Genomic DNA, 133178 nt, shown 5'->3' on the forward strand with positions numbered 1-133178 from the left:
TACCCCATTTTTCGACTTACGCAGGCTTGTACAAAAGACAATCCTGCTGGCAATCATCAGTATACTGCAGATCAGTAATAACAGTGATACAACAAGCTCACCGCTGTCGTATTGATCTAACTGGGGCACCTCGTGGGAACATCACCGGGGGGGGGGGACTCATGTGGATTACAATCACAATGCAAACGTGTATAACTATGCTCAGTGGGAAAAGTCATGGGGGAAAACAGAACGGTTTTAAGGATTGGTAACCATGGTATGCTACTAGTAATGCTACTATCTGACATAACCACCATAAATTATCTCTGAAACCTTTTATCATTTTGATTCTAAAAAGTTTACTACATCCTGATAAATATTGGTTCTAAGTATAATGGCATTATTAATATGTATAATCTTTAGCTCATAAATGAAGTAATTCAAGATCGTGATAATACCCATTTACCAAGTTTTATACAAATGGACACACAATCCCTAAATCTCAATGGGCAATGAAAAATGTCCCATTTATATTCACTGATCTTGTTTATTATATAATCTGTCCATGACAATAACAAGCTTATGGTGGAGCATACAGCCAAGTGAATAAAAAAATTATCTAAAACCAATGAATAAGAGTATGTTTGAACCTACAACCTCCCTCATTAGAGGCAGATGCTCTAGTCACTTAGGTCACTGGACTGAAGCATTGGAAAAAACTGAAGTGAAGTCACAGACTGAGTTTGTGAAAATAAATGGTCAGAATTTATCATTCACTGAAATAAACATCCCTTCAAAAGGCAACCATTTCAGTACTTTGCGAGGAAAAAATCATTGTGTTTAATGATAATATTTTGGTGTTTCCCTGTCCTCAGCAAAAGCAGCAAAGTGACTCAACAAAATCTCATGTAAATGGGATTTTCCCCAGAGTATCAAACCTGTGGTACTTGTACATACATTGAAAAACAAATTGGTTTGATGATCAGTAAGTATATTTCATAAACTGCTGTTACTGAAACTGTAAGTAAAGAATTCAATAAAAGGAATCACATTCACTGCCAAGGAAATATGAAACACTCTTCATGCTATTTGTGTCAACTGGCATATTTTAAGCATGCAGATACCAATCAAACTCACAAGAGTAGGTAGGGGATTATTCATTCTAATCACAGCCAACAACACTGTTTAATTTGACACCCTTAAACTTTCTTCTAAGGAAACAGTGAATTAAATGGCATCATTTGACTCCATGATCTGTTCTCTCAGATTGTTTGTTTGTTGAATGACTTAGCAATAGTCATTTTAGACTTTTGTTGGATGTTAATTCTGACTTAGCAATAGTCATTTTAGAGGTTACTAAACCGAGAACTTGGATTAAATTAAGGCACAAAATACAACCAGTTGCCCAATTAAAATGTAAAATCTGCACATATTTGCAAATGCCAAAATAACTTGTAAAATTCTAACCTACCCACTATGAAGAAAAAAATACACCAAATAAATGCTATACCGAATCTTGAAGAAACCAAGTTTGTGGACAGAATCTATTCTGCATTATGGTGGGCACAGAAAATTCGAGATAAATCACTACTCTTGTCTGTGTCTTCAAGTGGTCATGGGCTTAGTAGATGGATACTGTTTATACTCACTTTCAAGTCCAGTCCAACTGCAGACACAAACCATGATCTGCCAGCAAATAATGCGCTAACAGATTGTTCTACTGATCAGAAACAACAACCAGCATAGATCCAGAACAGCCTGCATATTATGTAATTGCAGAAGTGGTCTACACAGTTTGCCGTTGGATCAGACTTGTAAGAGTATATCTGGTATATACAATCCAAATATATTTAGTATCTTTGGCCAAAGTCATCACAAAATGAATATGTTTGAAGTTTCTCTTGCATCAATAATATGACTTTCTTCCTGTTTGAAATAAAGACTTCACAACACTTATTTTAAAGTTATGAAGTTTAATTCAAAGCCTACAACAGGTAACATACACCCAATACATTTTTTTTTTTACAGAATACTTTCTGTCCCTATCTTCCCCGACTATACACCCTGTCAAATATATACAGATTAATCATACATACGATCAATATAGAAAATCACATTTCTTCACCTTTTTATATATATGTATGTTGCATTTACAGTTTTTCTTAAACAGCATCAACACTCAATCTCAACCTTCCAAACATGCATACTGATATTTCCACAAACAAGTCCTTTAAAAAAAAAAAAGTAACAACAACAAAACAAAAACAAGCAAGCTGTACGTTAGTCATATCCATCAATGAAGAAAAAAAAATGTATGTAAAACTTTCTTGGATTTATCTGCAAATGTTTCAACATTTATTGTGGACAGGATGAGTGGTGGGTACTTAAGCACATAAAGAGACCACAAACAACATGCCCTAAGGAATCCAAGAAATTCTGAAATCTTAATTTCTCAGAGGCAATTATTTTCTTTATATACATCAGACAGCATATTAAATCTAGTCCTATATAAAATATAGATAAATCAAACAAATTCTCAACAAAAAATATGAAATGATGTGGGTCTGCATTACAAATCAATATAATGCTACTATGACATTCGTTGTTCTAAATATGACAAAAGATATTTGAATCTACAAGATTAAACCAGATGGATGACAGCAGCAAGTGAATATTTAATTTGATTTTAAATTATATGCTTCTAAAAAACAACAGAATAGTGCCTTATAAGCATGCACTATGTTGAACAGTCCTCTACGTAAGCACTGGTAGGGTGAGTTTGGAGATTACTGACCAAATGGTCATGACGACCTTGACATTGATCTAAAATGACCGCACTTAAAACTGATTTTCTTTTCAGACTGTGATCTCTGACCTTAAGACCAAGAATCTTTAGGTGTCTTTACTGCACTTGATGCAGGCTATCCACAAAATTTGGTCAAGGACCTTACTCTAGAACAAAAGTTAGTCTGCAAACCAATTTCTCTTCATGTCCCAGTTACCATGGACATTTTACCTTTTGACCTCCAAAATCTACAAGCTCCTTTCATACCTTAAGTATAAATCCTCAACAAATACTGGTTAAGATACGTTATCTAGAACTAAAGTTGTTATGCACAAAACACCTTTTACTTCCTTTACACCTCAAAACTAAAATACTTTTTTAAAAATCCAACAAGCAAGTCATCCACATCCTTTGTGTAGGAAAATGTCAGCAGCTGAGATATCTGTGCAAAAACCATTTTCCTTCTGTCTGGGTTAACCTTTAAAAAGTGACAGGTTTCTTCTCTGCTCAAAGTGCAAGCCATCCGCAAAGTTTGTTTGAACTTACAGTCAATGATCGTGAAGATGGTCGAGAACCTGAGCTGCTTTATCTTTATTAAATCCGAATGACACTGACCTTTAACTTTTTATCCTGAAATCTGTAGGGTTCTTTCTTGTGCAAGTGCAAGCCATCCACATAGTTTGGTCTAAGTATATGATATAGAATACATTTTTGTGCACAAACCAATTTTCTCCTTTCAGTCACAGTGACCCTGTTCTTTTGAACTCCCAAATCAAAATGGCTCTTCTTTATCCCAAGTATAATCTATACACGAATGTCTGGTGGATGTATGTACTGTACAACTTATTGTGTAGAATGGGAAAAGTTAATGGACTGATGAACAGAGTTATAGTGTAATACACCAGTAAAATATAAAGGTACAATTATGTTACATTTCTTTATTACTCATCCAGATTTTCTTGCATGATGACATACATATATGCCAGCCCAGCACAATTTATGGTGGTTTATTTAGGGAGCGTATAAATAATAGCAAAATGACTAAGCCCAATAGTTAACTTACCATTATAACATTATAAAATACTAGTAACAAACAAAAGAGATGGGTAACACAGACATTTTTGTACTGCAGTATTTCTAAACAAGCCATGATACTACCAAGGTACACCACAAATTTATTATGGACCAGCAATTTAATGTTTTGGGACCTAGTCCTGATGCTTTTTAAAAATAAAATCCGTCAATTGCTGGAAAAATATCTAGCTATGATTTATAGCAAAACAATATGCTATATCCATTATTCCAAAAATATATACATTTTTTTTCTTCACATAAAAGAAAATAAATATCTCAGAGCAGAAGAAAACTGCAGCCCCTCCCCAATTAAATAGTACCTAATAGTAGATGTATTTGCTGCGTGTTAACATTTCTACAAGATGCAATCTACAAATGTACTAAAGTGGGGTGATTAAGCTTACACTACACCTGACACCCAGTGAAAGAAATTATGGTGACATCCAAGTATTTGTTGATAAAAATAGGAAGTGCCGAGGCTTAATCAAAATATTAGAGGTACACTATTGATATAATTGGCAGGGAAACTTGAGGAGTACCAACACCCAGGGAAGATATTCTTCAGAGATGGCCAGTAAACATACACACACTTACTAAAAAAAAATGAAAAAAATATCTAGTGGACATGAGAAGTTATGTAAAATTCAAAATTAACTTCTCTCCTGCAAATCATACAATTATTTTCAGTATTACAAAGGAATACATGTTCTTAACGCATCAATATACACTAATAAACGACTAAAAACATTAGTGTTTTTAAAATCCTAAATGTTTCTGAAGCTGGATTTAGTTGATTATATTTTACAACATCCCATCTAGCCAATGCTTTGGCACAAACATGATTAAAGAATCATAAATATATATGCAATAATCAAAAATCAATTTATGACAAATTAAACCCTTTTGCAAAAGCATACTATTTTTCTTTTAAAACAATTTTCTCATGACAATGAAAACATCCTTTTAATATCATTCAATTCTTAACAGGATTCTCTGGAATTTCCTTACATTCCTTAATGATGGAAATTACAGAAGTACCGGTACAGCACATGCCACAGATAATGCTGTTGACACTGTGGTACACACCTAAAAAAATAGCCAGTTTTAACAGTTCCACATGCAGGCACCAGAAGTGCTTGCATGACTTGGGGGAAGAGTCAAACTCAACTTACATATTAATTTCATCTTTTGATCACAGTGATAATGACCTTTACCTACCATTTAACCCAAAAATAAATATTTAGTAATTTACAATCTTGTAACACTATGCAGCATACACAATTATTTCCTAACTAAAGAATATACATAAAACCTATATATAAAAAAACCCCAAAATTTTGTTATGCCTTTATTGAAGAAAAAAAATGTAAATAAATATATATATATAAAAAATATCCATGGATATGTCTAGCAGTGCATAACTATGTGCAAACATTTAATTCATTTCTGTTCATACTAATGGCAATGACACAACTTCAAATACAAGGATAGATTTATGTAGTTTATTGTTAACAGTGGATTTATGTCAACACAACAAAGATGCCATCACCAATATGATGCACTGAATGGGCAATGTTGTAAGTCAGGATGGGACCATAACCCTGTTGAATGATGTAGGAAAATGGCAAGATTTGAACATGACAATGGGCGTCTTAATGTAAAGCTGTTTTCAAATCTGAGTTCAATCCATGCAGTCACAATGGATGTGACTGTATGTGACTGTACATGACAGCCTGCAATGGAACACCATATACTCCCTCCACTGATGTGGTGGAGATATAATTACACTCTTTCAACACCAGTCATTTGATTGGACCAGGACTGCTTTTACAGCAAAGAACTGCTCTTAAATTGGGACTCTAGTTTTCATGTAAATTGACATTTACAACTACTAATATGGGAGTCACAGTAGCTCAGTTATTAAAGTGTATACTCCTAATCTAAGGATTGTGGATTGACCACCTTCCCAGACCACTTGGGTTGGCCATGGTATCCTTGGGTTAGCACTTAACTCCCATTTCCTGTGAACTGCAGAACCATTTGAAAAACAAACACCAACATTTGATAATTTCACCTCAAAGTTAATACTTGGCACAAGGTAGATAAACTTGCCAACTAGTATGATCTGTCCTTGATGCAGTTCCATGAACAATCCAATATATATATATATATATATATATATATATATATATATATATATATATATATATATGACCTTTGCATCAATCAGACGTTTTAAAGGAGAAGCATCAACAAAACAGACTTAAATTTTACTGGATGTTATGCTCTGCAAACTACTGTCAAATAAAGATCATTTTGTGAAAAGGTTTCAAAGAATGATGGATAAGACGATCTTAATAACAACAATAATAATAATAACAGAAGGGGGATATAAATGAAAAACAGCCAGCCAGGTAGCATCCTCCATCTTAGTGACTGTACTGAATATCTGCTTTTTTTCTCTCAAGGTGACCATGCCCAACAACCCGATTTGTATGCTCTCTTCAATTGGGAGACAGAATGTACTAGTTACCAACCTATTATACTGGCTTGCCAATTTAAGCATGCACCATCTAAAAGTCATACAATCTCTAAAGCATTGCATTAGCTTATGCCTCATTCAACAAGTACAACAGTTTATAAGTGGTTCAGCTTCAGGAAATATCATGAACACCAGTGAGACTTGCCTTTCAGTGGCAGTTTGCATTGCCCTAGAGACTACCAATAATCGATGTGGTTTCATTAAAAAAAAACACAATATAGAGGTCAGCATGTTAATCTGGCTCCTCCTTTCATTCCCAATTTCTAAATGGTGCAGAAATCGGAAGAAAACTCTCCAATCCCCAACTCTATGAGCAGCTTTAATTTTAAGTGAGATTGACATCATTTTAGGCTAAGTTTAAAAACTTAACCTTGTACATCCTTAACTGATTGCCAGAAAGGGCTTAAAACCATTCTTTAATGCTAGCCAATCCAATTACATGGATTCTTTCCAATCATTTCTTGCAATGGTGGTGGTATCAGCCATTGAAATGTTGAGCTTATTCAGGCAAAACAATTCAATCAGTTGAGTATATAAGCATGTTAATGATTTCAATGTCAGCTCTTAAAATCATCCAGTTAAAAAAAGTGAAGAAAGGCAAAGAAACCTAAATCTGATTAATTCACCCCACAGCCAAAACAAAAAAAAAGTCTTGGTTTTTTTGTTTGTTTTTAAAGGAAAAATGCCTAAACATAAAAAAAGAAAGACTGGGTTTTACAGACATAAAAGCCTGAACTTTGATATAACAAAAATAGGAGATACCTAAACCTCCAACCAATTATGTGATGGGATAGGATGGGGGTAGGGGTGGGCCACACATGAAGCTAAGCAAGGGGTAGTTTGCATAAAATACTGGAGGACTGCCTGAACAAGGCTAACTCTAGTGGCCAATGGGTCATACAGTTGTTCTGTGACTGTTAACTGGTTACGATAGAGGGTAGTGATAATTTACTCACCAGTTAAACAGAACATACCTGATACTTCATTACTCCATTAAGTCTTGATTGGTTTCCGGAGTGCTTACAAGGGACTTAAATGCTCATAACTACAAAGTCATCATGCTGTGTGATGACAAATAAAAAAAAAAAAACATGGAACTACTAATGATAATGGACAATTTCATCATGATTTTCATTAGGAGCTGCTCATGGAATTCATGCATTGCTGTAAATATTTGTCTACTTTTTACCCAAGTTCAGCTCTTGAAGAAGGATTATCATTTAAATAACATATTGGAAAGAGTGATGGCAGATAATTTCTATGTATAAAAATACTAAGTTCTTGCAATAATTTTAGTTTATATATATATTCAACTAAAAATGGCAAATACCTCTTTGTTATACACTGATTTCTTGGAGAAATTCTTCAAATAAACATCCATGAAAATATCAGACAATAAATAAGGAAATGTATTTTAGTATACATCTTTGGTTGTGCCATGTTTGTACAATATTCATATGCATACTTACATTCTCTCAAACACTTCAATTTTTTGCTTCTACCTTTTCGTTTGCATAAAAATTATAGACCTAAACAATAATTTTGATTTTTAATGTTTAACCATGGAAGAAAAGTAAAAGGGTATGAACAGTACATTCATTACTGTAGCAAAATCCCAGATCTACATGACCATCTATTCTGGAGGAGCAAAATCATGACTTTTTAGGATGGCTTCCATGGTGGCCATATTGGGGAAACAAACTGCTCTATTTTTGATCTAGATTAAACTAATTACAAATTGCAAAAGTCTTTGGGTGAAAACCTATGTTGTTACAACTATCCATCAAGAAGAATTAGAAGATTATCAAAATGGCTACCATGGTGGCCATACTAGAAATCTAAGCAACATCATTTGTTGAAAATACAAAAGTACATAAAGAATATTTTTATGAGCAGAAAATGTCAGGGATTGGCATTCAGAAAATGGGAGGACTATATTTGGAGTAATGGTGGTGATTCAGTTTGGATATGGTCCAGGAAAGAATCACATAGGGCTAGATTTCTTTTTTTTAAAATATAAATTATATTGTTTTATTAAAAGCTAAATATACCAAATATATAAATTTAAAATACCTTGTGACTAATGGCATATAATGTACTATATGTGCATCATAATTGTGACTATATGACTAAAAAGACAAAATTAGCCTGATATTGCTCACCTGTATGCACAATGTAACAGTTAACCATGTCACTAGACAGGCTTACGTAGTATTGTAGGAAAACATTGTTTAAATTTATTTTATACCATACTATACTGATATATATATATTTATATATATATATATATATATATATATATATATATATATATATATATATAAGCATCTAATGAGTTAACAAGCTCAGCTAATCTGATGCAATATATTTCATTATTATATACTGATCTAACTTGTTTTAGAACTGGTCTATGACCATGATAATAAGCTTAATGTGGAGAAAAATTTGATCCAAATGTGGTCTCTAAATCAGTAATCAAACTAATCCAACATCTTATTGCAAAACTATTTAACAAGTCTGATCAAAATCTGATGAGAAATAACTGCAAGACTGTCGACAAACTATGAAAATCAGACACATGGTCACATCATTAACATTCATAAATTCCACTTATAGTCAAACAAGGTTTTGATGACATTTACAAAGTTTTAATCAATCTCCTATAAAAAAAAAGGTCTCTAAAGTTGTAAAAAAAAAAATAAAATCTATCAAATGCTGGATTACCCCATAAATATGCATAGGTTTCACTTATAATATAAATCATCCAAGATATTGACAACATTAGCCTATTTACCAAGTTTGATTATATAGCCAGATTTGTGCTAATGTTCTATAAAACCACCTACCTACATATCTAATGTGACTGGCATGAAAGTAGAAGATCAATAAACAAACTTTTACCTCCTATAATATCAAAATAGAGGTATTATAATAAGTCAATAAAAACCAGAAATTTGCATTTTCTTTTTATAATGTAGTATTGTCTTTTTTAGGGGTGAGGGGCTGGGGTAGGTAAAAACCTAGTTTAATATGTAATACCAGTCTGGAAGTATTACATTGTTGTATCATTTCCTGGCACTCGTTCCCATTCCAAGCTGATCATTCTCCCTTCAAATTAGTAGCTGGCGACCAAGAATAAAAAACAAAATGACCCAGGTCTGAAACCTAAAGTCAGCTTACAACAATCCAAATATCATCTAACCCAGCTTGCATGATATTTGGATGATATAAACCCATATTTCAAGTCTGACTGAAATCTTATAGGAACTATGAATTCCTGAGCAGAAACAAGCTATTGTCGACAAACAATATCCAACTCACAATTGATGCATGGCCATGGCCTTGTCAAGATATTTATTCAAAAACTAATTTTGGAAGAGAACATTTTAGAGGTCACCAGTGTACAAATGCCAATGTGAACTTTTTCCACGAGTAGCTATTACTGAAAGACTTGCATAAATATGTCCTCTGCCTAACATACTTAAATGAAGAAAATAATACTCTGAACAGAACATTATATGCTGGTTATATGTTTGATAATCAATCTAGGCAACTACAATTTTGGTGCAGAAACAACTTTTCTTCTTTCAGTCAATGACACTGACCTTTGAGCTTTTGATCCCCTAAATAAATTGATATGGTTATTCTTTATCCCAAGTTTAAATCACTCACAGTTTGGTCCTGGTCTGTAATGTAGACAAGCATTAGGCTAGAGTGAATGAAACAAAATCTGAAAACTGGAAGGGGGATCTGATAATGATCATCTGCATTGGTAACTGATAAAAAATGCCAATTCTCTTAATAAACTTTAAAACATAATCCAACTATTAACTCATAAGCATGAAATATCTCTAAATGTAATACAGTACATGTGACTAAAAAAAAAGAGGACCATGTAGGTCTGATACCACTCACATGGGTAATAGATCATTAAACTTGGGAAAGTCAATTCATACAAATATGAAAATGTGAACTGGGCTGGCACCTGGTCTTTTTCTATTTATTAATGGCAGCCATATTTGATGGTGGATCAGATCATTTGGTAAATATGTTCAAGTTCACTATGACAGGATGCTATGGTCAAATTCTTTGGAGCAGTTCTTGATAAGTAGTTATGGTTTTAAAGAGCTTCCTGTCAAATGTGGTCAAAATTGATTTAAACTGTGTTGAGCAGTGATAGAAAACAAGTCTTTAAAGATTTTCCTATTTTCACCAATGGTAATTTTATCCATGATCATCATTTAGATAAATGTGAAAGTATGCTTTCTGAAACTTTTTGTCAAATTCTGTCAAATTTCAGTTTTTGAAATGTAACTAGCAATTGTGAATAGACAACACACCAAGGCTATACCATTAAGCTCACTTGGCCTTAATGCCAGGTAAATTAAAAAAAAATCTTCTACAACTAAAGCCATGATTTTTTCACCAGTAATATCGCTGTCAAGGGAGAAAAGATGGGAGGAATGATGACAAAATGATGACGGTTGATAAATTTTAAATCTAAATTTTAATTATCTTGATCTTAATTGACAAATTTTGAAAACCTATTAATATGTTTCCTCCACAGCTATAATTATAACTGACAATAGCAGAAAAACTTGAGAACCCTCAGAAAACCTTAACCAAAAAATGTAGGTCTATATAGCTTTGAACATGCTGGCTCTGCGGACAGGACCCTGAACCAGGAGCCGAGCAACTATGCCAACCAATGAATTATCTACATCATGACAAATAGAAAGATTCCATATTTTGGCATGTATAATGTGCACTTTTTATACATATTTTTTCCTCTTTTCAAGAGGGGATGCACATTTTATGGTATTAAAAAAATGTTTCTTTCCTAGATTGATCTACCAAAAAGATCACAGCATTATGCTGCCTTAAAATATCTATTTCCAAGTGAAATATTGAACTCATTGCCTTTAATTACACTGATAGTGGCCTTATTTAAGACATAACTAATGCTTACAAATCTCAACAGTCCTGTTCTTTATGCTGACAAGCTCACCTAATTTTATATCGTTGTATATTTGTTTCCATCTTAACTGGAAATACACACAAGAAAATGGTAACTTGCTCATCAGCTCTGTTTTGTACACTTCCAAAATGCAGAATACTGCATTATGGTAAGATTGATACATATTGAAAAAGAATAAATTACTGTATAAAATTTTTAACTATTTATTTTTCTTTGGAAAATAAACTTAGTTTTTTGTATTATTTCTAATCTAAAATCACAGTATGTGATACTTCTTTGGGATCAGTGCTGAACTCAGCATGATGTTTTTAAAGGTAATTTGTACATCATGTAGGTAAACACTGAAATATATGTGATAGTTGTCATACTAGTCCAGTTAAGCATAAATATTGGACCTTAAATGTCACATAGCATCTCATCTTCAATCTTATTATCTGACTGATTATAATCAGACAAAACATCATCATGATCTGGGTAAAAACCTGTACACCCAGACACACACAAGTTCACCATCATAGCCACATACAAGGATGAAGCATGGACAGAAAAGAACAAAGAAACAGTCAAGTACTGTTTTATTGTAAACCAATCAAATGTTGTGCAACAAATCATGCTCAGTGCACTACCAAAAATGGCAGAATGTTGTTTCCCACAAAACAGCACAATTATCATATTTTTCACATGAATATCATCCATGTCATGTCAGAACCACATTTTTCACCTTGCACTGGGTTGAAAATTGGGAGGTGGGTGCTGCACACAGGAGCACATTACACACACCAAAATATGGTCAATAAAATAATTAATGAAATGGGACTGACACATGATGCATGCATAACAATAATAAAAAAATAGCAGTTTCTAGGCTAAACAAGTCATAAATGCCGTTCTAATTTGAATAAGCCAAGATGCCTTACATTGTCTTCCCAGCTTCCAAAAACACCAAGTTCATTAATTGTCTGACAACTATGGAAACATATTTTAAAGGAGAAAATAATTTGCATATGCAACAGGAACCAGGACCATATCCAAGTGCATTGCACTGAGTTCTTTACACATTCATTTAATACAGCAAGTCAAATGGTTTATCTACTGTCTGTTATAGCTGGGAACGTCCTCAAAGTTCCCTGAACACCACAAGTTGGAAAATAAATTAGAATAGACCATACAAGTTCAGCAACAACTACTGTCATATACTGCATTGGCCATCTTGCTGTGATTAATTCAGCCGACATTATGAAATAAATCAAACCAGCATATCACATCTGTCTTCTGTCCAAAGACACCATAAGATTCAAGTATTTAAAATAAAGTCAGCTGTGCTGTAAAAGTAAATACGAGATTTTGTGTGAACAGAGTCACTATCTTCATGATGACATAAAGCTGCTCACAAGTCTTCCACATCACATCTAGTCGATTTTCACTGTTGAGTATATCTTTCGTACAAATGTGCTTGTTCCAATGTACCCAAATGTACCTGAAATGGAAACATCATGTCGGTTCAACTAAATTCAATGTGACAGAGAGGTATGGTTTTGTTTTGTGGGACAACATTATTCATATGATAGGCTATACAAGATCACCTTATCATCATGTGTAAGTCTCGCTTAAAATAAACTTAAAATCTGGTTAGAAGAAAAGAATCTTGAGTGGCAAAAAATTCAATCAAATGTAAGATCACCTTATTAAAATGTATACATCTTGCTCATAATAAAAGTTTAAGGACTAGATTATATAAGCTTACTTTTCAAGTTTAATCAAAACTGGATCAGAAAATATAGACCCAAGAGTAGTAACAAACCCAGCCCTTGATCAGCTCAATATGGAACCCAGCTGAAATCTTATTGATACTGGCTAGCATATTAACTTTGGATCTAAGTCAAACCAAAATGTGAACTCCAGAAAAATAACAAATTATGCCAAAATCAGATGCAAAACCACCTCATTCATATGCATAGATCTCTCTCATTATCTTCCAAGATCCCAATGATATACGAGTAAAAGACTGAATTTCATAAAATTCGGATCAGAAAGAAGGCCCTTAGAGTGGTAACAAGCTCAGCAAACCAGACCACAACATCAACAGGGATCTGGGCCATTACCGACTTGGCCTGTGGCCCATATTCCAATCCTGATCAAAATTAGATCAGAACAAGATTTTCCAGGCATTCAAGATTAGACTTCTTTTTCAACTGGTTGAGTGTTGAAACCATCTCTGATATTTCCGAGTGATGAGATTTTCAAATTAGCCACTGTGACAGTCATATTGGACACAAGATTGGAACCTTTTTGATTGAGAATAAAACGGACACCACAGGAAAACTTCTATTGAAGTGCTTTCATCCGCGTAGGACAATTAGTAACAAGACTTTCAACGTGCTAGTTGTGGAAGCCATATCTGAGGTTAGATCGGCACCATTTTCATTCAGGACCAACCAGTCTTCTGGTGAAAACCCTTCAATATGACTTTCCATTTAAGAGCACAAAATGCTGTCATATTGGCCATAGTGGATGTCAGATCAGCAACATTTTTTCATTTGGAACTAACTAGACATCATAAGAAATCGGGTGAAAAACCAAATATATTTTCAAGACAGCCACTGAGATGACCACATTGGATATCAGACTGGCACAACGTTTTTTACTGAAGATTACCTGGACACCACAATAATATGATTCCCATGGTATCCATGTATCATAAGAAGTCTTAAAGTGAAAACCTTGTGTATATGACCATACATTCTGAAGGAGTAGTGCTAACAAGATTTTCATAATGGCTGCTAAGGTTGCCACAACTGGTGTCTGGGCAGCACCATTTTCACTTGTACCAGACCAATCAGACCTTGGGATGAATGTGTGACAAGTTTCATAACATCCCTCCAAGTAGCTTAGGATTATTAGTGACAACAAATGTGTGTGCTAATGGACATAAACAGGCCATCCCATAAACCAATGGTTACCCAAGTGTTGCCATGCTTTTTCTAGTGGGTTGCTGAGATCAAACATAATAATTTGAAATTTCCTACCCAACTGATTTATTAGTATTTGATTGGTTCTAAAGCTAACACCACACACCTAATCAGGGTTGCTGCCCAAAAAGGTTAAGAACCACTGCCATTAAGTTCTTCTGATCTATGTCAAGTAGTGATAAAAATGGCTTCCAGAATGGTAATAAGATCAGTCAGTTGGATGCAAAATCAAAGATCTTGCCCAATCTTCAAATCATCCATGATCTCAATAATATATTCCAAGTATAATCTAAACAGGACCAGAAATATGGCTTTCAGAACGGTAAATCTCAAAAATGGAATAGAAATAAAGACTCCAGAGTGGTAACAAGCTCAGCCAATCAGACGCAAGATCAGCTTATTCATTTGTGTAGTGATTGTTCATCATCAAACATGTCCATGTTCTTGATGATAAAATCCCATACTCCATGTTTGACCAAACTTAGCTCAAATATGGCTTCAAGTTACCTTATCAGTATGAAGGAACTTGCCCATAATCATACCTGTCTAAGATCTTGAGGATACAAGCCCATTTTCCAAATCTGATCAAAAAAATGGATCAATAATATGGTATTCATTGTGGGAACAAGCAATTATTCATAAAGAGATGACACGCAAGGAGAGAACCATACTATAAGTGACAAGGTCTTACAACTAGCTGAGCTAAAACCCAGTTTTTTGCAGCCACATTTCTAGGAAGACAACATTTGTTTTTGCTTGACAGTGCTATAGGAAAAGGCTTCTAATTTCTACTTACCACACATTATACCCAATGCTAAACTAAACAGCGCCATATATCCAAAATAAAAAGTGGTTTGAAATAATCCATACATTCTGAAAGAAAATAAAAAATCCAGTCAAATAAATATAAGTCCTTAATATTGCAAGTTGCAAATTATACATTCTTTCACTACTGATCATTAATTTTGTTTATATTAATATCAAAGACTTCAGACCAATGTTGTATTCTGAAAAGATACTTAATAATGAAAACATTCTCTCAATATTATTTTATAATCTCTACTCTGTAGTGCATTGTTCTGGATGACATGCATGTACATCTCTATAGAACACAACTGTAACCTTTAATTTTTTTTTCAATATCAACTAAGGGATCAACAAAACTGAAGGTAACAACACAAGTATGGTTATGAAGACAGTCTACATCATTTCTATGTATAAATTGTAATTAATACTGAAACTATATTAAGACTAATCCATCTATCAAAGAATCAAGTCCAATCAGGTTAGAAATCCCATGAACCAGAACAAGATGCATTGTTCCTGGACCTCTTCACCCCCCCCCACCCCTCCTCTTTGAAAATACCATTTCCATAAAATGTTTCTCAAAGATGCAGTCCTCAAAGTGTTAACAAACCAAAGTAATCTGATGCACAATCACATAATAACATATCCAGCAGATCATGCCATCAAGAGGATTCTAAGAACCTCTAAAGTTAGTTTTGGGTAGGGCATGTTCAAGTGTTTAGTTGGTAAATGGATGCAAAGGTAATGTGATAACCTAACATCTTGACCTGAACTACAATATGTGTCTTGATGGAGACAATATACTTACTTTGTTTTGAAGAAAAAATAGTAGAAAGAGTAAAGGTACACATAGCAGGATGTGGATGCTGCTGCCAGGAAACTTGTCCATTGCCTACAGGAAAAAAATTGAGCTCAGCCAAGTGTGGTACAAACGTAATCTTTTAATGTTAATCATGGCATAGCATTTCCTTGCACAGGAAAAAATATTAACACATTGCTAGGTGAATACTAAGTGTATCAAACACACATCTACATGGCAACAACCATATTATTTATGTACCCGCCCTATTCTTATAGCTTCATTGTTTAATCTCCAAATAACATGGCAGGCAATGAAGCCATCATGAATCAAATTTCCAATGTGTCACAAGTATGGACCTATTTACTGTGACAGGTGGTTATCAGTCAGTTCCCATGTACAATCTGGAATTTGAGTCACCTTTCCATTGTGTGTCATATCAACAATATCATCTTGTACAATATTCAGAGTTTTGACTTTATATGTATGTAGTAGTGTTTAATAGAACCTCAATACTATAGTGGCTAAATGGTACATGTACTAACTTGAAGATTATAAGTTTGAAAAAAGTAGAAATGGAGATCAGCACAACTATAATAATTGGAATATAAACTATGTAAAATAAATGTAACATGAAGAATAACCAAATAAAAAACAAACATTAAAGAAAAAAAATTAAATAAAAGGAGTATAAAATAAAAGACAGATAAAACATGAAAAAGCTTTAACACTCGCAAAACAAACATGCAACTATTTCTAATGTCAGTGAACCTCCAATTAGCCTACATTCCCACTCCAATACCAACATTACTTTGCATGAATTGACTGATGCAACATCACAATTTTTCATGCATATCTACAGGTTTATTAGGACCACATTAGGTTCCGAGTAATCATAAATCACACTGCTTATTTGTCAACATTTCATCAAAATATCAAAATCAAAGGATTCATCACATAGGATTCAGATGTATTGGTCTCACTCATAATAATACAGATGTCTGAATGCAGTATAGCATTCTCATGCAGTTCACTGATGGGATAAAGAATTTAATGAATTGACAGAACTTCGTATTCAGCACCTTCCAGAAAATGACTCTGTATACACTTGCATACAAGTTGTTTCTGCTGAAAATCTGAATGTTCAGGGTATGGGTCATCTCAAAAGTGTGACATACAAAACAAAAGGATAAATTTCAGAGTAATATTGCAAAACTCTAGATGTCTGCACTATGTATATATATTGTCAATTCAAATATTTTTACATTTTCATGCCACTATTCCCATCCAGAAATGCCTATATGGTATGCACTTTGTTTATCCACTTCATGGCATTATTCATTACACAATACTTTCATCTAGTTATTTGATTTGCAATAATCTGAAAATATTGCCAATAAATTAAATATTACAGGCTGCTCTCTGAAGTGTCCATTAATTTTGTTTACCATGGGTGGTTATGTCTTTGCAAGTCTGAACAACCTGTATTTGTATTATATTGTGTTTTGCTGTGTAAACAGTTTACATTTGAAGCAATAACAATATACTGATTTTATTTATATTTTCTTTTTTCATTAGCCAGATCTAATTCCCAAGCTATATACAAGCGCACTATGCCAATACGCCCTAGGCTTGTTGATGCAGCACTGACTTTGTTTTCAAACTGAAAAACCTTCTGATCAAGGCGCAAATTGTACGTGATACTTGTTCAGTGCCAAATAGAGTCCTATAACTCCCTATGTGTGCTTGATCTTGATCCTTTAACACCCTCTTTCTCATCCCATCTGACAATACTTTGATCTTGCTGCACATCTGGTACTTGATGAGTGCCAAAAACTAGAGGGTGGTTATTTGAACTAAATGATCTAGCCACACAGTTGACACATGTTCAGTTGCATACTTTAATAGATTTCACAGACTGTATGATCAAAGTGATGATGGAGATAATTCAGAACTTTATTTGGTCACTCAGAAAATAAGGATAAATTCTTGGGTTTAGTACCAGATGCCATTAAATGTTGACATTTATAGGATACTATGAATCACAGAAGTGTGGACTTCCACTGTTTATTTGAAAGAACAGCAGAATTAACATACTACAGGATACTGTGAATTGGACCATAGTGGGCTATTTTTATACTGGTATGTGACCTGACCTAAAACAGACTCCAGGATTTATCATGTACATGGGTTTAAAAGGCAGGCATTATGGATTTCTATGGATTTTATTACAGGAAGAGGGTCAAAATTGAAATCATCAATTTTATTTGTGAATTATTTCACTAAATTATACAACTTTTGATTAAAGTGGTTTAGTCTTTATTCTACCCATCTATCCATCCAGTTTTTATTTTTTATTTTGTGCGAAGTGCAACTTAGACTTGTGGACAACAAGTCGATACCTTTAGGCAGAACTAACGTGGAAAATATACCCCTACTTATAGGCGGGTCAAAGAGAAATTATCTTTTCTGCATTGTAAAAGCACAATAGAACAGATGATTGCTGCTCAGATTAAAGATGTTCACATCCAAGGTGCTCTGATTTGGGACTTGGGGGAAGGTGCACATGGCAGTTTATTGTTCAGACTGGTCACGAAAAAGTCCACCAAGGGTTTCCCTCACTTGCAGTCTGAACAGGGACTCTGCTATGGATTCTGTGAGGACTATCTTACCTTCCCTGGACAGAATGCTTTTCTTTTCACAAGGAATATCATGAACCTGTAGGGTAATCCTCCTGAGCTTGCCCAACAAAGGAGGTTCCAAACATCGTTACGCAAAGATGCCCATGTGCCTCCTTGTTGCTTGAGGTACATTACCAATGATGTGTTGCTGAAGAAGACCATCACACACGACTCCTAGGTCAGCACACAGTACTTATGTGAGGAACAACTTGGATGTGAAAGTACACATCTTGAAGGTCAGTGGCGACTCATGTTGCCAGTTCTTATGGCATTCCTGATTTAAGCTGCAGTGTCCATCCTGAATGGTTCTTCCTAAAGAAACTTGGTTAAAGTTAACAGATAATCAGGCAACTTTCCACCCTTTCTGGAAGACTGCTCTTCTCTTTCTAGTGTGGCTAATAGCAGGGTTGCACAGCAGGAGGGAGCAAGTCCTTGGGATGTTCGCATCCACTTTAGGGAATGGAGAGGGGTCTGCAAACTTCCTCCCTGGGCCTCTCCAGTGATTGCACCTAACTACAGATAGGCAAGAGGAAGGCTTACATTGGAACTGATTCCTGGACTGGGATTCAACCCTTTAAAGAGCAAAACTAAAGGCAACAAGGGGTGGTCTGGATAGATATGCTTCTTGGCAAGTTTCAACTTAGGACAGCTCCAGTGTAAAGCAGTGGTAAACTTTGTTTACCATTTATCACCTTACTGAAAGACCAGACCTCTTCATCCTCTGCTACAAGCTGATGGATGGAATGAGGTTGGAGACTTGAAAGGAGGAGGCACTGTCTGAACCTGTCCTTCAATGAACTCACTGACAGGATATAATCATCCTTCTCTTGAGATGGGACTTTCTAACTCCATGTCACTTTGTTCAGGAGACCTGGAATATAGGACTATATGCATCCTGTAACTCTTTACAAGGGTCAGCCACTAGCACCAGACCTGGCAGGGCAACAAGAACATTTCTTGACCTTCCTCAAGGCATTTGGGGAAATAATGCTTGAATTGCTCCTTCAACTCTAAACAAGCAGGTGATGTGGGCCCATGGCTTGCAACATCAGCACCACTACAATGCCAAGGCCTCAGCATCCATGGCACCATAAAAGGAAAGGACAATTCACTTCCCTGAAATGGATGCCTCCACAGGGATTAAGAGGAATCATAGAAAGGGGGGGGGATGTTGATCCTCACATGGCACAGACTGGTGGGGCAGACCATTTCCTCTTGCAGCAATCTTTGTGATGTTCACATTTCTGACAGTTTATGCGATGCAAGGGATCAAAGGATCCAATGAATCTTTAAGAACACAGTGATGGAGGAAAAGTGGCAGCCAAATGTTGATATGCAAGTGCTGGTGGGAAATAATTCAATGTTAGTGTCCCTGAAACATGCCACTTTCAAATGTAAGCCTTCAGAGTGGAGGGCCTTCTTGCTCTCAAGATTTTCCCCACAATCAAAGGTTCAAATTGTATCTCACAAGGCTGTCATGATAAGAGCAGAGTGTGTAGAAGAGGATGATCGAGGCAGGGAAGGACCACCTGTGACACTGGATGCTGGAGAAGATTCCGGTTGGCTGGAATCTTCCTGGGCAAATCTACTGTTAAAACGAGTAGATCAGTGACTCTGGACTTGTTCATCTGAGAGGGACTATTAGAATCATCTTACAATTATGGCTCTGCAACTTCTGGATTATTTTCGGTATTAGCAATGTGGGAGGGTAAATACCCAAGCTTTTGGGCCTGGAACTGGAGAGATGAAGGTGGATAGCTTGTTATTCCACCTAGTTGCAATGAGGCTGATCATCGGGCGAACTCAAAGTAAGCAAATCCAAGTGAAAAATGATTGATGAAGAGACCATTCCGTGTGAAAGACATGACCTCTTCTGCACTGAGTTTCAGCCAAGACATTCAGTCTGCAGGAATGTGTCTGATTTGCACATTGATATGAAGATTGTCACAGCAACATAGAAACTCCCAAATCAGAACACACAAGCTGAGTGATTTGGTGCCTCCCTGTTGGAGGAGATGGGTCACCAACAGAGTTGTTGGACTGAATGAGGACAGTTTTTGACAGCGATTCAATCTTTTCAGAAATGAATGGCATTGATGACAGCTGTCATTTCTAGGATGTTTATGTGCTGAGGCCATCCACTTGGCTCCCCTGTGTCAATGATGTTAGTGAAGGTCAGGAACAGGTGGCCTCGGTACTGGCATTAGTACTGACTTATTTCTGCTTGGGGCTTCTCCAACAGGATTCACATGGTCAGACAACCTGGGTTGCACAAATGATGCAGGAATGATCAAATCTCTGGACTGATCATGACTGTTGGATCAAAGGGACTTGAAAAGGGATGCCACTGAGAGGGATGAAGTCTGCTGCTACAATGAATAAACCGATGAGTTGCTAAACTCTTGCTGAAATCCAAGCAATGTTAGAAACAGATCCAATGAGCATGACAATGCTGATTACATGAACACGAAGTCTAACGAGATTCCAGTTGGTTAAAATTTCCATGTCTAGATGGACAAAATTCTGGGATGGATGGAGGTCCGACTTTCCTAGTTCACTACATAGCTTGTTTGATCTAAAAGAGAGAAGAGAGATAAGACTGTTCCTGTCTTGGGGTAGAATAGAACTTACATGTTTCTAGAGGATGTTGTCCAAGTACACTCATGTCATTGAAAATTACATCAACTAGAACAGGGTGATAACGTAATCCATCATCTCAGTAAAAGCCCAAGGGCTGACGTCGAGTCCAAAGGGAGAACTTGAATTGATGAACTGTGTCGTGGCAAGCAAACAGAGAAAATGTTTGTGGTTCGGGTGGATAGGGATGTGAAAAGATATGACAGATCAAGACTGATGGCATACTTGTCCCATCAAACAAAGAGGCAGACTGAACTCACCATCTCCATCGTGAGTTGGTTGAGGAGACTCCAGTTGATGATGGGTCCCAACTTGCTGTTTGCTTTCCAAAATAGATAACAGCCTTAAATAAATCCCCTGGGATCTGCACAAGCTCCACTGCCTTTTATTTTTTAATAAGCGACCTTATCTCCTTCTATAGAAAGGCATCTTTCTCTTGATCTGATAAAGGGGGGAAAAGATGGTAGGAGATTGCTGATGAATGAAACCCAAAGCCCCTTCAAATGTCCTGAATCGAACCTCAACCCACACATTCTGAGTGAATAGAGGGATCCAGTAGTTCAAAATTCGGTTTCTTACCACTTCTGTACAAGTGCTTCCATGGGATTGATATTGGTGCAAATGTGACTGAGAAGATCCTGTCCTAATCCGTTTAACATCCCTTCACACTGGTGGGGGCTGAGCGACAAAGTGGATGGACAGTTCCAGAGCTGCCTGTCTCCAAACTTCCTCTATTCATCCTCCAAAGCAATGGTGACCTGAACAGGTTTGTCTGGAAAGGAAGGGTATGACAAGATTTGAGAGACATGTTTTGCAGACATGCAACAAGTTGCATCAGGAGTAAATTGTCCAAACGCATCAAAGTATTGGCCATATTTTGGTGAGCAGCCCTGTTCAATGACCCTAGCAATCTTGCCTGTCGCCTTCAGAGTGTGATTATCGTTGTTTGTCTTCATCGAATCTGAAAGGTGCCAAATGAGGCCAAATATAACGATGAAGAAGGTGCAACAACATCCCGAACTAGCTCTGACAGGCATGAAGCACATTTGTCCACTTTATAAAACAGACAAGTGGACAGATGAACTGCTATATTCTTGTCAAGTGCCACAAGATTAGTACTAAAGTCTAGGTTGCCTTAAGCCTATCTGATTGGGGAAGGAACCAGAAGGATGGCCATCTCTTCCTCGTTGTTGAGACCTAATGATTCTTTTAAATAGTGGTGGGGAGGAGGGCATTCTGAAGTAGCAAACACCCTATAAATGTCCTAAGCCAAACTTCAGCCCATTCACTGGTTGGATCTTAGTATGACATGAAGGATTGTGAATTTGAGGAGTTCCTTCACATTCACTGTGTGAAGACCCAATCTGGATCTACTTGCAGCTCTTCTGAAGACATACCAGGTGGTATGAAGACTTGTGGACAAGCTGTGAACTTACAGAAGTCCGACACTGCTGGCTGGTTTGCATGGCGAATGGTCGTCCTAGAAGCTGGCAGTATAGAAGCTGGTCCAGCTATCAATGGTACCTCAAGTACTTAAATGACTGTTCTACTGAAACTACATAAGGGAAAAACAAAGCCTCAATTAGCAATGCAGCTAAACAAACTAAAACCAACTCCGCTACAAACTGAACAAACGAAAAAAGTAAAAGCTGTGCTAACTCATAATGACCATGCGGAGGTCAGCAACAGTGTGGTGTGACGTGGTCTTTTAAGGACCAAGTCCCTAAAGGTGACAAAATCACTCAAATTGGCAGAAATTGTAACAAAAGAAAGTCAACAACCTGCAGCGGAAAAGGAAAAATCCACACAATAAATCCAAAAGGAATGAGGGATGAATCAACTGGAAGACAAAACTGGCTAGGATTGTCGGCGTATAAACTATACAATGTTATCCTGTACAGCAGTGAAGCTAAAAACTAGCAACATTCGGCAGTCCCAAAGAGTGGTAATGGGCAAGAGTTATTGCCCTTTGTCTACTGAATAGAAAAAGACATTTTTTTTGTCTTTTAGTAGGGCTGGATTTGTTAGGTAGCAGGGTAATAATCTTATCATAATGTGTTTGGGGAATGTATTCGAAGGAGAAATGCAAAGCCCGATTTTGTTCATTTACTTAAATAACAGAAGGTAATTAAAGTTTACTATTGGCAGCAGTTTAATTTTAAATGTCTATAAATTTAAGATGCAGAAAATAAAGCATCAAATGAAAGTATCAAATGTAATTGTTTTGATGCAGGTCTTACCAGCGGTAGTCTTCAGCATTCAGCAGGAAGTAGGCACAGACAATGGTGACACAGACTGTAACAACAGTCAGAATCAAGAAGACGAGGAGCATGAAGCCATACACATAGTAGATCTTGTATGCCCAGAATGATGTAAAGATGAAGTACCTACAAAAAGACATGCATAAAACAAATTCAGACAATATGTTACCCTTTTGCCAGCAACTAAAGCTGAAAACTAAAAATGTTAATAGCAGACATGGCTACTCCACAATATAGTTTAATGGAAAAATTTATTTACCATGCAAAATCAAGTTTTAAAACTAAACTGGAGCTACCAAAGTCAAATGTAAACAAAACATCAGACATATCTATGTGACAAAGATGCCCAATCAATATGATACAAATGAAAGGCAGTTCTTGGTCAACATGGGGTCACAACTCTGTAAAAAAATTTCAAGAAAATCAAACATGCCAAGGTTTTTTTCAAGTAAAGACCTCATACCAAATTTGCATTCAATCCATTAAGTCCTACAAATTAACTGAGCAGCAATTCAACAACAAAGATCTAAATCAAACAGACAAAATAACTCTTAATGTAAAGCCACCTACCAAATTTGATCTCACTTCATGGATTTCTTCAAAAGTTAAAGAGTAAGAATACAAATTTACATTCATCTGATGTGACAGATATTTATGACCAGTATTTAAGCAAAAGTAGCAATAACTAATTTGTGCCAATGGACACATGGATTTCAGGCAGCTGATGAGAGGTCATTCCACAAGCTCTTCAGGTCTATGACTAATAGACTAGTAGTTTCTTAACAGTAACATTAACCAACTTGTGCTAATGGACATAAAGACAATGGATGATGTACAAGAGGCCATTCCATAAGCTCCTTTTGTCTAAGACCAGTAGAGCTACAAAACAGCTGATCGGATGCTGGAAGACCTCTTAATAAAAATCAGCCAACCTTTGGCAGAGGTAAGATAAAAAGGAGAGAGCAATCAAAAAATGATTTTGGCAGAATCACTAGAACTAGCATTTAAAGTTTAAGAATTGTTTAATTGTTACTGCTTTGTTTAAGTTGGGTTTTTTAAAGAAATATTCAAGAGCAGCTCATATATTTTTTGTTGATATCAACTGATGAAACATGCACTATCTCCCCATGTTACAAAACCACCCACACAAAGGAACACAAGACTTTCCTCCTTGTGGTGAGCTTGGATGAGTACTGGAAAGCAGTCAGAAACCTTCAAAACCCAGTCACAGTAAAACAAAATTTGGAACTTCTTTACAGGCTGAGCATCACCATTTCATCACTGCCACTTCTAATGCCAATATAGAGAGGACATTCTCTATTCTTTGCTAAATACAAAGTGATTCAAGGGAAATCTGGAATGCAAAACTCTCTAGCCTGTTAATTGTGATACTTCATAATCACAATGTCATTAGCACCTTCTTAAGTAAACTGAAAATGTTTGTGGATTCTGTACTTAAAAAATATAATACACAACTCATTTAACTGACGATACACCGACTGTTATTCATTTATTATTACTGCAACATTCTCCATTAGAATTTGATTTATGTTCAAAAGTTGCCATTTTATTAAAGAATGAAGTGAATATATATTATCTATAAAAAAATGTTTTCTTTTCAATCCCCTTACATGCAAAATTTATATTGATAAATATTTAGAAAATGTAACCTTTCCACTCGTCTACTAATTCAACTTACTGAACAACCAACATCTATTTATATACATCTGCATTCCTATACTTGTGACTGTTTTATTTGCTTTTCACCATACATCTTTTACATCTTATTAAGACAGGATTCAGTTTGTAACACACATCCATCAAATAATGGTACATCAGATAATTTCAGTAAAACATACTTAGGATCATTTCCTAATGCTACATGATAAAAAAAATATCAATAATGAAGCCATTACAACTACCTGGCTATGTGCAAGGAATGCTGTTGTAAGACCTACAGTGAACAAGAAACTGCAGTAGCTTAGAAACTTAAAATGGTATTCCTTTAAAATAAAATGCAACTGAAAGTTTCCTTTACCAAACATGTTTTTCAAAGGCAAATAATGTTCAAAGAAATCTTTCTCAACATTATCAGTAAATCAACCCAATGTTTTTATCTGCAATGCGAACCTCAGCTTATTTTTAGCAATGAGAAAATCATACAGCTTTTTAAAAAAAGACAACTGAAAAATCCCACTTAACAGTCCTTAACATATGCATAGTTGAGGAAATATATTATTTCATTGCAATAGGTAGTTCCTTTGTTACTGATAGTCACAATTTTGAAAACATTTACAGACAGTAAACTAAACCATGTAATTTACATAATTAAACATTGTAGTCTTTATATTTTCTTGGATGATTTTAAAAAGATATCAACTGTAGGTGGGGATGGAGTAGATTGTGAGCAGATGTTGCAGAAAATCAAGCAGAGCTAAAAGTGAATTTCATTTTAGCTAACCATGATTGGGAAAAGAAACAAAATTAAACTACAAGAATAAGAAAAGAGAAAAAGGGAACCAAGAGCAGAAGGATTAAAAATGAGGACTAAATGAACGTGTTCACAGAGCCTCTACATCACGAAAATAGAATATCAAAAACTTGATGTCATTATCAGCTAAACATTAACTGAAAATAAAATTTACTGAATCCAGAGAGAGAGAGATAGAGAGAGGCATATATACACAGAATTACCAAAGACAGACAATTGAAAGACAGTTATTATTTTCACTACAATTTTGGATAAATGGTGTATGAAACAATCTGGGATATTGGACAGTAACATCTGGGGCTCTTTTCATTTGCACAAAAGAACACATGATTTACACGTCATTTGGCTTCATTTCCTAATGCAATGCATATTAATTCAAGCCCACCCCCAGACTGATAATATCACCCCATAATATCTCACAATTTTCAACAGCTTTTGTTGGTGTGGTATAAAAACTAGCTTCAGTCTCATCACACCATGAACACAAGTACTCAAATTGGTAGTTTTAACTCTTCATAACCACCTACATTTCAATGAAAATGGATCCAAATGGAAGAACTCCACCCAAAACAATAATAACGCTTGGCTCCATAAACCTGAAAAGAGAAAAGGTACAAATATATAGAATACTTAATACTTACAGTAAAAACCAGACAACAAACATTTTCATTCTGAACTTCATGTCTGTTTTGAAATATGAGTGCTAAAAATAACCTTGAGCTCAACACATTCCAGACTGACCATTATTGACAAGCATAGCAGCTAACATCAAAATAATGTCACTCATTGGTACTTGATGATGGAACAAAGTAACATTTTTCATGAAAATCACTTGATTGATGACCTGAACAGCCACTGATAAAGTGCAACCTTCAGTACAGTGTAGACAAATTCTGTGCATTTAACAAAGCATTCTCTCAAATAATCAAAAAAATCATTATTTCGCCAAGGTACAGGAAAGTCACCTTATTATTACTCATGTGTTTTCAGGATCAGAGTTTCTTAATCTACAGACAGGAAGCCAGATTGGTAATCGCAGACCTGCCACCTCAAGTGGAATGAAAATCAGGTTACCAAATGAAAAAATAACCCCACCAATAGAGGAAAACAAATCTGGATCAGTGTTTGCTACCATATGTTTACAAAATCTTTACAAAGGAACTGACAAAATTTAGAAACCTATGTGTGCTGTAATACAAGTTTATTTCCATTATGAGCCAAAACAGATCTTTCTATGGACTAACCAGTTTACCAGACAAATATAATCAACCGAGTGTCTGGACTGACTATACCAATACGTTTACAGAAAGCACAAAAATGATCCATACTGCAACCTCCAAATATTCTGGTCAGAACTCCATAAATTTAACTCAACATTAGTTTTGTAATAGTGGCCAATGGTGTAACAATTTCAAGGCCTTCATGCTGGATATTTCATGTTAAATATGGTCAAATTCTGTTGACCAGTTGCAGAAGTCACATCCAGATTTTTCTATTTTTAGTCAAATTGGCCATATCTGAGGACAAATCTGCATCATCCATAAAAACTAAATAGCCCCCTTTACAAATAGATAAAATTCTCTCAAGTGGTTTGTATTACATCGATCTAATGGTTTTCTTTTAATAATAGCAGCAATTTTTAATCATAAATCTGCATTATTTGTAAAAACTAAATCCCATATGTTTTCTGTCAAATTTAGTAGAGTTCTAAAACAGAATTTCGCAAAACAAAAAGGTTGCTTAAAGGTTTATCTTTTTAACAACAAAGGCCATATTTGCTTTCAGTTTGGCATTATAAGCAAAAAAAAAAAAAAGAGTACCATAACTACATATTATAATACCTACCCAATGTCTAACAGTTCTTTTCGTAGGCACTAGTAAAAGATGGGCAACTCTGCAGATTACTGATCAATGGTTATCAATGACCTGAACCAATAGTCCAGGTGTGTGATCTTAAGCTAATGTGCAGAAAACATCACTTCCTTATTAGATGTGCCATAACCTCTGAACTTCAATTCCCAGTTGGTTTTTTTTTATGACACAAGTGCAAGCCTTTCACATAGTCTGATCTTGGAACTTTTTCTAGAACAAATGTTTTGCAAAACATGTTATTGTTTGAGCCATAAAGATCTTGACCTTTGATCACCAAATTAATAAGCTTCTTCTAAACCCTGAGTGCAAGAACTCCCGAAGCTGAAGTCAACTGTACATGTTCTATAATTATAGATTGTTTCCTTCAGTCACAATGACCAAGATTTTTGACCATTTTACTCCAAATCAATAGGCTTTATTTTACCAGTGTGAAAGGCACCCACAAACTTTGAAGTATATAACGAAATTTTTATTCAGAAACCGTTTTTTTTTCAGTCACATACCTACAATATTTTACAGATTACCCCAAATCAAAATATAAGACTTCTTTTTATCCCATATGCATGCCACCCACAAAGTTTGTTCTAGGTTTGTGATGTAAAGAACCAATGTTATTACAAAGAAACCATTTTTCACTTCTTTAAGTCATAGTATCCTTGACCATTGACCCCAAAACTGATACATTGCTTCCTCACCCCAAATAAAAGCCATCCACAGTGTCTGGTAACTGTAGATGGTGGACAATATGAGTTACTGTGTGAAAATAAAAATTATAAGCAGACAGATGGATGGACAAACAAGAGTCTAAAAATCTAAACACTAAGCCACCAGGACTCCTAGGATGGATGGATGGACAGCAAAAAAGATACCAAACTCCACCTTCTGGCAGACATATAACAAATACCATAAGCTTACCACTTCTTTTCTGGAATGGGTCTTGGAACTGCATTGATACGACAGGGGTAGTTAGGCTGACCTGCTAGATTCCTCCCCAGTACAGTTCCCACCAGTGTAAGAGGAAGAATGACAAATATACATATGCAGGTCACAGCCACCTAAAATGAAGACATCAAAAAATTAAAAAATTATCTTCTAGTCTACTAAGCTAAATTGCCATTACTTCGCTGCACATTTCATTGACTCAAATGAAATGCAATTTAGGAAGAGGAACAAGTAATGGAACCTACACTAGTCAAGTGTATAAAGATGAGTGTTCTTTAAATAATTAAAAACTGTTGTGCCCAAGGGCCCTTATTAGAGAAAGTACATGGGATTAACACCAGAAAGGCAAATCACTTCAAATGGAAATGGATGCAAAAAGACTCTGCACTGAGAAATGCACAATTCATTAAAAAAATTAACGTCTGAAAGAATCAAATGATTTTCATCCATTTTTAAGCAATACTGATCTAGATACACTTCTCCCTCGATAACTCATGCACAATAGGGTCCAAAAACATAGACCACACCATAAGCATGAGTACACATTACCTCTGAAAAGAAATGAAGGAGTATCACCACAGCTAGACACTGAGAAGACCAGGAGCAGGTCACTTGCAATCCATCAGAAAATGCAGGACTACTTGAGCTAAGGAGATTATGTCATAAACTGTATTAAACTACAAGATAAACAGGTCAATAAATTGAACAAAAATTTACAAACCAATTTGTCAATATGAACATCTTCATATAATGACCATAATATTTATCAAGTTTCAAGACAATTCTATAAAAAAAAACCTACATGTTGGCTAATTCAACCAATGCTGTTTATCTGCATGTATATATTTTAATGCTTTTAAAAAGATCGAGAAACTGTGTAAATAAAATATTTTGCATGACAAACATTTCCTTTGGTTACTTTGCAAATTTATCTGCAACTCTATTACAGATCAGTACCAAACAAAATTGTGGTAATGACAAAAGACACAAATACATGTATATAAAAAATACAACTAAAAAGTAAACTGGAAAAGATAATTGTTCTGTAAAATTAGTCTAAATTGCCAGGCATGTGCCTATGCAGATTCAGTCCTATATGGACTACCATCCATAACAACTGTGACTTTCATACAATCTCAAACCCAAATGGCACAAAGTTTTTTTCTCTCTGCACAATACTTGTGTTCCACAAGGCATACCATAGGCAAACAGAATTTCTTGATACCTTTGCTAATAATGAAAAAGTTACTGCAGAATAACGTGTTCATACATCTTATATTACAAATTTACCATACAGCCATTCATACAAAACTGTTTAGTGCTACATAAGCTCATAATGGGTACAACTAGGTATGTGACAATGTTCTGGTCTATGATACCAAAATGAACTAAGGACTGGTTGGTTGGCATCCATTAGTCTTGAGGGATGATGGAAATGCGCCCATGACAGATGTCCCAGTTGGTGGTTATGCAGAGTCTGCTGTGGCTATGTAGCCCAACACGGGAGTGGCAGTCCTTGCTGCACTTGAAGATTAAGTCTGGTTGGCGCTGCTGCATATTCCTCTTCAATCACTTTTCATCAGCTTGCAAGCGAAGCTTGTCCTCGCCAGCTTTCAGACCAGTGAACAGAGCATGTCACCAGCTGGACCTGTCTAGAGCAAGCTCTTCCCAGGTGTTGACATCAATGTCAAGGGTTTTCATGTCGCACTTGCAGACATCCTTGAGGTGGAGATGTGGCCATCCGATCAACCTTTTGCCAGAGGCAAGTTTCAAATAAAGAATGTCATTGGGGATCCATCTGTCATCCATCCGACGTACACGGTCCAGCCATCTGAAGAAACATTGGTGGAGGAGTGTGACCATGCTAGGAATCTTGGCACATTCAAGCACCTCGTTGTTTGTTACTCAATTTCTCCAGGTGATCCCAAGTATGCATTGGAGGCATCACATGTGAAAGGCGCTCAGTCTTTTCTCTTGTGAGGCACAGAGAGTCCAGGTTTCACTGGCGTACAGGTGAGTGCTTAGCACGCAGGCACGGTACATGGAGATCATAGTGTTCAGGGTCAGCAACAACCTGGAGAGAGTTGTTGATGCCTTTCCAATCCGCTTGTTGAGTTCAGCATCGAGTGAGAGGTTGTTGGTGATGGTAGAGGTGAGGTACATGAACTGATCGACTACCTCAAGTTCATAGTTGCTGAAGATGCTTGGGGGGTCCGCATCCTGAGCCATCACATTTGTTTTCTTTAGGCTGATGGTCAGCCCAAACTCACTGCATGCTTTAGCAGAGCAGTCCATCAGGTGCTGTAGCTCAGCTTCTGTGTGAGTGGCTAGAGCAGCATGGTCTGCAAAGAGCATGTCCCTGATGGTTGCTTCACACACTTTGATCTTTGCCTTCAGTCATGCCAGCTTGAACAGTCTGCCATCTTATCGCGTGTGCAGGTAGATCCCTTCTGTGGACGTCCCAAAGGTGTGCTTGAGCAGGACAGCAAAGAAGATGCTGAAGAGCGTGGGGGCAAGGACACAGCCCTGTTTCACTCCTCTGCGGATGTCAAAAGGGTCGGATGTTAAGCCATCGTACTGCACTGTGCCTTTCATGTCATCGTGGAAGAACTGGATCATACTTAGCGTCTTTGGATGGCATCTAATCCTCGCTATGACTGTGAAGAGTCTGTCTCTGCTGACCAGAACAAATGCCTTGGTGAAGTCTGTAAAGTCCAGGAAGAGGGGTCTGTGTTGTTCTCTGCATTTTTCCTGCAGTTGTCGACGGAAAGATCATGTTGATTGTGGACCTCTCTGCATGGAATCTGCACTGCAACTATGGATACTCTCTGTCAGCAAGCATCTGAAGTCTGTTCAGGATGATATGTGCGAAGACTAAGGACTGGTACATCAAGGCAATAGGACTCTAGTGGAAATCTAAAATGGAATTCAGCAGGGAAATAGCTCTGTCAGAATCAAGCCTAAGCAAACCAAACTAACTGTCACGTCTGTGTAATTGACAATTCATATACCAAATGGTAGCCAATTAAATGTAAAGGTTACAGAGCTTTGGCTCTTACAAGTGTGAATAGAAACAGATTGTCTGATGGACAGACAAAAAAGGTGATTACTATATGGCTTATCTCAATGTGGGGCCCTAAGAACTCCTTTGCCACTACCAGATCCTGAACTAATACAAATCTGGATGATTTCTGTTTTTTAAAGTCCTCTATGCAGACAACTGAATTTTTCATGCACGCCTATTCTTCTTCCTTCAGCGACCATGACATTTTATCTCAAGACCACAAAATCAACAAGCTTCTTCCTTACCAAGGACAATCCATCCACAATGTTCGATTCAGATATGTGATGTACAAGTGAAGTGGTGAAGAATTCATTTTCCTTGCATCAGTGATGTCTTACCTTTTGACCATGAATAGAGTTCTTCCTTATCCCAGATGCAAGCCATTCATGAAGTCTGGTAACCATAGATGAAAACTTCAAGTTAATGTGCACAAACAATGTTTTTTCATTCAGTGATCTTTAAGGACACATTGCCCCCAAAATTGAAATGGTTCTTCTTTATCCTAAACTGCAAATAATACACTATGGTACCATTAAATGATGCACAACAGTTTTTGTGAGGAAACCATTAATCGTTTTTCAGTCATGGTGACCTTCAACTTTCATGTTCAAACCACAAATCTGATATGGTTCCTCCATACCCCATGTGTAAACCATCTACATGATCGAGTGTGTGGAATCGAAATAGAATGCTGGATAGATGGATGAATGGACATCACAACATAATACACTCTGCCTTATGGCCAACATATTAAAAGATGAAGGGGGACATATTTTTTAAAGGTTAGAGACATACTGGACTTACCATTGTTCCAAATGGAATGGCCCTTGATGCATGATAGTAAATTGCAATGAAGTTGATAAAGAATGCTGTTCCACATACCAAGGCAGGAAGTAAGGAGGCACTCAAAAGCATCTGCTTGATCCATACTTTACCTAGGTGCAAACAAGAAAACTATATATGAATCCTGACAAACAGCAAACCAGTCAACTTTTAAGATACAAAAGTGATTTCCTTTCAGCTCTTTCTAAAAGAATTTTATTATTATTTATGCTACAAAATTTCTACCAGAAATGTTGATGTTACAAATCATATGACATGATTGCTTTATCTGTGTACTAGATTACTAAATGTAAAACACCCATCAAATAGTGCTTTTCAAGATGAAATAGATTTTAATAATTTATTACCTGTCAGCTATTATTACATTGCCATCCCTTTTTCTGGCACTAGAGCTCAATCCAAAGTGAAAACAAACAGACCCAGTCCAATGCCTGTCAGTTCTGCCATTTGGAATATTGTCCTTCTTTGATTTGGACATAAGAACTTGCAGGGAAAAGGCAAATTTGGAACAATAGCAGCTAAGTACTATATCATTAAATTAGTTTTCCTCCCATACAAACTGCCATTATGTGGGCTTAAACATTTTGTTGCTGCAGATATGCCAGCCTTAGAGCATAAAAAAATCTCAGCACAGCTGAATGGTGGAGCCATAAATACATGCTGAAGGCATATTGAGCTCAATGGGCAAGCTTGCCCAGTAATTTTTAAAAGATAGTGAAAATGGTGCAATCTGATGCATTTTTAAAAAATACTTTTGGGACATGCAAATCCTTAATGGAAGTGCATGTTTAGACATTTCTTTTCCCCTTACTCTCATTCCAATTTGTTTACCACCTAAAAAAATTCTGCATACAAGCACATACTAATGCTATAGCATCTGAAGAAAATTTTTATTTCTTAACTGATTAATGCCAAATGGAAAGAAATCATGTTCATCTCTCAACAGCTGAATCTGGAAATATTGTGTGAAAGACTGTCCCAACTTTATCAGCAACAGCAAGTTATTTTCTACCAGAAAGTCTGCAAAAATGGTTTCAGCCAGAAAAACACAAAGGAAAAAAGAAACAAATGCACCAATAATATTTTCTACGAACTTGAAATAGAGCTATTGCCATGATTCTCTTGAGAAAGTGTTTAGCCCTGGTGCTTTGAAATTTCCTCTTGTCTCTCTAAATCTGTTCATCCATACACTGATCCATCATCCTGACTAAAAGGCAAATATATATCCATGTCTAGGAAAATCTGAGCACAATTCTCATAAAGTTTCTGTGCTTTTTCTTTTTTCAACTTGGGTGATGGCATTGTGAGAAAAATCCAGGAGTTCAAAGGCATGTAACAACTACTAGACTTGAACAGTGGAAGAGTTGTTGACTGATTGGGATATTATGGTGCACTAGCACAGTAAAGCTATACGGTACGACAATAAAGGGGATATGATTTGTTAACTATCAGGAAGTGAAAAACACACACAAAGGCAATTCGATGGTGAGGTTAATATCAAGGTTCCTGATCAATGGGTAATGTAAATGGTAGGTATAAAGGGTAATTATGTAAAAAAATGTAAAAATACATTCTGGGTGATCGTCAGTACACCTGTTGGTTAAAAAATAGAATGACTAATAAAAACAATATGGATTAATGAAAAAAAAAAGATTTGTTGTTTATGACCAATGAATATGCAGGAATCACCTACAATTATGTATACAGAATCAAGGGATTTCTGCCTGCTCCAAAAGTTTTTCTAAATGGTGAATGTGCCACCTTAAGATAGTGGTCGATGAAATAGTAACCTTTATCTCTGAGAGGGGAAAAATAGATTCTAACTTTTCCTCTTTTGATTTGGTAAAACAGAAATGTACAGGCTGAACTGTGCAACAGGAGCCTATTTTCATCATCCCCTTCAGAGACACAACTAAGACTAGGATTTCAATAGGAATATGGATCACCGATGGTACTGGATTCTTGTCCAGTAACCAATGCTGGCACCAATTAAAGAAAGATTCTTCACCTGGCATAATGAACCTTGGAAGTCATTGCCTTCTAGCCTGAATGATGCAGCTCACAACTCTGATTGAAAATCAAACCTAGCAGATAGATATTTTGATATGAGCCAGGTGTCATGATGGAGAATTGGACTGTTGAATAAGAGATCCATTGTGCTGTGACAGAAGATTATCTCTCCTCAGTGGTCTTCTCTGACAGACTTGCTCTGAGAGAAAGCATTTTTAAGATTCTGTTCAGAGAAACCTGAACTGTCCATAGCTGGGTGAGGAAATTCATTCCCACATAAATGAATTCTGAGAAGAAATCAGATCCAACTTCTGCTGGATGGGGATTAGTCCCAGAGAAGTCATTTTTCAAAAGCACATATTGGAGGATGTTGTCACTAACCAGTCACAGTGCAGACCTGCCAACCCTAACAAGACCTCCTTAATAAGTCAGTAAATATTCTTCCACAAGTAAACAACACACGTAAGAACAAGAAGACCAATTTTCAGGAATATCTCACAAACTAGGCAGCTCATATCAACACTTTTCCACAAATTAAAGTCTAATTGCTTTAGCTGGACTACAGTTGCTGTCTTTTTCCTAATGCAGTCAAATTCTGGCACAAGCAAATGGACACATTTTCAAGTTGTTTTTGACATACATTTCAGCTAGTTGAAATGCAATGTGAGCAGAGAAATGCAAAGTCAGTTTACACTGAAGTATGTTTCTTTAACGAAACAAAAATATGCTAATAGTACAGCAATTAGATAGCTTTGTTTTGTTCAAGATATTTATCATACAGTTAACCGATTTTGGCATTACACTGCTTTTTGAAAAATGAGGAATTAAAAGAATGTCAATAAGGCGATATTCTGCTCACCTCCCATTTTGGCATATAAGCTGCCTCCAAAGTATCCATTCACAGGTGAAGTTGCTGCATACATAAATATTCCTGTACTCAGAAGGGATCCTCGTCTGAAAAAGCAATGGATTAATGTCAAGTGTGGCCAGGAATGTATGTATCCAGATCTTAAAATACATACCAATACAAGAGTACTGTGAACTGTACATTATTGCCTATTTCCTATTTAAAAGTCCTAAATGTAGACAACTTAAAATTTCTGTGAAGAAACCATTTTTCTTCATTTACGTTTGACCTTGACCTGGAAAGTGATAGGCATCTTCCTTACCCTTAATGCAAGCCAGACGCAAAGTTTTGTTTGGGTATGTAATGAACAGGGTTCCCACACACTTGGAAACAAAAATGTCCTGGTCTTTTCCATGTTTTTTTACTGGACAAAATTCTTTTTGTCATGGTTCACTTGTAACCATTACTGAACAGAATTAATAAACATTTTTTCATTGAAAACATGCACTTATAAAATCAAGGTTGTTTCTATTTAGAGACTCTCCCACAACAAAGTCTGCCAGTAGTTTCATGTGGGTCGGTAGTTCTTATCATTGTTTTCCCAGGTTCCTCTTCAACCAGTTAAACTGGCTGCCATGTATAGCCAATCGTGCAATGAAAAATGGAGTCAACCCCAAAACAACATCTGATTTTGACCACGTACTAAACTACAGAATGTATCACTAGAAATCAGTGTAACAATTAAAATACATATACGTTTGAACATAATTATTTAAATTTACAAAATAATCTTATCTTTACTCTGCTTAACTGAATATGCTCTTATGAATAAGCTATTGAGAAACAGGATATTTTAAAGTTTGACAAGCAACCCTTAAGAATTGTATATCTTTATATAAAAAAGAACCAAATTTAGTTAATGAAGTCCATTTATCTAGACCTTAGGGAATGTTTTTTCAAATGCACTCCACCATAGACAAAAGAGTTGCAACAGACACTCATTCAATTCATCACATTTCTCAACCAAGTACACCCATCACAATGCTCTTACTAAACAAGAGTCCCTCGATGGGACTGCTGCTCTACAAACAAATTTCAAGGAATTGAAGACCATTTCTTCCTTTTAACTGCTGAGTGTTCAAACCATCTCTGATATTCTTCAGCAATAACAAGATTTTAAAATTAGCTGCTCTGGTACACATACTGGATGTCAACTTAGCACAATGTTTATTTAGGACAAAGTTGACATTAAAGTCTTATGGAGAAAACCCCACATCAAAATGATCATTCATTTAAGGAAGTAGTGACAAAAATTGTAAAACAGGTGTGATGGCAGCCATCTTTAATGTAAGACAAGTACAATTTTCATTTAGGACTTGAGGAAAACACCATCTTAATGATCATCCCATTCAGGGGGGAGTAGTTACATCAAGACTTTTAAGACTGTCATCATGGCAGTCGTACTGGATTATGACTGGCAACATTTCTATTTAGAACCAACTAGATATCAGAAGAAATCTGTTGTTAAAAACCGCATGTTGACATAGCCATACATTTGGAGAGAAGAGACAACCTTTTAAAGACCTGACTTTCCATTCAGAATGAGAAGCAATAACAAGATTTTCAAAAAAGGCTGCTGTGGGCATCTGATCAGTACCATCTTCACTTGACCAACCAGACAACATAGGAAATAATTCAGGAGGGAAAGCAATAACAATCTTGTATTAATGGATGTGTGGGGACCATCCCATAAGCTCTTTCTGGTCAATAACCTGTTGAGCTAAAAACCACCGACAACCAGATGCAAGCTTGTTTATAACCTGATGTCTTCACTCTAAACATATTTTCATGAGCTAAACAGATTTTTGTATAAAGTTTGTGACAAGTGCCTGTTTAAAAAGCAAGGTGGATTCCTTCAAAGTATTTTCCGGCATGACAATTAGGCAAAAATAATCAATAGTTAACAGATCAGATGTTAAGTAATGCATCAGAGCCTATTAAGGGTAGAAAATGTACAAGGATATTATCTATGTGAGAATCTGCAGCTTCTTTACCCTGGCATGAGCACGTTTCCTTGGCACAGCCAATTTTTACAGTCAGTGGTTTTCCTGAGCTCTGCATACATTTGATTGGTGCCATAACAGCTATTGTATAGTGAATGCAGTCTTATTCTGCATGGAGAATTAACAGTATATTTCTATACAATTAGCAAAGTCTGATAGCAAAATTCACCAAAAAAGCAAGTTTGAGTTGTTCATGTTTTTTATGATAAAACTAAATAATAATAAAAAATTCACAATACATTTTTTAAAATAAATTTATGATTAAAAAGGGAACTGGAGAAGATAACCATTATTATTTTTATCTGATATTTACGTAGATCAAAATAAGCAGACATTTTGGTAGCATGATACTTAACTGGACTCTTCATCTTTCACATAAAAGACTTTAATGATGTGGAGCGACAATGGGGTAACCAGTCTACATGACCAATCTGATAGTCTAAGCACTTGGATTGACAATAAAGTAAAAACTGTTATGAGCGACCTCTGCTATGAGCGACTACCTGTCATTTCCGACCACAATCGTAATGCACGGATTGATTTTATTATATAAACTGTTATGAGCGACCACCTGTTGAACGCGACAAGTGACCACAATGTCTTGGCAAAATATGCATTTCAACACTATGAACGACCGCATCGCAAAACAAAACAATAATACAATATTGAGACCATTGACCTTGACTTAATCCTTTGTAAACATGAGGGTTCAGGATACATGTAGTAATCAAACAAAGTGCACATTAAATTACACAACAAATGAACTACCATTAATTATGTCTTTTGGTTTCATTCATTCATACATATAACATATTTATCCCACATTTCCCCAAAACCTGATCAAAACCGAAATACATCTTGTTGTTATTATGTGAACACTTATAACAATGGCAGAATATCCGATGAAAAAAAGTCAAATTCTAACACTGGAGGAAAGAATTAATGTAACTGAAAGAAGTGAAAAAGGGAAGACCGCTCGCAAAATAGCAGCCAGGTAAATCATTTACTTCTCCAACTGCGGCCAATGATAGTGACAATGAGTCGTCTGTTGGTGAAATTCTGCCTCAGCTTATTTCACCTTCTACAGTCATAGAACATTTAAAGGAGATTAAAGAATTTGCTTTACAACATGGCAATCCTAAACTTTTTCTACTTTGCTCAGGAATGGAGATACATGTTCAGACCAAACAGCTGAGTAAAAAATGTCAACAAAGAAGAATAATGGATTTCTTAAAGAAAAGTGATTAAGTGCATAGAATAGATATATACGTCATAGTTAACTGTGCAGTTTTTGTTAACTTTGAAACAACTCTAAAATGTATGGCCATGTGAATTTACCTTATGGATATGATAAATATTTCCCTTGTTTATTTCACAAATCATATACATATACATGTACTAATATATGTATATATTCATGTGATGTTCAAATATAAATATTATTCACCTTTTTGGAAAATGTATATCTTTATTATATCAAGTTATTTTGAGAGGAATGAATGCAATATTAAAAAGATTTATGAATAAAGTATATGATACATGTACAGTGAGTATGGGTACTTTTTCTTCTTCAAAGATGCTAACTAATGACCCTGGAAACCAGTCCATTTTCACACACCTCTTATGAGAGACCGCCTTTGGTTGGCAGAAAGGACGGTCACTCATAACAGGTTTTACTGTACAAATATATTTGGGCAAGCCGCAAATCATGTATGCAGCAATGTATCTCAACTGACTGAAGAGTTCCACAATCTCCAAAAAATCTGGTAACTCATTAATTTAACTTTTGATCAAATCTTTCAGGTATTCAATTACATACTTTCTTCTGTCATGATGAGGCAACTAAAGATTTTCTCGCAACTTTCATCAATATTTTCAAAATTATGCTCTTTCCCCGTCATGAATAATTGTATTCCTTCTCTTCTAACTTCTTGTTTTTCCCACCAGCATTGAAACCTCGCCCCTGATCCTTGTGCTTTTGGGCCCAAAACTGATAGGGATTTTCCTTACCCCATGGGCAAGCTATCCACAAAGAGTGGTAAACTGAAGATGCTGGACAGCTGGAGCTATTGTGCAAAAAACCTTTCTTTCAGCTTGTTTCAATCAGTGACCTTGGGGGCCCTGAGTGGCCGAGTGGTCTAAAGCACTCTTCATTACGGATCACTGCCATCTCACCTCTGTCTGCGGCGGTTCGAGTCTAAGATTCAGCCAATGTGGGCATGTGAGAAAGCTTGCCAGTAGCTTCTCGTGGGTCGGTGGTTCTTTCCAGGGTTTTCCGGGTTCTTCCTCCACCATTATTACTGGTCGCCATGTATAGCCTATCGTGCTGAAAAATGGCGTTAAACCCCACAACAACAACATCAGTGACCTTGATTTATAGGCTTTGGAACCTGAAATCTAAAGGGTTATTTTGACTGCATGTGCAAGCCATCTACAGAGTTTGATAACTGTAGTTGGTGGACAACTGAAGTTACTGTGCAGAAACCAAATTAGGAACATGCTGATATTATAAGATACAACACTCCAAACAATGTTAAACATGAAAAGTATACATTTTGTACTCAATCACTGGAGGGGGAAAAGTCACACTGACCTACTTGTGGCATTTTGGTGTTGTACACTAGATAAGTGCACTAAATACACAGTTTCATGACCATATAAGCAACAGCATCCCCCAAACTGACCTAAATGTAAAAAGCATATGTGACAACTAAAACATGAAAAGCAGGTCCCAGTGGCCTACTTCATATGAAATGGTGTAGAAGTCTGCAGGATGCAAGTACACATTTATTTTGAAGACTACTAGGAAGTGTCCCAGAGCTGATCTAAATGAAAAATGTGTACATGTTCACTTAGCATGAAAAGTCACAATGACCAACTTTTAGTATGTGCAACAACCGATGAGGCAAAAAGGATCTGATATACTGATTTAAAAGGGTAATATGCAAATGCCAGCACTGAGGAAAACTATCATGCCAGAGATATAACTTAAGCTTTCCAGTGAGCTAAAGGTCTGATAAAAGCATCAAATCCCAATATGACAGATCCCATGCTAATATAAAGGAAAACACATCAAAAAAATAAAATAAAATAAATAAAAATATTCTATCGCTGAGCTTGTAATTTTATAAAAATATTTACAGCAATTGGAGTTTTCATCTAAGGACTTCAAAAGGAAATACTGTTAAACCCAAGAAGGCAAATACAGCATTCAACAACCATGTAGCTCAGCTGAAATACCAGCCTGGGTCAACTACCTCTATGTTTCTTTCAGGAATGGCATCTAGCTCCCATTTTCTCAGCATGATATAGCCAATAATGCATTCAAAGTACAGCAATTAAAGTAATCAAAACAATCATTCATTTTAAATGGCCTCATTACTAAGGCCTCTTGCACTAGTTTTTAGAAGAACTCAACCTGCAATGACTATTATGCAGTATAGTACCAGCTCTCATTCAGACAGAAGTTAAATTCACACACACAAAAATGTCAGAAATCAGGGTTCATTAAATATCATCATTACAAGAACTGGTACATAATTTAATGTTTGTTTAGTCTGTAACTTTGGCATAATTTATTTCTATTTTTTAATTCTCTGTTATTAGGTTTAGTACTCACTCTGTATAGAGTTCCCCAATCATGGAAAAGATAATACAACAAAGAGACACGACAGAAATGTGGTAGCCTGTGCCAATGAGAGCTGAGAAGAGCATTGGGTGAGATGCAGGTCTGAATACGTCACCATGGACCTGTTTCCAACCATACTCATCTCCCAGATCCTTTTCCTGTAAAATTTAACACATTCAATGTATTAGAAATCAAATCTTGAAATAACCTAAAGAACAACAACAGCAACTTCAACTAATGCTGCTGTCGAAGAAGGTAACTTCTCTACAAAATCAACAACACAATCATGTCACTAGTTTTCATTTACGCTAAACAAAAACCCGTACAATATTAATTTTTTAGTCTGCAATAAAGTGACATCTGAAAGTAAACTGCAACAAAATTTACAAGAAACAAGGGAGAGGCAGTTGCAAACTACATGTCTATGTGCTAAATATACCCTCCAATATTTATTTCCAGAGGTCTCACTAGGATTTTAAAACTAGGAGTCCAGGACTCCTATTTTGGTAAAAACTGGAGTCCCACCAGGAAAAGTTGCAGTCCCAATATGCATCCTGAAGTGGCTAAATGTCCAGATGAGAAGAACCAGTGGTTGTCATATAGTTCAATTTTCCAAATTCTTTACAGCACTGATATAGCTCTTGTTTGTCCATTAGAGTCAAGATTGAATTTTGTCAATTCATGGAAAGGCCTTATTCCAAACACTAAGCCAGGCATCACACATTTTCTTACACTTGGCTACTGTTCCATCAGAACTATCAGTTCTAGCAAAAACTTTAACTTCAACACTCTTCTGAATCTCATTACAATCTTTTTCAATTTGTAGTTTAACCCCCAAACAAAGTTAAACAAAGGAAAAGTACCCCATCTATTTGAATGAATTCACCTACAATAGGAAATGAACACAATATTGAAAGCTAAAGGTTCTTCAATTGATATACTGTATTCTTATAATGACCACATGTACGTCTCTGGGTCTTTCTGCCTCCGAATTCTGTCATTGTAAATATCAGTACATTTTCCCACCACTCAGCAGCTAGTCAAAGTCTTTGAACTTCCTGCCCAACTAATATATCATGTTCTTTTGATGTACAAGGACATCTCTGGGTCTTTCTGCTTTGAAAAAATTGCATTCAAATACGCGTTATTAAGCATTTCCGAGACCTCTGGTTTCACTATAAAAATTTCCATTTCCAAGGATGGAGGTCCCAATAATTTAGTGTTGGAATCATCCATTAAGTATTTAGCAAGGTCTGTGGATAAAATTCATCGCAAAGGCATAGTGGTGGTGGATAAAATTCATTGCAAAGGCATAGTGGTGGTGGCAAAGATTACTACTAACGATAATGCATATCCTAGTGAGCACAACCAAGTAATAAGCAAAGACTTAAATTTCATTACTTTTACATATATGGATGTAATGGGAATAAGTGAAGAAAAACTTTAATATTTTTTCTCTTATAAATACCAAAATCAAACTTGGCAACTATGTTTGCATATTGTGACACTAGACTGGTTTTCATAATATTCACATAAAAAGATATTTGTATTCTGCAAACAAAGAGGTAACGAGTCTACTTGACTAATCCAACTGCATGAGCACTTGGAATGACTGCAAATGTTTAGGGCAAGCATCCAAATGATCCATTAGAGCAATTTATCACATTTGACTAAGAATTCAGGTAAGAACTTGATACATTTAACCTCCAACCTGTTCGGTTATGACTTGATTACATTTTTTTTCTTCTACTGATCAAGTGTCAGCTGAAAATTCATTTTTCTGTGGCTTTCTGATCAATATTTGCACAGCTAAAGAGCTCTTTCTGGTCAGGATTAGTGTCACCAGTGGTAACTCCATAGATGCCAACCCCCGAATATATAAATACTGACTGCTTGTGTCAAAAATACTAATTTTCAGGAACAAATATGGATTTTTAAAATTTTAATGCAAATGTAACTATGTACAACATATACAACCATCAGTAAAGTAGGACAGTGCTTTACATAATATTTAATGTCAAAGATACATGCCCATTCAGAAGGTGCAAGAGTGCAACACACTCGGACACGGGCTGTTTATAGCAGCCTTTTCCACACCTTTTTTTCCCCCCAATCATTATTGATCTGAATGTATCAACTTTCATTGATGATCTCAATTCTGTGTGATTTTCTTACTGAACTGTTTTCATTCTAGCATACAAATAATCCTTTGCAATTTTACTGTCTGGAAAACATGTGCAAAATAAATCACCAGCAACACTAGTAACTGAAACAAGATGGTTAATTTCCAAAAGAAATTTAATAAACTGAATTTCGATCGAATTACATCAAGGTTCTCTCTGGTATTTATATACGTCTTAAGTTCAGGCTGAGTTGTGTATGATGAAGCAGAAGCTGATGTTTATTAGCTTTTTCATGCTCTTTATTTCAGGGGCGCCTCCATGCCCAATAGCGAAATCACCTTACACAATTTGCAAAACATAGTTTTCTCTTTTACTAGATGGTTTCACAAATCTAAACAAGAAGGCACAATTGTAATTCTAGTTATGTTTTCTTGTCTTTCCTGGAGAAAATTCTGAATATTCTGCTTTCCTATTCAACATGATTAGAGGTTACAGTGACAGCGTTACTGTTTGCAAAATCCAATATGGCTGATAAAGACAGCCATTGTAGCCTTTATTTCGAATGAACCAATCATATTGTAGAACTGTATTCCTATATACATGCAAGACATTTCTATCAGAATGGAACCGAGTGCCTGTTCTAAGCTGAAAATTGCAAGGAAATATTTTATATAATTTTTTTTAATAAAAAAATGTACACCCGTATTCAGGTTCAAAATCCAGGACAAATATGGAAAAAACGGGACACTTGGCAGCTATGTAACTCAGCTTTCTCAGAGAAGGATTAAAGATCCTCCTTGCCATCTCACCTTTCCAAATTATTATGACTTCTTCAAAGATAAGTCCTTAACACATTAACCCCTGGTGACAAGTTTACGTGGCAGGAGGTAGTAGCCTACTGCTGAGCTCTGTAGTGTCAAGGTCACGTATGATACACTAAAGTGGGTGGTATTATAGAAAGGTAGACAGACGTAGCTATACAATGATACCAAATAATCTGGAATTTCTAGTTACACTACAAAATGCAGAGGGAAAAACCTCATTTTTGGACCCAGTTTTTTTCTACCCAAAATTCACCCGTGGTCGGAATCTGATTTTGTGTCCAGATTTTAGACTTTTTGGTCACAGATCTAAGGCAGACTGGTATGAACTGCAAACAGACAGGTGAACCTTTGCAAAAAGTAGAATAAGATGGGCATCTGGAATAAAGAACGGTCTTGATACAAAAATAATGGGTCCGTTAAACACCAAAACAAATTAAAAAATTATCCAACTTTTACCATTCTGCTCATGCGTGAGCCAAATAGCCAATGAAAAACAATGATTCTAACACAACTAGGCAGTATGTTATTGGAAGATCACCTGGAAGTTTGGTTTAGGATGTTTTCAGAAATAGCTTTCACAATGTGTTTCCTACTTGAATTTCATACAAAAACGACAAAAACGTCCAGGGGTTAGTGTGTTAAAGTCTGGGCCTTCAATCAATTTTGACAGTACAAAGGCTCTGAAGACTTTTTTTTTAAATATACAGTCCATAGCAAATTTTGGGCTCTAATCCTTTCAGTCTTCTATGTTTATAGGAGAACTAATCCTAGTGCTGCTAATTTCAACAGATCTAGAATCCAGTCTGAGTGGTAATTATGCAGGAGATTCCAAAGTACATTACAGCTGTCTCTTGATTATGCTACATTTACCACTAGGTTTCTCATCTTCAAACACACTACCTTGTTTTTTTTCAGCTTCAACAAGTGGTTCAGATTTGACCTCTTCATGTGTTACATCAACCCTAAAGTTGTTCAATAGTACATCTAGCTCGTCATCCAACCTCATACCCAAAGTTCCAAAAACTGATATAACAGACACCTGATCATGTGGAAATCTGGACAGAACATTATCAATCAGAGCATGAAAAACTGCTCTTTGATATTTGCAAAATGTTTCTCTTACTTTAGCAAAGCTATATTTGATATACCCTTGTGAACACATCTGTTTAAATTCTTTAGCCAGATCACTCATCAGATGAAACATACGAGTATTATGACCTTTTCCCATTTTACCAGATTTTACCTTCTCCAAGTTGCTAAAGCACCTATTGAGGAATGTTATCAGCAACAGCAAAACCTAGGTCTTTCTTTTGAAAGACTACACTTAATCTAGTTACAACTGCAACAAAAGAAGTTATAACAAGATTTTCAAGATGGCTGCCATGGTGGTCTGACTGCATTTTACATCAGCGTAGGACCAACAAGACATTGCAAGAAGTCTTCTGATGAAAACCCAATAACAATTTGACCATTCATTAAGGAAGAGTAGCGACAAGGCTTACAAATGAAAATTGTGCTGATCTCATATCTGGCCAACCATAGCAGTCATCTTTAAATTCTTGTAATTACAACTCTAACGATGCTAAAATTGGTCCTAATGAAAATGGTGCCAATCTGAAATCTTACATGGCTATCATGACAGCCATCTTGAAAATCATGCTACTGCTAGTTCTCCCAAGACGAAAACCATATCAACACTGGGTTCTCACCTGATGACTTCTTATGGTCTGTGGATGGTTATAAATGAAAAGGGACATTCAATATAGGTAGTGTGGCAGCCATAATGGATGTCAAAGTGGCGCCATTTTTCATTTACGAGCAACTAGACCTCGAGACAAATGTGTAGTTTCAGGAGTATTAAGAACAAATGTGTACTGATGGGTGTACAGGCCATCATATAAGTCACCTTGTCTTTATCCAGAAGAGCCAGAATCAGATCTATTTACATCAATGTGCAAAATTCATACTAAATTTTTTTAAATTTGCGCTGTAACAATGGTTCTATCAAATGGCAATTATCAAAATCTTTGTGCCGACCATCAAAAAGTATGTCCAGGACTGAACTCTGAATTTGATAATGTGTTAAGTTAGCTCTTTTTATCATTACAAAGTGACAATGTTTCAAACAAAAATTTCTTGTTAAAGAAAAGCTGAGATAGCACTGACCATGTCATCCATGTCATCCTCTTTGCTGTAACGAGCATAGTCCTTGCGGAGTGTCCTCATCAGGATCATGCTAACGAGCCCAACCAGGAAAATCACCATCATGAAGGAGTTGAAGATACTGAACCAGTGGATCTACATAAGAAAAACAACAGCTGTGAATGTTGTCAACCAACCAGGGTCCCCCACCCCACTTTTTGAAACTAACATTTCCATGCATTTTCCTGGAGAAAATTCATTGTCAAGGTTGACTCATAAACATTACAAAACGGAATTAACAAACATTTTGGTTTAGAAAACACATTTTTAAAATCAAGAAACTATTCCTAATTTGAGACTCTAGTCGATCAACTGATTTATACATATGACCACATATTAAACAAAAGAATGTATCATTAGAAACAAATACAACATTGAAAATGGATATAAATTGCACTGACTCTTTTTAATTTAAAGGATAAAAATGTTAACTTTACTCTGCTTAACTGTGTATGTTCTTTGAAGATGGGTTGTTAGAAAAGGGTTATTTTAAATAGTGACCTGCCCTTGTCAAAGTCTCCCAGAAACTGGAATTCTGCATTGAAAATTAGCCGAATAGTCGAAAGATTTCTATGTATGTAGCAAGGTCTTGTAGTAAAATTCGCATCAAAAAGATAAGTTGGGATTGTTGAAGGTTATATCTGATGATAATGCTTAATGCTGTGTGTGAACTACCAAATAATATGCAAAGATTTATCAATACATTGTGAATATTTTTACAATGGGGAACTGGAGAAAAAAGTTTCTCATTTTTCTCTTAATATTTACAAATATCACACAAAAAGACAAGATGTTGCTATAATGTGATGCTAGACTGGTTTTCTGATCTTCCACTATAGAAGAGATTATGGAGAGGACAAAAGGCTAACCAGTCTACTTGACTTATCCAATCACTTGAGCACTTGGTCTGACTATACAACTTTGTTAAGGGCAAGTATCCAAGTGATTCATATAGCAATTGTATCTCCAGTGATTGAAGAGTTCTGAAACCTTCAACACTTATGGTAAGAGCATGATAAATCTAACTCTAATTCAATTCAATTACACATCAATTATGTATTTTTTCTGTCATCAAGAAGCACTGAAAATTTACCCACCCCCCAACTTTCATTAATATTTGCTGATTTTAAGGGCTTTCCCAACAAACATATTCTTTCTCACAACCATCTCCAAATTACCCAGTAGATTCGAACCCTGGCGAATACACTCATCACATCCATAGACAATAACTACCCTATCGGACAAGAACTTTATAAGAAAAAAATACATGATTCTTGATCAAAGCAGATATTTAGGAAACATTACAATCAAAACCAATCTTTGCGCTCATGCCTGTTCTCTCTGCTTAAGAGTCTTAACATCCTTTGTTAAGTAGTTTCTTAAGAGATTCTCTTGGAATCTACTGAGTGAGATTCTTGGGGGGGGGGGGGGTGAATCAAACAAGCCATAAACCTACCTGTACTGATCTATCCATAAAATGATGAAATATGGATCCCAATGAATCCAATCTGAAACAGCAGAACTGGTTATGTCTCATATGAAGCCTTCCTTGGGGAACTAGAACTGCTGTTTTCAAGGTCCCCATGTGAGGTTCTGGTGAGCAGACATTGAATGCTTGAACACTTTCTTTGGTAAGAAACAGTATTTGTGTGATCTTGTTGGGAGAAAGTTCACAATTATTTAAGTGAAATTCTGAGAAGGAATCAGTTATTACTTCTCCTGATTCGGGATTAACCCTATACAAGTCACTGTTTCTAACAGTGACAGGTCTTGTAATAAGACACATTTGAGAACACTGTATCAAAGTCAACAAAATACTGATCATGAATACCCCCAATGATCAAGTGAGCTGCTTTTATTCCCATTGCCTTAGTAAAGGCTCTGGGCAAGCAAAATAGACCATCGGGGTGACCCGAAAATGAAAGACCTTACTCAGACAGAAAGCTGCAGGAATTTCCATTGGGACAGAAGGATAGGCATGTCTATGGACAGTAATTGTTTGTCATTCCTTAAATCTCCATGATAAAGTGCACTTCCTGAAAATTCATTTTTAAAGGGGAAAGAAATGATAAGGAGGTGAAAAGCGACCTTGACTGGCACCTGTTGGAATGTTTGGAATTTCCTTTGGGACAGAAAGACAGACTTTTATAGTTATGCAATTCGGAAGTCTATGAAGACTAAATTGTTTGGCATTCCTTAAATCTCCAAAGAGATCTTCCTGAATAAAGATTTTTAAGGGGGGGGGGAGAGAATGATAAGGTGGTGAAAAGTGGCCTAGTCAGGGAACTTGGCATGAAAGGAAGCAAGTCCCTAAGACTGACCACCTCCCTCATTAACAAGTCCATAATCATGTAACTAGCCATTCAAACAAAGGGCAAAAGGGTGGAAGTGGGCACTGACTAACCCCTCTGCCATTTAGCCTTGTGTAAATTCTATGCTATAATCTTTACCATAAGCAAGTGGGGAAGCAGCAGAAATCAGATTTTCTCTGAATCATAAGCAGGAGAGAATCCAACTTTTTGAACCTGCCTAACCTGAATGGTGGGACGAAGATGGGAACACCAGATTACAAATGTGATAGCCATTCATGACTTCCAGGAACTCATCAAATCCACCAGAAATGACAGTTCATTGTCCCATCTCTACTGATGGGGCAATACAAGATTATTTGCTTACTTCTCTCTCTCAGAAGATGGGAATAGGCAAACCAATTTTGATGTAAATGAGTGGCAGCTCCCCATCTTCTTTAGTAATAAAGCTGAAGAGGGGATTGAGAGGGCCTATCACCTGTCCAGACTGCCAACAACTGCAGCCATGGAGAAACTCACCTAAGGTAGCAATGTGGGGAAAAGGAGACATTCTAGACTTACCTCCTAGTGGTGAGAATCCCAAGCCATGCAAGGATTAAAGAGAAACATTGGGAAAGGAATGCTGTCAATCAGGTAGGTTGCTATTTGGTCCCCATTGGAAAACAAGAATGTCCAGTGAGTTGTAGAATAAGTACAGTAACTGGTTATCAGCTCAGTTAACACTACTGAATGACCAATGATCACAGCCAAGTACTCACTATTTGTTTTCCTGCTCAGTGCCTTTTGCTAGTTGGCTGTTGTTTAGACATGGTGCTCAGTGCTATGTGACATAACCTGGTGACTGATATCCATTACCTGTTGACAGTAAACAGTACCCCAATCCTATGCCCAGCACGTGGTGATACCAGTCAATGACCTGTCAGGCAATACAGATCATATTCTGGAGTCACCGTCATAAAATATGAATTTCTGGCAATCTAGATACCATTAATAAGTTGGGTACAGGAAGACCATGAATTCCTTATGCCAGAAAGGCAGATCATGCTTGGGGTGCTGAGGACTTACTGCTGGAAATGACACTTTCTGGGATCAGTGTGCTGGCTACATCCCTGAACAGGGAAGTCCCAGTGATCCTTCCCTGAGAGAGGTGAGCTAGTGACTATCTTGAACTGAAGAGCCACTTAATCTCTCCCAGTATTGGTGTGCTGGGCATCCTTACACGAGGAAATGCCACTAATCACTACCAGGATTTACAGGCTTGTGACCTTTTCCAACCAGAACATGCCACCAAAGCCTTAAAGGAGCTTACAGATTTCTGACCAAAAGTGCTTCAGATCCAAGATAAACTGGTTGGTGACTTCCACATACCAGGAGTGCCACTAATCCCTCCTGGGACTGGTGCTGGAAAATTCCTTACACCAAAGTGACACTGATAAATCCTGGGATCAGCATGCCAGCAACTTTCTTATACCAAGAAATGCAACTGAACCATCCCTGGAATAAGAAGGTCCATCAAAGAAAAAGAGGTGACAGCTCCCTTACTCCTGCACCCTATTAGATCAATGACCTCTGACCACAATGCAGTAGAAGGACATTTACCCATGCACATACACTTAGTACAAGCCAAGCTGGTGAGATGCGTGTCCCAAGAATCCTTTTAAAGGTCACATTTGCTATAAACTTGCTTGAAGAAAATCATATAAAGGAACAAATCAAGAAAATTATCGACGATAATACCTACCCTAAAACTGGTACCAACAAATGGGATTAAATTAAGGAAACACTGCTAAACAAGCATGTTCACATAAATCAATAAAATGACAAATGTAGATGCCTTTAAATGTAAATTTTTTTTCAGACTTCTAAAGAAAAAGTTAAATGCAACACAAATATGGAAATCAGACCTGCCAACCCTAACAAGATCATCTCAGTAAGGCAGCTTATTTGTTTCTGCAAGTTTTCAGCAAGGTGCAACAAAATATCATGTACTGCTATTGTCAAATTGGAAAACATGTATTTAAAGTTTGTTGTTTCAAATTGATGCATCGACAGTAAGCATTATGTTCATCTGAGTTTGTAAAGTACAAGTACACCTTATTAGCCTCTAGTATAGTTGCACAAACTTCAGTTTTAAACCCTATGCAGCTCAATGACTTGTTGCTATCTCTCGACTGGAGTAATTCTTGAAATTGTTTCTTCAGTTCACATGATGGCAATCATATCTCCCGCCATGTGCCATACTCAAATCAACATGTGATGTCAAATAAACCTAGTTGTGTCCCTTCCTGACTTTAATGAGAACAATCTGAATATTCCTTTTTTATTCTTCTGTACTGATTATTAAAACTTTTTTCAGAGGCTTATTTTTCCTATTGGCTTTAACATGCATCAGTAGCTGAATGCCATTTTTTAAAAAAATTCTATACTTAACAATTTGATCATGTAGACACTTTGCCTGGAAAAAATGTGGAGCTTAAAGCATCTGAGGTACAACTATAAAGCTAGTCTGGTTCTCTAATTCCACTAAAGCTAATGTGAAACCTGGATCCAAATCAAACACAAACGAGAGAATTATCTGGATTTACCGCAACAATCCTATTTCCAAAGTTTTTCCTTTTATTCCCAAGTCCATATTTTAAGGGTAATTTTCGTAAGACTCGCGGCAAAATTGTAAGGGTTGGCAGGTCTGGGATACGACTTGGTAAAATTATGGCAAAAGACAATTAGCAAAAATCTTGAATGCCCCAAGATATGTGTTGTACTGCACTGTACTAAGTTCCAGGAAAAGAAGGAAAACATTCAGGAAGGGAACTATGCCTACCACTGTTCTAAGTCTAAGGCAACAACTACTAACTGACGATAAGAATTCACCTTGAACATGGAACTAGTGCCAGGAAAAGTGAAAGTAATAATAATAGTTAACATATTACTGCCATTACAACAAGTTTTCCACCTGGTACTTAACAGAACCACACAATCACTATGGGATGCCAATCAAGATAAAATTTTCACAGCACATATCCTATGAAAAATTTATATATTTCATCAAAAATGACAAAGATGATGTATACAAAAAGTCAAAATTAGCCTTTTCTTTTGGTAACTATGGATGCCACACTGCTAAGGAAGCCTACTCGAAGATCATTTTTATTGATCATTAAGCATGGCCTGAGGAACATTCCTAACAAGCATAATTTAAATTGGTCAAGTGGAATAAGAAAAGCTCAAAACAGTAATTGGAGAGACAACATGATCAAACAATAATAGTACGTAATAATATGAATTCAACTTTATTCATGGATACAGATTTCACCAATGTTCTTACTCTACAAACCAAAATTTAAAGACTCGATGCTTTTGTCCCTAACCCATTTTATAAGGGATGTGACTTCTGCCTTCTCTAGATGATGCCCTGCTCTGTCTTGGTGCACCCCACCTCTCCTAAAAGGCTGTTCTCTCTTTTAAGTCATCTGAGGTTTAACATAAGGCACATGGTAATGTTCAACATATACATTCTGGGCATCAAATTGGCATCATTAACCTATACATTTTCAACTGAAGTGCAAAATATTACCTTAAATGTCACAATGCAGTGTGTACAAATGCCCCAACAGGCAACAGCAACCTGCCCTGACCAGTGGTCTGGGAATAAAATTGGTATTCCATGTTTCGGGACAAAAGGACATCCATGTTCACTATAAGACACATATACAAATTTCAAGCATCATTAAAAATGTATTTTTTTTCTCTAACAACCACATATACTGAAAACCAAGAAAACAAATGATTCTAATGTAGTTAACTTGATCTTTTCAATTTGGATCAACAGACAAATAGATAACCTTTCAGAGGAAAGAATAATTGTCATGTTATTATTCACAAATTCACAAAGAAGGCATACTTACCCTGTGTTGGAAAAAATTGGGATCCAGGTATTTGTCAAATCGTTTGGTGAATGGAATGCTGGATTCATGGAATTTAACCTGAAAAATAATTAATGCATATTACAAATTGCTAACTAAAATAATTATTGCACATTACAAGTTGCTAACTACTAGTTTCTAAAGTTTTCAACAAAATTTATGGAAAACTTGTAATTTATGAAAAAGAATCAAATATTAGCTTGTGTAATAAGGTTATTCATACAAGGTATTATTTTAATTCTGTTAAGTGTTAGACTAGTTCAGAGGTCTCAAACATGAATCCCACGGAGTACTTCATGTGGCCTGCAACAACACCCAGAATTTGTAAAATAATAAATAATGCAACTTTTTGTCATCAGTGATGCAGTTCTCTGGGCAATGAACTAGACCACATCTGGTGGTGGTCAGAGTTTGAGACCCCTGGACTAGTTTATCATCTATGCTCAGAAGTCTCATTAGGATTTTAAAACTAAATTTTGGTAAAGTAAGGGTCCCAGCAGCAAAAGTTGTAGTCCCATCTCAGAAGATGTGAACTTTGCGGATTAGAACAACTATTGGCTACCACCGAGTTTAATTTCCACATTCTTTATAACACTGACATATAGCTCTTGTTTGTCCACCAGTGTGACTTAATTCTGTCAGTTTTGTCAATCCAAGGAAAGGTCTTGCTCCAAACACTAAGCCAGGCATCATACACTTCCTTACACATATCAGTTCTAGCAACTTAAAGCACTCTTCAGAATTTCATTACAATCTTCATCAGTTTGCTTTTCAACTCCAAAATCCAAATTTGCAAATGACATTTTATCCAAGTCTCAATATGTCATGATTTCAAGGTCACATGTACTACTTGTTCAGCTACACTCAGAAGTTAACACAATAATGAAAGCTAAAGTGGTTATTTGATGTACTCTTATAAATAACCACATGTAGATCTCTTGGTCTTTCTGCCACTTAATTGGATCACTGTAAATATCAGAACATTTGACCATCCAGCAGCCAGTCAAAGTCTTTGATCTTGCAGCTCAGCTACTGCATTGTTCTTCTGATGTACTCTTATAAACGACTTCATGTACATCTATGGATCTTTCTGCCTGTGAATTCAATCATTGTAATTATCAACACATTTTCCCAAACAGCAGCCAGTCAGTCTTTGGACCTGTTGCCCTGCTATTGCAACAGTGTTTATAATTCACAGGTGTGTGTGTGTGTTTAAGGCCAGAAGTTTCTTGATTCTTGGTAATTCAATTTTAAAGCATTTCAGGAGAAATGCATACTTGAAGGTTTTTTTCAATTAAAAGCTAGAAGTATTAAAAAAAGAACATTTTAAAAATAATGTTAGAGTAATTAAATGCCAAAAAATAATGCACAATACACATGATAGCTTATACATAACAAATGTTTTAGACACTTTACCATGGTAATACTAACAACTATCAAACTCACATCAAACTTGCTTTGAACTATTTAACAAGTTCTTTTATGGCAAAGTTTTTTTCTCCAAATATTTGGCAATTTTTTTTATATAAATTTGGACATTGTTTTTATAAGAAATAAGATTTTATTGGAACTAAGTCAATTTCAGTCCTCAGGGAATGATGAGTGTTGTTCCTCCTTCTCAGAAGGGTGAGACTCAATCTCCACCTGTTTTTTACCTACTATCAGCAGGGGGCTACCATTAACATTAGAATTCACCAGAGAGATTTAAATCACCTTTGTCCGAGACCCCACTCACCCAGACAAAGAGAATCCATAAAACTCAGAAGAAGATACCTCCCCTTGCAAGTCATGGGACTTTCTACTAGATCCCAAGTCTCAATCTGACCAAAGGCTGCAAAAATGACTGCCTTCTGTCCTTTCATGAGTGCAGGATAAACAGGTGGAGTGTGTATCTCATGGGGCTTTTTAGACAATATTCCAACTGTCAAAAGTGGACACGTGTATCAGAATGTGATGAGTTTAATTTTTATCTAGTCCACCAATTACTTACTTGAGTGTGGGCTTAATCTCCTGGAACTGGAGACTAGCACCAGGAGAAGATACATCAATGTAATAATAGCTGGTAATATATTACAGCTATTAAGATGTGTGGATCTAATTCAATATCAAACTCATGCGAGATAGAGATTTTGAGCATGTATTTCAAGTACTGAGTGGTAACATGCTCAACCAATCAGATACAAGACTGCCTCATAAATGTGCTCTTTACTGAACTCATCCAAGAACTTCATATAAACCCATATTTTAACTTGGATCATACTGCAGGGCCTTCAGATTCAAAGTTGGAGGGTCATTTGCCAAAGTAGATAGGGGGTTTGGAGGATTTCCCCCAACAGGAATACAGGTTATTTTTTTAAGTAGCCAGATATAAAGTAAAAGTTGCCAGGCAGATCACGTGGCTCCCAGCTGATAAGGAAAGCCCTGATACTTGATCAGAAATATGGCATCCAGAATGGCAATAAGCTCAGCCAATCCAATTCAAGAACACCTCAACTGTGTGCATCTCACCCATATGCAAATATGAGATATTGATATAAACCTACATACCAAGTTTGATCTTTGATCAAACTTAAATCAAAAACATGGCCTCCAGAGTGGTAACAAGCAAGTATTGCCAGTTGGATGCTGGATGGACAACTGACAAGGGTCATGCCATAAACACTTGGTCTAGTGACCATGTGAGCTAAAAAAGTGGGCATTTTAGTTTGCAAATAATATGCTGTTATTCAGTAATTATGTTAAATATGGCATAGCCAATCCTGTGTACCACTAAAACCATCTTACTACAAGAGACCCAAGTGGTTCTGATATTGCTTGCTTAGGTAGTTCACAATTAACAGCTTATGAATGCAAATTTCACACATATACTGCAAGTGTAGAGGGGTCAGATATGCACAAAGTACATGGTTGCTACATTGTCTAATGCAGTTGGGGTGATTTATCTATTGTTCACAAGAATATTTCTCTACAAAAAAAGGATGACCAACATTTTCGCATATATCTCTACCATCTCTGGAGACTTGGCTGTAATTCATTACTTATAAACTGTTCTTAGCCCCAAACCTAAATTTATATACTTACTTGGCATTGCAAAGAGTTAATTTGTGCAGTTGGTGTCTGATGGCATAACAGTATCATTTGTACAAAACTGACCTATCAGGATATTTTTAGCTGGAAGCAATGAATAATGCTGAAACACCTCAAGACATAAAAGGGTCAAGATTTCATACCCATAAATAGTAACGTCCCCTGAACTTGTACAAATTTTGGACAATGGAGATTCAAATGCTTCAGTAATAACTGCTACAACCCAACTCCTACATCCATACCACCACTAACTGCAATAAACTTTTCATCTGCCTTACTACAGTTGCAGTCTATTTTTATGGACCCAATCACTCTGAAGTTACTAAGCAAGATGTGTTCTTCCATATTATTTCCTTTTCTTTTACTTAAATCTGTGCTGTTTGAAGCATTGAACTGAACAGGAATTTAAATTTGTATAAGGTGATATTTTGCACTTGCCTCATAGGAAAAAGCCAGTTCAATTTTTGGCTGTAATTTTACTTTCGCGTCACTGGTCAAGTTGACATCTACGAGCTGCTTTCCATTGTAACCAATGTCAAACTTCTTGTGTGTCCAAATGAAGTATCCCTCACCTTCATCTGCAATCTCTCCAACAATCCCTGAAATGAAATATCTGTATTTGTATTCCAGATTCCAAACGTCATATAGCTCTAATTTGTCAAATCTTATCAAAATTATATTTTTTTTCTCTCACTCTTTTATCTTGTTTAGAATATGCAGAGGACTTGAAGTGTAAAATGCAAGGTATGTTCTCGCTTCATAAGAATTCTCATTGCAACTGAAAGTTTGAGGGGGAGGACCTTTCAATATCTTTCAGTGAAGGACCACTGAAAAACTGTTGGTATCACTTCATTTCAAATTATTTCATCAGTGGTACAGTCTAAAGCAGACTGACTTGGGCAAGCAGAATTTATTTTCTGCTGCATTAACTAAACACAAAGTTGCTGATCAGCAAGAAATCAAGTTTAATTTTCCTGAAAGTAATCAGAAAGATTTTATGGATTTGGTTCATTTTTTGCTTTGAATTTCAGAATGTGATGTGAACTAGTATAAAATACAAGCTCTATTTTTTCCCCAAGTAAACATGTTATATGCTTTTGGGTGTCAAGTGAATATAAGAGACTGTTAAATGTTTGACACAAAAAAATTGCAGTTTTTATATCTGTTTCTACAAAAGCTGGTTAGATAAAATAAAATCATACAAACTTTATTTAACTGTCTTCATTTGGTCCAAAAAAACATAGAAAAATATGAAAAGCAAGCATTAGATTAGTGTTCCAGCTAGATCTGAAAACAGAAACGGCCTAAGGATGGTTAAACAAAATCTTAGGGCATCATCCATGTTTCCAATGATGAATGCGTTACACAGGCTCAAGAGGTAGCATCAGACCTCATGGCTTGAATCCTCAAAAATGAAAAAATCCTGAATAATCCACCAAGAACTGTAGATATGATATGTCAGAAGATCCCTTTGAAGGGAGGAAAAGACATTTCCTACCCCTTATTTTCCTTTTAGAAGAGGCCAAACAGAACCTTAATGCCCTAACAGGGCATGAAAGCCAATACTGTTCATCACCAGCACAGATATGACAGAGACTGGGTGGAGCTACCAAAGGTAGATGGATTTTGGCTAAGAAACCTGGCTGGCAATGGAGAGATACAGACACACAATTGCCAGTGAACCTTAGACAACCTTGTTCAAGACAAAGGCAGACCTGCCAACCCTGACGAGTCCGTTTCAGTAAGGCAGCTGATTTTCTTCCATAAGATTTATCAGTTTTCAGTAAAGTGTAAAAAATATCAATAACTGCTATTTTAAAGCTGGAAAAGGTAATTAAAAGTTTGATGCAACGACGATAACATATTAAACTGAAAAGTTTGTAAAGTATGCGTAGACCTTATTTACCACTAATACAGTTGCACAAACTTTAGTTCCAAACTCTATGCAACTCAAAGGCTTGTTGCTATATCTCAACTTGACATAATTCTTGGAAATTCTTTTTTTCCATTTCATATGACGATGGCAATCATATCTCCCGCCACAAGATGTACTCAAATTGGAACATGATGTCCAATAAACATAATTGTGTTCTTTCCATCTTTTATTTACAAGAACCAGAATATTCCTTTTTATGCTTCTGTGTTGATTATTAACACTTTCTAGAGGTTTATTTTCCATTTCGTCTTAAACATTCATCACCTTCGGGACGCCATTTAAAAAAATTCTATAATCAACAGTTTGATCATGCAGACGCTTTGCATGAACAAATAGCAGGGATCGTCCTGGGCTTCGCCAATGTCGCAAATTGCGATTTTTTTTTCCTTATTGGCGACAAAAATATCCCATCTGGCGATTTTTTTGGCGACATACTTTTTGGTTATTTAATTTGTACATACAATCATGGATTTGGACTGAATAAATTTAAAAGCCAGAACGAAAGGAAGCCATAAACTTGACTAAGCAATGCATTGGAATCAATCTGTTACACAAACGATCCTTTGTTCTTATTGACAACCCTATCTTTACAGTGCATTGTTACATCATAATCTGCTTATGCTGACATCTGGGCTGAGTACTGTATGCTGCGATACAGTCAATCATGCTACTGCACTATACCTACAACTGACCAACTTCTGAAGACGCGAATAGAACAGATACAATTAATTGTATGGCTAATCCTTCTGTTTTTTTTTTTTATACATATACCAATACAATAATTTTGCTGAACCTTCATAGAAAACTGATAACCTTTGAAGTACCGACTACTGTGTATAAATACAAAGCAAATGGAAAAAAATCTCAATCACAATTACATCTGTCGCCAGTACAGCATTTTACTCATTGATCTTTTCCTTTTGCCATCAGTCCCGTGTTACGGCTGCAGAGACTTAAACTCCGCAACAAGAAATAGCAAAAAAAAAAAAAACAGTTTTGCATAATTAATAATAATTATTTATTTCTCAAAATACAGGAGTGAAAGAATCCCTAAATTGGGTGTGAATTTACGCTTATATATACGGTCCAATATTGCCAGGTGTTGACTCGTGGAAGTTTCATTCGTGGGAATGGAGATCCTATTTTTCTTGTCGAGAAAATTTATACAGCATTCAGTGATCATTTTTGGGATTTTGGAAGCAATTCGCTACAAGCTTTGTGAAGCTAGCCATAAGGGGGGGGGCTGCTGAGAGACTACTGGTGTCACCTGTCAGCACTGAGGACTGTGAACGTGGATTCAGTAAGATGAACCTCATAAAAACTGACATCAGAAATAAGCTCTGCATCTCATCTCTTGAGAATTTAATGAGAATCAGCATGTACAGATGTGAAAAATTAGACTTTGAAACTGCATTCAACAAGTGGGCAGCCCTAAAATCGCGACGGATCTTCATGTAACACTTTGTAACATTTTGTTAATGCTTGTTGTAATTAAAGTATTAACTAATCCATCTTTTGTAATTTTCATTGCCTGTTACATTAATAGACTAAATTAACACTTGGAAAAATGTACACTATTGGCGACACTTTTTGAAAATTGGCGACAAAATATTGAGGTTGGCGATTATTTTGGCGACAGCTTTTTAAAAGCCAGGACCATCCCTGAAATAGGTGCAGTTTAAAGCGTCTGGGGTGCTGCTGTAAAGTTAGTCTGGTTCCCTACCTAACTTCGCTAATTCTAATATGAAACCTGGATCCAAATAAAACACAGATGAATCCATTATCCAAATTTTTCGGCCACGATCATTTTTGCTTTGCTTCTATGCCTTAAATCCGTATTTTAAGGGTAATTTTTGTAAGACTTACGGCAAGATCTTAAAGAGTTGGCAGGTCTGCAAAGGGCACGAAATCACTCCTTTATCTCATGGGCACTGGGTTTGGAAAAGGGGTTGCTCCTCCATTGCAGGGGGGCATGCATGCACCACTCTTGTGCAATATTAAAGTATAAGAGGTAGAAAAGAAAGTCATGACCATTTCTTTTCTTTTTTTGAGGCAAACAGAACCCAGTGAAAACTCTAAGCTGACACGACTTTCTATTCAGGAGGAATAGCAATAACAAAATTTTAAAAATGGGGTTGCTGTGGTAGCCATAAAGGATGTCGGATCAGCACGATTTTCATTTAGGAGTAACTTGACATCATGAGAAATCTTTTAGTGAAAAGCCCATTGTTGATATAACTATACATTCAGTTGGAGCGGTAATAACAAGACTTTTATGATGGCTACTGTGGTGGCTCTGTTAGATGTGCAAGCAGTACAATTTTCATTTTGGGAAACAACAAATCACGAGAAATCTATTTAAAACCCCACATGCTAATGATTTTCCGTTCAGGAGGATAACAATATCTTTTAGATGGCTGCCACAGTGTTCCTACTTGGTATCAGACTGTCACCATTTTCAATTAGGACCAACAAAACACAAGAAGTCCCTTAATGAAACCCGAATGCTTTAGTGACCATCCACACTGAAGGAGTAGTGATAAAGAGTTACAATATGGCCACTATGTCTGCCATACCGGATCTCCAAGTGGAACCATTTTCTCTGCTGACCAACTAAACAAAATAACCCAAATAGATGCTCCCAGGATTTTATCATTAGGGGAATCCCAATCACAAAAATCGTGGAGGTGGGGTTGGGTTATAAAAAAATAAGGAGATAGGAGAAAACAGCCAAAGTTCAATATTCACATAACAATAACACTTTAATATGCATTTCACTTTTTTCCTGATCCACTATGTAAGACCCCTACTGAAATCAAAATCTTAGAAAACGCTGCCCCATGTTGTATAAGCATAAATATGTACATCATTTCTCAGCTTAATCTGTTTCTTATCTGTGTACGAATATAGTTATGCATTGAGAAACCCCTTTCACAGTTAACTGGAATTATCTTCTGGATAAGTCTTCTCTGAAAATAGATGTTGCATTAAGATAAGCTCTGCCAAAGTTTAACTTTCTTGAATTAACAATCTATGACTACTATGCCAGATTTACTGTTTCATAATGATTTATTAGGATTTTAAGTCATGTTTACAACTGTTCTTTATGGTTATATACAATTTTCCACAGCTCACGTGTATTGTCTTTTGGATAATTCTGCTCTGAAAATAGATGTTGCATTAAGATAAGCTCTGCCAAAGTTTACCTTTCTTGAATTAACAATCTACTGACTACTATGCCATATTTACAGTTTCAAAATGATAAATTAGGATTTTAAGTTCATTACTGCCAGCCTACTTGTTCAAACAGGTATTTTGATCAAATAAATATTTTTACCTTTTAATTTTATTTTTATATTCTTATTTATTACATTTATCGTAACCTTTATGCAAGGGCAGAATGGTTTTGTACCATATGATCCCACATGGCTAAACTGTGACAAGAAAAGAAATTAAAAGTACACTCTACTTTTAAATTATTTGTATTTAAATTTGTCTTCTCTGTCTGCTGTTTTTTTTCATTTAATTTCAAAATACCACTGAAATGTGGGGTTGTCCAGAATGCCTTCTGCTTTTGTCCATCCAGCATTTACATCGGATTTGTATTTAATGCCAGGTTTTGGATCAAAATCACTCATTTAATATCTCATTAACATACATTTGTAAAACTTCCTTAATGCATGGTTCAAACTTTGACACAATGCTTGTTATGGGGCCCAATGTGCCAATCAAATTTAGTTAACAACCACTGATGCCAAGCGAAAGAAACCAGATGTTTAAACAGTTATGAAAATAATACACTTCACAACAAGTCTTACAATATTTATTAGCATTTCTACAAGCACTTGAAGGTTGAACAGCTGAACAAAGTTGCAGACTGCACAAAGTAAATTTTGAAATTAATTTTCACATCAAAGCTTTCCAAGTGCACAAATTCAAACAAATTTTGCATGAATAACACGTGCTCTGTGATAATTTCTCAACCCATGTCAATATGACCATCCATTCAGGAAGAATATTCAAGATGGCTGATATAGCGGCCATACTGGATGTCTAAGCAACACCCTTTCCATTTAGGACCAACTAAATCTATAGATGAATGTGTATGTAAAGTCTCATGGCAATCCTCTTAGAAGTTTAGGAGAAGCAGCAATAACAAAAATAACAAACAGACAGATATCTGATGACAAACAACAGAATATCCCATAAGCTCTTCTGTACTAAGGCAAGCAGAGCTGAAACTATTCCTCATTCAGCTTTGGAGAAAAAGATTTAATTTGCACTCAAACCTTTAAATAGCATCTCTTGACAACATTCAAAGTAGAAGCCTGCAACAAAGCTGGATATCCCCATGCTTTTCTCGGTTATACCTACCCTTACCATTATATATAAATGTTAAAGTGTCCCCAACCCATGATCTAAAAATGCAGCAAAATTCTAAAATTGTTGTATACTTATACAGACCACCCCTCAGGTTATGTAGACAACTTTTAATTTTCCATCTTAAACAGTACAGATGTGCAACACTATGTGCACACAACCTGGCAAGTATGATTCCATAATCCCATCCTTTTTTTTCTTCAAAAAGCATGGAAATAATAATTTGCATCAGTTGACTGCCTTCTCTCCTTTCTGCTTTAAGCTTACAAGCCCCCAATATTATACCTACCCCAAATGGGCAGATCATCAATGTACATTTGGTACCAGTAATGGTTTTTCACAGCATACACAAATGCCTGGTACATCTCCTCTGACAATGTGACAGTGCAGTAATTCACTTTGGACTGGTCACCTAAAAAATAAAAAAAAAAAAGGAGACAAAGCTATATTTAACTGAACTGTATTGACAACTTTTTAAATTACCAAAAATATGCTAAAGAGACATTTTTATAATGGGATCCATTAACCTCTGGACACTAATTTAATTTTTATATTAAACAAGGAAATTTACATTCAAGCCATGAAAATCTCCAATAAGAGGGCGGAGCAAAGTTTTGTCACATTTCAAACATGCCAACCCAAAACTAGACATTCTTAGTAGGAAGTCATTTGTTTCCACAAGTCTGACCAGTTTTCAATAAGGTGTAACAAAGTATCACATACTGTTACTGTTAAGCTGCATTCAAAACGTTAAAACACAAGATTCACGACTGATGCAATAACGGTAAACATTATGTTCAACTAAAAATTTAGTAAAATACTCTTAGACCATAATTACCTTCAGTGCAGTTTCAAAACTTGGGGTGAAATTGATATGATTCACAACACACAACCTGCGATATGAAAAATGTAACCAAACCTGTCTACAGACACATGCAGACACCCAATTTCTAGATGCCCCCCAAACATGCTCAAAGATGGCAAAATGACCAGGCTTCTTGAAGAGGCTGTCAAATGGAATTGATGACATTAGAAATAGACACTTACTTCCCTTTTAAGCTTTACAAAAGATGAGCAATTCTAATTTTATCCAAGAAGCCATCATCATATAAACTTGCCAGCTTTAATAAAGGTAAATCAAATTTAAAAATCAGCTAGAACCTTCGCTGTGCCACATTGTGGGCAATACAAAATTGATTCAATAACCTACTTTTGAAGGATATATCAAGGCCACTGAATTCTAGTTCTACTCCTTGAAGGGCTTCTCCCAATGTCTCATGGTAGTGAGCGATGTTCTTTTTAGGACCTACACAGAATGGCAAGGAGAAGTATGAATAGGTTTCCTGGCGATTATGGTAGGGCCCAACAGTATTCATCCACAACACCACTTCGTCAGCATCTTCATACTAGAAAAAAAAACAAGAAACTTGTTACTTGCAAAATAACAATTCTGAATGTAATGTCACCATCTCAGATATCACGCTTGTTCCTACATGTTACTTTACTCTGAGATATGGAATCACCACAATTACAAATTATTCATAATAAAATGTGACCAAGACTAAAAAGTTCCAATGAGATCTTTACATGGCACATAACTTAAGAAATTTAATCTACTATCTTTATTCAATAGTGCCAGAGTCCATGCTGAACTTGAATATTAGAGTGAAATGATTTTCCACTCCAACCTGAATAGGCTGTTCCAAAAACAGAAGCGTGGAAAGTAAAAATTTTACAGCATTAAAAACAAGATACAGTGCACAAAATTTTGTGTTTTTCCACACAAGTGTGTTGCAAACAACTAACCAGCAACCTCCACAACTATGGGGGTGGAAAGCACAAAACTTTTCAAATAGGGGTGAAACAATTCATTGATATATCAATGCATATATACTTTTGCACATCAATACTTTTGCACTAACAATACACACAGAGACATAAATACCAACTTTTCAATAGGCAATTGGCTCCGACCCTTCACCCCAACTAATTGTCCAAATATCAAAAATGGATCGGCAAGGGTCACCGTCAGGGGAAACTCAATACTACTTAATACCAAGCAAACAGTTGGAATAAAACAATTACCATGAACATGAAAATGGCTGAAGCAATATCACTAACCAGGTCACTTGTTGTTAATCTGAAGATGGCAAGCAAGTGTTGAGTGCCTGTGCCTGCAATAGCTTTCTAAGAATAATTCTAATTCAAAGAATAAAATGATAAACAATTAATAATTATTGAATGGTGACATTAAAATAACTTTCATAGAGTATTATCATTCTGTATTGAATTTCCACCACCTGTATCAATATGTGTATCAGTACAGCTAAAGTAATGAAGATTTGTTTCACCCTTAGACATTAAAATTCAAAACATTTACGAAAAAGTAGTTGTCAAAAATTAATGGTGAATATTACAAATATATCTGTGATCATTAAATCACACTTCTAATATGTGTTGCATAAGCCATGCAGTTGCCAAATGAAATGGGCAGTAGATATTTTGAACTGAACTGCCCAGATCTCAGAGGATTAATCATCCTTTGTAAGAATGGGATAAGGTCAGTGTGCAAGTTAGTTCTGATTTATCTGAATAAAGTAAAATCATACAGTTCTTAGAAGTGTCAGAGATCTACTTTCCACTGTTCATGAGATAAGATTCTTTAAGCTGAATAAGGAAGGCACATCAGCCGTAACTGCAAATGGAAGTCTTACAGAGAAGCAGATCAACCTTTTCTAAACACAGATGTACTAAATATACAAGACTCCTGAAATGCTCCAAACAGATAATCAGTCTGATTCTTCAGGTGTTATCTGAATGTAAATCAGTCAGACTCTTTCAATGGGTGGTACTTGTTGCATTCACTATTCAAATATCAATCAATAATATCTACCAGTCACCACTGCAGTGGAGTTGAAGAACATGTGGTTGCAAAGTTGCAGTAATGATTTGAAGTAATACTCTATCCTGCCTCACTTGTTGACTATTCTGACCTACTGCAAGCATAGTGTCCACAAAGTAGCAATAACTTCCCATATTCGGTCATCTCTTGAACATTCTTTAATAATAATTCAGTTACAAACTGCCCTTACAACACAATATAAATATTAAAATATCTACATTTGGGTGTTCAAGGTCTGGGAAAAGTTGGACTATGTAACTAACAATACAATGCTACCCTCCCATTACCAGTGGCCGACTTCTTTACATGGTCAGTCTTCTTTGCACCAATGAACTTGTGTACTTAAGTACCCCTTGTGGGCAGCCACCCCACCGATGCAGCATGTGGCCAGCATTATAAGCTAAAAAATGATGCATTTAATCCTCACAAGTACTGTAACCACATTTTATTAGTGTCCAGGACCAATATTTAATTCATACATGCAAGTAATTCAATTATCTCTACTGATTTCCATTTATCAATTTTATGTTTTCGTTAAGACCTACTGGCTAAAATAGTACATTATAATATGCAACACCACAGCTGATAGTTTACAGGAAATGTGATCAACAATGTTGTGATAAGTGTTTTTGGCTCCACACTGCTGTGTAAGTTCTTCTCTTTGCCGATTATGACCAGAGGTAACTGTCAAGATCTATGCCATGGTCAACATTGGCTAAATATACCAATAGCTTTTCTAGACCTGAACAAAACAGGATATTGATGAAGACCAAAAAGTCATTTGACAGTACATGTATCACTTCCTTTATCAATGAGGAATATGGTCTACTCTACAAAAGTTGTCTGCATGATTAAATTACACTAACGTACAATTAGTAACATGGGAATAAATCGTCACAAAATTTTAACATGTCATCACATACATGGAAAATTAGGACTTAAAACTAAAACAATGACAACAGTAGAAAAAATGTGATGTTGGAAACATTCATATAAACATAACAGATAAGGAGACTATTCTACAGCAGCAGGAGAATATGGACAGGGTTCATACAGAAATAGGAGATCTGAAATTCAATGACTTCTCAATAACCAGCTTTCAGTTTTCAATGAATATTCATAGTATCAAGTGTTCTGCTTCAGTTACTAAATTAAACACAAGAAACAAATACAAAAACAATACAGAAATAAATGTATCATGAAACGGCAATTATATTTAAAATGAAAGTCATTAACCCAGATGTTAACCATTGCCCTTTAACTTCTATACTTTCTTCTCCAGCTGCAACTCCAGTGCTTTCACTTCAGAGATGCTGCTGCCAGGATTTTTTTTTTTTGTGGGGGGGCACTTGTTACGAAAATAAGGAGAGAGAACAAAAAGGAAGGTGGAGGAAATGGCCATAGTTCACTATATACTAACACATCATCTTTAAATGATTTTTCTAAGTTAAACCTTTTCCTCACCAGTGTATAAATATTGTTCTGTGCTGAGACACCTCTGCTGAGGAAGCATATACATAGCTAGTTTTGCCAGCTGGAACAAGTTTGGAAACTGTTCCTTATGTTTATTATGTACATTTTTTCACTGCTCATGGGTAATTTCTTTTGGATACTTTGGCTCCAAAATAAGTTTTTACTAACATAAGCTCTGCTCACTTTCTTGAATTGGTGCCTTTTTGACAAGTATACCAGATCTCCTTCCATCTATGACTTTATGTTCAGACAGTGGTATTTTGATCAAATAAATATCTTTACTTCCTAATTCTATTTTTAATTAATTTATTAAATTTATCCAAACCCTTATATGGCTATATGTAGCTATGCTCAAAGTATTTTGAAGAATGCATTGTTAAGAAGAAATGTTAACATTTTTGGATTTAACATCATTATTACATATTTATGTTTACAATATTACGCCAAAAGCTGATTAAAAACTGAAATCTAAAAACAGTATGTAGTCTAAATTTTCTGGACTTCGGGATTTTGCAAACAGGTAAAAAATATAAACAGTTTTTATAGTACCCTAAATTAAATGGATGTGTGATATCCCTACATTTCTTCAAGTGAATTAAGAAGATCGTGAAAACATATATCCCCATGTTTATCCTATCTTGGATAATTTGGCAGTAAATCGTCCCCATTGTACACTAGAATCCACTGTACATTAACTCTAGAAGAAAATATAAACCAGGTAAATCAAAGAATATAAATTTGTATTATAATTCATTGTTTCAATTCCACTCGTTCTTGTACCTGTAAACTTTTAGTATAAGGAGTTAATTGCCAAATGAAATAGTCCAAAGTTTACACCTTTTACGCTGGTTATCAGACCTATTAAAATTACATATCGATTGCTTCTGAAGTTATGAATTTGTTATATGGTGTGCTGATTTTGGTAAAAATGTTGACACACAACTGCAGTGTAACATGTTTTCAACCTTTCAAAATCATGTAAGTTCCGGTTTTGATTACATGCATGACCCACCCAATTCAAAGCTCAATTTCAGCCAGGGTGCATCAGTTAAAATTCTCACTTCTAACACTTTTCTACCTCCAGTAATCTCATGTAATTCAAAACTTTAAAATAAACTGCCATCACTATCATCAACCAGTAGGCATATTTGCCCAACTGAACCCACCTAAGATGAACTGCGCTGGGATTGAGCCATTTTGGATTGTTTGTTTAGATAGCCCAAATTTTAAACATGTATTTGTAAAACTTCCTTGATCTGTGCTCCCCTTTACCCTCAGTTGCGCTTCAGAGACCCCCAAATTTTTAATTTAACCCAAAGTTCTGATACCAAGGTTTGTTTTTTACTCAGTCTGACCCACAGTTTTGATACCAAGGAGAGTTTGACTGTCTTGCATCCCGAGGGGATACAATGAATTGATGCATGGTTCAAACTATGACAATGTTTTGTTCAGCACAATGTGACAATTAAACTTAGTGATGTCAAAGAGTCTTAACGACATCATGTGAAAGAGGACTTATGCAGGATATCTGATTACTTCATGTGAATTATGGTAATAGTGTAATTGCCAGCATAATGACAGAAAATCAAACCGTACTTCCAACTGACACACAGCGTAAAATAAAGGACTCGAAAGTAAAATTTTCAATCACTTTTTTATTTTTTAACCCTTTACCTCATGTAAGCACCTTTGGATGCCTCTACTCCATGCTCATGGAAGTGCCTTGGACGCCTCTACCTGATTAGCATGGAAGCACATTTTGATGACTCTACCCCAAGCCTATGTGTATGGAGTCAAATAGGTAGCAGGTGTTCTAATTACAGTGCACTGCACTGTGTAACTTTGGTACGTGTATATCGAAAAGCTAAAAAACCATACACTCTATGAGGTAATGGGTTAAACAAAATCTCTGAAACTCAATGACTTACAATGACCTAGTTGAAATATCAATAACTTTCAAGGCCTTGAATTGAGGTGTTCATTTCTCAATGACTTTCAATGACCTTTAAAGACAGTGTGAACTCAGATGGAGTAAATGGAATGAGAATGATTCTAAATGCAATGCAATGCTTGTACCTCGATTTAAATGATGGTTTTTAAATGGTTTTTCAATGTGCATGATAGCAATACCATACTCACGTTTGTCACTTAAAAATCAAGAACTATTAATGTAGGTTCACTTGAATCAAGTCTATTCTTACAACAAAAAGAACCTTTGAATAATGTTAAGTTTTAAATGAGAAGATATTAAATATTTTAGTCCTACAATATAAGAAGTCTCCCCTGATATTTGTTGTTGGGTACAACATCTTGCTGCCCAAATAAGTGTTGTGCAGCTTGTTCCCCAGTCAACTGACATGGAATAAGGACAGATTTTCAAGAATATCTTATACACCTGACAGTGCATAACAATTCCTTTCCACAATTAAAGTTGTGTTGCTTCAGTTGGACATAACTTACTCTGGTGTCTTTTATCTAATCAATTCAAATTCGCACACGAGCAAATACTTTTAAAAATGCACCCAAGAATGTCACTGCTTGCAAAAATGGCTGTACCCCATGTTCTCAAATAGTGTGCATGTGTATGATTTAGATTTTTAATGTAGCTATCAACACTTCTAGTCACATCGCTACGATGTCTGCAGTGTCGTACTGATGTCTGGCACTGAGGCATCATGCTGAATACATAAAGCATCATGTCCCACCCAGTCACATTATCTTGAAACCAGCCGGACTAGTCCCAACACTAATCTCTTAATGTTGAACGCCAAGTGAATCAGCTGCTAGTATCATTTTTATAAGTCTTTGGTATGACTTGGTTGGGATTCCAACCTGCAACCTCTTACATATGAGGCGGACGCTCAAGCCCCTCAGGCCACTAGTGCTGTGTGTTGTCAAATAGAATCTCTAGCTTGTTGAAATCAATATCACTGTAACAAATCAGTTAACCAGTTTATCGTCTGATAATGTTCAAAGATGTTATGCAAGGTCAGATTACATAATTACCATATTTCTTAAGAACCATGAGATCAGATCTAAGGTAGCATACAAGAGTCAAAATGGGAATCATGTTTATGTGCTTGTTTTCTGGTGGCTTTTGGAACTAATAGGCATGGACTTGAAAACAATGTTGTAATCAATTTACTGCTTTTTGTTGGAACACCTGGAGATCTGTAAACTGACTGTTTGTGGTCAATATGTACCATCATACTCACATTGCTGGGTCTAGTCTCATCAACAATCCTCCCACCACTCCTCCATCACAGGTGGCTACAGATGCATTCTTTAATTCTCTCATACAAGTTTCTTAAGTTGGAGGGGATAGGTGGCAGAATGATGGCCATGGAAGTATCATCCATTTTTGAAGTTGATTTTCACTTTGTGCAACATGTACAAGTTCCCAACAATAGGACAATAATAGACCATCGTAGAAATAATTTTTTGTATTACTGCCATATTAGAGTAATTCCTCTGCAATAACCTGGAAACTAAATGATGTCTGTTTATCGAACATTTCTCACAATCATATGATTTAAACTGGAAATTAAATGCATTTTAACACAGACCAAAGAAACACAAGTAGAAAAATGTAATGTCATGAAATCCAATGTCTATTTACTTATTCGCTGATCGCTAACTTTAAGACCCATGACACCATGGCACTCAGTATACTTCTCACAAATATAGTCCCCTCTGGAAAAGCCACTGGTCCTTACACAAGTTCCAGTAAATTGCAAAGATCATTAGAAATGGACCAATTCATTTAAGAAATATTATAACAATCCCATAATTGATATGAATACCTTAAGAGTTCTTGGAAACACTTGAACACATGTATTTGGATGCAATTTTTTAAATCGGGGATGGAGAAACTCATGTGCACAAGAGTCCTCTGTACGCATGCAGTAGCTTGTGTGGCAAATTCAATGGCTTGCAGTCCTGCTTCAACCACCTGCAGAGTTGGAAATATGTTGATCAACTGGTCATATTAGCTGGACTGATATTTACAAATTCAGTGTCTGAAAGGCCACAGATGTGCATGTTGTTATTGTCATCAAAACAACATGATGCAATAGCTGAGTGGCAAGTTCAAAGATTTGGATTAGCTACTGAGTGAAGGGAAAATGACTGAATTCAGAGGCGGAAGGACCCAGAGATGTACATGTGGTCATTATAAGACTACATCAAGTGAACAACTTTAGCTTTCATTATCTTGTTAATTCCCTAGTGCAGCTGAACAAGTGCTGCATGTGACCTCGAAATCAAGGCATGTCAAGACTCAAGACAGAATCAAGACAAAATGCCATTTGCAAATTTGGATAAGTATTTTAGGGGTGATTAGGGGTGACGGGCAAATGAATGAAGACTTTAATGAGATTCAGAAGAGTGCTAAATTTACGTGAACTGATTTGGATGGAACAGTAGCCAAGTGTAAAAAAGTTTGTGATGCCTGGCTTAGTGTTTGAAATAAGGGCCTTCCTTGAATCAACAAAATTTAGTCAGATTCTAATAAACAAACAAGAGCTACATGTCAGTGCTGTAAAGAATTTGGAAAAGTAAGCCCAATGACAACCACTGGTTCTTCTCATATGGATATTTAGCCACTTCAGGTATACCCAATATGGTTATGGGAGGGGACTGCACCTTTTGCTGTAGGGATTCCTATTTGTACCAAAACTGGAGTTCTGTATCTACCAGGACAGTGCTCAAAGAAATATTTTCTTACACACAGGTCCATGTTTGGTGACTTAAATATATTCACAAGCCCTGACTCCAATTTCCACATGCCTAAAATTTTCCCTTTTTTAATACTGTCACAAATTCGTTACAATAGCTACAATTCAAATAAAATATCAATTCAATAGGGTTCAAATGGGTTTGAAAGTAATGCATGTATCATTAGTGTTCATCACTACACTCATCTGAGACTGGATGGTCCTGGTGTTCAAACTTCTCTGCTGGATTCTTTGAGTGAATCTGGATCAGAACCGAATTGACGTATGGCAATGGGTTTTTTGCAGTTATGTGCAAAGAACTACAACAGCCCCCATCCCCTTATCTTTTTTGTTTGTTGGTGTGCAGCACAACGTAAAACTTCATCAACCAAGGGTTCTGAAATTTATTTTTGTTGAGCTTTGCTGATAGTTAAATGCTTCCTAAATCCATTTCAGAAATGAATTACACTTTAACACTATTATGACAAATGAAATGATCATGCTTTGCATTCTATAAATGCAGTAAAATCTGAATTCAAAGAAACGCTGCCACTGTTCACCAACTTGCCTAAAATGTAATGCATATGGCTTCAACATTCTCATTCAAGGCAATATGTAATACCTTTTGTTCTTGCACACTCATCTTTGATATACCTATAATAGGAGGGGCCCCAAGTGGTCGAGTGGTCTAAAGCACTCACTGACATAGATCACTGCCATCACACCTCTGCATGGGTTCAGTCAATGTGGGTACGTGAGAAAGCTTGCTAGTAGCTTTCTCGTGGAACAGTTCTTTCTGGGTTTTCCTGGGTTCTTTTACCACCATTTATACTGGCCGCCATGTATAGCCTACCTTGCTCTGCAAAATGGTGTTAAACCCTATAACAACAACAACCTATAATGGGATGTCCCACTTCCTGATCCTACCTATGCAAGTTAGCACAATGGGTTCACCCAATGCAGCCTTCAAACACATCTCACTAGCTACTGTCAGCCAATTAAGTAATATGTGAATTGGTAGTTTACACCTGATCTCTTTTCCTTTGACTGCCACTATTTAAACTGGCCAAAGGATAGAAGGATAGTTTTACATCAGCTCCAATCATGACTGTTAACCACTTATACATGCTATACATTAATGGGGATATACTGAAAGTGCTATTTTTTTTAATTTTTTTTTCTATTTTAGAAGATTACTTGCAAATTTTCTTCTTGAAATACGATTGTGTCAGGGGTTTGGAAGAACAAAATCATATTTTAGCATGACATGCCATGCTTCAATTTGATTAAATTCAGATCTCAATTTCACGTAGGACAGTAATGATCTGATTTAGATTGCGCCATGTTATGGCAGGTATGTCAACATCTTGAAAATACATCTACACATTTCATCTGCATGATCAAAGTTTCCTCTGACAGTTATAATTCTTTTTGACAAGCCTGATAGGCACCTCACTTACAATACAGGACGGGCCCAATCTAAAATAAGAGGGGCACTAGGCATCTGATTTTGTTAGCACTGCAGAAGTTGTTGTTGTTGTGCGGTTTAACGCCATTTTTCAGCACATGATAGGGCTATACATCGTGGCCAGTATTACTGGTGGAGGAAGAGCCTGGGAAAACCCCGGAAAAAACCCCACCAACAAACGAGAAGCTACTGGCAAGCTTTATCACATACCCATATTGCACTGCAGGAAGTAATTAATTCAAATATTGTTTTCAGCAATAATCAAGAGGTAATATCTGCTTCTAGCAAAGGTTCCCCCAGAAGTACCAAGTGGAAGCCTCCGATTATGACACTATAGTCAGAATATACCTCCCTGTTTGTACCCCCAACCAATTTTACCAATTTAAAAAATGCACAGCATAAATGGGATAAAAAATGCACAAGCATAAATGGGATAAAAAATGCACAGACCTTTGTTCATTCATTGATTTATAATTTCAAACCCGATTAAGACCTGGGTACTTCTAACACCTTTATCATCTATTAGTTGCATACCAAAGATAAGTTTTCAGTGTCAAAGACGACCCTGCTCTCCAGTCATTTCCAGTTCCTGGACAAATCCATTTTCAGCAAAGGGGTTGATGCACAATTACACATGTATGCACATATAAGGTAAAACCTACACTGTCTGCTTCCACTATTTACAATGTTGAATCAAGCAAATGAAAAGAATGACTACTACAAATTTGCCTTTTACATCAATTTAACATTTGTGTAATTTCTATGTACATTTGTGCAATGGGATACAACACAACTTCATGGCCATTTACAGAATTATTTGGCAGTTACTGAATAGGATTAACTACATCACTCTGTTACCTGAGGAAAATAGACTCGCCCATAGTATACACATTATGGCACTGTTAGCATGGCAATTCTGTTAAGCATGAAGCACACAATGACTGTTAGGGCCACCCTGGTCTGTCAGGTCAAAAATTATAAATCAGTGAATGAAATTACCAAGTTCCGTGCATTTTTAAAAAAATCACATTAATGGTTTTCATTACTGAACTCGGTAGAGGGGTACAGGGCTTTATGCAAGAACTATAGACTATAATGCCAAGTCCCGGGCTTTTTCCTAGTTTGGTGTGTCTTGAAATAACAGTGTTTATTCTTAAATTGGTCGCGCTAGAAAGGAGGTAAGTGTCCTCCCTTGTACTACTACAAGTTGTAGTTATTATATAGTACATGTATGACAGGTCAATTTTAAGCAACGATACGAGCCCCTTTGGTTATAAGGTCTTAACAGTTAGTTGGATCTGTACATCTATCCACCAAACGCACCGCCTAAACTCGATCTGCCATGACACCTAATTATATCTATGAAAATTTAACTGTTTCAAAAAAATACAGACTGAGTGTTAATTGCAGTGGTTGGTGTATGCGTCTTGATAAGTAAACACGTATTTACCGGCATAGCGAATCAAACACTGTAGTTTAGAGTTTAACTCTTCCACAGTGTTCATGTCAATTCTTCTTCACAGACATAATTAATAAAGTGTTTGCATTCATCAAGACAGAAAATCAGTCTGACATAAGCTTGCATATTTGTTGTCAGGATGACGTTGCTACTGTATACGTTTGACAGATTGAAGAGGATACTTACTATGTGGTTGTGTTCGTCTCCCTGAGCAACGTAATAACTTAAATATAACATTAAACATATTCCTAATACTGTACAGTTCATTTTCAATAAAAAGTTATAGAAAAAGATGCAAATATTGACCGGATGATAAGTGATTTTGAAAATCTTATAATAACATCTATTATAAGATGGCGGCGTCCAAGCCACGTCACGTAACTAAGGGAAATTACTCTTGTACGATGATGTAGCCACAGTGCAAAGTAAATTTCCCACATGGAACAGCAAAATAATAAAATAAACTAGAGAAAAACAGTCATACATATAATTATATTGTTATAAAGGATATACAATATATCAATTTAAATTATACAATTTTATATAGTGCATTAGCATTAAGTCCATTAGGATACAGAGTATCTAACTTATGAATCCAATAAGTTTCTTTTATGAGTCTATTCATGTCACCATGCACAATATCTAATGGCATGAAAGAAAAATCAAGCAGAGAGTGATTATTGGTGTTAAAGTCTGTTGAAACATTAGAGGAAAACAGGAAAGATTGAGCGTGGGATTTACGGCGCACCAGCAGCGTAAGGCTATATAGCGTCATTAAAAAAAATAATTAAAGGATAAATAATTTGTGCATGAAAAGACGCCTTTTATCAACAAGAGATAAAAGGATACAAACGAAACGATAAGATTGTAAAGATAACGTAATTAGCTTCCCAATCAATTGGAAACTTACATAGTGATATAAAGGGTCCTAAAACTGAAAGATGATTAGGATGATTAACAATACACATGCTGGCTAAAATACTCAAATAAAATAGGTTGCATACAGGCTGTATTTTAAAATTTGAAATGCAAAATGCCAAATAAGCGTTCAATTATATCATTTATTTCACTGATTTCCATTATGCGGAGTCAAACTAGATTTCAAGTGTTCTAAGACAGTATCATTTTGCCATCGATGTAAACAAATAATACGTTTCCGAGCTACAATCCAGATCCCATGTATCTACTATCCACCATCCAGTTATCTACTATCCAGATTCCATGTATCTACTATCCACCAATATATTAACTACTCTCCATCAACCATGCTTTTTTACTATCGAAAGGTAGGTAAACGGGATCTGGATAGTAGATAACTGGTTGGTGGATAGTATATAAATGGGATCTGGATAGTAGATAACTGGTTGGTGGATAGTAGATAAATGGGATCTGGATAGTAGATAACTGGTTGGTGGATAGTAGATAAATGGGATCTGGATAGTAGATAACTGGTTGGTGGATAGTAAATACATGGGATCTGGATTGTGTATTCGGAAGTTGATGGTATCATTTTATACGAATATTTTCGGGAATCGATGGAATTTCTTTAAATGGTTGTGTTCTGGAGTCGAGGGTATATTTCTGGTTATTGGTTCTTGGTTGGGGGTGGGTGGAGGTGGTTGTTTTGTTTTGTGTTTATATATATATATATATATATATATATATATATATATATATATATATATATATATATATATATATATTGGGCTTTGTTTTCACCTTTAAAATGTGAGTGTTCGTGTGACCATTCTCTTTTGTTTCTTTTGGTTGACTTGACATCGATATAGTATTTCATTTTTTCCTCATATCCACGAAACTTAGTCTGCAATGTCGTCCAGTTTTTAATCTAGGAATTTCGATAAGACAACTTTATAATGTGGATACGAGTTTACCGAGTTTTGCGTAAGATATTGAATTAACCATCCAATTGAATTTCGCTCATTTATTCAATAAAATGAAAATAATGTCTCAGGGATGCAGCTATTAAGGTAACGAATGGATGACAATTTACTTTTGTTTTACCCTGTTTTGTTCTTGTTTTTGGAGGCGAGGGTGTTTTGGGAAAGGTGTTTTTTCTTGGTTTCCTTTTTCTTCTTCTTCTAATTTGGTTTCAGGCACTAGATCAGCTTCCTTAGAAATTGGCACTCCACTTTTAATTATAAAGAAGATTAATATAATGAATCTCATATCTGACGACAATGACCTGTTTAAATTCCCATAATACATTTTCCCTACTCAGCAATGAATTTCCCAACTCTTAAACATTCTCTTTTATTCGGCATGTTGTATATAATCCCAAACAACAAAATTATCCAAGCTTTCGTTACAAACGTTTCTTCATTTCGTGCAAAATGTTAAACACATTTTAAATAAAATCGTGTGCTTCTCGAATGTTTTTTATCTGCGTTAGGTATTATCTTTCTCTGTGCGGTTTATTTCCTCAAGCTGTTAGTAGTGAAGGGGGAGGGGCGAAATAGGGACAATGGGACTTCTATGTTAAAAAAGTGCAGCGGCCTTATAAGGACAATGGGAGTTTAGCATGAAAAATTTAAAATGGGTGTTTCCATTGTCCCTATATATAATCAGTCATCTATATAATGGGTCTAGGAATTGAACAGGGGTGACGTCACGGTACTGGACACTGGGGAAACAATGGCAACACTGTTGCAAGTGGCTGACCTCCATCGTGTGGAACAGTGTGGCAAAGGGCTGACCTGAATACGCGATATAGGGACAAATATAAACATAGACAAAAAGACATAAACATAGAGACGTGGTTAGAGACAGGGTTAGAGACACATAGACAAACATATTACACAAACATAGATTTATAAACATAAATCTATCAAACAAAACATCGACAGTAGTAAAGGGGGATACATTAGCGACAATGGGAATTAGCATTACAGACCCCCCTGGGACAGATTAGCGACAAGGGAAATTTAACATGGAGAAAAATCGTGGGTCAGATTAGCGACAAGGGAAATTAACATGGGAATAAATCGTGGGTCACTCTAGCGACAAGGGGAATTTAACATGGAACTATAGTGTGGGTCTGTCTAGCGACAAGGGGAAATTAACATGGGAATAGGGGACTGTATAGCGTCAAAGGAATTTAAACAGGGTGGGTCTGTCTAGCGACAAGGGGAAATTAACATGGGGAATAGAGTTTGGGCTTTTGGGATTTTTTTTGTTAAATTTAAATTTAAATTTAAAAAAAGGGGTAGGCAATGGAAAGGCTATCTCTTTTCGAGAAATATGGCTGGCCCTGAAAAGGGCCTTTGGGTTTTCTTCTTCTTCTTCTGCTTCTAATTTCTTCTTTTTCTCCACCAAGTTCTTATTTTATCTCCAACACCCTTTCTCTTCTTCTCTTTCTTTTTCTCCTGCTCTTCTTTCTTCTTCTCTTCCTCCTCTTCTTTCTTCCTCTTCTCATTTTCTTCTTCTTTTTCAATCTTTTCGTTCCATTTGCTTATTCTTATTCTTTCCTCTTCATCCTCCTTCTCCTCCTTTATCTCTTTCATGACACCACTAATCTTGTCCTTTACCTTTTTTAAGTTATTAATTTCCATCTTTACACGATGGGGACTATAGGAATAATGGTCTTCAACCAGTCTTATCAACATCTGCTCCATCATTCCTAAGTTGTCTAAAACGTCTTGTAATGTTTGTATTTTGTCCATTTGGTTAGAAGCCATCTTCTTTTTTTATTCTTTGCAGAATGGTTTGAACGACGAATACTGTGGGTTCTTATACTTAAAGCGCGTACGTGAAGGAAAACATCCCCCTAAAACGTAAAATTGATCTTACCTAGATCATGACCAAACAACGCGCGGACGTGAAGGAAAACATCCCCTACTTTTTCATTTCATATAATAAAACCCAAACTATACTCTCCACATACGCTAAGAAACAATAAACAAATCCATAATCTACTATCCACACAATCGTACGTGAGCGGGTACAAACACAAACACACAAACACAAACACACAAACACATACGCTAAGAAACAATAAACAAAATCCATAATCTACTATCCTCACAATCGTACGTGAGCGGTTACAAAACCCAAACTATACTCTCCACATACGCTAAGAAACAATAAACAAAATCCATAATCTACTATCCACACAATCGTACGTGAGCGGGTACAAACACAAACACACAAACACAAACACACAAACACATACGCTAAGAAACAATAAACAAATCCATAATCTACTATCCACACAATCTTACGTGAGCGGGTACAAACACAAACACACAAACACAAACACACAAACACATACGCTAAGAAACAATAAACAAATCCATAATCTACTATCCACACAATCTTACGTGAGCGGGTACAAACACAAACACACAAACACAAACACACAAACACATACGCTAAGAAACAATAAACAAAATCCATAATCTACTATCCTCACAATCGTATGTGAGCGCTTACAAAACCCAAACTATACTCTCCACATACGCTAAGAAACAATAAAGAAACCCATAATCTACTATTCACACAAACATACCTGAGCTCTTACAAGCACCAACACACAAACACATACCCTCACACTATCTTAGAAAAGAGTTAGTGTTTATATTCACACTACTCTACCTACACATTGGGAAATCGATCGTTATTTCTTTTCTAGAGTATTGGGTAGCCCTGAAAAGGGCTGTTTTATTGGAACTTCATGGACACCTGGTTAATGGTGGCACCTTCCAGGCCTGGCGCCACATACACATCTTATCCCCCAGTTACTTTTTACTTTTTTGGGGGAGAGAGCAGAGGCAGGATATGTCGCTTCAGAATCCCAATTTTCGCTCTCTGGGATTCTGAAATTTATTCTTCTTCTCTTTTTTTCCTTCTCCTCCTCCTCCTCTTCTTTTTTTCTTCTCTCCTCCTCTTTGTATCTTCTTTCCTCTTCTTCTTCTTTATATCTTCTCTCCTCCTCTTCTTTTTTTCTTCTTTCCTCCTCCTCTCTTATCCTTCCCTCCTCCACAATGGCTTCCGCGGCCAGTTCATTCAACAGGCGCCTGGCATATTCCAGATGCACATGAAGTTCCAACAGTTTAGACAGTCTCGTGTTCATTTTTGGTGTTGATCAATCAACAAGGGTAGCTAGACTGCCCAGCGAGTTTCAATTTATAGTGAAAGCGCGGACGTGAAGGAAAACATCCCCCTAAAAAACATAAAATTGATGTTACCTACATCATGACCAAAAACAACAACGCGCGGACCTAAAAGAAACACTCACTCACTTTTTTATGCTACCCATCACTATTTTAAAATTTTTTATAAATCACTTCATTAGACTATCCACATACGCAAAGCAATTCAATCTAACTCCAAATATACACCTCAAACACCAAAAAAAACCATGATTTTAATCTACTATTCATACCAACTTACTTAAGCACTTACTAACACACAAACACATACCCTCACATTTTTCAAAAAAGAGTTAGTGTTTATTTTCACACTATTCTACCTACACACATTGGCAAATCGATCGTTATTTCTTTTCTAGAGTATTGGGGTAGCCCTGAAAAGGGATTGTTTTTTTTTTTTTTTTGTTTGCTATGGCATTCTTTTTTTAGTTTCTAAGAATGCGATGTCCTCTGAGGATAGACTTTCTGGCGATAGGTCTGCTTCTTCGGAAAGAAAAGAAGAACTCTTTGGTGTCGATACGGCAATCGACAAAGCCTCTGTCAGGTTCAGGTTGCTGCTGCTGCTGCTCTTGTTGTTGTTGTTGTTGCTGCTGTCTCTGAAGTCTGTACTTCTCTGTCCATTCTTCTTTTTCCCTGTTCATTTCTTCTCTGAAGAGCTCTTCTATCAGGTCTTCAGTGATTTTTAACATTCTCACATTCTCTATTTCTTCTGGCTTCGGTATCAGACTTTGTCTGACCCTATGCAAATTTACGTAGGCTTCGTTGAGTTTAGCTAGTTTGGAGCACATCTTCTTAGGAGGATGAGTCGACAATGGATGGTTAGACTGGAAACAACCCGGTTCTTAAAGTCAAAGCGCGGACGTGAAGGAAAACATCCCCCATACGGTTTTTGAGTCGCAACGTTTAGTGAGTGTCATGAGATGGATAGTAAGAAATGAAAGAGCATCAATCCAACATTCTTATAGCTAAACAAAAGACAAAGGCATTTTTTTCAAAACACAACATTTTTTATTCAAAAATCACTTAACACTAAACAACAACTCTAACATTTTTAACAATAATCCAACAATATAACATCAAACAATTTTTTCAAAACACAACATTTTTTTATTCAAAAATCACTTAACACTAAACAACAAGAACTCTAACATTTTTTAACAATAATCCAACACTAAACGTTTCTCCACTAGGTAAAGAGGGATAACAGTCTTCCATGGTTTCTAGTAATCTAGGATGACTTCTCTCAAACTGTTGATTTCTATGGTATAATCGAATTCTGCATACAGGATGACGTTCACCGTTTCATCAGGGTCTCGGTCTTTAAACTGAATTTCCACACGAATCTGGCCGGATTTTATAGGGTGGAAATGTCACTCGTCGCTGCCTTGGTCTGGAGTGAAATCGAAAGCCCACAAAGCGTAGCCTCCTGCATAATCCTCGTACGTAATACCGTGACTGGTATTGGTTCCTAACTGTCCGGTGCCTTCGTACAGGGACAAGTACGATCTCAAGTAATTCTTCTTGGTAAAGTCAGGTTCGAAAGGTCGGGTACACAAGGTCTTGCCATCGTGACTGACTTCGATTTTGGACACGCCAAAGTGTTGAAAGTAGAAAGGATTTTTTTCCGCAGCTCCGTTGTATTCTCGACGATACCAACGATCAAACGTTTGGGTAACTGTCCTTGGAACAGATGATCTTCGATCATGGATCGCTGTCCCTTGGGAATGGTGAAGGTTTTCACTTCCACGCGTGGTATGGGATACTTGGCAGTCGTTCTGCTCAACGTCTGACTGATGTCGTTTCCCACTTTAGGTAACACTTCCACACGGCGTACGTAGAGTCTGGCTTCTAGGATTTTGGTTTTGTAACCGTCACTATCAGCCATCAAATGGAAAGCGGCACTGCTACGATTCAGTCTCAGGCGGACATCCACCCCGTTCAGCAAATACTTTTCTTGCAACCACATGTCCAAATGCAAACGATCCATCAGTTCTAAACTTGTGTCGGCTCCCGTGATTCTCTTTCTTCGTTCTACAAATCCATCATTGTTGTCTTTCTTTTCATCAGTTTCCAATATTTCAAACTTGGTAGGTTCGTCAGCTTCCCATACCACACAGGCATTGAGATGAGTGTTCTTGGCATCTATTCCGTACGTCAAGAGATTTTCCAGGTAGGCACGATAAGGGTAAGTATCCATGCTGCTACTGACCAGTTTGTTATTCAAGTACAAGTCCACTCCACTGAACAAGGAATGCATGAAATTGTTGACGGGAGCTACTGCTTCATCGTCTATAGCACCTCCAGTCTTATCTAGAATTTTGACTTTCAGGTACAAGTAACTGCTATTCAGATCGATGTAATCTTCGGGCTGTCCTTTGATTTCAAACTCGATGGGAGCGGAATCGGTCAGTGAGGAGACGGGGTGAAATTCCACCCACTGGGATTCTTGCATCGTCATCATCGTGGGGGGCATGGCAAACAGATCCAGTTCCGTCTTGGAACAAGCGCAAGATTCTCGGTGCATCATTTTTTTTGTGTCTCTTTTCTCAATAATCGAAAACGTCTAAGTCTCGAACGGTTCTTCTTTTCTTGGCCTTTCTCGCTTGAAGTCTGGTGAAAGGGTGTTTTCTTCGTCGTCTCTTTCTGCCTTGTCCTTGCTGAATGCCTGACTCGGTAGCGTGCAGGGCATTTATAGGTGTTTCTCGTTGGCCTAAAATGTCTTTTCCCGTTTGCAGCAAGACATTTTTGCCTGCCCTCATGAAGGCTTCTTTAGGGTTTTGTTTGTCGATGATAACATTTTGGAGAAATTCTTTGCCTTGCGTCAGTGCCGCATCTTTCAAGGCGTGCAATCCGCGTGTCACCATCGGTTTCAACACCGGGGCCACCGAACGAAAGGCCGATTTTAACATGTCTCCTAAGCCGTGTCCTCGCTGTCGAGCAACCCCTCGGTACACTGGATACATGACTTAAGAGTCGTGAGAGAACCGTTTTCGAAAATGGAGTTTCACCGTGACTTTTCCTTTGGTGAATGGAATATTTTGTCCCAGATCTCCTTTTATAGCAATGTTGACCGTGTCCAAATACGACTTACTGACAGGCAAATAGTGAGGATGGACAAATTCGCGGTGGACGTGGTAAGTGTTTCCACCTTCCTCGTCAGTGTTCGTGGCAGAATCCACTTTGAAAGGAATGACACGCAGTAACGGTACGGAGGTGTGTCCCACCACGTTGTACTCCACCACATCGGAGTACACGAACATCAAATTCAGTCCTTGGTTCAGTTCAACCGGGGCACGAAATAACTTGCTAAAAGACTCGTTGTCGTAAACGATGGGTAATTCGTTTTTCTTGATCATGGTCTTTCTCATGTCCATGTCTCCGCCCAACATGTCATACAATTCAGGACAAAATAAAATGGACAGGATTTTACTCCGTTCAAATTTCATCAAGAAGCGACGAGCTGCTTTGTGGTACTCCATGGTGACATTTTTGTTGACATGCTCCAAAGCTTTCAGAAACACGACATTAAACCTGGAGTTTATGGTGCTGACCAAATGTTGACCACTAAAATAATAGCCTGGGGGAATGAACAAGTGATAGGTGGTGTACTTTTGTGTACGGGTTTTCTTGTCATATTTGACATTGCTATCCATCCACTGTTGCATTTGCTCGTCATGAACTTCCACATCAAAAAAATTTTGATTGGGAAGGACATTGAGGACTTGGGTCGGGTGAATCATTTCTACTAAAGCCACTTCCCAATGGGCTTCGTGATCTAACTGGATGGCTTGAGGTAATTTGGCCGTGTAACAGCACAACGTGTTCTTGGGAAACACCTCCATGGAACTGTCACTGGGTAAGGTTAAGTAAAATTGGTTTTGGTGACTCATAATTCCAGAGTTCTGTGGCTGTCCGAGGGGTTAGTGGACGTCAGAGGCGTGTCTCCGCCCAAAATCAGGTTCTGGTTGTGATTGAAGTGGTGACTGGCACTGGCACTGGACACAAGGTTCCCGGGGTTCCCGTTCGAGGTGAATTTCAGGGAGGGATTAGGAAGCATGTAACCGATGCAACTGCTCAATAAAATGGTCCACAATTGTTTGTCTCCTTGTTGCAAACTCAAATTGGCAATGGCTGCCCCGATGACACAATACACCACGAAGATTTGGCAGAAAAAGACGATTTGCGTTTTAGGCACACGTTCTCCACACCACACCCACAAGGGTTGTTTTTGTAAATCTTGCACAGAAGAACTAGGTGAAGGAGGAGTGGTCGACGTAGCTGCGTCTGCTGTGTGAAAGGGCATGATGGTCACTTCTTTTTATAGTCGATGACTTGCGAAGCGTCGATCCAAGAATCGAAACTGGGTGGATATCCTTTCCAACGTACTTTGACTTCTTTGACACGTCGTTTGCCCACTTTACGGGTTCTGCGTTCGAGAATGCTTTCGATGTCGTACACGTCGTCTTCTTTTTTGGTGACACGTTGTAACTCGGGCAAATAGAACGTTCCTTTGAGCACTTCTCCGTTCATGTCTTCCAATTTATAGACGGCAGGATGACGGCCATGCACTCGTCCAGTGACGCGAAACAATTCGGTCGTCCAGTTAGGTAAGTAACCTTTGTCGAAAGTGCGTTTGGTTTTGCCAATGCGCACCCAATCTCCTACGGCCAACACTCCACTTTTCTTGGGGACAGCCCTCGTCGGGGACGTACCAAACAGGCGCTCAAACACCAGCACTTCGTTGTCGGGAGTCACGTCTTGCGGGGCACGTCCGATGCTTCGATGGTAAGATTGGTTGTACGCTTGCACCAGGTGCGGTAAGATGTCGATGTACTTCAGAGTGTGGTGATGCGTAAAATATTTCCACATGCGTTCTTTCAAAGTGCGTTGAAAACGTTCCACGATGCTGGCTTTGGTTTCGGGATTCTCGGTGGTAAAAAAATGAATGTCACGTTTCTTTAATTCTTTTTGGAAAGCTTGGTTCAGAAATTCGGTGCCTTTGTCCGTTTGCCATCGAAGAGGGTGACGACCGCTTTGTTTCAACACCCGTTGCAGGGCTCGCACTAACTCGCTGCTCGATTTGGAAGTCAAGGGCACGACCCAGGCAAATTTGGAAAAGACGTCGATGACACAAAACAAATATTTGTAGCCACGATTGTAGCTGGCCAAATGAGAGACGTCGGCTAAATCGGCTTGCCATTGATGATCGATGCCTTCCACTCGGGTGCGACTTCTGGCAAACTTGCGTCGAATGGGTTTGTGTAAAGTGTAGGTAGCTTGTTCTTGTAACCATCGTTGCACTTGAGGTAAACGGAGACTTTTCACTCGCGTTTTGGCAGCACGATACAATTTTTGAACTCCTGCGTAACCTGCAGGATGGGAGGGATCGTAGTAAATGCTGGCTAAGACTTTTTCCATTTTTTTGTGTTGGTTGGTGTGTTAATAAGACACCCACTCTTGGAGGATGCTACTCTTTTTCTCTTGGGGTATTTTCTTGGATTGTAATGCTTTGCGTGTGCGGCCAGCAATAGGTGTCGAAGAGGAGAAGGATGTCTGAGCGGGGGATATCGGTTCTTGTTTCACTTCTGTCTTCACTTCTGTCTTCACTTTCTTTTTCTCTTGTGAGGAAGAAGGGGTGGCCATCATCTTTTTAATCCATCCAATTCTGGAGGTAGGTGGTGTTGTTAACTTGCGTACTTTTTCTGGTGGAGTTTGAAACCCTTCCTCTTCTTCTCCTATTTCTGTCTTGGTCACGGGTACTGGTGGTACTGGTACTGGTACTGGTACTGGTGATGGTGCTGGACTTTTCATCAAGGTCTTAAAATCTTTCAGAGTGGGTAGAGCTGTTTCGTCTAAAGCTTTCTGGTGAAAGAGTTGCAGTCGTTGCAAGAGTTGACCGTACTTTTGCGATTTTTCTGTTTCGGACAAATCTTGGCGATCCATCAAGGACTGCAATTCGTGTTGTAACTGGGACATCTCGCTCAAATGGGGATTGGGAGGTAAATGCGGGGTGTGTTGTTCTTGCCACCGATGGTATTCCATCCATCGTTTGTAAGGTACTAAAGCTAGTTTTCGTCCTTCCATGGGGTTGTCAGGGGTCGATTCTGAGATCTTGGAACTTCCGAGGCCTTTTTATCTTGCTCCCACCAGTCCTCCCAACATGGTTCCCAAGACTCCTTTCAGTATGGGGCCTAACAAGAGAGTTAAAATACCTCCACGTTGCACTAACATCTTCTTTTTTTGACGAATGGGAATTTTCTTTCGAACCATTTGGCGAAGAACGTGACGATGCTTGCTTAAGCATTGTTTCTGGTGTTTGGACGAAGGGATCGTGCCTTTCAAAACGTTCAAACAACATTCGCACACGGTATCGATGACCTCTTTGGAGGCCGTTTGAATGAGTTTTTTTCGTAGGGGTGGAGAAGCTTTGGACAGGACAGATAACATGTCCCCATGTTTGGCTAAACGTGGTGGCAATCCTTTCCTTTTCTTTCCTTGGGGTTTTCTGGAGGGTGACATCTTTGAGTCTTCAGGAGCACCAAAAAACACTGATATCCGACTTGGTCACAGGTCTTTTTTATACTGGAACGCGTCGCCACTGATTGTCTTGACGTCGTATTAGTTTGAGGACAGGCATGACACGTCGTGCAGGGGTACGCAACGGACTAAATCGAGCCAGTTCTTGTTTGGACAAATCCAGTAAACTTTGTAACATGCCCGATCTTTCATGGACTTTGATTTTGGGAGAAGGTACTTTGTGAGCAGCAGCCACTGCCGCTAAATTTTAGGGTCCTGCCACTGGGGAAGTTCTTTTGGGGGTCATCAACGGAGAAGTTCTTGGTGTGATCAACGTCTCCAAGTACTCTTCAGTTGCTGGTGTCATTAACGGAGAAGTGGACAAACGTGAGGATGCCGGAGACGCAGTCACCGCTGTGGCAGGTCGTGGTTTGCGAGTGTAAGGTTGCGTCCTGGCCGAGGTGCCTCTCTTGCGACTAGTTTTCTTCTGTGGACTTTTCTTTTTCTGGGGACTTTTTCTCTGTTTCTTTTTCTGGGGGCTTCTTTTCTTTTTCCGGGGTGGTGGTGTCTGGTCAGAGGAGGGTCCTGCCACTGGAGAAGTTATTCTTCTTGGGGACCTGGTCTTTTTCTTTTTCTTCTTGGGGCTTCCTTGGACTTTTGTCTTGGGGATAACTTTGGGGGCATTAGGATCCCATCTTAAAAGTGAGCGAATGATGACCCCTCCTAGAGTACCGCTCCCTCCAGGTTTCAAAATGATTTGTTTTTTGGTTTGAGTGTCGATGCGGGGATCGGCCAGTTGGACCAAAGCAACTTTGTTTCGATCGAAAAAGCGTTTGGTTTGATGAGGAATCTGAATGATTCCTTGGAGTAATTGACGTGCCGTCACCGTGAACCATCGTAAGACTTCTTTGAGACTAGCTTCTAAGACACGAGCTCGTGTTTGTGGATCTTTTTCTCGACTGATGCCATACAAGGCACGAATCAATTTGACGGGAAGATGCGACTGAAGGGACGTCATGTTCGCACTGAGAGTGAGACAGACGTAAAAGGGTCTGAGGTTTTTATAGATTTTTTTATGGGGAGTGAAATGAAGTCGAGGACGGAGACGTGTACAGGACAGGCCCTCCGTCTTGGCACCAGTGGTGAAACAAGTGGGTACGAAATCGCAAATCCTCGGGAGTCGTAGGTTTCAAATCGACGAGTAAATAGGCGTGTGGTGTTTGAGTGGCATCGTCGTACGCCTGAGTCAGCCAAGGCGTTCCTAACTGTTTGGCTAAGACTTGCACTTGCGATTTATCTCGAGGGCTTTTAAACAAGACCACGTAATGCGCATTGAGACTGATGGTGCGATGGGCTTTACTTTGTTGAAACAAATTTTGGGTGATGTAAACGACACTGGCATTACGGTGATGCCCTTTGCGCGTGAACCACAGTTTAATTTCTTCTTCGTCTTCTCCTAACATGTCGTCGAAAATGACCAAATGGGTTAGACGGGAGTCAGAGACGATGCCGTCGTCTTCTTTAGGAATGCCTTCCACAAACACGATGGAATCGCCTTGACTTTCTCGCAAGAGGCTGTACGCCGATTGCCACTCTTTGTAACACCACACGATTCGTTGAGGGGGTCGATCGATCAAATGATGTTTATGTTCGATCAAACGTTTGACGAATTCGGTTTTGCCTGAACCGCTAGGTCCAGCAATGAGCATGTTAAAGGGATGGCGAAGATACAAAGCCTCCCAACTGGCACGATCTAAGTGTTCGTCGATGACTTTGACAGTAGAGGAAGAGGGAGCAGAGACAGCAGAGGTAGCCATGGTGTGAGAAATGTCACTTGTGACACGAAAAAAACAAACAAGACAAGAGTTTATATACTTTTTCAGAATACGTTTATTGAATTTTTTTTTTCAAACATGAATACGAAAGACAAAAATGCATAAAAGCCAAAGGCTTAAGTACAAGAATAAAAGGCACATGATAACCATGAACGTGGAATAAACACAAGTGTCTGTACAACATGTTTTGGGTAAAGTTCTAACCAGTTCTACAGTAGGGGTAAGGTCACACAAGTGTCCTCCCGAAAGGGTCTTTCAGGCCTGTCCACGACAGTCCTGTCCTGGGTGACGGGTTCTTCTGGCACCGTCACTAACACAGGTTGAAAAGTAACTTTTTTCCTTGAATAACTCTCGTGCATACTGAGCCACCTCTTGTGTCCAAGCCTCAAAACCCTGGTCTCGGTGATGTCCAACATTTGACTCCTAACCAATCTGGTTTCTTCTTCGTCAACGACATGGTAAGTTACTTCATTGAACAATGAACTATCGATCTTGCCTAGGGTTCCTTTTCATATACAGACCAATACCGACGTGACCGTACGGTAAGGTGAAGTGATTGGGAAGTCGCACTCGCTTCTGGTATACAATTTGATAGACTTTTTCCAAGGGTCGACTGACGATGTGGTGAGTGGGTAAACGTACAATCTTGTTCGGTTGATAGGTGGTCACTTTAAAGTTTCCATCCTCTCCCGATTGCAAGGCTTCTTTCAATACCCCAAAGTTGACCACACGACTGGTACGATGATTCAGAGTCAGTCCTTTCACTTTGCACATCGTGTGCACTTCTCCTTGTTTGTCCCGGTATTCGTAGCCGTAATTTTTGGGACCGCCACTGACGAAACTTAGAATCTTGTCGTCGGGATGCTCGTCTGTCCAGGCTCCTAAACGGTCTCCTTCGATGTCAGGGTGCTGTTGAATCGGGTGATGGATGTAAATGCAACTGTCCGTGTCAAAGTACAGGACGCGTTCTTCTAACAGTTCTAAAGCTTCGTACAATTTTAAGCGAGCATGAGCTGTCACGTAAGCCGCAATGATGACATTTCCAAAAGGGTCGTCTTGTACAAAGTCCAGATCTTCTTCGTAATTGACCAAGATCAAATCCTCTCGAACGACGTCCACGTGTTTCATGTATTTGGTTTTGTCGTGAATCATCTGGAAGTAGCGGGAAGGTTCTGTCAAATATTCCGTCTTGGGTAAACACGGTCGTTGTGCCATTTTACCCCACAAGCAATTTAACATCACTTTGGCAAACGATCGCCTGCCTTCGTTTTTTTCGATGTGGTCTAAAGAGATGCCTTCTTGTGCATAGTATTTCTCTTTGAATTGTATTTGGTCTTCGGGAGTGTGACACCAGGAAGGATAGCCGCTGGCTTCTTGCTTCAGTTTCAAAAAGGCATCCACGTAGTCGGCGAAAATGCCTTTCTGAGTAGGGTCACCCTTGTGGTACTGTTGTGTCTTGGGAAAGTGGCAAATTTCGTACACTTCTAACAGTTGGTATCCCATGTCCAGAGCTTTGAATAATTCCACGCTGACCCAGGTTCCCGTCAAGGCACGTTCTTCCTGGCTGTGATGGCAAGGTTGGTCCTGGTTGCACGTTTCGGCACAAGTACGGCACAAGGGAAACATCAGTTTGCCTTGACAATGGTGAGGTAAGACGGGATGGTATAGGTTCGTGGGAGGCAAAACTTTGCACTTGATCAAGCCTTCGTATTGTCGAATGTTTTTCAGGTCGATGTGTTCCGTCAACAATTGCGGGTGCCCTACAGGAAAGCGACAATATTTGCACACGTAGGGATACAGCGAACACACGTCCAAGTATTTGATTTCTTCTCCTTTCTCTTCGTTGGCTTGGTACAGCAAACAGGTGGCATTGGTCCTTCCTCCGTACAAACTATCCCTCGGGTTCAGCGGGTCCATGAACTGGTAACTTTCCACGAGGCGTTTAAACTCGGGATCGGTTTTCAAACGGTGATCGTACTCGTGTTCCCACATTTCCACCACTTGGTATCCTTGCTGTTCTAACTTTAGGCGTCGCTGACAAGTGTCCTGGTACAAGTCTTCCATGGTTCGTTGCAAAAACTGATTTTTAGTGTCACGGTCAGGGTAGCAGACGGGACATCCGTGAAATAAGCAACCGTTAAACTCGTACACGATCTTGGGGTTTTCTAAGTCCCAGCCATCGACCGAATACGTTCCGATGGTCTTTTCGCCTCCTCCGTTGCGGGCATGCTGAATCCATTTGTCTTCCTTGTCGCACAAGTAATGTAACCAACGTAGGGCTTTGACCGAGTATTGACGCTTGACATAGTGGGTCGTTTGAGGACTGATGACAGCCACGGTGTTTTCAGGCATGAATCGTTGGCGGTACACTAAGGAACACGCTTTGGCAATGGTGCAAGCTTCTTTCAAAGGATCGACCCCTCCGTGTTCCATGAACAGTTCTCGAAATTTTCCACAGCAACGCCGTAAAATGTCCACGTCGGAACGACAATACTTTAGCATTTCTTCCTGAAAGTCGAAAGGGTCCGAGGCGTGAGCCTGGTACCAAGCGTAGAAAGCTTCTCGTTGTTCGGTACGCATGTTGTCGGGGTCGTAATAGTGAGCCTCAGGCAAATGGGGTAGAACGGCGTGTTGATTGGCTTCCGTATTGAAAAAGTGTGGAAAGTACCCTTTAGCCATTTCTGTCATTCCAAACGTTTTAGGCATTCGGCTCAAAGGCATGGCCAAGTAACTCATCGAATCTTTAAACTGTACTTGTCCCACTTGCATGAAAATGATTTTGGCTCCGTTCAAAGTCACTTTAGGACGTTCGGTGCCTTGTTCCGTATAGTATCTGAGAAGAAACTGTCCATCGTATCCGGAGAAATTGTGAGCCATCACCGTGGCATGACGATGACAATCTCCGTAACGTTCGATGTCCTCTTGGCTCCACGTCTTGTCGATGGGGTCTAAGACCCATTGGGCAAAATCGGCTAACGTGTTTGGTCCCCGAAAGATTTTTTCACGTCCTCCAGGAATCTTGCTGCAGTGAGGGCAATGACTGAAGATAGGTTCTTGAATACACTTCTCGCACGCTCGATGAGCCACGCAGAAATTAGGAATGTGAATGCCAGTCTCTTGCATGCATTCGAAATCGAAAAAGATGAAATTGCCTTTCTTCTTGTGACCGTCCTCTTTCTCTGGTGGGGGTTGGTATTTTTGCACGTAGCATTGGTGTTCCAAGTCCACGATGTGGTGACAAATGTGACATTTTTTCTTTCCTGAACATACGTGTGCCTTGGTATTATTGGTACGTATGACTTGTTCACACGTAGAGCACAATCTCAGGAGTTGACAAGCACATTTCTTCTGTGAACCTTGCGTTTTCAGATGTTGTTGGTAACAGGTAGGGCTGACAAATGTGCGCAGACAAGTTGAACAAGGCACTGGTTCTTCGCTCAGACAGGGTGAAGAGGCCAAACATCCTGAACATTTCAATCCACAATGCTTGTGTTGCTCTCGATTGTTATAACCATGGTCACATTTCTCACAGTAATAACCGTATCCCAGGAATCCAGTGATACTGGTAATGGTATCGAAATGGTCATCGTGATGATAGACATGAATGTATTTTCCGTCCTTAAAGTCTTGGCCTCGAAACAACAGAGACCCGCGCATTTCTTGAGGGTGAACTTTCAAGGTGTAGCGTGGAGCTAGGGCATCTTGCAATTTTTGCATCTCAGGAATGCCACAGGGTGTGTCTTTGGACAGTCCGGCTTGTTGCAACAGGAGTTCTGCTTCATTTCGTTGTTTGGCTCGATCGCATCGTTGAATAGTTTTCCAGGTTCTTTTCCATTCTACCGTGTCGTTCTTGTTGGCATAGGTTCGTCCCACCACGATGGCACGGGCTAAACACATCTGGTCTTGAGGGTTGTTAATTCGGACGAGACTCTTTTTGGTGTTGCGAAGGTCGTCCACCAATAACATCTTTTTGCATCCAGTTCCTTGAGGAGGAGAGACGTGGGCCATTTTCAGTGTGGCTTTACCATCGGTGATGTCAAACTGGTCATTAGATTGTTGTACGTGTTGAATCTTGTCCATGACTTTGGAAGGGGTCAGTTCTGCGGGTCTGCTAAACTCGATCCAAACAGGGGATTTCAAACCGTCGTGATCTATCGATAGTGTCAAGCGATCGTCTTCTTTGGCTTGACATTGTCGCTTGAGTGCGGTGAGCAAAGAATCCCACATCTCGGTGATAAACCCTTCTGCTTTCTCCAAGGGTACGTCGGCCTTGAAATCTTTAAACTTCACCGTGTAGGTGTAAGCCGTGGTTCTAAATTTTCTAAAGGAGCGCTTTTCCGTCTCTCGAATGGAATAGTACTTTTCAGGGTTGACTAAGGGTGGTGAACTTGGTTTAGAGGGTTCGGATTCTGGTTCACTCATGTCCTCTTCAAAATCACTGGCATGAATTTGTGCCAAGATTTCAGCCCTGGTACGAGGAGATAGATCACGTTTCTGCCTCTTACTTTCTTCTTCTTCTTTCTTCTCGAATGAATGGGATCGTTTCATCTTGAGTGCAAAACGTCAAATTACTCAAGTTTAAACACCATAGACTAATTTATAGTCTTGGCAAACCAGCGTATATAAAAAGGGTGTGTGTCTTGTCCTTTCACTATTCATTTCACTCTCAAGCCGAGCACAACGATGGAAGAGACTACCCAGATGGAACGTTTCGTCAGAGCTTTGCGAGGGGTCATTAGAAAATTCTCTTCAGAGCAGCCGACGGACTACTCTCCTTCCTTTCGAGATAAAAGTCAAGATACTTGCTATATCTGTCAGAAGAAAGGGCATTGGTCTTCAGAGTGTCCAGACCGTCAAAAAAGAAAAAAAACAGGGGCTAAAAAAGACAAAAGTCAAGATACCTGTTATTATTGTCAAGAAAAAGGACATTGGTCTCCAGATTGCCCAAAAAAGAAACAAGAGGAGTCAGAAGAAAAGAAGGATTCTTCAGAAGAAGAGAGGGATTCTTCGAAAGAAGAGAGGGATTCTTCAGAGGAAGAAGAGGAAGAAAGAAGACAATTCTATTTAAAAGAAGCAAAGAAACAGGAGAAGAAAAGAAGAAGGGAAGAAAATGAGGAAAAAACGGTGAAGAAATTCAAAAAACAGAGAGACTAAACAAGGAGAAAGAAGAAGTCAATGAACTTTTAATTAAAGTGTTCTGTGGTGAATTGTGAATTGGATTGTAAAAAAATGGATAAAAGAATACATGAATGATATAAGGTAAGTGTCTTTGAGTTTTGATTTTAAAATAAGAAGCTACACTCACGCACTCATACACAGACACGTACTATAAGGTAAAATGGGTGGGGTTTATTTTTGAGTGATTGGCAAATTGAAATTGTATTTCTTTTCGAGAAATGTGGGTGGCCCTGAAAAGGGCCTTTTTATTTTGGTGTAGGGGTGAGTTTAACCAATCAACTTTAACTGCCTTAAGCCTTTGCCACGGCCAAGGCCTACTTCTGATGATTGGGTTGAAATCACTAAGGGTGGTACGATAGGCTTAGTCACAGGGTTGGCGTGTTTAGCTCGGGAAGGTCGTATTCTCTTCGGTCGTGATAAAGAAGTCTGATACATTTGTTTCAGACTTCTTAACTCCGCTAAAATGTCCAACAGTACCGTAGCCGTTTGATTTTCACCCTCTTGTTTCTTTGCTGCTACTTCTTCTTGCTGTTGTTGCTGTTGTTTTTTTTCTTACCTCTTCTTGTTGCTGTTGCTGTTGCTGTAGGAGAAAAGCTTGTTCCGCTTCCTTTTGTCGTTGCATAAATTTCTCCAATTCTTCTTTCTGTCTCTGTCTAAAATTCTCCACTTGCGGTAATGAAGATGGTAACGAAGGTTCCGGAACAAATTCTTGCGAGGTAAGAAAATCCACAAAATCCCAATGTACCTCTTCTGAAAGTAAGTCCGGGTTCCCTTGGGCAGTCTCCCCTGCTGGTGCACCCCAATGGATCGTTTTCTGAGTTTCCGTCATGTTGAATCACTGTCGCATAGATTGACTGCACACAAGCGCTAGCAAATCTATATAGACTACGTGACGTCACAGACTGCTCTCTTCGGATTGGATGCGGGCTGACTGAATTTTGTAACGCGTGTTTGGATTGGTGAATGAACTCAATCCGTTTCAATCCTACCTGTACCTATAAATAAGCGCAGTTCAGTGCAATCACTCACTCAGCTATTCTCGTAGCCGCAAGATGTGGACTGACGTTGAATCTTCCACCTTCGTGTCTTCAATGATGTTCAGGACGGACATGCTCATGTATGTCCGATCCAAGTGGACCGTTGTCCACAGGACCACCAGCAGTTTGTGGATACGAAGAGTCTACATAGAGAGACAAGGTTGCCTCAAGAGGACTCTGATGTATGGCCCTGCTGTAAGACGCAGCTTGAGGACAAGAAGATGCCACAGATGCCCTTTATGTTAAGGGCATATTAACATAAAATCCAAAGGCCCTTTTCAGGGCCCCCATATTTATCGAAAAGAGATAGCCTTTCCATTGCCTACCCCTTTTTTTAAATTTAAATTTAAATTTAACAAAAAAAATCCCAAAAGCCCAAACTCTATTCCCCATGTTAATTTCCCCTTGTCGCTAGACAGACCCACCCTGTTTAAATTCCTTTGACGCTATACAGTCCCCTATTCCCATGTTAATTTCCCCTTGTCGCTAGACAGACCCACACTATAGTTCCATGTTAAATTCCCCTTGTCGCTAGAGTGACCCACGATTTATTCCCATGTTAATTTCCCTTGTCGCTAATCTGACCCACGATTTTTCTCCATGTTAAATTTCCCTTGTCGCTAATCTGTCCCAGGGGGGTCTGTAATGCTAATTCCCATTGTCGCTAATGTATCCCCCTTTACTACTATCGACTAAAATGTGTGTTAGGCAAGAGACAAAATATGTCTTTTCGAAGCAATGGAGTGGCCCTGAACAGGGCCGTTTAACTTTTACTAATTTCTGTCCTCCCTTTTTCTTCTCCACCATCTTCTCGTCTTATCCATTACGTTTGTCTTATTCTTCTTCTCATTTTCTTTCTTCTCCTCTCCTCTTCTTTCCTTTCTTATTTCCTCTTCTTTTTCAAGCATAGCATTGCACGCTCTCATTTGTTTCTTTTCCTCTGTGTCCTCCTTCTCCTCCTTTTCTTGTTTAATCCGCTCTCTCAGCTTTTCCTTCGCCTTCTTCAAATTATTAATCTCCATTTTTAATCTATGAGGGCTATAGGCACCATACTCCATTCTAATCATCATCGCCTCCAGCATGCCCAGTCATCCACTACCCCTTAAAATCTCATCATTTTGTTAATATGGTTAGGAGCCATCTTCGTTTATTCAGTGTTGAAAGATCAAGGATGTGAAAATGACCAAGCGAAGCTAGCAGTCTTTTGAGAGGTGCACATCTGAAATAAGACAAAGCTGCATACTCTATAACCCATATTACATCCGTCAATAATTTACCAAAATAAAGGGAATTAAAGATCCTTTGAAAAACACGTAAGATATACAAGGTCCTTTTGAAATAGCCAGTATAACTAGCGAGGACACATGTGGAAATTCAATTTCTTTAAAATTAAAACCCTATGCAAAATACAAAACTGGTAGTAATTCATTCATTGCACACTTTCAGAAGCTGCTATTGTTTACTTGGGCAAAATTCATTTTCCCTATTTTAATAACTGCTAAAGATAGTGTACTTTAGACTAATTCAGGCTAATTGTTTTAACATAAGAGAGCAGTCATTTTAGTTACCAGTGTGCTTAGATCATGTACAATTTCCACAAGTACAATATCCAAAGAAATGTCAGTCACATTACATCAACATAGAATAGATGTACTACAACATTCTCTCAGCTGTGCATGTTTCAAATGCAAACAACTTCACCTTACATACGTGACTCTCTAAAAAGTCTATAATAACTGGTGAGCGCCCCCATACTTCTCGGTCCATTCTTCTTGCTTCTTCTTGATTTCACCACTGAAGACCTCTTCTATCATGTCTTGGGCTATTTTTAACATCCTGACGGTCTCTGTCTCTTCAGGCTTGGGTAACCGGCTTTTCCTGACACGATGCAAATTCACGTTTGATTCATTCAGCTTTGTAGTCTTGAAGTCATCTTCATAGATCGACGAGTCAACAATGGATGGTCAGATTCAATCAATCAATTAAACGATTTAAGTCGCCTACGCAACTAGTGCTTTCGCGACTGGTTAAGTCTCGAAGGTCGAGATCTTCAATTGATCGGGACTGTAGGAATGGAGCCAATACAGTCCCGCTTTTATGTGCGAATATCGCACTTTTTAATTCACGAACATGTCCGGCCGAGGAAAGGAGGCAAGGGGCCCGCGGGACGCGAAACGTCACAGTAAAGCTGTACGCCCAGAAACGGCAAAGCGCGTAAGATCAAATCAAGCCCAGTTGTACTAGTGGACAGAAATATATTCCAATGGTGTGTAAGCCACTCGTGTAATTTTCCTAATCCTTTAAGTTGTGTAATTTCATTACTATTTTTAATTAAAGTTGGAATTTGGTGTACATAGTGTACTTTTGATTTTCCGAAATATTGGCAATCAGCTGGGTGTTAGGCACCCTATACATGTTTGGGTCACGCTATGTTTACTTTCGGTTTTCATTTTTGATGGTGGTATACAAAGGATGGAGTTAGGGATGTGGGGACAGAGCTTGTATCGAAAGAGGTCTTCAATAGCCGAGGGAAGAACCTCATATAAGTTATCAATTTGAAAGTCGATGTCCGTTTTCTTCTTTACTCCTTCTTCATTCTGTGATACCCCCTTTCTTTCTTCTTCGTGCAATTTATATTTAGCGCACTCGACAATTTTTCAAGAAGCGGTGTACGAACTGTTTTTCAAAAGGTAATAAAGTTCCCAGGTATTCATTTTATTCTTCTTGTTTCACAGGTAATGATAAGTCATCAACTCAATCCTAAGTTTGCTTGAAAATCTTTGTCAAATAATCGTCTCTTTGCTTTGTCTCCGTACTCTGGGTCAAGAGAGATTCGATGCCATTGATCTCTAGAGTAGTCTGTGCAGGGGAGGAACGATCCCGCAAGTCTTTATACCACTGATGCAACACTGCTTCTTTCGAGATCAGACCCGAAGCGTCATGCAGATACTCGTCCAATTTTACTTCTTGACTCATTATCAGCCATGTATCGTGTTGAATTTAACTGGGATGATCCTTTTGACATCCATAACAATCTTTCTTGGTCAACCTTGTAATTGTTTCTGCCATGTGTTTGGCAAAACAGGAGACTAAATGTTGTTCTTGCTCTGACCATCTGGACATCACTTCATCTCTTAGTCTTTGTCTTTCTTTGGTAGCTGGTTCTGCTTCAACGATATTCTCCCATTCCAATTCCAAAGAGGAACCACCATTCAAAGAGGGATAAGAGTCTTTCATAGCTTCTAATAGTCTAGAATGACTTCTCTTAAACTGTTGATTTCTATCGTATTATCAAATTCGGCACCGTTTCATCAGGGAATCATGTTCCACACGAATCTGGCCGGATTTTATAGGGTGGAAATGTCGCTCGTCGCTGCTTTTGGTCAGGAGTGAAATCAAAAGCCCACAAAACGTAAGGTCCTGCATAATCGTCGTACGTAACACCGTGGCTGGTGTTGGTTCTTGGCTGTCCCGTGGCTTTGTACAGGGACAAGTACGATCTCAAGTAATTATTCTACTCAAAGTCAGGTCCGAATGGTCATGCTATCGCGATTGACTTCAGTCTTGGTCACACCAAAGTACTGACACTGGAAAAGTTTTTTCTTTGTTGAAGCCCTTGAAGGCTGAATTCTGGACGATTACAATGACTACACGTTTGGGTAACTGTCCTTGGAACAAATGATCTTCGATCATGGATCTGAGTTCAGCGGCAATGGTGAAGGTTTTCACTTCCACGCATCGTATCGGATACTTGGCAGTCGTTCTGCTCAAAGTGTGACTGATGTCGTTTCCAACTTTCGGAAACACCTCCACGTGTTGCAAGTAAAGACTCTGGGGGCATTCATTTTTTCTGATCATTTTCTCTCTCTGTGGTTTAATAATCAAAAATATCTAATTCTGGGACGTATTTTCTTTTCTAGGTCTTTCTATCTGTGGGTGTGTGAAGTCCTTTGGAGGGGTGTCTTCGTCCTCTCTTTCTACCTTGTCCTTGCTGTGGTGTCAGATAAACAGGAATGCCTGACTGTTTCTCGTCGGCCCAAAATGTCTTTGAGAATCTGAAGCAAGAATTTTGGCCTGTTCTCAAGAGCTTTTTGGGAATTTTATTTGTCGATGATGACATTTTGAAGAAATTCTTTTCCTTGAGTCAAAGCGGCATCTTTTAAGTCATGTAATCCTCGTGTCACCATCGGTTCCAAAAAGGGGAACACCAAACGAAAGGCAGGTTACATCATATCTTTTAAACCATGTCCTCGCTGTCGAGCGACTCCTCGGTACACTTGATATATGACTTACAAGTCGTTAGAGAATCTTTTCGGATAATGGAGTTTCACCGTTTCTTTCTCTTTGGAGAATGAAATATTTTGTCCCAGATCTCCTTTTATATCATTGATGACACTGTCAAAATGCAATTTACTGACGGGCAAATAATGAGGATATAAAAATTCGAGGTGAACGTGATAGGTGTTTCCACTTTTATTGTCATTGGTCGTGGCAGAATCAGCTTTGAAAGGAACGACTAGCAGTAACGGTACGGATGTGTGTCTCACGACATTGTACTCCACCACATCGGAATACACAAAGATCAAATTCAATCCTTGGTTGAATTCTACGGGAGAACAAAGCAAACTTCGCATAATTCAAGGTGTCTACAATGAGTGGCATGTGTCCAGACTTGACCATATTGTGGTCCACACCCAAAATGTCTAACAATTCAGAACAAAATTTAATGGCCAACATTATGCCATCTGAAAATTTAAACAGCAGGCGACCAGCTAATTTATGGTACTCTATCTGAACACTTCGTTCCGTGTTTTTCAAACGTGACCACCAGATGTTGACAGCTAAAACAATAGCCTGCAATAATTTTCAACATATAGATGAACCGTGGAGTATTGGATGACTCTTTTAGTTTCATAGAGGCACCTACAGTTTTGTTTTCATCCAAGTATTGTTGGACTAGTTTGTTCATAACTTCGACCTCAAAAGTGTTTTGAATTTCGGTGATGTTTTTGATTTGTGTAGGTGAGTCATTTCGATCAAAGCCACTTCTAAATGGGCTATGTGATCCAATTGGACGGTCTGAGGTAATTTAGCCGTGAAACAGCACAACGTATTGTGGGGGAAACACATCCATGGGTCTGTCACTGGGTAAAGTTGAGTAAAACTGGTTATTCATAATTCCAGAGTCCTGCTGTCCGAGAGGTCAATCGAGGTCAAAATAGTGTCTAAAATACGATTTTTGTTATCGTGACTATTGGGAGGGTGACTGTCGTTGGGCGCAATACTCCTGTTCTTACCGTTATAGTAGTTCAGGGAAGGATTGGGGTGAAGGTAATCGATGCTCATTCAAATGGTCCACAATTGTTTGTCTCCTTGTTGCAAACTCAAATTGGCGATGGCAGCACCGATGACTTAATACACCACAAAGATTTGGCAGAAGAAAAAAAACAATTTGAGTTTCAGGCACACGTTCTCCACACCACACACAGAAAGGTTGCTTGTGTAGATCTTGCAGAGAAGAATTCGGAGAAGGACTGGTCACTGTGGTGGTTGAGGCTGTGTTAAAGGGCACGATGGTAGCTTCTTTTTTATAGTCTATAACTCTGGAAGAGTCGATACAAGAATCAAAACTCGGCGGGTATCGATGTAGTACTTTTCGTCTTCTTTTTTAGTAACACGTTGTATCACATGCAACTAAAAAGTTTCTTTTAACAATTCCCCGTTCATGTCTTCCAATTTATAGATAGTAAGATGACGACCACGCACTCGGCCAGTGACACGAAATAATTTGATGGTCCAGTTGGGTAAGTAACCTTTGTCGAAAGTGCGTTTGGTTTTGCCAATGCGAACCCAATCTGCCGTCGTCAACACTTCACCTTTCTTGGGGACAGCCACAGTCGGGGACGTACCAAACAGGCACTCAAAGACGGCCACATTGTTGCCGTGAGTCACTTCTTGGAGGGCACATCCTTTGTTCCGGTGGTAAGATTGGTTGTACGCTTGGACCAGGTGCGGTCAGATGTCAAAGTACTTGAGAGTTTGTTGATGAGTAAAGTATTTCAACATGCGTTCTTTCAAGGTACGTTGAAAACGTTCCACGATGCTGGCTTGGTTTCGGGATTCTTGGTGAGAATAAAATGAATGTCTCGTTTCTTCGATTCTTTTTTGCAATCTTTGTCAGTTTGTCATCGAAGAGGGTGACGACCACTTTGTTTCAGCTACAGTTTTACGGCTTACATCAACGCAGTGCTCGATTTGGAAGGCAACTGTGCAACCCAGGCACATTTGGAAAAAAGTCTATGACACAAAAGCAATATTTGTAGCTACGATTGTAGGTTGCTAAAAGAGATACATCGGCTAAATCGGCTTGCCATTGATGATCGATGCCCTCCACTGGGGTGCGATTACTGGAAATGTTTCGTCGAATGGGTTTGTGTAAGGTGTACGTGGCTTGTTCTTGTAACCATCGCTGCACTTGAGGTAAACGCACACTTCTGAGTCATTATTTGGCAGCACGATACAACTTGTAAACTCCTCCGTATACCGCAGGATGGGTTGGATCATTGTGAATGCTGGCTAACAAATTCTCCATCAGGACTTTTTCTTAATAAGTCACCCACTCTTCACTGCTGCTACTTTGGATAGGGTGAGGTGTTGGTTTGGAAACGGCTTTACGTATCCGACGTGTCACGGGAGTAGAAGTCGAGGTTAGTGGTGGTGGTGGTGGTAATGAGATGGCTTTTGTCTTGTTTTTTCACTTCTGTTTTCTTTTCTTTCTTTTTCACGTCTGTCGAAGAAGGAGTAGACATCATCTTTTTAACACAAACTTTGAGTTCTCCTCGATGGGGTGTGAGGAAAGGGGTCAAGAAGGAGGGTGCTTGAAAGACTTCTTGTGCCTCTTCTTCCTCAGGCATCCGTCGGGCTGTGTCTGTCTTGGTCACTGGGGACTAGTACTGATGGATTTATCATCAGGGTCTTAAAATCTTTCAGAGTCGGTCAAGCTGTTTCGTCTAGAGCTTTCTGGTGAAAGAGTCGAAGTTGTTGTAACACTTGACCGTACCGTTGCGATTTTTCTTTTTCTGACAAATCGTTGCGATCCATCAACGATTGCAGGTCGTGTTACAACTGGGACATCTCGGTCAAATGAGGATTGGGAGGTAAATGTGTGGTCAGTTGTTCTTGCCAACGATGGAATTCCATCCATCGTTTGTAAGGCACTAGAGTCAGTTTTCATTCTTTCATCGGATTCCAAAGGTCGCGTCTGCGATCTTATGATCAGAGAGGTCCTTTTATCTTCTTGGTCCTTTATTTATCTTGCTCCCACGAGTCCTCCCAGTACTGGACCCAATACTTCTTTCAGCAAGGGTCCTAACAATATGGGAGAATTCATTCGCGTTGTACCAACATATTTTTCTTTTGACGGATGGGTATTTTCTTCTTGATCATTTGGCGAAGAACTTGTCGATGCTTGGCTAAGTATTTTTTCTGATGTTGAGACAAAGGTATCGCGCCTTTCAAGTTATTCAGGCAACATTCACACACGGTATCGACGGCGTCTTTCGAGGATGTTTGAATGAGTTGTCTTCGCATGGGTGGCGGGGCTTTGGACAAGACGGACAATACATCCCAGTGTTTGGATAAATGAGGTGACAGTCCTTTCTTTTACTTTCCTTTGGGGTTAGAAGAGGGATGACTTCTGGAGGGGTGACATTTTTGTTGGTTCCGTTGCTGAAAAACACTGTGTCTCCACTGATTGTCGGTAGGTCGTATCGTCTTCATGGCAGGCATAACTTGACGTTGAGATGTTCTCAACGGACTAAATCGGACCAGTTCTTGCTTGGATAAATCCAGTAAACTCTGTAACATGCCCGATTTCTCTTGGACTTTGAGTTTGTGGGCAGGTACTTTGTGAGCAGCTGCCATAGCGGCTAAACAGGTGGAGGGTGTCACCGCTGTATGATAAGTCCCTGAAGATAAGGGTTTCCAATTTGTCATCACATTAGGAAAGACACGTGTCAAATTGGGTTTGGCTGGCATCATCAGCAACGGAGAAGTGGAAGAACCTGATGCTATTAGAAGCGCGGTCACCGTCGTTGCAGGTCGTGGCTTGGAGATGTAAGGTTACGTCCTAGCCGAAGTGCCTATCTTGTGGGTCTTTTCTGGCGACTTTTTATCTTCTGGGGCTTTTCTTTTTATTGGGACTTTTCTTTTTCTGGGGTGGTGACCTGCTCTTGACACTACTGCTCTTTTTCTTCTGGGTATGTAAGGGTCGGGGAGTGTTTGTTTTCTTGAGGATGATGTTGAGATAATTGGGATCCCATTTTAAGAGAGCGAATGATGACACCTCCTAGAGAACCGCTACCTCCAGGTTTTAAAATGATTTGCTTTCTGGTTTGAAAGTCGATGCGGAAATCGGCTAGTTGCGTCAAGGCTACTTTGTTTCTCTCTCAAAAAAGTTTGGTTTGATGTGGGATGTGAATGATACCTTGTAGTAATTGACATGCTGTCACCGTAAACCATCGTAAGACGTCTCTAAGCCTGGCTTCTAAGATACGAGTACGTATTTGTGGATTTTTTTGCGACTGATGTCGTAAAAGGCACGAATCAATTTGACGAGAAGATGAGACTGAAGGGACGTCATGTTGACGCTATATGAGACAGACCAAAAGTGACCGAGGTTATTATAGCTTTTTTAAGTGTACGGGGATGTGTACAAGACAGGCCCTCCGTCTTGACACCAGTGGTAAAACAAATGGGTATGAAATCGCAAATAATCGCGAGTTGTGGGTTTCAAATGGGCGTGTGGGGTTTGACTGGTATCGTCGTAAGCTTGAGATCGCCAAGGAGTTCCAAACTGTTTGGCTAACACTTGCACTTAAGATTTATGTCTAAGTCTTTTAGACAAAACCATGTAATGAGCATTGAGACTGATGGTGCAATGGCCTTTACTTTGTTGAAATAAATTTTAGGTGATGTAAATGACACTGGTATTACGATGATGCGCGTGAACCACAGTTTAATTTCTTCTTTGTATTCTCCTTACATGTCGTCAAAGATGACCAGATGAGTTTGACTGGTGTCATACACGATCCCGTTGTCTTTGCTAGGAATGCCTTCCATAAACACGATGGAATCGTCTTGACCTTCTCGCAGGAGACTGTACGCCGATTGCCACTCTTTGTAACACCACACGATACATTCCGATGGACGATCGATCAAATAAGTTTTATGTTCGATCAAACGTTTGACAATTCGGTTTTGCCTGAACCGCTCGGTCCAGCAATTAAAATGTTAAAAGGGATGACGAAGATACAAGGCCTCCTAATCTGGCACGTTCTAAGGTTTCGTCGATGACCCTGAAAGTGGAGGAAGAGGGATCAGAGACAATAGGGGTAGCTATAGTGCAGGGAACGTCACTTTTCAAACGAAGACAGACAAGACAAGAGTTTTATCCTTTTTTCAGGACACGTATATTTCAAAACATTTTTAAATTGGAATACGAAAGACAAAAATACATATCAAAGCTATCAAAGTAAAATATAAACAAGTCGTTGTACAATATTATTTTGTGACGATGTGTGGTGTCCACAGGACAGTTTCTAATGTTCTTAGAGGTTTTTACCACTTGGTACAGTCTCACAGGGATTCTCCAGGAATAACCTTTCAGGGATGTCCTTGTCAATGACAATCATGTCCTGATTTGTGAGGTTTTCCTCGGTGTCGGGTTCTTCTTCTGACACTGTGGCTAACACAGGCTTAAACGTTACTTTTTCACTGAATGTTTAAATTGATTATCACAATTTTTGGGCATAGTTTGCCACTTCTTTCGTCCAAGCCTTGAAACCAAGACTTTTCCAGTCAGGTATATCTGGCCAGTGAGGGTGTAAGTCACAAGCTACACACACATCGTCGTAAACATCTTCAGTGGCTAAAAGTTGACGAATCTTTTTTTCGTAGAGAAAGAAAAGTATCAAGATGAAATCGCAAGGCATTTAACAGAATGAGTCTCTCGTGTACATTTAAAGGTACCAACCTCATGTTTTGATGGTACTGAGAGGCATAGATCGTAAAGAGCAATCAAGGAATCGGCTGGTAAACGAAATCCCAGAAAGGATGTCACTAAGACACACACCACACGTTAACTCAAATTCACTGGATACAGTTCTCGTAAAAAGCGTTGGTAATCCACCACATTCTGAATACTGTCATTGATTTCCTTCCACGGCAATTAACGATTATTGTATCAATAATGATAACGGTCGTCGCATGGTAGCATGTTTTATACCCTCTTTTGGAGGTAAATGTACGTTTTGAACAGAAGCGGTTTTATTTCAGTACCGTACCAAAATTGTTGAGTCACTAACTCACGTCGCACAGAAGTTACCTCTTGAACCAAGAATAGTTCTTGTAAAGATTTCTTGTAATCCTCTAACGCATCCGTAGGAATTTGGTTTATTGTTGTCACCTTGTAAATAGAATGAGTGGCATCCAAAACTTTATGAATCGCACGTGATTCATCAATGTCTGACCAATGGAACACTTTGAAATGAATCAGTCCTCTTATACCATTCAGGTACGAGTGGTTCCAGCATCGGTGACGTAAAGGATGCAAATGTTTTTTGCATTTGACTTGTATTTTGACCAACTCCTGGTAGATGCATTTTCTCAACTCCAGAGGTAGATTCTTAATGTACTCTTATAAACCAGGCATCCACCGCAATTTCTTTCTTCGGAGGTAATAAATATACTTTTTGCACAGAACTGATTGTACTTTAGTGTCGTATCCAAATTATTTAGTCACTTATTCACACTCTAAACGTCGCACAGAATTTTCCTCTCGAACAAAGATTTGTTCGTGTAAAAGAATTCGATAATCCTCTAAGTATTACTCATGAATTCGGTGTAGTATGGCTAGCTTGTAAGACGTAGGATGAGTAGCAACCAAAGTCTCCTGGTCCTCAGTCAGTTGGTCAATGTCTGACCATTGAAACGCTTTAAAATGAATCAGTCCTCTTATAGCATTCAGGTACCAGTGGTTCCAACATTGGTGACGTAAAGGATGCAATTGTTCTTTGCGTTGGACTCGTATTTAAACAAACTCTCGGTAAATACGTTCACTCAACTCCACAGGCAAACCTCGAATGTTCTCTTGTAAAGTATCCATCCAGATTACCGAGGTCGTCCCACTACAGGTAGTTAGTGATAGTGCGTTGACCATCGATCATATTCCAGGTAAGTATAGTCTTTCTGTTCGCACTGGTGAAGTGACAAACTGAAGCAGTTGACTTTATCAACTTCGCCCAGGTACATAAATTCGGCTCTGCCTAATTCTTCGGGGGTAGTTCATCCCACATATTTAGGTCACTTTCCTTGAAAGATTTGGAATCGCCTTTCAAAGTTGCAGTATTCAGGCAAACGCACAGAACGAATATTCTTCTTTGACAAGTTCATTTCGATGAGGGTAAGGTGAAACTCGCAGTAGATTGCTCAGGCATGGATGACATTAGTAGGGTGGTAGCCGCATGGTTTCACGTTCAGGATGACATAGACAATGAAAACCAGTAAAGTGATAAAGTGTTCTGTAACGAGTGGCATCGCTTTCTCAACCGTCAGGTTTGACAAGCACAGTATCACTTTCCATGGTAGATTTGGTAGTAGTAGTCATAGCAAAGTTCCCACGATGTCCTGCTGAAGTAGTCATAACGAAGTTCCCATGATGTGGTACTGAATCACTGAGGTCACATCGTACGGCATCGCTGTCATTGCAAGGCACCGAATCGCACTTCACTTGAGAATCATCGAACTTAAATGGTGTCTTTTTGTTGAGATTCATCTTTCTCGCTTGGTGTTGGTAGTCACAATGAACTCTCGGCTTTGGAAGTTTTCCCTTTTTATACTAGTCGTAATGAAGTCAGAGCTGTAAATCTTTTATTTTTATGCCTAGTTTTGGAAGTCTTCCTTTTTTCTTCCGGGACAAAGGTACTACATTCTTTAAGATACCGTCACAAATGTATCGCAGCGTGATGGGTGGAAAGGTTATAAAAAGGTAGGGACAGTGCGGAGACCATCGAGTATGTTCCAGAGTAGCTGAATCTTTATAGATACATATATCCATACGCAACCTCGGACCACAACTGAAACACTGTACTTCGTATCCCATTCCAGTCTCATGTCCCAAGAAGACAAATCCTGTTCTAGCTAAGCATTCGAAGTAGGTAATCCTTCCATATACGTATGTCATTTTTTAAACGTTTCCAATCGACTGGCACAATCACAATAGTCATGCAAGAAGACATAGGTCCCCTGATCAATTTTTGATGGGTCGAAGTCATCCTTCTTGTTGGAGGTTACCCTCTTGGAACCATTTTTTATACCAGTGTGTCCGTCCGGCGGAGTGAAGTGGTTGTGAATTTCACTCGCTTCTGGTACACGATTTGATAAAGCTTTTCCAACGGTCGACTGACGATTTGATGTGTGAGTAAACGTAAAATCTTGTGCTGTTCGTAGGTGGTTGCTTTAAAATGTTGACTAGCTCCAGATTACAAAGCTTCTTTCAACACACCAAAGTTCACGACTTGACTGTTGCGATAATTGAGAGTCAATCCTTTCACTTTACACACCGTGTGCTCTTCTTCTTGTGGGTTACGGTATTCATAGCCGTAATTTTTGGGACCACCACTAACAAAACGTAGAATCTTGTCATCGGGGTGCTCGTCCGTCCAGGCTCATAAACGGTCTCCTTCGATGTCAGGGTGACTGTGATCACGGCGGTCGATGTAGATGCAACCGTCCGTGTCAAAATACATCACACTATCTCCTAACTGGTGTAACGCTTCGGACAATTTTAAGCGAGCATAGGCTGTCACTTAAGCCACAATAATGACATTTACAAATAAGTCGACCTGTACAAAGTCCGGTTCTTCTTCGTAATTGATCAGAATCAAGTCTTCAGGAAGGACGTCCACGTGTTTTATGTATTTGGTTTTGTCGTGAAACACCTGGAAGTAACTGGATGTTTCTGTAAAATACTCCGTCTTGGGTAAACATGGTCGTTGTGCCATTTGGCCCCCCCCCCCCAATTCAACATCACTTTAGCAAACGAACGCCTTCAAACGTTTATCTCGATGTGGTCTAAAGTGATCCCTTCTTGCTCCAAGTATTTCTTTTTGAATTTCTCTTGTTTTTCGGGAGTGTGTAAGCAAGAAGGATAGCCGCTGGCTTCTTTTTTCAGTTTCAAAAAGGTACCAACGTAGTCTGCGAAAAAGTATTTCTGAGTTTCGTCGCCCTTGTGGTATTGTTCTGTTTTGGGAAAGTGGTAAATTTCTTACATTTCTAACAGTTCGTATCCCAGATCCAGACTTTAAACAACTCCACGCTGACCCACGTTCCTGTCAAGGCATGTTCATATTGGGTGTGCTGACAAGGTTGGTCTTGGTTGCAAGTTTCGGCACAAGTACGACACAAAGTAAACATCAGTTTTCCTTGGCAATGGAGAGATAACACGGGATGGTACAAGTCCGTGGGAGGCAAGACTTTACATTTTATCAATCCTTCGTATTGGTATTGTTGAATGTTGTCCAGGTTGATGTGTTCCGTCACCAACTGTGGGCTCACTGAGGAAAACTGACAATATTTGCACACGTAAGGATACAGTGAACACATTTCCAGGTATTTGATTTGTTCTGCTTTCTCGTGTCGGCGTGGTATAGCAAACATGTGGCATTCTTCCGTCCTCCATAAAACTATCCTGCGGGTTCAGACGGTCCACATAATTGTGACTTTCAGTGATGCGCTTAAATTCGCGATCGGTTTTCAAATGGTGGTCGTACTCGTGTTCCCACATTTCCACCACTTGATATCCTTGCTGTTCTAACTTTAAGCGTCGCTGACAAGTGGCTCGTACAAGTCTTCCATAGTACTTTGTAAAAACTAATTTTCAGTGTACCGTTGCGGGTAAGAGGTTGGATATAAGTGAAATTAGCAACTGTTAAACTTGTACACAACCTGATGGTTTTCGAAGTCTCAGCCATCAACCGAATAAGTTTGGACGTGTTGGATCAATTAGTCTTCCTTTTCACATAAGTAATGTAGCCATTGTAGAGCTATGACCGAGCATTGATGTTTGACAAAGTTTGTCTTTGAGAGCGGATGACAGCCAGGGTCTTCTCAGTCATGAATCGTTTACGGTACACTAAGGGGCACACTTTGGCAATTGTGCAGGCTTTGTTCAAAGGATCTATCCCTCCGTGCTTCGTGAACAATTATATAAGTTTTCCACAGCATTGCCGTAAAATGCGCACGTCGGAACGACAATACCTTATCATTTCTTCCTGAAAGTTGAACGGGTCAGAGGCATGAGAGTTGTACCAAGCATAGAAAGCTTATCGTTATTCGGTGCGCATGTTCTCGGGGTCGTAGTAGTGAGCATCATGGGGTAGAACGGCGTGTTGATTGGTTTCGGAATTGTAAAAGTGCGGAAAATAACCTTTGACCATTTCTGTCATTGAAATGGTTTAGGCATTCGACTCAAAGGTATGGCCAAGTAATTCATCGAATGTTTAAACCCACTTGCATGTAAATGTCTTTGGCTCCGTTAAAAGTCACTTTAGGACGTTCGGTGCTTCGTTCCGTATAGTATTTAAGAAGAAACTGTCCTTCGTATCCCTAGACATTTTGAGTCATCAGCGTGGCATAAACATGAAAATCTTCCTAACGTCCTCTTGACTCCACGTCTTGTAGAAAGGGTCTAAGATAATTTGGGCAAAATTGATCAGCGTGTTAGGTCGCTGAAGATTTGTTCACGTCCTCCAGGAATCTTGCTACATTGAGAACAATGACTTATGATAGGTTCTTGGATGCACTTCTCGCACGCTCGGTGAGCCAAGCAGACATTAGGTATGTGAAAGCATGTTTCTGGCTTTCATTCGAAATCGTAAAAGATGAAATTCCCTTTTTTTCTTGTGGTCATCTTCTTCCTCCTTCTGTTGTTGTTGGTATTGTTTTATGTAGCATTTGTGTTCCAAGTCCACAATTTGGTGACAAATGTGACATCGTTTCTTTCCTGGACAAGGGTGTGTCTTGGCATTATTGCTACGTATTACTTGTCCACAAGTAGGACACAATCTCAGGAGTTGACAAACACTTTTCTGCTGTGAACCTTGCGTTTTCAGATGTTGTTGGTAACACGAAGGTCTGACGACAAATTGTGCGCTGACAAGCTGGACAATGCACTCGTTTTTGTCCTTCGCCAAGACAATGTTTAGAGGTCAAACAACCCTCACATTTCGGCCCACAATGCTTGTGTTGCTCTCAATTGTTATATCCATAGTCACATTTCTCACAATAATAACTGCATCCTAGGAATGCGGTGATACTGGTGATGGCATCGAAATGTTCATCTTGATGATAGACGTGAATTTATTTTCCGTCTTTGACATTTTCACCTCGAAACAACAGAGGTCCACGCACTTCTTGAGGGTGTACTTTCAAGGTGTAGCGTTGAGCTAAGACGTCTTGCAATTTTTGCATTTCAGGAATGCCACAGGGAGTATCTTTAGATAGGCCAGCTTGCTGTAACAGGAGTTCTGCTTCTCTTTGTTGTTTGGCTCGGTTAGATTTTTGAATGTTTTCCCAGTCTCTTTTTCATTCGTTCCTGTCGTTTTTTTCAACATACGCTCGTCCCAGCACGATGACAAGGGCTAAACACAGGTGGTCTTGAGGGTTGTTAATTTGAACAAGACTGTGTTTGGTGCTGATAATTTCGCAGACCAATAACACTTTTCTGCAGTGTCCGTTTCTTTTAGGAAGAGAAACATGGGTCATGTACATTTTCACTTTTCCATCGGTGATGTAAAACTTGTCGTTGGACTGCTGAACGTGTTTAATCTTGTCGATGACTTTGGAAGGTGTCAATTCTGATAGCCTGCTAAACTTGATCCAAACAGGTGACTTCAGACTGTCCTTATAAATGGATTTGTTTCAAGCGGTCGTCTTCGTTGGCTCGACATTGTGTTTCAAAGTGGTTAACAAAGAATCCCACAAATGGGTGATGAACATCTATGTTTTCTCCAGCGGTACGTCTGACTTGAAATCTGTAAATTTCACCGTGTACGTGTAGGCCGGGGTTCTACATTTTCTATATGAGCGTTTATCCGTCTCTCGAATGTGGTAGTAGTTTTCAGGGGTTATTGGTGGTGGACTTTAGTTTGGCCTAGACTCTCTGGGTCTGGATTCTGGTTCACTCATGTCATCTTTAATTGTGCCAATTATCGCTACTCATTCTGAAAGGAAGGGACCGCTCCGATGTCTAGTGGTTAGAGCGTCCTCCTCTGATGCGGTAGGTCGTGGGTTCGATCTCCGGCCGAGTCATACCAAAGACTTTTAAAAATGGCACTAAAAGCTGTCTCGCTAGTCGCTCAGCATTAAGAGGTTAGTGTTAGGACTGGTCGGCCTGGTGTCAGGATAATGTGACTGGGTCGGACATCATGCTACATGTCTGAGGCATGATACCCCAGTGCTAGACATCACTATAAAATGCCACACTACATACATCGTAACGATATGACTGAAAAATTGTTTAAACTACTTTGAAATCCAAATCACACACACACACACACACACACACACACACACACACACACACTCATCTTTAAAATCGCTGACACAGATTTAAGCCACGATTTCAGCTACTGTGCGAGACGATAGGTCCCGTTTCTGCCTCTTACTTTCTTCACCTTTCTTCACGAAATCGTGCAATCATTTCATCTTGATTTCAAAATGTAAATTGCTTACATTTTAAACGCCATGGCCTCCTATACAATAATGTAAGGCCAGTGTCTTCCCTATATAAAGGGTTAGTTCTCTCAAAGTATTCATTTCACTCTCAATTCTACCAGAAAGATGGAAGAGCCCATACAAATGGAACTACTGATGAGAGCTTTGCGAGGCGTTAATGAAGGTTTTCTTTAAATATGTTGACGGACTACTCCCCCTCCTTTCGAGATAAAAGTCAAGATACATGCTATATCTGTCAGAAGAAGGGGTATTGGGCCACAGAATGTCCACAATGTCAAACCAAGACAAGCGTCAAAAGAGACAAAAATCAAGATACCTGTTATCATTGTCAAGAGAAAGGACATTGATCTTCAGACTGCCCTAAGAAGCAATAGGAGTTAGAGGTAGAGAGGGGTTCCGAACAGGAAGAATAGACACTCTCCGAAAAGGAAGAACCTAGACATATCAAGCAAGAGAAGAAAAGACGACGAGAAGAAAGTGAGGAAAAATAGAGAGAAAAAACCGTGTGAGTGAAGAAATTCAAAAAACGGAGAGAGTGAAAAGACAAAGAAGAAGTCTATGAACTTTTTAAAGTGACGTGTCGTGAAATTGGATCGTAATTTGTACTAGAGAATATACCAGAAACAAAAACGTAAGTGACTCACGGTTTTAATTTTTATAATAAGACATACACTTACACAATGACACACGTTCATCATGGGGAAAAATGAATTTGCTTTCTATTTGGTTTGGCAAACAATGAGTAGTCTCTTTTTGATAGAGATGGGTGACCCTGAAAAGGACCGTTGGGTGTTTATTTTTTTTATCTTTTTTTAAACTTAAGAAACCGATTTGCCACGGCCAAGACCTACTTCTGTACCTGCTACTGTCAATGATTTGGTAGAGATCACTAGCGTTGGTATGTCAGGCGTAGTGGGAGTGTAAGGTCTTTTTCTCTTGTGTCGTATTAAAGAAGTCTGATACATTTTTCAAGACTCATTAACTCTGCCAAAATGTCTAAGTGTACCGTCACCGTTTGACTTTCACTGTCCTCTTTCTCTCCTAAACCATGTTTCTTCTCTGCTTCTTCTTCTTCTTGTCGTTTTTTTTCTTGCCTATTCTTCTTATCGCTATTGCTGTTGAATGAGAAAGGCTTGTTCTGCTTCTTTATGAAGTTGCACAAATTTCTACAATTCTTCTTTCTGCTTCTGTTTAAAATCCTCTACGTACGGTAAGGAAGGAGAAGCGAAAAAGGTACAGGTACCGGAACGAATTCTTGTGAAGAGAGAAAATCCGCTGAATCCAAATTAAATCGTTCTCTTCTGGAAGCAGAACTGTGGTTGTTTTAGTAGCCGCTGATATGTCATCACTCATCATATCCACGGTTCATCCCTTTCCATCGTCTTGGTAGTTTCCGTCAAGTTCTAACAATTTCACATCGATTCACTGCGCATGGGTCCATATTACGTTCATTTAATTAGTTCGTAAAGAAACGGACACTTAAATTGATAAAGTGTCTTTTGTTAATTTTATTCCATGATTTAGTAGATTGAAATCAAAGGGTAATCCATTCACGAGTATTTGGGCTGAGTAAACACAATATAGGAAGATCGTTTAAAACACTGCTAAGCAATCATGGTGGATTTGTTTGCTTGAATTGTTTTGATTGGCTGATAATTTGGTAGCTCAGCCAAATGTGCTGTCTAGCAATGAAGGTGGTACTCTACAGTTTCGTATTTTGCATAGCGTTAGAAATTGAAAGAAAAAGAATTTACCCGGCTTTCCTCACTGGTTATACTGGTTATTCAAAAGAGCCTGTATATCTTAGGCATTGTTCAAAGAGTCTTTAATTCCCTTTATTTTGGTGTATTATTGATGGGTGTAATAAGGGTTTTAAAGTATACAGCGGGCCTTACAACAGATGTGCACCTTTAAAAAAAATGCAAGTTCCAATTAGTCATTTTCATTTCCTACACTTCAGAGGTACATTGTAAAAAAGAGCCAATAATATTTTTTATATTTTATATATTTGGTAATTCATTCATTGCACTTTCAGAAGCTGGTATTGTCTAGTCTGGCAAAATTCATTTACCCCATTTTAACAAGTGCTAAAGATAGTGTACTTTAGACTAATTCAGGCTGATTTTTATTTAGCACAAGATAGCAGTCATTATGTTAGCAGTGTGCTTATATTCGTGTACAATTTCCAAATTACAATATCCAAAGAAATTTCAGCCGCAATACATCAAAGTAGCATAGAGGTATGCCAACATTTTCTCCACTGTGCGTGTTTCAAATGCAAACAACTTCACTTTACATATCTCACTCTCACAAAAGTACATAACTGGTGATCGCCCCCAGCAGAAATCGAGCACAAGCGACAGTTATCAGTGACCACTCTATTGTAGTGTCACAGAGTGTGAATAAACAAATGGAGGCAGAATCAAGCAGCATTCCCAGAAGTCATGAATGGCAAGCTAATGGTACATAAAGTGATTAAAGAAGAAAAAAGAAAAGCATTTGGAAAATTGTATTTGTCCGACTTCGAAAATATATAATCTCGGACGTCGAGCTATGACATTTTATCAGCCATGAAGATAATACTATTTTTCAATTCTTTTAGTTTTTGATATTTTCCTTCTGAATTCTTCATTTTAACCTTCTCTTTTGATATTTAATAAGTAAGAATCATTCACCAGTAATAATACACGTAATGCAATATCAGGGATCTAATGTTCCGTTATTTTTATATAAAAAATTAATATAAACCTGATTTCTTTCTTTTAATTGTATTAATACCGCCATCATACCATGACTATAAGTGTTACGTTTTGAAACATCGTGAAATCCATACGTAATATCCATTGATTGTGATGTTATATTAATAAGCCAAAAAATAAATGTTATAATGCCAATATCAATTATATATTTTTAATTCACAAAGTAATACATATCCGTGTATTAGTTCGTTATCTAATTTAAAAAAACATGTTTTATGATCATTTAAACTCTTAAGTTTTTAAATTTAAGTAATTATGATAGTTCATATTCTTTTTCTGTGCTTATTTCAGTATTAAATATTTGTATTTTCTCTATTCTTTCTGATTTAATTGTATACCTTTATCTACTGTTGAAATCAAACTTTGTCATTTTTCCATCTGATTACAGATATATAATGGTTATCGTAGAAAAGTACATAAACATATTGAAACATTTTAATGGCCAAAGAAATATAATATATTGCTTAATTACTTGAAACATAATTTCATAATTGTAAACATATTTGAAGCAGTAATAACAACGAAAAAAGGAAGAAAAATAAAAAATTACGTGATGGGACACAGCAAGTTTTCGTTTCTTTTGACAAAAATTACACATGCAAATTAATTCATAGTAATTTTAAATCGTGTTAATTTTTGCATGCAGCATGGAACTTTTCGGTGAATTTCGGGAAGCCATACCTCTGCCCAAATGACGCAGTGTACCAGATTATTTGGTTACAGAAAATCACCATGACTCTTTCTCGAAGTAAAATTGTTGTCAGCAGCTAACAGACTTGACATCACTCTAGCTAAGATGGAACTTCATGTGCTCAATATGTGTCTGAGTCATTTTTATTTTTAAATATAGAGCATAAAGATTTCACTCCGTACATTTATTGTATGCTGCCTGATACACGCGACGATAAAGGGTGATTACTCGTATTGTCTTCTGCAACTAAGCTTTATCGTAGCACGCCGATTGAAATTAGAAGACTAAAAGGCTAAATTATAAAATATTTAAATGATATGCAAATACCAAAATAATACTCGCCTTACAACGAATGTACTTTTCGTCAGCAGTGTTGACATTTTCAATATGATGTCAGTGCGTGTGTCATTTAAAAAATACACATCTATATTTTGTACAATGGAACATGAGAGGCTCACGGTTATTAGGTTTGTTACATAATATCTTTATTTAAGAATGTGTTCAACTCAAAATTTCGAATGTCACTTAAATTGTAATACCGCTTATTGAAGTCAAATTTCGTACAGACTTCTGACCATTTGTTTCCTCTGCTGAATTCAAAAGCCAGATAATAAAAAGTTAATTTCAAATAAAAGGAAACGAGGTCTGCGATCGTGTTAAATCCTTAAAAAATAACCGTATAAAATTTGTCTGAATGTCTGTCAGAAATACGGACTAAGATTGTTATCAGTGAGGCTGAACAGGAAATGCACTGTAACACTACATTCTGTCTGTGTTCTTCACTCAGCTTTCCTAAGGTGATTGTAGAAAACAATTTTAGGAAGATGTTATAGCATTTTTGTTGTTTTGAATTAATCCCGCCTGCTCCAACAAAGGCAAGACATAAGTATAACTATTTATGATAGAGGTTTAAGATATAAGTTTCAGTATGCTGATAAGCCTCGACCCCTTGAATGCGACACCTTCTCCCAGAGAAAAGGTCTAAACAGACAATGCCAATTGTCGCTGGTGTCCAATTACCTTAGGACAACGATTCTCAATATAATACGTATTACTAGGTTTAGTGCCGTACTTAAGAACCGTTTCCATTTGTTCAGTTATGTGTACTGGGGGAAATTGCAATATCTAGCAAATATCCAGAAATTGTTAGCATTGTATCTGAATACTGGAAATCGGAAATTTTATGTGAACATTCCAAATAGTTGATAATACTATTTTCTACAGTTTTAATTGTATAAAACTTTGCGTGGTTGTATATATATATATATATATATATATATATATATATATATATATATATATATATATATATATATATATATATATATATACACACACACTGGATCCAGCAGGTGCACTGGATCCAACAAAGGATCACGTGTGTCAGGGATTGATTAAGATAAATGCAATAAACTGACAATGAACAGTGCGAAACAGGTATTTAGCTAGATGAGCGCTTTCGACTCTTTAATGAGTCTTTTTCAAAGACAAATACAAAACATAGACAAGACAAACAAATAAAACAGAAAAACGATTATGTTTGTGCAACTTTACAAGGCTGTTTCTACAGGGATTCATACTGAAATGGAGTTAGGCCAGCACACAGCCTTTCTTGACTCCACTGGTGACTTGGTATGATTCAGATGAATCGCCGTCGTCCACGACACGCGAGAGCTTTCTATCATGGAATTGTCTAACCATTATAATGATTTTTTCTGGACAATTAGCTTCCAGAGGACCGAACGATTGACTGTCAATTGTGTTAGTCTGATCGGTGAATATTGTGTACATGTTGGAGTTCTGTTCCTGGAATTTCTCCTCGAGTTGACGAGCTGCAAAAACCATGTCTATGGTCTCTTGTCTATTTCTGAAGCAACACTGACTCTCAGACAGGAACCCTATATCATTATGATGCACAAGGCACTTCAGAATTTTGACGCTGAATTTGCTGGCTATTGACATGAATTGAGATACCCCGATGTCTGTTGCAGGATTGTATGTTATGCATCATTGTACTCCTGAGTATAGTTCTTTAAGTCAACATTGACTAGGAGACTTCAGTCAGTTTCTGTCATGTGCGAACCTGCGGCTTTATATCTTTGCTGATATAGCACCAGTGAGTTGCCATTTGACAGTCGGATAAATGGTGTTTGAGTTCAGTCTGCACTACACCAGCAAGTGATATGTTGATTTCCAAGTTGTGAAATCGATGTACTGCCTCTTCACTGATAGCTGACTGTTGATTGAGGATGCTGTTGAGTGACCAGTCCATCTTTTCAGCATTTTGTTTTTGTCAGAGAGCAGTGCGCTACTGCCATCACTCAGTAATGGAATTGGACATTATGGTTGTATCCCATAGACTGTCTTGAGGATATCATATAAGTTCTGGATATTGATCTTGGAGACTCAGAGCCTGCCGAGTTCCGGAGATGTGTTTGGGTCAAGTGAAATCGACTCTATGCCACGAGCCACATATGCGCAGGTTTGTAGCTACAGATCCTAGTATATTAGCACATACTTCTTTGCCGGTCGCATATCGCCACAGAATTTGAATGTGTCTTATGATGGGAGCGGAAAAAATGCCATGACTTGCGCGTGAATTGGATTTAAGTAAGGGTGAGTTGCGCCAAGTCGTCCTCACTTTCTCGTCCAGACCTGTCTCAATCCAGTCGCACGACAGTGTCAAGACGTCTAGAGATGAGTTCTGATACAGTGGATGTTATTAATTTCCTACTTAACCTGTAATGATGCTTTGCGTTGTACACACAGCTTTGCCTCACAGTCGGGTTTATGAGCATATCTGCTTCCCGGTTGATCCGCCAGAGAAGACCTTTCAGAGGGAGCCAGGAATAGTTGTCCACTCTGTGTCAGTAGTCACAGATAGTAGAGTCTACTGTTACTTACGGTAGAATGAATACGCTACTAATCAGAATCTCTCGTTTAGACTTTTACATAAGACAAAAATTTACAAACCATGATTATTTTCATCTGAAAATTTGCATTTGTTTACTGCTTGGTTACATTTATCCATAAGTCATCTAGTCATACTATCAGTTACATTTTGAAGGGATTTTTTTCTTCCATGTAGTTTCTTGTAGGAAGAAGCACCAAAGAACGTAGCAATAATAGTAGTCTCGGCGTTGAATATGTATAGTATTCTGCCTGTTCTTTCAACACAATTCTTATGTTTAAAGAGAACGTGTGAAAAAAAGTGTTATTGGTTGTAAAATTATTTGTTGAATTTTACAAAAGTTGTTGGTTCTCACTCTTTTATATTCCTTATTTTAAGACCGTTAAATCGTAATAGTAGTTTTTTTCTCATGATCAACCAACATTTCCATGAATCGTGCTAATGCGAAATATTTAAATCAAAATCAAAGTAACACTTTACATATTTTAAAGACGCAATACTTTTAGCAGGTTCGGACTCTTAAAAGAACTGACACAACATTTCATTTTACCTGAATATAGTTGTTCACATTTATTGTGGTAGTCTTTAAGACCTTGTCAATATTGTACAGGTCCTCATTTGGTCATACATTTAGTATTCATCCTCGTAAAATATTTCCTTTATATTCTCTTCATTTTAGTTTCCTAATTAGTATGCCACTGGATCAGCTATTTTTCAAATTGTAAATATTTCATCTGAAGAAAAAAAATGTCCTCTTTTAAACAAGAAAATGAGCTCACTCATCATTCAGGCTTGTTTTGGGGTTGCTAGTGTTTACTATAGTCAGCTCAATGGATCTGTGGTAGATTTTGTTGTATCCCTCGTTCAGATTGGGTACAGCACCGATCCACTTTCTTGACTCGTTCAGTTTTAAGCACTTTTACATTTTGGTCTTTGATAGTTGTTAAATTCTTTCACTAAGGATGCTGATTTGTCCTCCTAGGCAGAAAAAAGTACATATGTTCTATTTGATGTCCTACCTTATTAATTGAAATGAAGTCGCTTTGTTTCTCCTAATCGCATTTATTTTCAGGTTTTCTTTCTTTGAATATAGTCGTAAAAGCATTGATATAATTTTGTCTGCTTTTCGATTTCATATTTTCAGTCCAAGCTTCCTAGAGGGGTAGAAACAGAATCCTAGATACAAAATCTCAAACAGAAGCCCGGATTAAAATAATTTAAGAAGGGGATTATAGGCCCATATGTTGATGTAACAGCTAATCTCCCTATGTTGCCTTTAAAACAACTACTTATTAGGCATCCGATTTATTGGATCTGAGTCAACAAATTTCGTTATACATTTTCTAATGTTTGCACATTTGCCCAACGACAAACATTCAATGAAAAGTTCATATAATACTATACTTTAAACAAGGTTCGCATAGTCCAAAGTGTTCATCTCTCTGATAAGGACACTTCTTTTTCATCCGAATCCGCTCAATGAAGTTGGTTTTAAGTCATCCCTAGCTACGAAATCCTAAGAACGTTCAACGAAAAAGAAGTACAGCGCGTTTTATGACAGACCTAACTTTTCACATAATATGGTTTTCTCTTTCAGGTTATGTGGATAAACCTTGTCCTGGTAACATTCTTGTCCATCTAGACGAATTTAGATGGGGCTGACTGAAAACATCTTAAGCAGAGGATCCGGTCTTTCGTATGTAAAAATACTACATCTTATTATATAGGCTTTATAGAATAATTCGCAGTTTAGCCTCCATATTTCTTGGAACTCTCTAGGCGAATTTTGTCCAGATCTTTTATGATATCTCATGACAATCCTGACAACAAAATCCCATTGATAGGTTTAAATATAAATACCTGAAGTCTGGGGTCCAAAAGGTCCGTTTCATCTAAACAAAGGCATTACGGAACGAACTCAAAACGACATCTCTCTCTCTCTCTCTCTCTGCTTGATGAATTAGTCAATAGTTCTACATGGGGTCAAAACGTATCTCTGTGTTCAAAATTCAGATTAGAGGTTACAATGAAAATACATTAAGAAGGGCAATTTAGTGGCCTTGGTGGAGATGGCAGATGGTCTTTCTATCGACTTTTTCTTGCTACCATTTACTGAGTCGTAAAATTTCATTTTTGTTTGATCAAATGATAACAATTATCAAAATATTTTAAGCAGGGCATCAAGTAATCTAAACCGTTGATTGAATCGGTCCCTTCTATATCGACTTTATATAGCAGAAATCCTTACGTACACGCCTATTTTTCCGATTCTGCTCGAATACTTTAAAGGCATAAACGCCTAACTTCAATGACTTGAAAAGATACCAACGAAATATGTTCAACAGAGGTTCTGATAGTCCAAAATTTGTTATGTCGGTCAATTCCACTTCCCAGTTTCGTATTTCTAGTAAGCTGTGTTTTCTACTGGTGCAAGCAGCCCCATTGTACAAAAGGCCAAAGACGAAGTCAAAATCAAACTATTTTAAACCTGGATCTAGCAATCTGTATCTGGACATGTCATTTTGGAATACTTCCAAACTATTTCTCAGTACTTCTTCTAGTCGTCAAAATTGGGTCCGAATGTACAAAATCTCGAATAAATGCCCAAATCAAATTAATTTAGACGGGGATCTTAGGGTCATTATGTGGACATTATCTCCCTGAGATTTTTTTTATAGCTACCACCGAAATAGCCTTTGATATTTTCGGGCTGAATTTGATAAATCACTCGTTGTATCATTTGTTAGTTATAGGGACTCAGGAAAGCCCCAAGTTTTCTTTTAATGCGGGGTTGGAGGTGTGTATATACACCATATATTTAATAGTTTTTAATATCTCAGAAGATTGTTTTCTGAAGTTTGAATTTCATTGTTTGAAATTTTAGTAGTCTCTGGTATTTTGATTTTATAGCTGGGAAATTCAGAAATGAAACCCTCACATCCAAAGTGGAGAATTTTGTATTGCCAATCCTTTCCAGGCGAAGTTAGAGTCCTTAAAATAAGGACTAGTTACTTGAACTTGCCAGACATTAGCAAAACGTCAGCTTCGGTAAGAGATGCAGAATTATCTGGAAAAAAGCAAAATGCAAGAGAGTCAGATAAGAACTAGGAAATGCAAGAGAGAGAGAGAGAGAGAGAGAGTTTAGATAAAAGGAATTGGAACTGACCAATAAAATGCACTCTCATGAAAATACAGGTTTGTATTTTGATCCTGCTAAACATATCAGGCAGTTCCTCCGTTTAGAAAAAAGGAGGTAGACAAATATTTTCTCAGTTTTGAAAAAAATATTGAGAATATCAAATGGCCGAAAGATTAATGGACTTGGTATTTGCAGAGTCTAGTGATGGCTATACTCTGGACAAACAGCTACTTATGATGTGGTCAAATAATATATCTAGAAGGCTTATGAGATGGTGCCTTGGACCTATTGTGAAAACTTTAGAGATTTTAGACAGGAAACCACATATACATGTCTTGAATTTGCAAGGGAAAGAACGATGTTTTAGTATATGGTGTACAGCCAAAAAGGTTGACAAAATTATGATAATTGTAAAGAACTCGTATTAAATGAAGAATTCGGGAATTTTCTCTTCTCGCGTGCACTTATTGTAAGAGGAAAGGGTACATTATTTCTGCTTGTTATTGGATGGAAATAGGCAACATATTTCGTACACAGCAGTCTCAAATGCTCTTGTTTTTAGGGAGTTAAAGTCACAGTCATGTGTTGAAAGACATGCAAGATTGGCGGCTTGCATACTCGTCTGATTTTTGTGGAGAATTACGAACCATTCATGGAGAAGGGCTCATTATCACTTGATAGTGATTTAGGTAAGGTTATTTCTATTAAGGTATTAAGAGACATATGGGTTTCTCGGAATCTTTTGTTATTAGGTAATTTGCCATTTTCTGGTATGTCTTCTTCTAGTGAAGGTGTTCTGGTACAGGGAGTAGAATGTGGGTAGGTTAATGTCAATCTCCATTGTGTTAACGTGTATCAGACTTATTTTCGGGACCATTTAAAATAGGAGCTGTGATTTCTTTGCCTATTCCATGCGTTTATTGGTTACTTAGTAATAACCTAGCTGGCGACAAATTTGTGGGTAATCCACTTGTAACTGACAAGCCTTGTATGTGTCGAAGAGTTAATCCTATTGACTAGAAATTGACAAATTTGTGGGTAATCCACTTGTAACTGACAAGCCTTGTATGTGTCGAAGAGTTAATCCTATTGACTAGAAATTGACAAATTTGTGGGTAATCCACTTGTAACTGACAAGCCTTGTATGTATCGAAGAGTTAATCCTATTGACTAGAAATTGACAAATTTGTGGGTAATCCATTTGTAACTGACAAGCCTTGTATGTATCGAAGAGTTAATCCTATTGACTAGAAATTGCTGGTTTTTATCCAGCTTGCATAGTTACTGGAGCTAAAAATAAAGAAGTATTGATCAAAGTGATACTCTTTTGGTTACACATTCTCTTAAATCTAATCAGGGTGGTAAAAGAAAATCACTAGTTGGATAACACGAAGAAGATCCAGAGATCTGTTTGTTTCAGACGGCTATTAATTAAACTGATGCCACTCAAAAAGAAGCTTCTGAAGAAAAGGGTCCTTGTGAGGAAAGGATTCCACCTGTGGTACCCGTTTGTGACGATTGGTTAGTTACCTATCAAATTGTTGTTCTTAGTCAAGCGCATGAAACGCCGTTATCCGGTCATTTAAGAGTAAATAAGTTTCGTCCAATGATCTTAAGTCATTTGTATTAGTCGAAAATTAAACGCGTTTCTAAATTTTGTAGCTCTAGTCATACTTGTCAAGTTGTAGGAAATCCCAATCAGAAGATACCAAAAGCTCATCTGTTAACTATTCCTGCGTTTGATGAACTATTTAATAGAATAATGGTAGATTGGCCCTTTACCTGAGACCAAGTTAGGCGTCCAGTACTGGTTGACGATTATGTGTGTCCATACAATTTCCAGAAGCTATTCCTTTACGGAATATCAAAACTATGACCATAATGAAAGCTTTGGTAAAGTCTTTTTTATATAAACTATTTAGCATCCCCAAGGCTGCTCAATTTGATCGAGGATCTAGTTTCATTTCCGGTATTTACCAGCAGGTCTTGCATCAATTAGGTATACGGCAGTGTTTAACTTGTGCCTATCAGACTGAAAGTCAGGTTGTTTTGAAAAGTTTCATTAGGCTTTGAAGAGTATGACTAGGTCATATTACATTAAGACAGACTGGGATGAAGGCGTACAATTGTTGTTGTTTTGTTGTAAGAGTCAGTGCAAGAGTGTCTAGGTTTTAGTTTTTTTGAACTTGTTTTCTGGCATATTGTCCATGGACCATTTACATTATTGAAAGAGAGTCATCTTTCAAGTGAAGAGTCGTATTTAAATCTTGTTGACTATGTCTCTGAATGTAGATTATCAAAGGCTTGAGAGGTGGCAAGAACTGTACTTCAGTCTGTCTAGTCAAGAATGAAATTGGGGTATGAGTATGACCAACACGCAAAAGATAGGAGCTTTCAGGACACACGGTACTAATTCAACTCCAATAGTAAACATATGGAAACACCATCATATTCAAAATTCAATAACTTAAAATTTCTGGGTGCTGATGATGAGACCTATAATTCTCCATGCACATCTAACCTTGGTGCAAGCTTGTGTGTGGAGAACACCATATGACCCGCGGCATTTTGTTTACATACATGTGCATGAAACACATGTTATTGATTCTGCACCAAATGAATCAGGTGCTATTTTCAGTATTGAGTACTCCTGAGTCAAGCCTGTAAGAATGCTAAAATTGCATCAGTAGAAATTTGTCTACATTTTTTTTAAAATTACATATAGGATAAGCTCTCAAAAGATATTTTTACTAAAATTTTAATTTTCATTATTAACCAATTATGGACCACCAAACCCGTAAATACTCTATTATTTCTTCACCCATTTCTAGACTGGTTCACAGTTCTTCCGTATAATTAGTACCGTGTGTCCTTCAGCCAAGAGATATAGTATTGGCACTGTTATCCTTATCCCAAAATCCTCTTCAGGCAAGTATTTTGGTCCTTATACATTTGAAAAGAACGTGAGTGACATGAATTACATTCTAAATACTCATGGGTGGATAAAGCAAAAACACCTTTGTCACATCAACATGTTTAACATGTCGACAGAGTTAGGTATGTAAATTATTCAGCTAATTTAGTAGTACCTGTTTCAAACAAACAAAACATTTGAAATAAGATGAAAAAATGGATAGTGGGAACTTTGAAGTGACTAATCTTTGCAATTCTGAAATTTTGGACAGTTTGGAACAGAACCGTTTGCATCTGCTGCCACAAGAGATGAGCAAACTGAAACAGCTAGTACAATAATATGAACATTTATTTCCAGGTTTTCCAACACGAACAAACAAGATCTTCCACGACGGACGTTGAAGTAGTAAATTCAACGTCTATAGCGCAACAACCTTATAGGATGAATCCTCTCAAACAAGACTCTCTGAAGAACAAAGTTCAGTATTTTCTACAGAATGACCTATCGAACCAAGTTAAAGTGACTCGAGTTCACCAAGTTTTCTAGTGCCAAAAGCAGATACGACTTTCTATATATGTACTGATTGCAGAAAAGTAAACAGTGTCACTCAGACAGGTTCGTTTCCAGGATTGGAAATGCCAAATACGTCACCAAGTGTTATCTTTTGAAGGGATTCTGGCAAATTCAACTTACGGAGGGAGCAAAGGAAATGTCAGCATTCATGACTCCGTCATGACATCTGATGAAGGTTCCACAAGTTCTTTTAAATGTTTGATGAATAAGATAATATCTAGAATAGGAAATTGTGACACTTACACCGATTACGTCATCTACAATAACATCTGTAAAAACCACATGGAAACCATCCAGAAGTGTTTCGAAAGGCTCAGTGAAGCAAATCGGACAAAATGTTGTTGTTATTGGGTTTAACGCCATTATTCAGAATAAGATAGCCTATACATGGCGGCCAGTATAAATGGTGGAGGAAGAACCCCGGAAAGAACCACCGACCCACGAGAAGCTACTGGTAAGCTTTCTCACGTACCCTTATTGGCTGAACCCGAGAGTGAACCCCGCCTCCAGACAGATGTGAGATGGCGGTGATCCGTAACGGTGAACGCTTTAGACCACTATGCCACTTGACTAAAAGTGACTTTTGCCGTGCTTGTGCTACAATTTTAGGACATGTTGTGGGACTTGCTCAAAGAAAACCTATCGAAGTTAAGGTTAAGGTTATTTTTTATTTCCCTGTGCCTATCAGTAAGAGACAACTGATACGATTTTTAGATAAGGGTGGTTATTATCGGAACATTTGCACTAATTTTCCATGACTGCTGAATCAATTACATATTTGTTAAGTAAGAAAACCAAGTTTCACTGATAAACCAAATGTCAGGCGGCTTTTGTTAAGTTAAAAGCCATACTCAAAAGTACACCAGTTCTTTCATCTCCACGTATCACTAAATCGTTAAAAATGTTAGTTGATGCATGCGACGTAGGGGTTGGTGGAGTACGTTTACAGGAAGACAGCGAATTCGTGGATCATGCAGTGTAATATTTTTCACAGAAATTGAATAAGCACCAGAAACATTATTCCACGATAGAGAATGTTTGGCTTGATGACTTTGATGTGTATGACAATGGGAAAATACATTACAGAACCCCCTTGGCCTGTATACGGACAAGATTTATACGGACAAGGAACATCCCAGTCAAAAAGGTCTTGGGCCTGTATAGGGACAACAAAGGTTGGGGTTATATACGAATAATAGGAATGGAGCAGGTAAGGTGACATCACAGTACTGAAGTTGGGTAACAATCCTGCAAGGAGCTCGCCTCAATCGACCAATCAGCGGGGAAAAAATCTAGAATGCTTGGCGGGAGCGGGACTGGCGGGACAGAGACATAGATAACACATACAACAGACAACAGACAACATACAAATACAAACAACTATACAACCGACTAAACAATTTTTAAGGCAAGAAAGCAAGTCTTTGAGGCATTTATAGGCAAGAAAGCAAATCTTTTCGAGGCATATGAATGGCCCTGAAAAGGGTCTTGGGTTCTTCGATCTTCTCCAGTTCTTCCACCATTTCCTCACTTTCTGAAAAATTCCTATCTGCTTCTTCTTTTCCGTCTATGGAATCCAGTCAGGATGTCCCATCAATCTAATTTTTTCCTGTATCTTCATTCAGTTTTCATTCAATCTTTCAAACTCCTCTTTTTTCTTTCTGCTTTCTTTGTCCTTTCTTTCTTTAGCCCAGCTGTCGTTTATCTTCTTCACCTCTTCTTCCATCACTTTACTCATTAATTCCTCTTCTTTCTTTAGTTGGTAAAGACCCCACTTCACAAATGATCACGCTGTCCAGTGCACTGTGCATTCTAGAAAGCACATGACTCTGACGACACCATCAAGGGCCTCCTTAAAGGTACCCACTCGTACATATGGAGGTTGAATGAAACCTCTTAACTTTTCTAATTCCTCTTCTATCATACCTTATGCCAGATCCCTGGCTACTTTCAGGCTAGTCACTATGTCTGGACTACTTGGATACTTTCATTCCTTCTCAAGCTTTTCCACCACATAGGCTGCATCCATGATCCAATGCCAACATTCCTTCAATTTGTTGAATAAATATTTTGTCATCTTTTGTTGAATGGCGCGAACGACGAACGCTTTTACTTTATATGTTTCAAGCATGCACGTGAAAGAAAACATCCATTACACTCACTTCACATAATATCTACTATCCACACACGGGAAGGAGAAAAACAAACCCTTGATATGCTATCCACATATCACAAATATACTATCAACATAAAGGTGAGGAGAAAAAACAAAGCAAAATATAATATACACACACAGGAAGTAGAAAATAAAAAACCTTTAATATACTATCCACAAAACGAAAATATACTATTCACACACGGGAAGGAGAAAAAACAAACTCAATATACCATTCACACAGAAGGAAAGGGGAAATAAACACTACTATCCACACAAACGTACGCAATTGCTTATGAACCCCCAAATATATTATCCGCACAAATGTTTGCTCATTTATGCAAAAACACACTCTACTATCCACACAAACATATGCGCATTTATGCAAACACCCACTGTACTATTCCCACAAACGTATATGAGCTCATACAAACACACACACATAAACACACACACACACACACACACACACACACACACAATCACATCATTTAAAGAGCGAGTATTTATAATCACACTACTCCACATTCACACAAATTGACAACTTGAAAAGGTCTGTTTTTAGAACTCCAGATGCAACTGGCTAATGGTGACATTTCCCAGGCCTGGCACCACAGATAGAACGACCACTCCAATCGTTCTCAAAATTCACCGTTGTGGTTGGGAACGCAGAGGGGTGTGTGTGATTGGCTTCACCCTACCAGTCTTCATTCTCAGGGACAGTGAAGACTTCCTTCTATCTTCTCCTATTCCACACTCTTTTATGTTGTGGCCTCCTTATATCCTGCACACGCATCTTTACTGGTACTTGCTGTGGTGCTGGTAGAGGTTGCGATGCTGGTAGTGGCTGTTGTGTTTGTCTCTGTGAAGGTGTCCTCGCCTAAGGCTTCAACTTCACACACCGGTCTCATCATTACGTGAGGTATGATTCTTCTCCTCCTCTTGGTTCTATTTTCTTTCCTGTTACTCTTCTCTATCATGGCCTCTTCGGCTATGGCCTCTATAGCCAGCTCATCCATGAGTCGCCTGACATATTCAAGGTGCATCTGGAGTTCCATAAGTTTTGAATAAACAATGGGAAGCCAGACTGACGAGCTCCGATTGTATATGTAAAGCACGGATGTGAAGGAAAACATCCCCTGTCGCCAAAACTTACATTGCCCATGTCATTCCCCCAAGAAACATGGATCGCGCGGACATAAAAGAAACACTCACTCACTTTTTTTAACTTACAAACACTTATTACAAACACAAACTCACTGACTGTTTGTCAAGCTACGGAAACTAAGTGCATATAGACAGACTTCTATTTATTTAAACTTACTAACATACCATTGGCAATTGAATTAGTATCTCTTTTCTAGCGTATTGGGGTAACCCTGAAAGGGCTGTTATTTTGTGGATAGGGAGTCATGGCAATATTTTTTTGTCTAAGATTGCGTCCTCGTCTGGCGGCAGGCTTTCACACAGGATAGGGTCTGCTTCTTTGGAAAGAGAAGGAGAACTCTTTGGTGTCTACACGGCAGTCGACAAAACCTGTCTGGTTCCTGCTGCTGCTGTTCTTGTTGCTGCTGCTCTCTCTTTCTCTCTCTCTCTCTCTCTCTCTCTCTCTCTCTGCTTCTGAAGTCTGTACTGTTCCGTCTATTATTTTTTTTTCTTGATTTCTTGACACGATGTCAATTCACGTAAGCTTCGCTTAGCTGGGCTAGTCTTTTGAGCACATCTTCATAGGAGGATGGTCAGACTGCAAACTAACCAGCTTTATATGATTCAGGCGTAGACGCGATAGAAAACATCTCTACACTATTTAGAGACGGAACGCTAGGATAGTTTGATTTGAGGGTGAGGGATAGAGAGAAGTCAAAGTGCATGATTAATCATAAAAATTGCAAACAAACGACAGACGTACTTTTTTCTTCTTCAAAACACAACATTTTTATTCAAATAACTAACAACCAACAATTAACAATCAAACATAAAACATTTTTTCAAACAATCAAATAAACTAACAAATATTGTGTTTTAATAACAATCTATTTTGGACAAGGTTGATAATGTTGTGAAGTGAAGCTAGACTTCTACTGATGAAAGTCATTGGGCCATTGATTTACACTTCGTTTCCTAGCTTAAGACAAAAGATAACCATAATATTAACAAAACCATCGATCTACCTTGTCATCGTTTCTAGATGAGTGACGATCAGAAAAAATCACTAAATGTTCTAAAGAATATCCAAGTCTGCGCTGATGAAGAAAATGCACATAATACTGTACACACACCATGGAATCTGTGCCTTGTAATTTTAAATTATTGAATCGTGTCGTCTGTGCATTTCTTCTCATAAAGTCGATGATGTCGTCTTCCAAAGGTGGCTATCCATACGAATCCACACAACATTCTTTACGAAAGTAGACGACTACCCAAAAGGTTCATGGGAGATGAGTGTTGTCAATCGTGATGGCATAAGCTTCATGGTCTTGAGGTTTTCAATAAGGCAGTTAATCTTTAGCACACAAGACATGATTCCAAGAAGCAGTGTACGAACTGTGGTTCAAAAGATAAAAAGTTCCCAGGTATCCATTTTGTGCTTTTTTCTTGTTGTTTTTCTTCACAGGTAATGATAAGTCAACAGTTCAATCCTAAGTTTTTGCCTGAAAATGTCTGACAAGTAACGATTTTTTCGCTTCGTCTCTGAGAGAAGAGAGCTTCGATGTGATGGTTCTCTAGAGTCATCGATGGAGGTTGAGGAATGATCACACAAGTCCTATACCACTGACGGAACACGGCTCCTTCCGAGATTAGACTCCAAGCTTCGTCCAGATACTCGTCCATTTTTTCTTCTTGATGATCACTGGGATGATCATTTTGACATCCATAGATGATAAATTCCGTAATTTTATCTGCCAAGTGTTTCGCAAAACATGAGACTAAATGGTCTTCTTTTTCTGGCCATCTGGATTTCATGATTATGTCCTTTTCGTCTTTGTCTTGGGACTCTGCTTCCACGGTATCCTCCCATTCCAAAGATTCTCCACTAACCAAAGAGGAATAACAGTCTTCCATAGCTTATAACAGTCTAGAATGACCTCTCTCAAACTGTTGATTTCTATGGTATTATCGAATTCGGCATACAGGATGACGTTCACCGTGTTGTTTACGGGTATTGGCTTTACAAACTGAAGTTCCACACGAATATGTCCTGATTTTATAGAGTGGAAATGTCACTCCTCGCTGCCTTGGTCTGGGTGAAATCAAAGACACACAAAGTGTAACCTTCTGTATAATCCTAGTACGTAATGCCGTGACTAGTGTTGGTTCCTAACTGTCCTGTGGCTTCGTACAGGGACAAGTACGATCTCAAGTAATTCTTCTTCTCGAAGCTAAAGTCAGGTTCGAAACGTCTGGTACACAAGGTTTTTGCCATCTAGACTGACTTCGATCTTCGGTGAAAATACATTCACGTCTATCATCACGATGAACATTTCGATGCCATCACCAGTTTCACCGCATTCCTATGATACAGTTATTATATTGAAAAATGTAACCATGGATATAACAACGGAGAGCAACACAATCAATGTGGATCGAAATGCTCAGGATGTTTTGCCTCCCAAATCTGTCTGGACGACGGACAAGAACGAGTACATAGCCGAGCTTGTCAGCACACTTTTTTCAGCCCTGTCCGTTATCAACATCTGAAGACACAAGGTACACAGCAGAAAAGTGCTTGTGAACTAATGAGAGTGTGCCCTACTTGTGGACAAGGCATACGTACCAATAATGTCAAGGGACACGTATGTTCAGGAAAGAAACGATGTCACATTTGTCACCAAATCGTGGACTTGGAACATGAATGCTACAATCAAAAAATACCATTCCAAACATCAAGTGGAAGGCGATGACCAGAAGAAAGGCAATTTCTTCTTTTTCGATTTCGAATGCATGCAAGAGACTGGCATTCTCATTCCTAATTTCTGCGTGGCTCATCGAGCGTGCGCGAAGTGCATCCAAGAGCCTATCTTTTATTCATTGCCATCACTATAGCAGGATTCCTAGAGGACGTGAAAGAATATTTCGTGGACCGAACACGCAAGCCGATTTCGCCCAGTGGATCTTAGACACCATCGATGAAACGTGGAGTGTGTGTGTGTGTGTGTGTGTGTGTGTGTGATTAGAATTTTTAACGTAGCTTTAACAAGCGTTCAGTCACATCGCTACGATGTCTCCAGTGTGGCAGTTTATAGTGATGTCTAGCACTGGGGCATCATGCCGTATCATATAACAGACATGTAGCATGATGTCCCACCCAGTCACATTATCCTGACACCAAGCGAGGCACCTGTTAGTACCATTTTTTGTAAGTCTTTTGTATGACTAGGCCGGTGATCGAACCCACGACCTCCCGCTTCCGAGGCGGACGATCTAACCATTAGGCCACCGGAGCGGCGATGAGACTTGGAGCCAAGAGGACATCGAACGTTACGGAGATACTCATCGCGATGCCACGGTGATGGCTCACAAATTCTCGGGATATGATGGACAGTTTCTTTACAGATACTATACGGAACAAAGTACCGAATGTCCTAAACAAGTTGTACAATGACTTGCTTTTATTCCACTTTGATCGTTTTGATGTGTTTTTTATTGCTGTTCTTAACAATTGACGTTTATGTATTTTTGTCTTTCGTGTTTCCATTTTAACTTTCAATAAACGTGTCCTGAAAATGTATAAAAACTCTTGTCTTGTCAGTTTTAGTGGCAAAAATGTCATTCCCTGAACTATGGCTACCTCTGATGTCTCTGCTCCCTTTTTCTCCACTTTCAAAGTCATCGACGAACACTTAGATCGCGCCAGTTGGAAGGCCTTGTATCTTCGCCATCCCTTCAACATGTTAATTGTCGGACCTAGTGGTGCAGGAAACGCCGAATTTTCAAACGTTTGATCGAACATAAGGATCATTTAATCGATCGTCCATCTCAACGAATCGTGTGGTGTTACAAAGAGTGGTAATCTGCGTAAGTCTCTTGCGAGAAAGCGAAGGCGATTCCATCGTGTTTGTGGAAGGCATTCTTAGCGAAGTCGACGGAATAGTGTCTGACCCCAGTCAAAGCCATCTGGTCATTTTCGACGCAAAGGGAATCATCGTAATGCCAGTGTCATTTACATTACTCAAAATTTGTTTCATCAAAGTAAAGCGCATCGCAGTATTAGTTTTAATGCTCATTACGCGATTTTGTTTAAAAGACCTAGAGATAAATCGCAAGTGCAAATATTAGCCAAACAGTTGGGAACGCCGTGGATGACTATTGCGTACGACGATGGCACTCAAACACCACACGCCTACATATTCGTGGATTCACCCACCCACCCCCGATTATTTGCGATTTCATATCCATTTGTTTCACCACTTTCGTCAAGACGCAGGGCCTGTCCTGTACACGTCCCCGTCGTCGACTTATCACAAAAATCTATTAAAAAATTCTCAGACACTTTGGGTCTGTCTCAAACAACGTCAACATGACGTCCCTTCAGTCTCATCTTCCCGTCAAATTGATTCGTGACTTGTGCGTGCTCGTGTCTTAGAAGCCAGTCTTAGAGACGTGATGCCTGTCATTAAGTTGATACGACGTAAAGACAATCAGTGGCGACGAGTTCCAGTTTAAAAAAGGCTTGAGAAAAGGAATGGGAATCAATGTTTTCGTGCTCTTGAACACCCAAAGATGTAACCCCCCAAAAGCTTCGTCTCTTCTAAACCCAAACGAAAGAAAAGGAAAGAATTGCCTCCTCGTTTAGTCAAACATGTCATGTCAGTTCTGTCCAAAGCTTCTCCACCCATGTGAAAAACACTCACTCAAACAGCTTCCAAAGATGTCATTGATACCGTGTGCGAATGTTGTTTGAACATCTTGAAAGGCACGATACCTTTGTCTAATCAACAGAAAAAATGCTTAGCCAAACATCGTCACGTTCTTCGTCAAATAGTTCAAAAGAAAATCCCCATTCGTCAAAAGAAGAAAATGTTACAATGCGGAGGAATTTTGCCCCTGTTGTTAGGACCCTTGCTGAAAGGAGCATTGAGAACAATGCTGGGAGGACTCATGGGAGCAAGATAAAAAGAGACCAAGAATATAAAAGAGACCTCTGGAGTCCAAAGATGTCAGACATGTCCATTGAAATTGAATGAAAGGACGAAAGCTGGCTCTAGTGCCTTACAAACGATGGATATAATACCATCGTTGGCAAGAACAACGGACTCCGCATTTGCCTTCCAATCCTCATTTGACCGAGATGTCTCAGTTACAACATAAATTGCAGACGTTGATAGATCGCAACGATTTGTCCGGAACAGAAAAAATCGCACAAGTATGGTCCACTCCTTGGAAAGAGAGATGTGGGTCATGAACAGTGTGACTTTTCCATACAGTGTGGCTTTTTCATCGGTGATGTGAAATTTGTCGTTGGATTGTTGCACTGTTGAATCTTGTCGATGACTTTGGAAGGTGTCAATTCTGCTGGACTGCTAAACTCAATCTAAACGGGGGACTTCAGACTGTCTTGATGAATGGAAAGTGTCAAGCGATCGTCTTCTTTGGCTTCACATTGTCGTTTCAGTGTGCTTGACAAAGAACCCCACACTTCGGTTATGAAGCCCTCTGCTTTCTCCAGGGTACGTTGGACTTGAAATCTTTAAATTTCACAGTCTAAGTGTAAGCCGTCGTTCTAAATTTTCTAGAGGAGCGCTTTACGGTCTCTCGAATGTATTAGTAAGTTTCAGGGTTTTCTAATGGTGGTGAACTTTGGCTGGGTGTAGACTCTCTGTGCCTGGATTCTAGCTCACTCATGTCATCTTCAAAATCACTGGCATGAATTTGTGCCAAGACTTCAGCTACTGTACGAGGCGATAAATCACGTTTCTGCCTCTTACTTTCTTCTCCTTTCTCCACGACATGATGAGATAGTTTCATCTTAACTGCAAAGAGTCAAATTACTACATTTTAAACGCCATCGGTCAATTTCTATCAATGTTAGACCAGAGTATATATAAAGGATGTGTGTATTCCCTTCCGATATTGATTTCACTCTCAAACCGAGCAGAACGATGGAAGAGCACACAAAGATAGAACGTCTGATCAGAGCTTTGAGAGGTGTCATAAGAAAATTTTCTTCTGACAAACCAACGGACTAATCACCATCCTTTCGAGATAAAAGTCAATATACTTGCTATATCTGTAAGAAGAAAGGGCATCGGATGATAGACTGTCCAGACCGTCATTAAAGCAAGACAGGTGTCAGAAAAGTCAAGATACCTGTTATCTTTGTCAGGAGAAAGGACATTGGTCTTCAGAATGCCCTAAGAAACAAAACGAGCAAGAGGAAGAGAGGGGTGTGCGAACAGGAAGTAGATGTACCCTCCCCAAAAGAAGAACCCAAACA

At 38.2% G+C, this 133178-nt stretch overlaps 1 protein-coding gene across 1 annotated transcript; it reads right to left on the reverse strand.

Moving 5' to 3' along the window:
* Positions 1 to 1932: 1932 nt before the first annotated feature.
* On the reverse strand, positions 1933 to 74440 carry LOC149803568 (transmembrane 9 superfamily member 3-like). Its single transcript, XM_089953305.1, has 15 exons — positions 74260 to 74440; positions 63267 to 63462; positions 62346 to 62468; positions 56179 to 56339; positions 52636 to 52713; positions 46386 to 46517; positions 41264 to 41430; positions 35594 to 35688; positions 32686 to 32816; positions 28791 to 28930; positions 26531 to 26599; positions 23492 to 23638; positions 15943 to 16026; positions 15124 to 15200; positions 1933 to 12835 (listed from the first exon to the last, which is right to left on the reverse strand). Exons 1-15 carry the CDS (start codon positions 74338 to 74340, stop codon positions 12768 to 12770), a joined length of 1749 nt encoding a protein of 582 aa, XP_089809431.1. The 5' UTR covers positions 74341 to 74440; the 3' UTR covers positions 1933 to 12767.
* Between the last annotated feature and the right edge of the window lie 58738 nt (positions 74441 to 133178).

Source organism: Sinohyriopsis cumingii, chromosome 3 (assembly GCF_028554795.1).
Source record: "Sinohyriopsis cumingii isolate HCF-2022 chromosome 3, ASM2855479v2, whole genome shotgun sequence".
Lineage (NCBI taxonomy): Eukaryota > Metazoa > Mollusca > Bivalvia > Unionida > Unionidae > Sinohyriopsis > Sinohyriopsis cumingii.

Coding starts and splice junctions, on each gene's coding strand:
- LOC149803568 (XM_089953305.1), bottom strand. CDS start 74,340: ATGAACTGTACAGTATTAGGAATATGTTTAATGTTATATTTAAGTTAT. Junction 52,714..56,178: donor AACTGGCTTTTTCCTATGAG/GCAAGTGCAAAA, acceptor ATTATTTTTCAG/GTTAAATTCCATGAATCCAG. Junction 46,518..52,635: donor CCAATTTTTTCCAACACAGG/GTAAGTATGCCT, acceptor TTTCTTATGTAG/ATCCACTGGTTCAGTATCTT.